Below are 144179 nucleotides of genomic sequence, written 5' to 3'. Positions count from 1 at the left end.
TTTTTGTCTCTACAGGTTTCAAAGATGCATGACCACATTAAAATGGTTGCTTTGTATATAACTTTCTGCTGACTTTACATTTCCTCTTATTTTGCAAATTGTACTCTAAATTGAATAATGCTGAATGTTGGGTCTCTAGTCACTATTCATAACATTGAAATAAGGAATAATTTGCCCCAATTTTAGATGGATATTTTTGGGCTGTGCTACCAAACATTTCAATCAGGGGTGGTCTCTTTCATACTCTGGAGTTCTTACAGAAGTGGGAATACTCAATACAGCTGAGGGCCTCACAGTTGGAGTCTTTCCTGGTGAAAGAGATGGTCATTTTCAAGAGGTTTCAAGAATCAGGGAGGAAATCTCTAACTGTTTGTGTATGCATGAAATAGGAAAGTGGTTCTTCAACAGGGCTTAGTGTTAATGGAATGGAGAAAGTCTTGGCCAACTGCATGTCAGAAAGTAAAGTGAAGCTAGTTAAGGTATTTCAGGCACCTTACAGCTTTCTTTAGACCTGTATCTTTCACACTGTTGGATGCTGCCCATGGGGAAGACTTTGGATGTGCTGGAGCAATTATATCTCACAGTTGGCTTTGGTTCATCCTGGGATCCTCCAAAAAGTGCTTTTATTTGTGCCTGAGAATAGAGATAGGCTGATCTTCCTAGTAAAAAAAAAAATGAATGATGAAAGAAATAAAGACATCCTTTTTGAGAGATTTTGCTCTTTCATTCAATTTTCAGTAACTTTTAAAGTAACACTGGTGTGCACAGTTATACAGTGGGTACGGAAAGTATTCAGACCCCCTTAAATTTTTCACTCTTTTTTATTTTGCAGCCATTTGCTAAAATCATTTAAGTTCATTTCTTTTCCTCATGAATGTACACATAGCACCCTATATTGACAGAAAAACACAGAATTGTTGACACTGTTGCAGATTTATTAAAAAAGAAAAACTAAAATATCACATGGTCCTAAGTATTCAGACCCTTTGCTCAGTATTTAGTAGAAGCACCCTTTTGATCTAATACAGCCATGAGTCTTTTTGGGAAGGCTGCCACAAGTTTTTCACACCTGGATTCAGGGATCCTCTGCCATTCCTCCTTGCAGATCCTCTCCAGTTCTGTCAAGTTGGACGGTAAACGTTGGATGACAGCTATTTTTAGGTCTCTCCAGAGATGCTCAATTGGGTTTAAGTCATTGCTCTGGCTGGGCCATTCAAGAACAGTCACGGAGTTGTTGTGAAGCCACTCCTTCGTTATTTTAGCTGTGTGCTTAGGGTCATTGTCTTGTTGGAAGGTAAACCTTCAGCCCAGTCTGAGGTCCAAAGCACTCTGGAGAAGGTTTTCGTCCAGGATATCCCTGTGCTTGGCCGCATTCATCTTTTCCTTGATTGCAACCAGTCGTCCTGTCCCTGCAGCTGAAAAACACCCCCACAGCATGATGCTGCCACCACCATGCTTCATTGTTGAGACTGTACTGGACAGGTGATGAGCAGTGCCTGGTTTTCTCCACACATACCGCTTAGAATTAAGGCCAAAAAGTTCTATCTTGGTCTCATCAGACCAGAGAATCTTATTTCTCACCATCTTGGAGAACTCTATGCGGGTTTTTCATGTGTCCTGCACTGAGGAGAGGCTTCCGTCGGGCCACTCTGCCATAAAGCCCCGACTTGTGGAGGGCTGCAGTGATGGTTGACTTTCTACAACTTTCTCCCATCTCCCGACTGCATCTCTGGAGCTCAGCCATAGTGATCTTTGGGTTCTTCTTTACCTCTCTCACCAAGGCTCTTCTCCCCCGATAGCTCAGTTTGGCCAGTTGGCCAGCTCTAGGAAGGGTTCTGGTCGTCCCAAACGTCTTCCATTTGAGGATTATGGAGGCCACTGTGCTCTTAGGAACCTTAAGTGCAGCAAAAAAAATTTTGGAACCTTGGCCAGATCTGTGCCTTGCCACAATTCTGTCTCTGAGCTCTTCAGGCAGTTCCTTTGACCTTAATGATTCTCATTTGCTCTGACATGCATTGTGATCTGTAAGGTCTTATATAAACAGGTGTGTGGCTTTCCTAATCAAGTCCAATCAGTATAATCAAAAATTTCTGGACTCAAATGAAGGTGTAGAACCATCTCAAGGATGATCAGAAGAAATGGAGAGCACCTGAGTTAAATATTTGAGTGTCACAGCAAAGGGTCTGAATACTTAGGACCATGTGATATTTCAGTTTTTCTTTTTTAATAAATCTGCAAAAAGGTCAACAATTCTGTGTTTTTCTGTCAGTATGGGGTGCTATGTGTACATTCATGAGGAAAAAAAATGAACTTAAATGATTTTAGCAAATGGCTGCAATATAACAAAAAGTGAAAAATTTAAGGGGGTCTGAAAACTTTCCGTACCCACTGTATATAGTTTACCATCTAATTTTTAATACTGGTATCATTATGATTGGGGGGAGGTGGTAGCCTAGTGGTTAAGGCACTAGACTTAGGATCTGGGGTTGTGGGTTCAAGTCCTGGCTATACCAGGCTGCCACTCTGGGGCCCTTGAGCAAGGCCTCCCAGGGGTGCACAGCTGTGAGAAAGAGGATAAAATACTCCACCATGGACTGTCCTAAACCCGGCTGTGAAATAACGAAAGTAGGTATTGAGGTTGCAACCTTACCCTGTAACAAAATTGTTATAAAAACAGCAAGTAATCCATCAGGCCCTTGTCACCCAATGTGCCTTATGGCACAGGAGGAATAATTTTTTTTTTTTGTAATCATTATGATTAAGACATACTCTTTAGTATGCATAGCATGGTTTAAAATTCATTCTAAATGTCTACATTTGCAGCTGCGGGATTAATCCATGTGGTGTACAACCCTGTTCTTCCACATTAGCTGCAAAAATTCAAAAATCTCACATGCTGTAGCTTTACAGAGAAAGCACATTGGTAGACATATATGTTAATGGGCTCTTTATAATGCAAAAAAAATAAAAATCTAAATATGACTCTTTCGACTATGCATTCAATGTAAAATCCTAATCTAAAAACCTTACAAATCCCATGAGCGCAACCAAGTCAGTCACAGCTCATTCTAGCCAGCAGTTGACAGCACCATGTTCCACTCATAGATCCAATATTCCACTTCATTCCTCAGCTTCTGCCAGATCTTTTCATATTTCCACTTTGCGTTAATGAAGAACTACTGATAAAAGTAATTGAATGTTCATGTATTTGTTTGAATGCTCTATTGTTTAAAATATAGTGGATGATTTTGAATTGTTTACTTTTTACTATTTGTAGGAAGAGCAAACCTTTAATTAAAACCCAAAAAATATGTCAAGTGCATGAAAAAAAAAATGGTTGGTCAAATGATGAACCCCATTTTTATTGGATACAATCTCTGAAACCCGATTAGCATTTCATAGAATCAAGACATTCATTTATTTCATAAATCTTTGAATAATTGCAAACTTTTTTCTTACATACATTTTTGGCTGTTGAAATTTAAGTGGCTCTTGCTGCCATTGTACACAACCACCTCATCCACAAACATCTCAATTGGTCGCCTGGAGGCTTCCCCGTTTATTGTTATTTTCTTCTTGAGGTCAAAGATTCACTCCTTTGCCAGGAAATATGAATAAAAGTCAGTGGAACTCATAAAATAACAAGGTTAAAGAGGTTTCTGCGGAATTTACTGTGGATGATTGCTGTGATATGAAGTGAAACTATTTTCTTCGCTGAAATTGTCAGGTTTTAATGGGAGACATCTTCCTCAGTCTGTTCATAGTGAGGATGAATGGCTGTACTGTGGTTACCGCTAGCTATTTGACAAGAAATGCAATCCAAGGCAAAAGACTACAAGGGTCTATATAAAATAATATATTCTTCACAGCAGAAAGCTCATATACAGTATATATATATATATATATATATATATATATATATATATATATATATATATATATATATATATATATATATATATACAGTATATATATATATATATATATATATATATATATATATATATATATATATATATATATATATATATATATATATATTTATATATATATATATATATATATATATATATAGGGTTTACAGAGAATGGTCAGTGAGCAGCAGTTCTGTGGGCGCAAATGCCTTGTTGATGCCAGAGGTCAGAGGAGAATGGCCAGACTGGTTCGAGCTGATAGAAAGGCAACAGTAACTCAAATAACCACTCGTTACAACCGTGGTATGCAGAAGAGCATCTCTGAACGCACAACACGTCGAACCTTGAGGCGGATGGGCTACAGCAGCAGAAGACCACACCGGTTGCCACTCCTGACAGATAAGAACAGGAAACTGAGGCTACAATTCGCACAGGCTCACCAAAATTGGACAATAGAAGATTGGAAAAAAGCCTGGTCTGATGAGTCCCGATTTTTGCTGCGACATTTGGATGGTAGGGTCAGAATTTGGCGTCAACAACATGAAAGCATGGATCCATCCTGCCTTGTATCAAAGGTTCAGGCTGGTGGTGGTGGTGTAATGGTGTGGGGGATATTTTCTTGGCACACTTTGGGCCCATTAGTACCAATTGAGCATCATGTCAACGCCACAGCCTACCTGAGTATTGTTGCTGACCATGTCCATCTCTTTATGACCACGGTGTACCCATCTTCTGATGGCTACTTCCAGCAGGATAACGTACTAGTAACCCGGTACTAGTAAGGTGTACCTAATAAAGTGGCCGGTGAGTGTGTGTGTGTGTGTGTGTGTGTGTGTGTGTGTGTGTATATATATATATATATATATATATATATATATATATATATATATATATATATATATATATATATATATATGACACAATTCCTGCACATTTTTTAATGTACAATCTTTTGCTGTGAATCTCCAGTTCTACCACCTCCCAAAGTTGTTCTACTTGATGGAGATCCATTTTTTGGAAATTCACTGAAGAACACTAAAATTTGATTAGGTGATATGGTGCATTATTGTGCTGAAAGCGGCTGTTAGAAGATAAAGTTGTGTAAAATGTGGCCATGAAAAAATGCACATGGTCAGCAATGATATTCAAATACACTGTGGCATTTTAGTGATAATTGAAAGGCCCAAAGTGCACCAAAAAAACATTCCTCAGACCACTACACCACCTTCACCAGCCTGGACTTTCGACACTGTTGCTTTATCCTTTGTCTGCTTCAGTACACATTCAGATTAATTTTCAGTCTTCAGCTATTGAGTTTTGGTGAGTCTGTGCCCACTGCAACTTCAGCTTTCTGTTCCTGGCTGACAAAAGTTTAACCCTAGTTGATAATTCTGCTGTTGTAGCCCATCCACCTCACCACAACTGTACAGAGAGGTTATTTAAGTTACTGTAGCCTTTTAATCAGCTTCAAATGATCTGGCTATTCTCCACTGACCTCTCGCATCCACTAGGTATTTCTACTTTGAGAACTGCCACTCACTGGATGTTATTTGTTGAAGAGTAAACTCTTTAGATTGCTGTGTGTAAAAGTCCTATATCAGCAGTTGCAGAAATATGTAATCCAGCTCTGCTCACACCAACAAACAAAATTACTAACTCAGATCACATTTTATCTCAATGTGATGTGAATATTACCTGAAACTGCTGGCCTGTATCTGCATGGTTGGCTGATTAGATAAGTATGGATAAGCACATGTACAGGTGTTCCTAATAAAGTGCTCAGTGAATGTACGTTAAATATCGTTTCCGATATTTCTGCCAAATCTTTGCAAAAACCAAAATAGACCATTTTCCCACAACTAGTGTTACAGCATTGTGCGTCTTTTCTGTCATTAAGGAAAGAAGTAATTGACCATATTTGCTGGAGAATAACATAATTAAGAGTCGATGGCCTGCTGAGACAGACAAGAGTGAGAGCCAAAGACAACAGAGGAAATGTTCTTCTGCATGCTTGGAGCAACTTACTAGCCAATTTCCTAATAAAAACGAGAGGATGTAAGTACCAATGATAACTTATTATTTCGAAGGCAATGGACTGACCGGGCAAATATACATCTTATTTAGAGCATATTTTGGATAGGTGCTTTATAATCTATTTTTAATGTTCATGAACTTCTTTGTACTTTTGCTAAAATACTGCTTATTAACCAAAAATACACAGTCGTGGATAAATAATACTACAGAAATTTAAATATAGCATATCACCTTCACAGCCAGTATTCACCTTTATCACATATTTTATTAATCAGTATGCCCTAACTTTCCCACCTTACTCAAAACATGGACACATTTTGCCATATTTTCACTTTTGGCTTTCCAAATTCCATTTTCACACATGCTTTTATTACAGCAGTTGTGCAGATGTGCTGCTGACATACACGCCTCCTGCACTCCTGCCCGAATCTCTCTCTTGCTCTCACTTCACACTCTTCAGTTGCACCTGTGTCTTTTTATGTTACGTCAGCGTGTATAAATAGTCCATGTTGTCCCATTGCACCTTGCGACGTCAGAGTAATGTTATACTTTCTGTGATTCAGAGCTTCGTATCTGCCTGTGCTACGTAGTATTTGCATCTGTCATCTCATTAGCTGTCACTGCGCGTTCACGGACTCTCCAAGAATTGCTCTGATGTTTGACCTTTGCTGCCTGTTATGATCATGAGTACTGAAAAGGCCATAAAAAAGGAGCTAACGGATGCAACCAGCCATCTCTGCCTGCTGAGCATCATACATGTGTGCGCGCGCGCACACACACACACACACACACACACACACACACACACACACACACACACACAGATCTACTGGTTAAACGTGCTGCATTGATTAGTTATTTAAAAAATATACACATCATTAAAGACACATAAACAAAGCGGGTATGGTCAGAAGCAGAGACACAACCCATTGCAAACCACAGCTTTGGTCTGTGGTTTTAAATTTTTTTGCATTCATGCACACACACACACACACACACGCACACACACACTTACACACACTCACACACACACACACACACACACACACACACACACACACACACACACTGTAAATTCAGTAATGGGCTCTCTGTGTGTATGCGTGTGTGTTCGTGCATGACTTTGTCTCTAAAGATGCTCTCTCCTCTCTTTCTTTCTCTGGCCCATGGCCATGTCAGGAGGGACAAAGAGGCCTAACTCCCGGAGCTCATTTTTCCAGACATTGCTGAATTCTCATGCTAGCTGCTCTCTCAGGCTGGTAACCCAAGAATGTAGCCTCGCTGCACTTACATTGTTCCGAGGGCAAGAAATATTCTCTACTGAGAAAAAGAACCTCTAAAAACGACCATGTCAGCGTGTAAGAGGCTGTGTTGATGTGTTTACAAGGGCATAAAGGATTCCTCTTTCCGTTTCACACGACTGTAATAAACAGACTATTGCTAGAACAGCTTCTTTTGTTTCAGAACGAGCAGCACAAAAGCCCTTGAACAGAAAACACACGCCAAGTGACTCTCACTGTTGTTAATTAAAGAGGTTATCTCTCTGAAAGCCGGGTTTTCTCAGTGCTCTTGTTATTGTTCTCTCTCAAACGTCCCAAAGCACATATCAACTGCTTTCGCTCTTCCTGTTCTCTTCTAATCTGACAACGCCGGTCGTGCCTGGAGGCTGCTTGTGCGTTTATTTCTTCTTTCCCTAATGGAAATCATTGCCGTGGTTTCTCAGTCGCGTTGGCTTTTTACCATTCCCTCTCTCTCTCTCTCTCTCTCTCGCTCTCTCTCTCTCTCTCAGCTTACACAACCTCTGCAACGGGAAGGAAAAAATAAATAAATGTGTGTAAGACAGATGTAACAACATTTGAATCTAATATTGATGTTATTTACAATGTGGTAGTGACAAAACATCTGATGGCTTTGATTTAGTTTGTATGAATGCATATAGTGATAAAGCCTTCACAGTGCTATATATGACAGCCTACACGGTTCTTATTATCTAACAAACTTCTCGCTTCGTCCTCCATGTGCCGCTTTTGACGAATTGTTCCATGTAGGACTGTGGCCATTGCCGCTTGAGGAATCTGGAAAACACCATGCTCGGAATGAAAGGAATTCTGCTCCCTTCTCGGTTGCTCTTTTTCCGCTCTTTGCTTTGATAGTCCTTTGCACGGCTGGGGCCCTGGAGGGTTTTTTTTTCCTTTTGTTTTTTGAACGCCGACCAACGATAACAGCATCCCATAAACAATGGGGTTTGTTGATCAGCAAGGGAGTGAGGAGAGAGAGTGTGCGATGAGGAGGAGGAGGAGGAGGAGAGATGGGGGAGAGTGTTATTGCGTTTGGCAGCTGCTGCGCTGGCAGCTTCTCCGTTGAGGGTTAGCGATGTGCTTTGTGGCGGTGAGGAGATATTATGTCAGTTCTTGGCTATGCGGCGGCTCTCGCGGGAGACGGGACCCTGCTTCCCCTCATAAGCCCTCTCACTTTTCCTCTCTCTGTGTCATTCAGATCCTTTTAGCAGACACAATACCATTCATCCGCCCTAAAATGCTTCAAATGGAACACAGGAAAAATAGCCAAAAATACTGATGCTGATTTTAAGGCACGTACGATTGCAGAAGACCGAGTTCTAAAGGACAATAACAGATGCAGAAAGACACAGAAGCTGTAAAAAAAAAAAAAAATGTAACCCAATTTTATAGCAGCTGTTCTAGAAAACAAAACTATTGCAGCAGCAAGATTCTTTGCTATTTTGCTTTTTTATGATCAAAAACTGTACTAACTTGCACTATTGCTACACTCTGATGTAAAAAAAATAAACATACCAAGAAAGTGGGAAAAAAAAGAACTGGAAGATGGGCTAGTTTACTCAAACATCTTACATCTTTAGGCACAAAACAAGTCCTACTACACATTGGTAGGATCCAACTCAGTCATATGAGAGTATTAACATATATTAGTGGGCAAGTGGAAGTGTTATAACTTTTTTATGGTCAAACAGATTTGACATTGATCTGTTTTCATATTTTGTGTGGCGCAGGTGATTGATCATCAGCTGATTTACCCTCATTGTAGTGTTTGTATCTTTACTTCGTTTAGAAGTTTAGTACTTTACTACGCTTAGAAGCTGTTTAAAAACTCATACTATTGACTAACAGAAGGTACTGGTGAGTTTGTCTGTAGTTTTGTATTTCCAAATCAGTCATATTGAGCAAGAGTGATGTAAGTGAGGTAAGCATCTCATAAAGCATAGAGCACACTCCTTGACTCATTCTGGTGCTGATTGACTAACTCCAGACTCCTGTGCATCCAGAATCCCCCAAGGCTCGGCAACTACATAAAGCATGTTCCTACATCCACTAGGCATGTCATGTGCACCGTCCAGCAATTTCACTTTCTCAGTCTTTTTCAGATAATCCCAAGAGTCTTCATATCTCCAAAAAAAATCCTTTACATTTTCTGTCATGCATTACCGCAATGTGGAAAAAGCCAGTGATAGCCAGTGATGTGATCATAATCAGATCCCTGATTCCAGTTGATCATCCATCTTTTTGTGTGGTAATGTGAGGGCAGACTTTTTATAGTTGTTATAGTTGATAAGAACAGTAAAAAAAGTTTTTTCTAATTTCTCATGTCTATGCAAAGAAGTGAGTCACAGTGTTTTATTTTTACGAGGAAGCACTATTTGAGAATGAGGCATGCTTTGGTAGGGGATCTCACCAGGTAAAAATGTGCACATCCAGACCAAGAAAAGAGATTGATTGCAAGCAATTCAAGTGAAGTCGTGTAAAATGGTTAGCGATTCTGAAATGTTCAATGTCATATAGTGTGCGCTCAGCTTTATTCTCTGATTTTGGCAAGTGTGCCAAGACTATCTGGTTTATGCCAAATAATTTTTTGACAGGCTGGAGAACAAAATACACAGATTAGATCATGAGCAAGGGTTAGTAGGCAAGCTGCATCTAACAGCCTTGGAGATTCACAGAGCTGCAGTGATAGACCCTACACTGAGCCCTCAATCTGGTGCATGGAGTGTGCTGTGGGATTTCAACAAAACAGCCACATTTCCATTCCGATCAGAGCTAATATTTCAGATACCTAGGTGATTACTTTATTCTGTAGGTTATTTGAGTTTATGATTTTGCAGTATAAGCAGTTACGCATCGCCAGGACAGTGATCAGGCAGTCACAGTAACAGCTAACTGGCTGAAAAGGAACCGAAAGACAAGGAACTCAGGGACTGACTCGATCAAACTGGAATACACAATCATTGTTTTTAATCATAACGCTTACATAATGTTGAATAATTACAAGTCACAAATACTCAACTTACATACTGCATAGTCATGGACAAAAAATGGGACATGGCCCAAATGACATGTATTACATTTTAAATGGTTTTAACAACAAACATTGTTCAGAAAATTAAATAAAATTAATAAACAAATGCACTCCTGAAACCTCTCGCACCACCATTTGCTTGTTTACCTTTGCTGCAAGGAAATGTATGAGGAAAAGCTAGAAACAGGGAAAATCATTTCAATAGTCTTCTTAGGCACAAAGGTAAAATGATGATAAAACCATTCTCTTTGTGATTATTTGGTTCTCTGCTACACCCAATCAATGGATTGATAAAGCAGGATCTACACTAGAGGTTTTTTCTTGCTAATTTCCTGACAAATGATTGTGTTTTGACGATCAAAAGCTTTATATTTTGCCATTTGTTTTTGGTTTTTGCCCTGAAGTGTACACTAGAGTATTAAAATGTTTGTCACTACATCACTTGTCATTGCTATTCATAAAACCTTATGTGCTTTGTGTGGTTTGGTGATGTTTTTTAGTCTAAATGTGTGCCCTCGCAGCTGTGAAATGAATCCATGTGGCGAAGCAAAGTGCAGCACCACCCATGTTGCAAAATATTTTTCTGGAAGTAGCTCGCAACAGCTTTTTTTTTTTTTTTTACAAAGAAAGAACAACATGCTAACATACCACTAGTGACAGCTTTAAGATAACTAAGTGTTCCTGAAGCAAAAATCTATTTCACAAGTCTAGTTTAATGTTTTAGGGATCTAGCTAGTCACTCTAAACACACATCCTGCCATGTTTATAGGCGTGTGTAGCAGCAGGGCCTTGGGCTTAACCATCACACAGGTGTGGGCGCACACTTGTTACCACGACAACAGGACTTGCCTAGAGCAGTGCTCAGGCCCTCGTGCGTTTTTCTCGGGTTACGGATTTCATTTCTCCCACGTTGGTTCCTGGCGAAACACAGTTCCACGTCAAAGCAATCCTACAAATCTGATCACGATGCAGCAAAAGACGAAACTATGACAAACTCAGCGAGAAGCTTGTATACTGTTGCAAACACCTGAACCAGTTTTTGAAGTGCGTTTAATCATGTGTTGTCTGATGTGATTGCAATTCTCATTTTTACACCGTAACATAACGCACGTGGTGGATCAGCTAATACGAAACAAAACCCGCTTCCAATGCGCTTATGAGGATCCACTTTCAAAACGAGCAATTCGTTCAATTCTTTTCAATTCGAACTTCATTTGTACTTCAGCCACAATCTGCAAGCTCTGGAAAATAGTTTTGGTCCAGTATGTGGGCTGTGTTTCATTGACAAAACGTGGTGCCTGAACATGGAGTTAAAGAAATTGTAATTCTGAGAATTGTTCATGATCGATTCCCAAAAGAGGGAGATAATTTATACAAATAAGAAAATTAATTTCTCGTCTATTTACATGCTATAAATCTGATGCAAACAAAACAACGTTACAAATCACTGCTTGTGTTGTGCGAGTGCTCCCTCTAGAGGGAGTCTTGCTTCATAACAAATAACATTGTGTTAGAGTTCCAGAAGTTTAGTTTTACATTTTACTTAACACGTATTACAGTTTTTCTCGGTTGCTTTGGAGCATTTCTCGAATCATCCGTAATATTTGCAAACCAGTCCAGGTCAAAACATTTTGGATAAACAGCGCAATACATTGGATTTCTTGCAAAAGCCTGTACTTTTCTCAAAATCCCAAGTTCATCTCTCAAAAGTAAGTATTTTTGTCAATGAACATCTCATTCCCATCAGAATGAAAAGTCCTTTTGTGATTGTTTACAAACGAGATCGTCAAAATGTTTAGGCAGGTTGTCAGTAAGACGGCCCACATTTTCAGGATTTCTTGATATAAACTACGGTTTGGATCGCAATGATTAAAAATGCACAAGATTTGACTTTCTTCATACAGCATCTATGAATTTCAAGCACAAATTAATGTATTTAATTGCATATTTGATTTATATTGATTACAAGAAACCGGACAGGATTCACACTTTTACTGGTTGTTCATCTATTTTCAGAAATTGTAATTCTATATTTTGTATACACTTTCCAATTAAAGGTTTATGAGATTCAGCTTTGACCTGTTTTAGAGAACTAGTTGATCATTTGTTGATCTGATGCCATACACTTCCCTTCTTCAGTGACATTCAAAATTCATCTGCGTAATTCATTCAATTCAAGTCACATTTACAAAAAAAACGGTTTAATAGAAATTTTAGATGACAGAATCTGACAACTGGTGTAACCATTTTGCCTTTAATGACTTATGCAATGAGCTGATGCCGAGATGTTTTGGGGGTTAAGACCATTCAGATGAAACTAGTATAATATATTTTGATCAACATGAACATAAACAACTAATAATGTAGAAAACAGCAGACACCTGTACAGAATCAATTAAATAAATGTACCGAAGAATTCGCAATTTGACTGAAGCAACAAGAAATGCTTCTATGATGCGAACAAGTGACTACATGGTGTGGAGGTTGAACAAGTAGTTTTCAGAATTTCATTTCTGATCTAAGAAATTCTCCAAAGCAACTGAGAAAAACTGTGATAAGTACATATTGGTGTGGTGGTCAGGTGTCAGGTGTTTTTTTTTCTTTTTTTCGGAAAGGCTCATATCAATATATATCAATATACAGTATATTCAGCTACAACCCATAAACCTAGATTTGCTCTCTGTTTAGTAATGTGAATATCACTAGCATAAGACTCTTGACTTATTTCTTGTTATGTTGAGGTTCATATTTATAGTATTATCATCTATTATATAGTATAAGCATCTCGGTTTGGTATGGTAATTGCTCCAAACAGGACTGCAAAGCCCTTCAGAGGGTAGTGTGCTTAGCAGAGCACATCTCAGGGTCTGCTCTTCGTTCTCTGCAGGATATATACATCAGTTGATGCAGAAACGGGGCTATTAAGATCATCGAGGACCCTAATCACCCCAGAAACTACTCGTCGAGTCTGCTGCCTCAGGCATGCTTTTCCGCTGTCTGCTGACCAAATCTGAGAGGCTTAGGAGCAGCTTCTTCCCACAAGCTATCATACTTCTCAATGCAAGCATGCCCTTTTAAACTATCCCATTAGTTATGCTCAGTTCTCCTTTAAAATCATACTGGTGTTCATTCTGCATTTGCGCGCAGCACTGTCTTTGTAACTTGTAATTTTCTATTTAGTCATATTTATTGAATGCACAATTTTGTGTATGTAATATATTGTGTATATAACTAGGTTTGTGACAAATGAAAAAACATACTGTATCTTGAAATCATGCAGCCGACAAAGCAGCAGACATCAGCACTCGCTTTAATAGAGCAGTCCTATGAGGGTTCAAGGGTAAGTGTAATATATATTTATTTCTTCTATTGTCTTACTATAGTCTTTTTCACAAATATTGTATGCATACTGTGATGCTGCACTCATTTGCAAACACATTCTTATAAACTTTATTCATAGAATAAAATTTCAAAGTAGTGACAGTCTGACAGCATAAGGTTTCTTTCACTCTCTCTCTCTCTCTCTCTCTCTCTCTCTCTCTCTCTCACACACACACACACAATGTCGTTGTTAAACACCTATAATCCATGAAGCTCCTCTCCTGTCCATCTTCCATCACGATTTGGGTTTAAATGGATCTGACCAGATCTTCACTCCTAATCAAACAAATCAGCATTAGAAGTTGGATGCAAAAAATACCAAAACGTAAATATCAGATATCAGTGATGTGTATTTGTGCTGTCTGATCAGGATCTGATCCAGGTGTGTGTCTCTTCATTCTTTTTATTCTCATATCAGAGTCATGATATGTGTCAGTGAGGTATTATGTTCTACTAGAAGAAAGATATTTACTCACCAACAGGTTGGACATCTGCCTGATTGATTCCAGCTCGGTTAACTTTCTGGATTTGTTCTGTAGAAGTACACATGAAGATTAGACACACCGGTGATGGTGGCAATTAAACAAACTTTGGTTTTTTTCATAGCACGAATAAGGTACTGATACGAAAATAAAAAGGGACCGGAAGAGGTGATGTGCAGGTGAGGTGGAAAAACTCTGCTTATACATTTCAACAAAACTTACTGTAATCATTTGCGTGAGTAAGTGGATGGAAAAATATTGGATAAAAAGCCGCTGCTACAGCAGTCACAAAACCTCCGAATATGAGCACTGTTACTCTTCTGTTCGCCATGTTTGTTGTCACCTGTCAGAGAAGGACGGCGCTGGCGATCTTTTTCCGGAGCAAAGTTCATATAAAGAAAAAATAAGAGACATAAAAATATTAAGGAAGATTATAAAAAAAATTTCGGGATTGAAACGATTTGAAAAATAGAATCATTTGAAATTATATGTAATTATTTATTGAGTTAATAAAAAAAAAAAAGTAAGATATATATTTTTTTCTTTTCCGGGGTAAACTTTAAGAAATATATAAACACATACAAAAAAAAGGTTTAAAATAATTCCAATTTAATACTTTTCAATACACAGTCGATTAAAAAATATAAAATATTGATTTTTTTACATTCAAAACTACCAACAATGTCAAAAATAGATTAAAAACAAAAAACACGTCATGAGGCGTGTTCCCTTTTCTTAAAACGGATTATTTATCCCCGCCCACATCAGCAAAACCTTTTGTTGATTGGCTAATGTCTTGTGAGTGCGAATTACTGGCCAATCACAGCGCAGAAGAGGCGGTCCAACCCTCTCCGGTAACTACTGCCAGGGCAGGACCCGGGCCTGTCGGAATACGAATAGAGGAACGCGCTCGTCGTTGCTGTGTCACTTCCGGGTTGTAACTGTTTAGTTTTAGCAAATTCATTTGTCATTTGATCGGTTTTGAGCTGAAGCGCCACAATGGCTTCTTGTAGCACATATCGGCTAAGTTGCACCATTCCGGGCCATAAGATGGATGTGAGGGGACTGACCACGGCGTGCTTTCCACATGGAGCTTTTGTCTCCGTGTCCAGAGACAGAACAGCCAAAGTCTGGGTGCCAGATTCAAGGTAGCCGGTTTGCTTACTGTCCATCAGCTCTTTGTTCAGTGAAGATACTGGTCCAAGAGTGTACATATACTGGTACTTATATCTAACTGGGACATAATGTAGTAACATTTACATTCTATAGAAGGAACTGGGTGTCCAAAGCTAATAGAAAGTGGAACATGGTTTTTCAGGAAACGTGTGGGATTGAAAGATCTGGTCAGATCTGGAAAACCATGGAAATAAAGATCACAATGTATGGGTTAAGATATAGGGGAGAAAAAAGGATATAGTTTTAATATGTGAAACCTCAAATTCAGCATTTCACTAGGGATGAACTGATCCCATTTGACGAAACTCAACATACATATACATGAGCTACTGACCTCCTAGATGAGGAGGCTTTTAACAGCCAGGGACTTCCACTTAAAATAAAAAAAAAAAACCACTGACCCTCTCAGTACAATTTCTATTGTTTTATACCCTTAATTACTTCACCTATGGATCCCATTTTTCCTTCAAATATCCACTGGATATATATTTATAAGCCTAGTAACTGATTGTCATGGGGTGTAGCCAAATAAAAACAAAATCCCAGACACTGTGGGGGGGTGATTATTGTACACCTTGCGGTCATGATGCAGACACACCGATCAGAATCCGAATAGGCTTTTTTTTTAAGCCAGGTTCACCAATCAGGCGTAACATTGTGACATTATAAAATTATGAGAGGTGACGTGAATAACACTGATTCTCTCATCATCATGTCACCTGTTAGTGAGTGGGGTGTATTAGGGAGAACTAAACATTTTTTGTGTTTGAAGCAGGAAAAATGGGCGAGCGTAAGGATTAGAGCGAGTTTGACAAGAGCTAAATTGTGATGACTAGACGACTGGGTCAGAGCATCTCCAAAACTGCAGCTCTTGTCAGGTGATCTCGGTCTGCAGTGGTCAGTTTCTATCAAAAGTGCTATCTATCGAAGGCTGGCCCGTGTGGGCCAATCCAACAGATAAACTACTGTAGTTGAATTGCTGAAGAAGTTAATGCTGTTAATGCGTGGACCAACTCAATGTTAGGCAGGTGGTCAAGATGTTTTGCCTGATCGGTGTATGACTGAGCATACAAGGAATTTGTTTTTGGTTTAGACCTAGACTGAACAAAACATGGACTAATCCAAACATAAGTACATTGACCAAGCCATTAGTCCATGACAGAAAGTGATGTAGCACAAAAGTAAAAGGTGTAGAGGGGCTGTAGTATACATTTACTCTGTAGAATATGCAAACGCTACAAGGTGTGATTTAGTTTTTTAGGCATGTATCATGATATTAGCTACAAACATCCCAGTGTAAAATCTTAAAAAAAAAAAATAAAAATTCTGTCTTATGAATAATCAAAGATCTTGCTGTGAAGCTGAAGTAGTGTGAAAGACAAACAAAACGATATCATCTCATACTCTGTGATTTCCTGTCATGTAGCGAGAGCAGGGGCTACACAGAGATGCACTGCATGAACGGCCACAACAACTTCGTGTCCTGTGTGTGCATCATCGCTCCAAATGAGACCTACCCCCGTGGCCTCATCGCCACTGGCAGCAGTGACCACAACATCTGCATCTTCTCTCTGGATAGGGTGGATCCGCTCTTCACGCTCAAGGGCCACAAAAACACAGGTGTGTGTTTATTTATTAAATTTTTTTACAGTAGGTGTGTCCAGTTGTGCTACTCAGTCAGCGATTTTCCTGCTTTAATACATCTGATCTGAATTCACAATTCGTCCTCAGGAAGTGTGTTTGTGTGTGTCAGAGTGAAATCTGCTTTAAGTCACAAGCAAGCAGATTATTCAAACACAATACACTTTAATTTAGGGTATAATGGGTGTGTCAAGATATAATCATTACCAGCTTTTAACATCATCCCCAGCTGGAAAGAGCTCTGTGTGTGTATATAGATGACACATTCGAGGCACACAGAGATGATAAATTTTTTTTTTACAGTGCATCAGGAAAGTATTCACAGCATTTCTGCAAACAAGAACGGGAGACACTACCCAGGTGCGCCAAGCTTGTAGCATAATAATCAAAAACACCCGAGGCCGTCATTGGTGCCAAAGGTGCTTCAATACTATATTGAGCAAAGGCAAAGATCTGAAACACACTTCTTTCCTGTTGTCATTCTGGGGTATCGTTAGTAGTATTTTGAGAAAAATAATGAATTGAATCCATTTTGGTGTAAGCGAAGCGCTGCGAATACTTTCCAGATGCACTGTAAGAAAAGCCTAATAGTACGAATGTAAAAAAAAAGAAAGAGATTTGCAAAAAAGAAAGAACGCAGATCATTTTGGCGATTTGCTAACGGTAAATTTAGAAACGCGTTCAAAAAGAACGCTAGCTAGATTATTAGATCATCTCTCAAACTTTCGCTAGAATTATCACACTTATAGCAATGCAGACAGTCCAGTTCCAGATTAGTTATGTATTTTTTTTATATTACATTTGAGGAACATGCACTTAACTAAATCGAGATCTTTCAGGACTTTTAATAAACCAAATATAACCTAATGGCATTGATTGCTGATATTGTATTCCTGACCTGTTTGGGATTTAAATCATAAAGTAGGGACACCCGGAGCAGATTTTCAACAGACACTAACAACACTTTTGCTGCGCCACAGTGTGTTCGCTCTCAGCTGGAAAGTTCGGGACGTTGCTCAGTGGATCGTGGGACACAACTGCCAAAGTCTGGCTTAGTGACAAGTGTATGATGACCTTACAGGTAAGCTCACGTCGATCAGTTTAATAGATGGAAATGGGTATTTACAGTAAAGGTATAAACATGCATTTTTGTTTTATTCATTTATTTTTTTAATCTTGCTTGATGGAAGGGTCACACAGCAACAGTGTGGGCAGTTGTCATTTTGCCAGAGCAGGGTCTTATGCTCACAGGATCTGCTGACAAAACCATTAAACTCTGGAAAGCAGGCCGTTGTGAGAGAACATACTCGGGTGAGTGTTCATTTCTTTTCTTTTTCCTTTTTTTTTTGTGTAATGTGTAGGTATGTGTAATTTTTAGTTTTTGTATTTATTATTTTTTTTTTAAATGTAGAGCGTTTACCGAATTTATATTTCTAAAATAAAACATGAGCGAGAACACACACATTCAATGCAAAACCACAAATAGTTTTTTTTTTTTTTTTTTTTTTTTTACCACAAATTGTATTTTCTGATAACAGCAACAAGAGTCCTGTTTTACATTATAACAGTAAATAGTCATTCCCTCACCAAATAGTAATTTTGAAGTGTGACTGTTTTGCATCTTTCTTCTTCTTCTTTCGGCTTCTCCCATTAGGGGTCGCCACATCGCATCATCCTTCTTCATACCCCCCTGTCCTCTACATCTGCCTCTTTCAAACCAACTACCTGCATGTCTTCCCTCACCACATCCATAAACCTCCTCCTTGGTCTTCCTCTTTTCCTCCTTCCTGGTGGCTCCATCCTCAGCATTCTCCTACCGATATACCCCATGTCCCTCCTCCCTCATTTCCAAACCATCTCAGTCTCACCTCCCTCACCTTGTCTCCAAAACGTCCTACACCCTCCCTCTAATAAACTAATTTCTAATCCTGTCCATCCTTGTCACTCCCAAACAAAACCTCAACATTTACATTTACGTTTGTGCATTTAGCAGACTCCCTTATCCAGAGCGATGTACAAAAGTGCTTTGAGTCTCTAAACTCTTTGAGTCTCTCAACATCTTCAGCTCTGCTACCTCCAGCTCCACCTCCTGTCTTTTACTCAATGCCACTGTCTCTAAACCATACAACATCTCAGGTCTCACCACAGTCCTATAAACTTTCCCTTTCACTCTTGCAGATACTCTTCTATCACAAATCACTTTTGCTATCACTCTTCTCCACCCACTCCACCCTGCCTGCACTCTTTTCTTTACTTCTCTAACACACTCTCCATTACTTTGCACTGTTGACACCAGGTACTTGAACTCCTCCACCTCCTCCACCTCTTCTCCCTGCAACCGCACCACTCCACTGCCCTCCCTCTCATTCACTCACATTTCCTCTGTCTTACTCCTATTGACTTTCATTCCCCTTCTCTCCAGTGCATACCTCCACCTCTCCAGGCTCTTCTCAACCTGATCTCTACTCTCCACACAAATCACAATATCATCTGCAAACATAGTTTATGGAGACTCCTGTCTGACCTCGTCCGTCAACCTGTCCATCACCACTGCAAACAGGAAAGGGCTCAGAGCTGATCCTTGATGCAGTCCAACCTCCACCTTGAACCAGTCTGTCGTTCCTACTGGACACTTTACTGCTGTCACACTGTCCTCATACATGTCCTGCACCACCCTCACATACTTCTCTGACACACCTGACTTCCTCATACAATACCACAACTCCTCTCTAGGCACCCTGTCGTACCATCCTACAGACCACCATCCGATGCTGTCTAGCTCCACTATCCCCTGCCAACACCTTAGAGTCTTCAATCTCCTTTAGGTTGCATCTCCTGCATAGAACATCGTCCACCTGTGTGCACCTTCCTCCACTCTTATAGATCACCCTATGATCCTTCTTCTTCTTAAAATAAGTATTCACCACTGCCATTTCCATCCTTTTAGCAAAATATACCACCATCTGCCCTTCCACATTCCTCTCCTTAAGGCCATACCTACCCATCACCTCCTCATCACCTCTGTTCCTTTCACCTACATGCCCATTAAAGTCTGCCCCAATCACCAATCTTTTATTCCTAGGTTCACCTTCTACCGCTTCATCTAACTCAACTAATTTTTCCTTCTTCTCACAACCCACTTATGGAGCATAAGCACTGATGACATTTATTTAACATTTGCATCTGTCTTATTTGCCCCAATGGCTTCAAGTAGATCTGTATTGACACACTGAAGCTCCGCATACATCCAGATTGGTGTAAATGCGACCGTAACTTGGAGCCTGTGCGTGTCTGTTTATGTACGTTGAGGTAAACATTTTAGCAGAGAGGGAACTGTTAGAGAAATGCAAATTAAGCAAACCGTAATCAGCCAAATAATTACTTCAGCTTATACTGGTTTGAGTATTTCTATAGGTGCTGATCTCCTAGGATTTTCACACACAACATGGAAATGTCTTGTTGACGAGAAAGATCAACAGAGAACGGCTTGACTGGTCGGAGTTGACATAAAGTTTACAGTAACTCAGAGTTTGTACAATTGTGGTGAGCAGAAAAGCATCTGCAGGATGCACAACATGCTAGAGGCAGACTAATTACACCAGCGGAGCATCACTCTGGCTTTCACTTCTTTCAGCCAATACAAGAAATGTGGACTTAAATCTGAATCCAGTTGAACAGCTTTGGGATTTTGGTGGATCGAGAGGTTCACAGCAGGAAAGTGCACCTGAAACATCTGCAGGACTGGCAAGATAACAAGCATGTCGACATGGTCAAGAATATCCAAGGAATAATTCCAAGGTTCTTGTAGACTCCATGTAGTGAAGCAGAATGTTTTAAGTCAAAACCGAGGCTCTTTCCAGTATTAATATAGTGTTCCTAATAAAATGCCCAGTGAGAGTACATGCAGTAATACTGAATGGAAGTTTAGACAGTAGTCTATTTATGTCTTAATTACAAGCAAGGCATTAATATAGTTTAAAGCAGCAGTCCCCAACCTTTATCGAGGACCATGGATCATGGGGGTCTGGGGGGAGGTTCATATGCTGTTCCACACAGTAACATGCATATTATATTATTATTACACACACATGATTTAATGATAATTTTTATTTATCTATTTATTATCTATTAATTTTTTTTTTTTTAAACAAAACACCCTGCAGACTGCAAAAGTCAATAAAATGGACATAAATTAAAAATTTAAAGGTTCTTATTTTTTCTGTGTGTCCCGGTACAAAATGATCCACTGCCTGGTGATTAGGGAGCCCAGTTTAAAGTGTGCAACTATTTAGAAAGTTTACCACTAGTTTTGTATTGCAGGTCATGAGGACTGCGTCCGAGGACTGGCTGTGCTGAACAACCTGGAGTTTTTCTCCTGTAGCAACGACGCCAGCATCAGACGATGGATGGTAACCGGAGAATGCGTTCAAGTCTATTACAGTCACACCAACTACATCTACAGTTTGGCGGTCTTCTCCAATGGAAAAGGTGCAGGGGCAGTTTTTTTTTTTTTTTTTTTGAGTAAAATACGTACGTATGAATTACATTCATGAGTGTGGACTTATGAATATGCTTGAGTATGAAGCCAATGAGAAGGGAAGGATGTAGGTTAACCAGCAGAATAACCATATGTAGGCAAACATGGAAAATGAAAAGGTGGTCATCACGTGTTCTGGATTCTCTACCATTATCTAATCAGTTCACAGTAAAAATATTTCATTAGTTTTTTCTTAATTTACAGGACATTTTTTTGTGGACATTCCTGAAATTTTTTTCATTTTCTGTTAGACTTCGTAAGTACAGGAGAAGACCGGACAGTTCGTATCTGGAAAAATGGTGAATGCGCTCAGACTATCTGTCTGCCTGCGCAGTCGGTCTGGTGCTGCTGTTTGCTGCCCAACGGAGACATTGTTGTAGGGTCGAGGTACAGTATCATCTACACTCTCAGATCAACACATTAATCTAAATTCAGAGCACTAGGGTGCTACAAGGGGGCTTTGTAGTTTGGATAAGTGAAGGCATTACTGACATCGTTTCGTTTTTCACAGCGACGGTGCGATCCGAGTGTTTACTGAGAGCGAGGAACGTGTAGCGAGTGCTCAGGATCTGCAAGCTTTCGAAGAAGAGCTCTCCAAATCCACCATTAACCCCATGGGTGGAGACCTTGGAGACATCAATGTAGAGGAGTTACCAGGCAGAGAGCATTTAAATGAATCCGGTGAGCAGAGCTTGTATACGCTTCAGTGGTAACTACATGGGAAATTTCTTTGATTTCTACTGCATTATACTGCACTACCACATCACATACTCACATGTGTCTGTTTCTCATTGTGTCTCTGGTCACCTTAAATAGAGATTCATTTAGAATGTAAATTGCTTTTGAATGTACTCTTTTTATACTCTTTGTTGCTGTAATATGTGAGTTTCTTATCTATCTATCTATCTATCTATCTATCTATCTATCTATCTATCTATCTATCTATCTATCTATCTATCTATCTATCTATCTATCTATCTATCTATCTATCTATCTATCTATCTATCTATCTATCTATCTATCTATCTATCTATTCTAGTCATAAGTATGGGTTTGTGCTGTTTCAGCATCGCATTCCACATTTAGTCCAGAATTTGCTCTTATAATTCCCTCTACAAATCTGGTCTGGGGTGCAGTCAGCATTCCAGTTCATCCCAAAGGTGTTTTTAAGTGTTGCCATTAAGATCTTCCTCTTCAGAGCATGTGAACCATATCTTCATGAAGCTCTCTTTGACATGCTGGAACAAGTTTGGGTTCCAGCCTTGAGCTTTGTGGTAACAGTTTGGAGAAGAACCACATATTGTCCGTCCATCCATCCATCTCAAATGAAGGTAGCTTGAAAGGTATATTGTGTTTTTGTGTTCAGGGCATCGTGATGGTCAGACACGGCTCATAAAGGAGGGCAGTAATGTCGAGGCGTACCAGTGGAGCATGAATGACAGCCGCTGGGTGAAGATTGGAGATGTGGTGGGCGGCTCCTCCAAGAACTCCGGCACTGTAATGTATGAGGGCAAGGTAGGTAACCATACATTTACAACCTAGTTAGACATCATGATCTTATAGGAATGAAAAGAGTACCGTAATTTCCAGACTACTTTTTTCCCACGCTTTGAACAATGAAGCGGCTTATTTATAGATTTTCCCCGGGTTTTTCCTGGTTTCACAAGCTTCATGCCACCAAAAACCTGAGCCCCGTAACATTAGACCAATGAAATTGCCGAACGGGTTCAGGTGACCCAATGAAACTCTTTGTATTAAATCGAGCGCGCTCCAACTGAATCGACCCGCATGAGATCATAAATATGGATGAGGTTTGACCTGCCTCTCACTCGGACTGTCAACAGTAAATGCGAATCATCAGGCACACTGAAAACAACCAGGCATCAAAAACGCACTTCAGCTGTCTTCTGCGCTGCACGGCATCAGAAGAAAAGCTTCACCAATGCTGATTTTTAAACGCACGACGATGCCAAAAGAGAAACTCCCGAGAGAAATTGTTGTGAAAGTCAACAAAAAAGGATGGATAACGGAATCCTAATGAATGAGCCTAATGAATGAACCGCTGACGCAGTGTTATGGCAAGCGACCGGGTGGCTAGTCTTTGACATTAGAGATTAGATTTGTGAATGGATTTGAAGCCACCAGGGAATAAGAGTAGAGTTATTGCTCAGGTATTGTGGTGTCTGATGATCTTTCATTAAGAAGGTAGTGCTTACGTTATAGAACCTTATTAAGTCTCACATATTTTAAGCGTGCAATATATTTTTTTGCCCAAAAACTGATTTGATATTTAAGCTTACAGCTGAGAATAAATATCAAGGCTGGTTGTGTAGGATTCAAATGTGTGCAAAGTATCCGAATGAATGATCCATGTGAAACATGTGCACTCTTACCCTCACACAGGAATATGACTTTGTTTTCACCATTGATTTAAACGAGGGCGGGCCCTCTATGAAACTGCCCTATAACGTGAGCGATGACCCCTGGCTGGCAGCACACAACTTTCTGCAGAAGAATGACCTGAACCCCATGTTCCTGGACCAGGTGGCTAACTTCATCATCGAAAACACCAAGGGGCACACGCTGGGTCCAGAACCAGCCTCAGCTGTTGATCCATTTACAGGCAAGCTGCTCACTGCTTACTGCCCATGTAGAATCGTTTTAGGAAGTTAAAAACCTATTAATGACCTATTTCTTATAGATTCATTTCTTGATTTAGATTTTTCCTCTGTGGCCTTTATTTACTGTAGGTTCAGGACGTTATATTCCTGGGTCAGGAGACCCAAGACAAGGCTTTGGAACAGACCCTTTCACAGGTATTGTTACCTATTTTAAGGAACTCAACAATTTTGATATATGAGCTGGAAATGAAGGGTCCATTACTATTTAATAAAAAAAAAATGTTTTGATCCCTTTTCATAAAATCAGCTCATTTTTTCCTGTATATTGGCAAATCTCTGTTTATAACACTAATATTCTGATGATGGAATAAGATGAATATGTATGTGTTTTTGTAGGTGCTGGGCGATACATACCCGGATCAGGACCTGCACCTAGAGGATCTGCAGGTGTTGCTGATCCCTTCACAGGTTGGGCAATATCCTAAAACTCTCCCAGACTGTGTAGAAACGCATCCCAATATGTCTCTTGTGTATACAGGTGGGAGCGCGTACTCTTCTGCTGCTCTCCAGAAGTCCGTCGCAAATATTTATTTCCCCAAAACAGACGGAGTTATATTTGAGCAGGCCAATGCTGCACAGATCACTGGTAAGTCTTCTGCTCAAAGCAAAATTATCCTCAGATAAAAGATTTATCGATTTATGAAATAAAGGGAAGTTCATAAATATGTACATGTTAGCTAAGCTGCGGGAGCTAAACGCCAACGCCCCGGAGGACCACAGGCTGACTGATGAGGTGGTAAACAGTCTGGAGAAGCTGCTGCTCACAGTCACGGACAAGACCCAAGATCAGCCTACAGCAGAACAAATCAGCATCCTCTGGAGGACCAGCCACTGGCCTGAAGGTAGTTCACATATAATATACCGTTTGTCCTCATTACATCGTCGTACATGACTCCTAGTTCAAATTGATGTTGTTAGGAAAAACGTTGCAGAGCTTGACGGCATCCCGACCACTTTAATTTGTACCAAACAGCACCAAAAGGCATCATAGCGTGGAAATAAATAACAATTACAAATTCTAAACATTTTGTTTTTATTTTATGTGCTGAATGTCTATCATCCGTGCTGTTGACTTCGTCCACATGCCAACTCTATACTACATTAGGGCTGCAACAATTCCTCGAGAAATTTTCTTTCTTTTTTTTTTTTTTTTTTTTGAAGTTGATTTTTATTTTATTTTTTTCTATTCGCATTTTGATGTAATATGGCAATTAATCGAACTAAATTTCCGCACAATGTAAATTTTTGTTAAAAAAAATAAATAATAATAATTATTTGTTCGTTTTAAGAGACCCGTCCAATTTTCTCTTGTATGTTTAGTATTGCGCTTTAATGAAGGAAAATGTACTTCTTATCCGATTAATCGATGGAATAATCAGTAGAATATGCAATGCTTTACTGTTTTATTTTTCTAGTTTTTCATATTTGTACAGCAGCTGCACACCATGATTTAAATTCCTTGTACATGCAACCTGTGATGCTTGGCAATGGAGATAATTTTTTTATGATTTGTAATATTGATGGTTTCTATATCTCTTCACAGACATCGTCTTCCCCGTGCTGGACATCCTGCGCATGGCAGTGCGCCACCCTGAGATCAATGCTGAAATGTGTGGAGGAACGGAGGGTGCCAGTCTGTGTAACCACCTGTTAGGCCTCATGTCTCCAGATGGCCGAGCAGCCAATCAAATGCTGGCTTTGCGTACGTTGTGTAACTGTTTCTCTGGTTCCCGTGGCCGCTCTCTGCTCCTGGATCAGAGGGAAGCGGTGCTTTCCCGGGCCGTCGAGCTCCGTTCTGTCTGCAATAAAAAAATCCACGTGGCGTTGGCCACTCTGGTGCTGAACTACACTGCCGTGCTTCACGGCCAAGATGTTGAGATCGAGGCCAAAGCCCAGTGTTTATCAGTGGCTAGCAGTGCCCTGGAGGTCGTGCAGGACAAAGAGGCTGTGTTTAGGCTGCTAGTAGCACTTGGAACTACAGTATCCGGAGACAACACAGCCAAGGATCTGGCACGCTCGCTAGGAGTGGCATCGCAGATCACAAAGTATGCCACTGTATCTGACCCGCCTAAACTGGGGGAGTGCTGTCGACTGCTGCTGGATGAACTGCAGTGACCTCACACCGAGCGCATATCTGACTGCAACCCTTTTACATGATCCTCTTACGTTGTAGCCGCTCAGCACTTAGTTTCTGTTTAACCTGTTCTTCTTCCTGGTGATGAATGACTGAACGAATGCATGGTATGAATAAAACAAATATGTAGAGTAATCCTTCCTAATGCAATGTCATTTGATCCTGTTATCCGTCCATCAGGATTATAAGGTGGAGAAAGTATGGGGGTGAATGCCTGCAAATCAAATCTTGTGTGTATGTATATTTGTATTTATACATTTTATATATAATGTGTGCGCGTGTCTTAACTATACGCACGCACGCACACACACACACACAGACCTTATATGTTTGACAGCCTGCGAAAATCTTTTACATGGAGACAAACTTTACTATATCATAGTTCATCACTTGTGTTAGAAAAGCTGTTTGTCACTGCAACTTCTCAGACCATCACACATCTACGGTCCAAACAAATTATATATCACATTTTTCCACCACAAAGAAAACATCACATCTATGATCCTTCTTGAACTTTATTTATCAAACTCTTTTCATGTGGGATTAACCCCAGCTCATGTGTTTTATTTTTGTCCAGAAATGTTAGATCTTAATGCTCATAAAGAATTTACACTGCACGTTTTGGCTAAATAATACTCGGCCATTAAGACACACTAACGCTATGGATGTAGCCTTAGGTTGCCAAATATACCATGACTGTCACATTTTCTGCAGAAACCAGCTGATTTCATGCATTTTCTTTTTTTTTTTTTTAAATAGGAAAAGAAAGTACTAAATAAGTATTAACAAACTCCAAAGGCTTGTTTAGAACCTGTGGAGCCATGGTCACATTTCAGGAAGAAATAAGTTGATTCCCCAGCTTTGTAATGAACTGTGGCACTTGGTCAACATTTTCAACATTTATAGTTTCCGTGTAAAATTCTGTTGTGACTCTAGTTAACTGTGTAGAATCAACTGGTTTCTGAATGTCAGAATGGTGTTAAACCTGTCAGACTTCACATTATTCAAACCTAATCATCTTTTAATCTTTCCTCCCATCTCCCAAAAACATGCTGGTAGCTGGACTGACGATTTTAAATCTCACATAGGTGTAAATAAGTGTGTGACTGTGTGTGTGTGATCATCCTGTCCTGCGCCATCCGCACAGATCGAATCCCATTCCACAATCCCACCATACCCCCAAAATTTCTTTTCGCTTATTTGACAGCTTCGATGCATCTTCACAATGATTAAAGCTTAAAGGTAAAGATAGAGCTACAGGTAATTCTATGTATTTTTTTTTTTTATCATTCACCTTGCAGCTAGATTTGACGTAATTAAATAATTTTTCAGTGTACTGAACTCTAAAACTTAAGTGCATACTTTCAAGTCAAGCACAAGCAGCATTTTCAGATCAAACTCATGAATGCATGAATGTTATGCCGCCTTGGTGAGCTGATCTGTAAATTCAGCCATAAGGTCATGGACCCAGATGTCGCTGTCCTCCTGAGACGTGTCAACCAGGTAGACAGTGAGCTTGCGATCCCATGGCTGTTCCGCCTCCTGCACCGATTCCACCTGTGCCACCATCGGCTTTTTCTCCACATGGTTCCTGAATAAAATGGAAGCTTCTTCAGACCACTGCCTGGACTTCACTCCTACAGAAAGATGAATGTAGATTATAGAAAGCATTAAAGGGTTGATTACATGCAACATGAATCATAATTCATTTCACCTTCAAAAATTTTTACAAAATGAATAGGACGAGCAACACATTTATTTAATATAAACCACAATTTCATTCTAGTAGTTATGGATGTGAACAAAATTTCCCTTACAATCCGAATCAGCCACCAGATGGCGCTTTTTTTGTCATTTCTCTTTTTTCTTGGTTTATATGTTTGTTTTTATAAACCGTAAAAAAATTGTAGTGACTGCAATTTTTTTAATTTTCATTAAAAATAAGTCAATAACAAAATAGTATTCTGCCCACACCTCTTCCTCCCCTACACTCTAACAGTTATAATTAATATTGACAAGCACAATTTATTTTTTAATAATAAAAATTCGAAATGCATTTTTTTATTTTGCATTTTTTTTCACGGAAAAAAATCAGAAGCAGAGAAACGATCTCTGTAAGCGACCTGTTTTACCTGCCAGCTGAGCAGTGATGCCCTGGAAAGGGAGTTGCCTGAACTCCTGGATGAGGGGCCTCAGCACCGTGCAGCTAACCAGCTCATGCTTACCGTAGTCAAGCTCATAAACAGATACAAGGCCGTTGATCAGAACTCCTTTTACAAGCACTCGATGCCAACTGGGAAAAAAAAAAGGTCAGGGTTCCTTCATGTGAGATTAATGATAGACAAAAATATGAACAGTCTTCCCGTGGGCTCACCACCTGCAGGAGGGACCGTAAGGGACGGTGCTGTGAGGATTGGGCAGCAGTCGAAGGCGGGGGCCTGCTTAGACTGCTGCCCCCGCGACCCGAATTACGGATAAGCGGGAGAAAATGAATGAATGAATGAATATGAACAGTTGGACAATTAGATAAACTTAATTTATATGTATAAATAATTCAATAATTCAGCCCAAAATTAAAATTAAAATCGAAACAACCTTAATTGTGCATTAATTGTGAAACCTTATTATCAATAACATTGACTACTGTGCATTTAACATTATTTCTAATTTATTATTTTGTGAAAATATTATCAATAAATGACTAGAAATTCATATTTATTTTACAGAAAATAAAGCAGGTCAATGAATCACTTTGAACAAGAATTTCATTATTGAATGCCTTTATCCTGGTCAGGGCCGTAGTGGATCTGGAGCTTCCCCCAGTAACACACCCAGTAACATACATTCACGCAGAAAATAATCACACAGAAATCGGAGTACTCGCAAAACCCCTTGCAAGAAAATTCAGATACAAATGATTGATTATTTTATTATATAAACTAATATTATATATAAAATAATTATTTTTTTATCATATCATTTTCTGCACATGCTTCACTTTTGGGACATCATGTACACTATATGGACAAAAGTATTGGGACACCTGACCTTTCCTGTCATATGTGGTTCTTCTCCAAACTGTTACCACAAAACTGGAAGCACACAATCTTATATGGCAATGCCCCTGTGCACAAAGAGAGCTCCTTGAAGATCTGGTTTACATGCTTTAGAGAAGAAGATCCTGAGTGGCCTGCAATAGAGCTCTGATCTCATCCCTAATGAACACCTTTGGGATGAATTGGAACGCTGACTGCACCCCAGACCTCCTCACCTACATCAGTACCTGACTTTCCTAACAAAATCTAGTGGAACATCTTCCCCTTAAAGCACATTGCATACATCCCACTTATGACCAGGAGTCCACAAACATTTGGCAATATAGTGTATATCACTATCGAAACACTATGTATGACATTTCCAGCTACTTACTTGTTTTCCACTTTGGCTGCATACACCTGGTTTTTTTCCACTGTGAGTGGCCTCTCGTCTGTCTTGTTGTAATACAGAATCATCTCCTCCATTAAGACCACCAGTTTGTACATATCCTGCCATGGCTGGAGCACAAAATGGCCTGGGTGGCATGCAACTGACACATAGATGTCTATATTCTGCCCCACTTGAGGGAGTTGAAGCACAGGTGGCAAGGTCAGATTCCCAGTCGGGGTGCTACCAGAACCTAAATTGGGTGCCACCCTCTTACTTGGCTGTGGAACCTTGTCTGCTCTTTTGGTGCTTGGGCTGGAGGTGCCAGTAGAGGGCGTAGGGGTTGTAATCGGGGCTGTATCTGATAATGCAATTCGAGTAGGGTTCTTCAGAGACCCCTGGCTGCTCAAGAACACATCATCATGATGCTTCCAGAGATCGGAGTTGGCAAGCTGGCGGTTGAGGCTGTGGCTAGGGTCATGGAAGTTCTTATTAGTAAATAGGTAGACATGGGCCAGGCGCTTGCTCTCCTCCAGTTTAACAATCTGTAGGAAATAATACGCTGATTTGAATAAAGGGTAATATAAAGACATTTCAAATGGAACGGAATCCCTAGTAGTACTAATTAGCAAGAACTAACAGAAGTAACAATATCTAAATAGACTTATCTTTAAAACAATTCCCCACAAGTAAAGCTTATAAATACATTTAGCTTTAATAAAGAACTGGCCTTCAAGCTGCAGTCACTGCAGTGGAGAGCTGTGTCTCTTAGCCACTGCACTGCATCTGGAGTCCAACAGCTCACACTGACTGGCAAATCTGCCAAACAGCACTTAATTGCCTGTGAAGACATAGACACTGATGACTATAAACAGGTGCATATAATAATTACATTGAGTCTGATTAACTTTAAATATAGACAAACAAGAATTAAGGAATTCTGACCTGCGGCGGGATTGTGATAAGGTCGCGTAAGAAAGGGTGCGGGATTTCTCTCAGCTCAGTGACTTCAACGGATGCCTGAACCCCCATGTCCACAAACAGGATGTCCAACACCCGTCTACCATGCAGGTTAGTTATCTGCACATTAGAGAATTAAACTAATATAACTGTAATGTAATACCACTAGACAGTCATTTTCCAAAAATTTTTTAACCTCATTTTTCTCCCAGTTTGCTAATTTGCTAATTCCAACCCAATAGCTATCTTGCCAGTATCACATGACATATGCCAAACCGGGTGGGTAAGAGACGGCACATGCTCCTTCTCTTCAGAACAACATTCTTACTATTTGCCACAGAGCAGCTGAACACATGTAAAGGAAAACACTGACTGCCAACCTTCCACATAAATAAAATCAAGGAAGCCTAAAATTGGATAAAAGTAACTGATTAAAAATGGAGAGAGTGATGCCATCCGTCCCACCCAGCCAAAGGTCTCAGAGCTATAGACAGCTGTGGGGTTGTCAGGATTGGAACTCAAAATCACCTAATAAATCTGACTAATTAGAGTGTAATACACATGAAATTACATATGTACCTAAACCCAGACTCATCTGGTTCAGTAACTTTCTTTTGTCTTGTACTTTTATTCATCTTTTGTGAATGAGACTTTTTAAGTCGTGTACAAACAGTGATATTCCCATATGACCAAGCCTGTTCTCTCTTACCTCAACTCGAGACCATTTGCCTTTGTATCGAGCCAGACAGCTTTTTCCACAGAAAGGTCTAGACACAAGTGACTCTGATGTGACCTTGTGGACAAGAAATAATGCAGTGTTGAAATTTTACCCAGAGATTTGGGGAATAAGATCTAAATTATTCCTTTATTGCTGCATGAACTCTTAGTAAATCCTATATAATTGGAATGTTGCATGTTTCGGTGTATTAAATTCAATGTTCAATATATATTTTAGTTTAATTTGTGTTGTGTATAATTATGAAGGTCCAATTTTAAGTGCATCATACAGTCCATGTCAGGGTCTGAGCATATGGAGCTTATGGTTTCTAATCTGATTATGTTCTTTTATCTTTCTTAGTTCACACAACTCTTAAAAAAACATTCTAAGAGCAACAAAAAAATGACACATTTTTGTTAGTTTTTATTTAATAAACTGTTTTTAAATGTTAAAGTAATTAATTTATGTAATATTTGCAAGAACTGTAACCATAGTATTGTCTAATAACTAATGAGTATCAATTAACCTATAATAAATATAGTAGAGTGTCTGTTTTGTTTTTTTATATATGTATTGTAATGTCTTTTTTTTCTTTTAAGTAAGTCTTTTCACTGGCACAGAATGTTCAGGCTTTAATGTACTTAATGCCCAATACTGTATTTATGTATACATATTTTAAACCTCAGATGCAGGTGTCTAGCAAAGACCAGAAGTAACAAATACTTTGTTACTGTACTTAAGTAGATTTTTCTGGTATCAGTACTTCACTATTTATTTTTCAAACAACTTTTTATTTTCACTCATTACATTTTTACACAAATATCTGTAATTTCTACTTCTTTTATTTTAAAAACAGACTCGTTACTTTAGTTTTAATCTATTTGGTGACATGATCAATATTCTTTCTTCTCATTGCGCCGTTTTCAGCCCATCAACCTGTTTTCTGTCATTGTGCGGCTTTTTCAATCTGCCACTGGTGTATCATTTCTGGCTTTCACACACCACAGATGTAGACTCATTTACAACGCTAACAACAAGCAGGGCAGAAATCATCAAGAAGTCTGTGGTTAACGTGGATGAGACAGAGGGAGTCAGTGATGCAAACATGACTGAGAACAGAGACATTTTTGATCACCTGATCATCATCTTTTCTCTGCTTGTGTTCTATATGGTGGATGTTCAGCCTGAATACATTCATTAGGTAACAAAATGCTTTTATATATAATAATATGACATGAGGTTCAGTTACCAGCGTGACACTAAAACAGGTAGTAATAATGGCTACTTTTTACTTAAATGCATGTCGGACCTCAAACTTCTTTACTTCAATTTGAGTAAAAAAGTGTAGTCAGTACATCAACTTTTACCACAGTCTTTAAAATATGAGTATCTATACTTCTACTTGAGTGTAGGATGTGTGTACTTTTACACACCCGCTATTGCCTTTGTACCTGGTTGTGGAAATAGCTCTCTGTCTTCTCAAGGATTTCGCTTAGTTTGGTCAAACCACGAGAGGGCAGCTGGCAGTAGAACGTCCCGTCTGAACACACACTGGTCACACTCACATTCATGTAAGCACTGTTTAGCTATTAGACAAAAAAATAAAATTCATAGCAACGTTAGAAAACCGGCCACTTTGAGATACCTCACATAGGTCTCATTAGTGTGGTTATGCTGAGTACCTGCAGAGGACTCTCTAAAGTCTTTTCTCGCAGGGATTCCAGGCAGGAAGAATTGATATTAATGTCATCTTCCTGTGACGTGTCATATAACACCATCACAGGAATGTCTTCTCGCTCTAGGATCTCAGCCAGCAGGATTTTACCACTTGCCATGAAATCAAATCGTTTTAACACTGCTGGCTCCAGAGCAAACGCTTCAAGGCCTAACACATACAGTGACAGGCATCAAAACTACATGCATTCCCATGGAAATATAAATAATCTTCTAGTGTATATAAATCCATATAAGTATATAAATCAATCGCCAAAACCATATTTAAAACTCACCAGCCAATTTACATTTGGTAGCTTGGAATGGCAGTTTGAAAAATTTCTCATGCAACTCCAGCAGCTTGCTTTTACTAATAACATCATAAACGCCATGATCCACATAATAAACCTAATAAAAAAAAAAATCAGCAGTGGTTAATGTATAAACCTATTTTATTATTATAACACTGCACAAGGTGTCAACTAATACACATAAAAGAACAATGTGTATCGCACAAATTTGGTAAAACCAGTAAACCTACACTATATGGCCAAAGGTATGTGGACACCTGGCCATTACACCCATTTGTGGTTCTGTTATAGAGTTAAACACACACACACACACACAGTAGTATAGAACGTCTTTGTATGTGCTACATTTCACTTTCCTGGAAGAAATGAGTCTTAGTATGTGCCAAAAGAATTGATCAAAGGTCTACCATGTAAAAGAACTAAATGCTTCCAGGTGAGCTAGAACACTGACAAAACTTCAGTCCTTCTCATTCAACATCAGTGTCTGACCTCAATACATCCCTACAACATGCTACAAAAGGAGGGCAGAGGGTCTAGTAGCAAAATCTGCTAAAAGTACATATGAGTATGGTTGTCAGGTGACCACAAAAATTTGGCTATATGTGAACTTGATAAACATATACCCACTGGACGCACCTTGACTTTATCAGTCTTGACCTCACACACTTGTGCCCGGAGGATCTCGTCCTCTTCTTCAGCTATGACTGCAGATAATTGGCCTGATGAAACTGAGATCAGTGGCTTCCGGGTGTTATCTTGTCTGTAGAATTCCTTCATGTCATCCTCCAGCTTTTCCTGGGCTTTGGAATAATCCTCACCGATGTATCTAAAGCCAAACATAACCAAATCCAGTGTTTTTTTCTGCTTTTATATTCTGTTACTAACAATGTAAGTACACATGATCGTCCTTTTACCTGAGAACTACACTGTTAGTACTGCATGCCTCCACCACCAGTACTGATGGGTACTCCTCCCTGGGAATTAAGAGAGGAGGCACAGATTGAGAACTGAGACGCCTCCCAGCTTCTTCTCTTGCCATCAGGTCTGCTGAGTCTGTCCGATTGCAGTTCTCATCCTGTAATAGCTTCACGTACAAAATTGCCCTTTTGGGGTTGTCTGGCACGGGGTAGTCAATGGTACATATATCTGAGAGCAGGGGCAAGTTGTCAAGCACATACTCAGGCAAGTTGGTCTTGTAAGTATCCTGGTAGAGTTTGGGGAGGGCATGAGCCCATAAGCCACTGCTGTACTTAAGAAGCAGCTCTGCTAGGTTTTGTTTGATGTCCTTGGGTACAGCCTTGGGGGATGCCAGTGGGCTTGATGTGTTTGGTTTTCTGGACACTCTCTGGGGCTTTGGAGGTGATGGAAACTGCTTGGCATGTGTCATTTCAAGGCTATATGTGTTTGTGCTTAGGCTAGCATTCTTGGCAGGGTACAACAGTAGCTCCTGAGATTTGCTACTGCATGATTTCTCAACCTGAATGTGGGAGAAAAAGCCCTTAAATACATATACCATATAATATGCATAGCTAAGCTACTATCAATTGATAAAATATCATTATAAAACATATCAAATATCGTTATATATCAAAATATATCAAATATCATTAATGAAAAGCTTCTTACAATAGCTGCCTTTATGCATTACAGCAAATAGTTAAATCGTCAGAGAAACGTTGACTAGATATAAAATCCATTTTGGTGGATTTCTCTTTATAAATAATCAAGTCTAAATTTGGTCAAACTTCAGCTGAACTCACTGTGCAAATATGGGGCCACTGTTCCAGATCTTTTAAGGCTTCACTGGGCAGCTCTTGCTTGTATAGGTCTTGGTATAATTGTGGAAGTTTAGACACCCAGAAGCCATTGCTGTGCTTGCTTAGAACCTCTTTGAGGCGGCACTGGACCAGTTTGGGATTGTAGAGACTTGATTGTGTCCGGGTTTTTGATGGAGGGATGCTTTCATTAAGGTTTGAAGGAGCTGAAAAAATGTTCAAAGAGGTCAGTATTGAAACACATTGTGCATTTACAAGCACCTTCCTAGCATTAAACAGAGTAGATGGTTTTCTAGCAAAGAATTCAAATCAGAAGAAAGCCCCCTAAGCAAATATATACTTATTGCAATCCTGCAGTAAAATGATCATAACAGGCACATAACCACCTATTAACATCAGCTTGTCTGGGTGCCCTGTCTTATGACCTGCTCTATTATAACAGGAGGTGAGCCTGTCTGTAACTTAAGATCACTGTATTCATGCAGAAATGAGAACACAGTTTACAATGTTTTCCTTTGACAGGACCTGAAATGATGAAAGCTCAACCTCCTACAGCATGCTATAAAGGCACTTGCTGGAGATTGGGGCTTGTCTTACATGTTCTGCAAAGTTAAAATGATTTGTTTAATAAGCATCAGTCCCAGTTTCCAGCATTTCTGAACTAAATAAAAGAAAAGAAGAAGAAGAATTACCGTGGCTCTGTTGAGGGTTCCTAGACAGGTGGGTGTGCACTTCCTTTTGGAATCTGGATGGCAGTGTCATCCTTTTATCCGATCTGGAAAAGGGTAAAGGTGTGAATCTGAAGTGGAGACTCATAGTGTTTTGCATGATGCTCTATGGAAATCTATTTAATGACAACTAGATGTAAATGAACAAACACACTGTTATGCTGTTATTTCATTAACGGCATTTTATGCCCCAGTATTCCAAACTAACGATGCTTTTTTTTTTTTATTCACCATATCCAGTTCATAAGAGCTGTCTTTGAAAATGATCCCTGCATTTTTAGTCCCACAACCCTAATTGAACTTCAAAACTGACTAAAAACTTTGCAATCCAGTTACAAACCAAACACACATCAAGTAAAAAATACTATAGTTGTGTCTCATTTAATAACCTTTAAACAGAATTCTGAGTAGAGGCTGTAACTAGTTGAAAACTTATGATTCTTAAAGATTGCACTAAATCTTATAAAAAATCTGAAATAATTCACCTTAAATCAACTGCTGCACATCGAATGATTATTAAGTTGGATTGCTGTTTACCTGAATGACATGTGCAGTATTGTTGTTTTTATATTATTAGGCTCAGGTAGACAAGGCTTTTGTGCAGATATTATGCAAAGTACAGAGGCTCTTGTTCCATTTAATTCTAGGTGTCATATGAACTACGCTTTGACCGAAAGCTTACCAAAACAAAAGAAACTGCTGATTCATTGCCGACTCATTTAGAATTGCTAATCTGGGATGGCAAGAGGATTAGTGACCCCCGGCCCAGCCATTTAGCTATGCAACCCCAGCTCTCTGCTTTGCATTGTGTGTATGCCATAGCTAGAGCTACAAAAAACAGCTGAATGGGTGAAGTCAGTTGTTTACTGTGAAAAGCTCTGCCTGTTGGCAGGAATCATTCTACATAAACATGGACACACACACACACACACACACACACACACACACACACACACACACACACACACACAAACATTCTGCTGCTAAATACACACCAGACTAAGTGAACATTCAACTGACCTCTACTCCTTATTTCTTATTCAAGTCACAGCGATAGAAGACCAAAAAACAGAACTCAAAATAGAAAAAAAAGAAAGAGGAAATGTTTTTTCCCATCAACTCCAATATCTGTCCCTGGACAGCTCTTTCACACTGTATTCTTTGTCCTTTTGCAATGCTTTTATACATACATATATACAATGGTATTATTGCAAATCTAATAACAATCTACCCATCAGTGCCCTTCCAAATATGGTCCTCTTTCTGCTACCCAATCTAATAATTAATATTTTATATATTTATTCATACCTGTCAGATGTCAGACTACCCTTTCTGTTGGGCGTGTCTGGTGGAGTGTTGTGTACTTTACTGCCTCTCCCATCAGGTTGGGTCTCCCTCATGCTCGGTGTGCGACCACTGACTCGACCGTGACGACCGCGGTATTCAGGTTGCCTAAGAGACGTCCTGGGTTTGGCTATGAAAAACCAGAAATTCTATTACACACAAGAAAAATATATGGTGGAATAATCGATATGTAGAAAAATGTGGTTTTGTTCATGTACATTGCTGGCAAAAGTATAAAAATGCATTTAGTAATTCTGTGTAAATAAAAAACAAGACATTATGATCTCCAAAGTACACATAGTCAAACAAAGAAATGCAATGTCATCATACCTTTACACCAATTCCTGATCATACACTTTAACAAATCTCAGCCCTGAATCATAACCTCCTGCTTACATTCACTATAGCATTCATACCTCTGTGTGCGACTGAAAGACGATAGCATTGCAGAGACTAGAGCATTCAGATGGAGAGTGCAGCAATCATTTCAATGATTCCTTTTCCACAGCTAGCTTCAGAGATATATAGTCATGTATTGTCGCCCAGACTGCTCTAATGCTAAACGCTCAGCAGGTTGGAAGCTTCGGCAAAGAGGAGAGGAGAGGAGAGGAGAGGAGAGGAGAGGAGAGGAGAGGAGAGGAGAGGAGAGGAGAGGAGAAGAGAGAGAAGCATTCAGAAAAATAGGAGAAGGACAAAAGATAAACAACAGGCGAAAAAGCAAAAGCACAGCCAGTGGTGTGTGTCTTCATTCAGCTCCTTCTCCTATTTCCTCTCTCTTTCGCTCTCTCTCGCTCTCTCTTTTTCTCGCAATCTCTGCCACTGCATCTGTGATGTGTGCGAAAATACGACTGCTGTGTTTCTGCTGAATCATCCTACGGCTCCACTGCTTCACTGAGCTACTGATCCGGGATCAGTCTTAGCGCTGAACACAAGGAAGTTAGCAGCGTAGTGTATATGCTGCTGACTGTCCTCATAGTGAGCTTTATTCTTAGCATCCTTACATGCTCAGAGGAGTTTAACTAGGACACGGCCATCTTAAAACCTTAACCTTTCAAAACTGGGGTGTATGAGAGACATCTGAGAAGAAGCAATCCACATCCATTCTCCACAATCAAACTTTTATCAGTAAAATCTTTCAAATGGTATAATGCAATGACCACAAATACCTGCACTAAGACTGAGTCGGCACTGTGCATCTTCACTGTCTACTTGTGCAAGACAGAACAAATGCTCAAAATGAACGTAGCGCAATATATTGATTAACATGTTTGTTTTTTCCGTCGATATTTAAACCTGAAGATTATAAAGTATATGCGATGTAGTACTACCGTTTAACACCAAAGGAGAAGTAGGTTTGACTCTTATCTGGCAGTTGACCATCTGAGGACGGCCAGTCTTCTTAGCTGCATGCTGTCTAGCCACTAGCTTTGTGATGTTTTCTTTTTCATTCCCCATTGTGGCATAACACATCACCTAAAAATGAGAAAAGGACAAAAGAAAAGACTGCTGATGCCAATTGACTCTCAAGTCTGAAACTCAAGTCTGTTAAGAAACTAACATGAGGCCTATGAGATTTGTATAACAGCCCAAATACGGCTATAAGTATGGTGCACCTAAATCATCTAGAACATTTTCTTTCAAATCCAATTTAATCTAATCTTATCTAATCTAAACTAAGATAATCTAATACTCTAGTACTCACAGGCTCCCAAAACAAACTCTATAGAACATTTCCCATCGTATTCATAGCATACACAATGAAAAATTAATATGCTGCACATGAGAAGTGTTTGTGTAGTGTGTGTGTGTGTCTCAGCTTTGAGACCTTACTGTAAAACCCCTGCTGTCTTTTTTACATAACCACAATATGTCTGCCTGAAATGTATGTTCTACACTGCAGATTCATTCCTCATTTTAAATATATTATGAATTAATTTACAATAATGACACTGTAAAATCTCACACCATAGTCTACATATAGAAAATAACCAACACCTCCAAATGAATAATTTATCTATATATGATAGGAAGCGGGAATTCTCACAGCAAATACAGCTTACCTCCCCCGAGCGATTCCTGTCCAGCTGCACCACTGAGGGCATACTGTGCAGCAGGGCATCCACTGTGGTATGTCCCAGCTGTTTGTGTGGTATGGTTTCACCTGTCAGTTCTTTATATTCGTTCTGCAGACGAGGCAAGGAGATTGCAGACCTGGACTGTAGAACAGTCCGCAGCATTTTCTTTACCGCTTCCTCATCCACCATCTTAGAAACACACAATATCTGCTGTTTGATGTGAAAATTAACTGAAAGCTCTTTGACCTGCATCTGTATATGATTCTCTGCACTGTGCTGCATCCACATGACTGGCTGATTGGATAACTGCATAAATGAGCAGGTGTACCTGTGTTTATAAGAAAAAGACTTTTGGGAAAAATTAAGATTGGGATTTAATAGTAGGAATCTTATTTATATACTTTAAAACAATTTATAAGCATTATGGGTGAGGCATCACAGCGTGCAGGTTTTATACAGTAAATTAACTGTGTGAATTTCAAAGAAAAATAATTTTATTATAGTGATAAAAGTTGTACACTACTATAAATTAAGTAGTTTTATTTATTATCGCATTCTAAGCCCGTTTGACTGATCACTTGAACTGAATAGGTTTCATCCCAAACCTACAGTGCATCCGGAAAGTATTCACAGCGCTTCACTTTATCAACATTTTGTTATGTTACAGCCATATTTCATAATGGATTAAATCCATTATTTTCCTCAAAATTCTACAAACTTGAAAGAAGTGTGTTTAAAATCTTTGCAAATTTATTACAAATAAAAAACGAGAAAAAAAATATGTACATAAGTATTCACAGCCTTTGCCATGACACTCAAAATTGAGCTCAGGTGCATCCTGTTTCCACTGATCACCTTTCAGATGTTTCTCCAACTTGATTGAGGTCCAATTTCAGTTGATTGGACATAATATGGAAAGGGACACACCTGTCTATATAAGATCCCACAGCTAGCAGTGCATGTCAGAGCGCAAACCAAGCAAAGATAACAAAGGAGTGGCTACGGGACAACTCTCTGAATGTCCTTGAGTGGCCCAGCCAGAGCCCAGACTTAAACCGATTGAACATCTCTGGAGAGATCTGAACAGAGCTGTGCACTGACGCCCCCCACCCAACCTGATGAAGCTTGAAAGGTTCTGCAAAGAAGAATAGGAGAAACTGCCCAAAAATCCTTGAGGCTGTAATTGGTGCCAAAGGTGCTTCAACAAAGTATTGAGCAAAGGCTGTAAATACTTATGTGCATATGATTTTTCATTTTTTATTTTTAATACATTTGCAACGATTTCAAACACACTGCTTTCACATTGTCATGATGGGGTATTATTTGTAGAATTTTGGAAAATAATGAATTTTTAAGGCTATAGCATACTGTATGTTATATATTGTAATATGTAGTATATGTAAAAAGACTGAAGCGCTGTGAATACTTTCCGGATGCACTGTAACTAAAAAAACAACAGCAACTTAGACTTCTATCAGTGAAAAGCTCAGGAATAAAAAGTTCTATTGTTTCAAACAAATGGACAGATGGAGTTCGGAGACACCCAGATGAAGATGGGTTCACCTTTGACTCTGGTTCCTCTCCAGGTTTCTTCCTCTTACAATCTCAGGAAGTTTTCCCTTGCCAATATCACCACTGGCTTGCTCAATAGGGATGCACTTAATTGGGTAAAACCTACAAGCAATAAACGTATAGGCATTTTATAACCTACGTATTGCTTTATCCTGCTGCTTTGAGACACTGTCCATTGTTAAAAGGAATTCAATTGAATTGTGCACAAAATGAAACTGTTCCCGATGAGATCTGTTCTCCATCTTCTCTTCACGTGATACATTTTTGTATACAAGTTGAATGAATTAGACTAGGAATTAAGAAAAGTCATCTAAAATATTAAATACAGACTAAAATGTCAATGAAAAAGTCTTTCTGGTTTTGATCAAAGGTTGGTTAAAGCAGTCCAGTGAAGTGTACAGATAAACACTCATTGGTATAGTTTATGTGTTGAAATGTACATTTGTTGCTTGCAGTGTAGAAGCCTTACAATGAAAGTGAAACTGCCTCTGGAGGAGTATAAGCAGTATGAGCTCTGGGGCAATGTAATGACACACCCTGGATAATGTCGAGAAACGTTCACACAGCTCTATTGTTCACATCATACTATGTCCACATTTATGCTGAAATGAAACTGGGTTACAGTGAAGGCTTGATCACTTTCTATTTCATTTATCTGTACTTTTCTTCTGATAAAGATTGTGTAGAAGAGCATAGGAATGTGGCACTAAAAGTAGTAAACGTCACCTCTCTCTCACACACACACACACACACACACACACACACACACACACACACACACACACACACACACAAAGAAAACAGCCATCATTTGTATTCACTGCCATGAAAAAGTTTCATCGTGGTAACTTAGTTATCCAATCCAGCCCTAAGCTTTGAACAGACCTTTCGATATCTGTCCGTGATAAACCGAACTGCCGTCCACTTGCCTATTCTGGCACATATCCTGACACAAGTCCTAAAAGTTTAATAAGACAGAGTCGTGTGTGTGAAGGTGGTGTTAGAGAGCTTACCGTGCTGCCAGATGAGTGGGATAATAACCCGCTTCTGCTGTCAGAGCGCACCGCGGTCCAGCGCGCCGCTCCAGCCGACACCCGGCGATTAGTCAGTTCGCTCTGTCGCCTGTTAATTAAGCGTCAACGCGCATGCGTGTAAATACAAGCCTCAGTTGTCTCCTTTTTTATTTATTTACAAGTATTTAATAATACTTTCACTTGAAATATAAGTATGCTCATATTTAAACAAAGATACCAATATTGATACATTTACAAAAGGTAAAAAAAACATTACAAGTTGTTTCTCTGAAACTTCTTCAGTACCACTAATATTACATCACTTCATTACCAGAAACTGTTTACATGCTGTTTTTGCACATCTTTCCTGGATTGCTGCTATTTGCTCTTTTGCACAACATTTTATTTGCATTTTTGCTACTGTTCCCTTTGTCTCGTTACAACAGGTTTACTGGCGGAGCTATTTTGTGTTCTGTGTATTGTCTTTGCACTGTCTTGTGTTGTCTTTGCACTGTATGCACCAGGTTGCACACATGCACTTTCTGTTCTGGAGGAACGTTATTTCATTCCAATGTGTACTACATCAGCAATATATGGTTGAAATGACAATAAAGGCTTCTTGACTCTTGACTTGACTTCTCTACAGAGAAGCTCCTATTAACATAGGATTCAGTACATCTCTTTCTTGGAATCTTATAGACCATATATTATCCAGTGAAGCATTTAAGAACCATTGAAGAGCTGTTTTAATGGGTCAGAGTGATATTCATTTACCATATACACCAACCAGGCATAACATAATGACCACCTGCCTAATATTGTGTTGGTGCTGATCCATTAACAGCATGAACCTTTTCAGCAATTTGAGCTACAGCAGTTTGTCTGTTGGATCGGATAACATGAGCCAGCATTCACACACCACGTGCATCAATGATCCGTCACCTGTTCAACCACTGTTTCTTCCTTGGACCACTTTTGATAGATACTGAGCACTGCAGACCGGAAACACCCCACAAGAGCTGCAGATTTGGAGATGCTCAGACCCAGTCGTCTAGACATCACAGCTTGGCCCTTGTTAAACTTGCTTAAATCCTTACGCTTGTTTTCTCTACTCAATATTCCTTACATATATAAAACATAATTCTTGGTCTGAATGGGTTTTTTGTCTAACTTTCATAGAATAAATGGATGATAGATGAAATATTAATGTATGCAAACGTTACATTAGAGAGGGTCTGTGGCTGTGCAACCTTCAAATGTGTAAAAATGTTTTCTGGCTCAAATATGAATGGCTAATATTCAATGATCAATAGCTTTTATTTGTATCTCTGTTTAGGAATTGTTGTACTGAGTGCCATTACTTTCCCTGGTGATCATTTTTTACATATGTATGATGCATTCAGTAATGAAAGATTGTTGCATGTTGCTCAGAAATGCACAGTTCTGCTATGAATCTCTTTGAAACAATGTAAATTTTTTTATCACAAAACAAAAACATTAACATTATGTCTCAAATATGTCAATATTATATATTAATGAAAAAAGCTATTTTGCCCTTGTAAAATTGCATAATAACATCAGATGTTATTAATAATGAATTAAAGTATAATCCCTCTCTCACACACACACATACACATACACACATATAGTTACTAACATTATCTTTAAGAGATCTTAAAAAGTACATAAGAAGCAGTACAGATCCCTTTGTTTTATTTTACTAACATCTTTATTATGCTTTTTTTTCTCTTTTTATGTTTGTACTGTAGGTCCATTCTTTCTTTACTATAATCTCTCCTTTCTTTTCTTCATTGTTGTCTCTTGCTGCTTGTGTTTTGTCTAATTTACTTTATTAGGAACACCTCCATACACTAGCTGTTCATTTTATTAGGAACACCTCCAACACTACCTGTTCACCTTTTGAATAACATCAACATACACTAGCTGTTCATTTTATTAGGAACACCACCATACACTACTTTATTAGAAAAACCTGCATTCACAGACCGTTCAATTTATTAGGAACACCTCCATCCAATAGCTGTTTACTTTAGCAGGAACACCTCCACACACTAGCTGTTCAATTTATTAGGAACACTATCATACACTAGCTGTTAATTTTATTAGGAACACTACCATACACTAGCTGTTAATTTTATTAGGAACACCTCCACACACTAGCTGTTAATTTTATTAGGAACACCACCATACACTAGCTGTTAATTTTATTAGGAACACCTCCACACACTAGCTGTTAATTTTATTAGGAACACCACCATACACTAGCTGTTCGTTTTATTAGGAACACCTCCATACACTACCTGTTCATTTTATTAGGAACACCACCATACACTTGCTGTTAATTTTATTAGGAACACCTTTATACACTAGCTGTTAATTTTATTAGGAACACCACCATACACTAGCTGTTAAATTTATTAGGAACACCTTTATACACTAGCTGTTAATTTTATTAGGAACACCTTTATACACTAGCTGTTAATTTTATTAGGAACACCACCATACACTAGCTGTTAAATTTATTAGGAACACCACCATACACTAGCTGTTCGTTTTATTAGGAACACCTCCATACACTAGCTGTTCATTTTATTAGGAACACCTTTATACACTAGCTGTTCATTTTATTAGGAAAACCTCCATACACTAGCTGTTCATTTTATTAGGAACACCTTTATACACTAGCTGTTCATTTTGTTAGGAAAACCTCCATACACTAGCTGTTCATTTTATTAGGAACACCACCATAGACTAGCTGTTCATTTTATTATTAGGAACACCACCATACACTACCTGTTTACTTTGTTAGGAACACCACCATACACTAGACTATCACGCACGTTTCTTAGTAAATACATGTATCCACCTGTTTACTATAGCTGTTTACTTTAGCAGGAACACCTCCACACACTAGCTGTTCAATTTATTAGGAACACTATCATACACTAGCTGTTAATTTTATTAGGAACACTACCATACACTAGCTGTTAATTTTATTAGGAACACCTCCACACACTAGCTGTTAATTTTATTAGGAACACCACCATACACTAGCTGTTCGTTTTATTAGAAACACCTCCATACACTACCTGTTCATTTTATTAGGAACACCACCATACACTTGCTGTTAATTTTATTAGGAACACCTTTATACACTAGCTGTTAATTTTATTAGGAACACCACCATACACTAGCTGTTAAATTTATTAGGAACACCACCATACACTAGCTGGTCGTTTTATTAGGAACACCTCCATACACTAGCTGTTCATTTTATTAGGAAAACCTCCATACACTAGCTGTTCATTTTATTAGGAACACCTCCATACACTAGCTGTTCATTTTATTAGGAAAACCTCCATACACTAGCTGTTCATTTTGTTAGGAAAACCTCCATACACTAGCTGTTCATTTTATTAGGAACACCACCATAGACTAGCTGTTCATTTTATTATTAGGAACACCACCATACACTACCTGTTTACTTTGTTAGGAACACCACCATACACTAGACTATCACGCACGTTTCTTAGTAAATACATGTATACACCACAGTACCACCTAGTGGGCATAAATGATATATTAATGCAAGAAAATAAAAGAAAGCAAATAGAAACGCATCCAGACAATAACAATAACACACTTGTCTTTTTGGTCAGAAGTTACCGTGTTTTTTTTCCTTCGTTGTAAAATTGTAAAATTGTACAATTTACAGAAGCTATTATTCTTCTTCAGATTTGCACTCTAAGAATGTACATTTTTATTAGACTGTTTTGTTACTTTGTCTCTTGGGTAGATTTCAGAGCTATTCATTGTAAACCCAACTTCAGATTATTTTGATCTGATATCAAGTCTATTATTACTTCCTTTAAGTACATGTCAGAACCTTAAAACTCAAAAACTCATACTATTCTTGAAATCATTATTTGAAACCTTTGATGTTTTATAGTAACAAAGGTATGCTTTTCTATGCTTTTGTAATGTATGTATGCCCCCTCTTTTTACCTCTTCTTTTTTTTATTATTGTTACTGTTTTTTTTATTGTTTATTGTTGAGTTCTTGATTGCATTAAAAACATAATTCTTGGTCTGATTTTTTTTTTGGATGATAGATGAAATATTAATGTCTGTAAACGTTACATTAGAGAGGGTCTGTGGCTATGCAACCTTTAAATGTGTAAAAATGTTTTCTGACTCAAATATGAATGGCTTATATTCAATGATCAACAGATTTTATTTGTATCTCTGTTTATGAATTGTTGTACTGAGTGTAACAATGAGTTTAAAAATCATTAGTGTAAAAAAAAAAAGTAGTACTTTTCAGTAACACATTCATACACTAAACATTCATTTTTATTATGAACACCTTTTATTAGGAACAGTTCCCTACATTGACTTTTATTATAACCTTTTTAATAACATTACTTACTAACCTTTCACTTTATTAGGAACACCTTCATACACTTATTTTTCTCTTTATTGGGAACACCTCCATATACTAGCTGTTCATTTGATTAGGAAAGCCTGCATTCACTGACCGTTCAATTTATTAGAAACACCTCTATCCAATAGTTGTTTACTTTATTAGGAACACCACCACACACCAGCTGTTTATTTTATTAGGAACACCACCATACACCAGCTGTTCATTTTATTAGGAACACCTCCATACATGAGCTGTTCATTTTATTAGGAACACCTCCATACATGAGCTGTTCATTTTATTAGGAACACTTCCACACACTAGCTGTTCATTTTATTAGGAACACCACCATACACTTGCTGTTCATTTTATTAGGAACACCACCATATACGAGCTGTTCATTTTATTAGGAACACCTCCATACGCTAGCTGTTCATTTTATTAGGAACACCACAATACACCAGCTGTTCATTTTATTAGGAACACCACCATACACTAGCTGTTCATTTTATTAGGAACACCACCATACACTAGCTGTTCATTTTATTAGGAACACCACCATACACTAGTTGTTTATTTTATTAGGAACACCACCATACACTAGCTGTTCATTTTATTAGGAACACCTCCATAAACTAGCTGTTCATTTTATTAGGAACACTTCCATACACTAGCTGTTCATTTTATTAGGAACACCACCATACACTAGTTGTTTATTTTATTAGGAACACCACCATACACTATCTGTTCATTTTATTAGGAACACCTCCATAAACTAGCTGTTCATTTTATTAGGAACACTTCCATACACTAGCTGTTCATTTTATTAGGAACACCACCATACACTAGCTGTTCATTTTTATTAGGAACACCTCTGTACACTAGCTGTTCATTTCATTAGGAACACCACCATACACCAGCTGTTCATTTTATTAGGAACACTTCCATACACTAGCTGTTCATTTTATTAGGAACACCACCATACACTAGTTGTTTATTTTATTAGGAACACCACCATACACTAGCTGTTCATTTTATTAGGAACACCTCTGTACACTAGCTGTTCATTTTATTAGGAACACCTCCATACACTAGCTGTTCATTTTATTAGGAACACCACCATACACCAGCTGTTCATTTTATTAGGAACACCACCATACACCAGCTGTTCATTTTATTAGGAACACCTCCATACACGAGCTGTTCATTTTATTAGGAACACCTCCACACACTAACTGTTCACTTTATTAGGAACACCTCCATACACTAGCTGTTCATATTATCCGATACACTAACCTTTTATTTGATTAGGAACACTTTCAGACTCAAACCCCTTCTCTTTATTAGGAACATCTTATTATAACACTTGGAAAACGTTCATACACTTTATACCCAATCACACTAAGTGGTTTACAACAAGTGGTTGCTAATGATATTTGCAGTGGTATCCATTAGGCTTATTGTGTGATTGTTCCAGCATTGCTGAACACATCTTTAGTGGGGGTTTTTTTCCTCACAAGCATTTGCACTCTGCACCTCAGGAATGTTAACACGTGACGCACTAAACAGCCATAACCGGCTATATATGGTGGCGGGGACGCCTGATAAACTTCCTGTTGTACACACATTGTACTACTCAGCCCTGGTATCCACCCTGTTCCCGGTGGCGAAGGACATGAGCTCGGTGTTTATGTTTTTTGCACATTCTTTCGCGATTGACTTTCTCCAAAGTTCGCGACAACAACTACCTGCTGCTGACACGAGTCAAGCAGGAAACTGTGGGCACTGACACCAGTGCGCATGCGCAGATGCACACGTCGCTGTGTTGTTATCGTGAGTCTGAGTGGGTGAGAGAGAGAGAGAGAGAGAGAGAGAGAGAGAGAGAGACGCACACAAAGCGCGTCCCCGTGAACTGGACTTTCACCTCGAGTTGGACACAAAGATGACAAGTCCGGACGAGTGGACCAGCAACCAGAACGAAACGAAAGCGTGGTACAGAAGCAGTTTGACGTTGAAGTTGTCCACGTGAAACTCTGTTGGCTTTGTGTACGAGCTCCGATCAGCTGCAAAGAGGACTGCGTGGTTTCGTGTGTATGCAAGTGGGCATACAAGCGTGCGTGCATGTGTGTGTGTGTGTTTGTGGTTAAGCCATGAGTGTACGGTTGTGGGATCAGCTCCAGGCTGGGAGCTCGGAGGTGGACTGGTGTGAAGGGAATTATCTGATCTATTCGGGAATAGCAGAGTTTTATAACACGGTACGACTCAGGTTCATCCGAGCTTCATCACTCCATCACCAGTGTCATAATACTGTCATCATGTATAATTTGTATAACATCACATACTCCATTCTGTTCTTGGTGTACTTCAGATTAAGCTGTACTTTAAGCTGCCATGTCAGCTGTAGTTAAATATAGCCTCGGCGATGTGTAACATTTCTCTCTCCTTTTTTTCCCCCTCTTTCTCTTCTTTCTACACACATCTATCTGCGTTTCTCTTTAGATCAGCAACATTTTATTCTTCATTCTGCCCCCTATTCTGATGTGGCTTTTCCGTCAGTACGCCACGCATTTCAACAGCGGAATCTATCTCATCTGGACCCTCCTAGTGGTGGTCGGTAAGTTTCCTGACCTGGAGTAACCTCTGTGAGGAACTTACACAAGAGTTGGCCTGGCTCTGTGCACCAGAGGTCACGACCTTTTGTTGTTGTTGTTGTTGTTGTTGTTGCTGTATTATTTGGGACATGAGACAGATAGAAGCACACAATCTCTGTAAAAGCTACTGAGAAGGTTTTTTTTTTATTTTGATAGAAATCCTTCTTCTGAAATCCAGCTTGGTTTAGATGGTAGACCGTCTTTCCGTCTTGCTTATGACTTGACTAAAGCGGTCAATAAATGTTTTTTCCAGCAAAACGAATAAGCGAAATCCATTTCTGCATTTCCTTTTTTTTTTTTTTTTTTTTTTTTTGACTCCTTTTAATGTGTTTTATTTATTCCAAAAAATAATCCGCTGGGGAAAATGTTCATTGAGAAGTGGCCACAAATAGCAGCAAGGCCACATTTAAGAACAGTGACCTTCTCAGACTGAGTGGAGTTCACTTGAAAACAACAGTCACCTCTTGTTTCATTTGTCATTCTCACGCTGTTTGAGTAAAAACACACTTCAGTTCGACTTTTATCAATGTAGTGCTTATGTTTGCTGATCTTTCAACGGTTTGACAGATATCTTTCGTGTGAAGACACCAGTCTAAACACAACCAGCGTTGGTTAGACCAGATTGTAATACTACATGATGGTATCTTTAACTTCCACTCTGTCCAAACCCAAAACCATAAATCCTCATCAGCAAATCTCGACCTAAGTAGTTCTTTGTTCTTTATATATATTTATATAAATATATAAATAACAGATTATTATGGGACTTTGTTATGACTGACTACAGTATGAATAACAAAGAGATTGAAAATAACAAACCGCAGTATTTGGGAATTATACTATTAGCTGTATCTGCTTTGAAATTGTAGCAGCACGTTTGTCTTTATCAGTCTTGGTTGTGAGAGTAAAATGAAGTACTTGCGAGGAAAAAAATGCTGACACAATTTTTTACATTCTCTGGGTTGTTTGTAAAGCAGTTCCTGAAAGTGTCTGAAAGGCATGACTTTAGTTTAAAAGAATGAAAGAAAATCTTCTGTCACAAACACAATTCCTTTGTAGGATCTACAGATTTATTGGTGTATTCAATTGTTTGATGATGTGTGTATATGTGATTGTGTTAGCGAGAAATCATTCATTTATAATTGTTCTTGTAATCCTTCATAATATTCCCATTAGTGTTTACTATTGTTGTGAGGTATATATATATATATTTTTTCTCCCAAAAGAGAAAATAATGTCCTTTAAAGGTCAATATGCTACGTGTCCTGATTGTGTTGTAAAAGAGAAACTCCATGTAAATCTTTTACAGGGATTGGCTCTGCATATTTTCACGCTACTTTGAGTTTCCTGGGACAGATGCTTGATGAATTAGCAATATTATGGGTACTCATGTGTGCCATTGGCATGTGGTTCCCCAAGAGATACCTGCCCAGGATTTTCCGTAGAGACAGGTGAGACCATATCGCATCTCATGTGCTACTTTACCAGCTGTATGAGTTTAATGAAATTTCCGTATTATTGTATCTGCATTTTTATGCCACCATTCTGTGTTCAAAAGAGTGTCTTTTATTTCTTCTGTCTTTCTGTTTCTCCAGGTCAAGGTTTAAATTGGTTGTAGGAATCTTCTCTGGGATCACCACTGTTCTGGCTTTTATCAAACCAGCCATTAACTCGATTTCATTAATGACATTGGGGATTCCATGCACAGCTCTTCTTATAACAGAACTTAAGAGGTCAGTGACTCTAACACGATTCACAAAACATTCAGGATATGATATTGGCTTTTTCAGAACTAATAATGTGATACTTATATCTGATAAACTTCTTATTTAGTTGTCAGTGCTGAGGTAGACTTAATATCATTATTTCTCCACATAGACATGCAGAGTGAGTAGCTAACCATAGTTTCTTCAAAACTGCAATATCAAAAAAGCATGAGTTATATGGACTCAACACATTTTGCTTTTTTAACCAAAGTGTCTTGTAAGCTATGTAAGGATTAAGGCATGATATACTGTTTCAGGAAAAACATGAATGACAGGGTGGTTTGCCTGGTGTTAGGTATTACACTCATAGGTTTTTTTGCCTATTAAAGAATGACACTTTCACCGCTGCGGCCCGGGTTTAATCCCCGGTCAGGGAACCAACCCTAGCCATTAGGGTTGCACAAGCCTTAGTGCCGGTCCCAAGCCCGGATAAATGGGGAGGGTTGCGTTAGGAAGGGCATTAAGCGTAAAAAATGTGCCAGATCAAACATGTGGATGGTCCACTGTGGCGACCCCTAATGGGAGAAGCCGAAAGAAAGAAAGAATGACACATCTTACAACTTATCCATGTCACATTTAATGTTAAGGAACAAAACAGTTTCCTGTTCTATCTTTTTATAAGCTTGTTTCATGTTACTTAGAAACAAAACAACCTTCTTTCTTTACCATTTGATCCTTACAACACACTGACATTTGAGGCTTATTTTATACATGCTAAATAAACTGTGTAAACTATTTCAATTGTATTTGTATATAGTTATGTATAATAGGTTGTGTTGGTAGCTGTTATTACTCAGGCTTATATACATTGAAGGCGTAGTCTCTTACATTGCATATTGCATTCACCGAGTCTGTGAAACGTATCCTTTTTTTTGTCAGCTTTAATTTAGCTGTTTTTCTTTTTGTATGCTTTACTGACAATTCAGATGTAAGTGAAAAGTGTTAAGAAATCTCCTTAATATCAGCAAATGTTCTTATCATTATTTGCTAGACAAATTATTTGAACTTAAACAAGAATGCTAAGGTTATAGATTGATTCATTTGTCTCTATTACCATCATGTATACATCTTGTATACATCATGTCAACATTGACCAGATCTGGACATGATACAGTGTTCGGTAGGACACTGAGGTATACAGTATGTACCCTAAGTGTTAATTTCCAGGCTCTTTTTTTTAAGAATGTTGTGTAGCATGACATAATTTTTCTCAGAAGAGGAAGTCTAGTTCCTATCATCTGCTTTACTCAGCTGTGTTTCACCGCATGTAGGGACAGTTTGTTCCACTTCTGCTCTGAAACATGTCATGGGCTCACATAAGTAACTTTTTTACGTTTTTAATGACTAAAGAATATTTGATTAGAAAACTAAAGAAAAGCTTTTTGGTTTTTTTTTTTTTTTTTTTTTTTTTTTTTTATGTTTTCCTTGTTTCCTTGTTAAAACTTACTAAAAATAGACAGGCTTGTTTTATATACCATTGAAATAATATCCTTCTGTAGGATGTATAGATTTAGTTATAATTTGTTACTTAGGGTTGCTATCTGCATTTGCTCTATTAAATGATATTAATCAGGCCACATCCTCTCACTCATTTTCCAGACATGTTTTTCTTCCCTGCATATAGATTCCTTATATTAGTTTTTTTCACTTAGGAACTTTAGTTCTTTCTTAAACACACTTAATCAATTAGATGGAAGAACATACTCATATTTTAGAGATTAATATTAAGGTTGCCTTCTTTAAAATCTTATTTAGATGTAATGTTTTTTCACCGTCTTTAAATCACGGTTTGTCCGATTAACTATATATATATATGCATAGGATTCGATATATTTGAATGAACTTCATAAACCTTATTCCTACATTTATTATAACTTTGCTGTTCACTGACTTGCATTTCACACTTCTCTGCTGGAGTTTTGCTCCAATGTCCATATTTCCTCCACTCCCTCTTTCTTCTTCCTGTTCTCTCATTGCTGGGGCATTTGGCAGACCATAATATTCTGACATTGTTATCCTAGTGCCTCAGGATTTAGTGTCAGTTACTGAGGCCAACACGCATGACAGCGGAGACAACACTGGCTCTAACAAACCCCATGAAGAAATTCAACCAAATTCATACAAGGGTCGTGTTATAGAATGGGTGGATTGTCAATTAAGATATAAAGCAAATTTGACTGCTTTATGTTTTCCACATCAGTCCTTAGGAAAAAGTCATTTTTAACAGTCTAAATGCATCATGCGATGGGGGCGATGAGTGGGATTTTTTTTTTAATCAGTGCCAGTCGATTGCATGAGCATAAAAATAAGTACAGGAGCAGTAGTTCAATAAAGATACAAAATAGTTCACTGAATTAATATAATTAGTGAACAAAAAGTTACTTATTACATTTGATATTATAATATCTTAGCAGAAGAGTGGAGGTTGTTCCACTAGATTTTATAGTGTGCTAGTAGAGATTTGTAATTATTCAGCCACAAGAGCTTTAGTACTGATGAAGGGTGAGGAGGACTGGGGTTCACTCAGTGTTCCAATTAATCTCAAAGGAGTTTCTGTTGGGTTGAGATCAGAGCTCTATAGCAGTCCACTCAAGATCCTCCACTCCAACCCATTTAAACCATATCTTCATAGAACTGGCTTTATGCTGAGGGACATTGTCATGCTGGAATAGATTTGGGTTTCCTAGTTTAATTAAGGAAAAAGTTTATTGTACCGCATTGACATCCTGTTCAGTTGTGTGCCTCCATCATGGTGGTAACAGTTTGTGGAAGAATCACATATGGATGGTAAAGTCAGGTGTCCTAATGCTTTTGTCCATCAAGTATACTTGTATTCATTAGTACAAAGCGTTTCTCCTGAACCATGGTGTGAAGCACGTCTGTGGGTCAATAGGTACCGGGCCGCACAGAAAGAATACATAACACATAATTTCCTTTTTATTTATTATCTGATTCTGAGCTATGTTTTATTTTGGAAAATGACCGGATTCTCTACGCCACATCTGTCTATGACTCACTCTTGATGCATGTCATGATGCCTCGTTCACATGTCTTACCTCCATCCGCTACCTTCTTAAAGAGGCTGCTCCGGCCGCTAACACATAATACATTACTGCTTAATTTAAACCCCCAAGCGAGCAAAATGAACAAAAAAACAACACAGTGGATTCACGTTTAATATTATATTTAGAAAATACCAGTTTTTATGCTGGTCTTTTCATTTTATTTTGTTGTATTTATCCACCACACCTTAAAGGCCGGTCCGTAAAAATATCATCTGACATTAATTAGTGGCGCAAAAAAGGTTTGGGGCCGCTGGTGTAAAGCACATTAGTATGCAAAACTGCACAGTACAAGATAAAACAGTGTGCGATCAATTCAGAATGAAAAATGCACAGAACATGGGTTGTAAACTGTAAAATTAAGTTAAACTGAAATAAAACCCCTCAATTATCAACAGATTATCAACAGCTGAAACCTGAACAACTAACATTACAGTATAAAGAAATGTAATGTTAGTTGTTCAGGTTTCAGCTGTTTGCTTGGTTTTGTTAACTTATTTCATTTCTGTTAAATTTAAAAGGATAAATGTTTATCTGTCTCCTTTGTCTGTCACTGTCAAAGGCATTGCATTAACCAAAGCATTTAAAAGGCCTGAAGTGTTGTTTTTCAACAGGAAACTCCTTAATTTTGATTGGGTCTTGTAATAATTTGCAAATAGTGTTTCAAAAAGCATGTTTATTGCTACTCTGCATTGTTAATTAGAAATACATTTAGCAATGTTAATTTTTTTTTTCTCAAACACCCAAGCATGTATTCAAGTAATACTTGTATATAATAATGATAATAATAATAATAATAATAATAATAATAATAATAATAATAATAATAAAACATTTACATTTGCGGCATCTAGCAGACGCCCTTGTCCAGAGCGAAGTACAAAACAACACGGTATAGGACAGTATATAGTGCTTGCATGCCCGTTTAAATAAAGGAGACTCCCTTGTGTTAGAGAAAGTGTTTGTAGGTGTGTTTGTATAGATAAGAGAGATTAGGGTGAACAGACTTGGTCTTAAACCAAGTTTTTTTTTTTTTTTTTCCCCACAAAACTGTTTTACAGGATGTCCCAAAGGTATAAAAGTTATAAAGGCTAAACATATACAATATAAATTTAATATGAAATATTGTTAAAAAAATATATATTTTCCCCTTTCGTAAATGTGTGTTTGTATTTGTTTTGTATAGGTGCGAGAATCTGCGTGTGTTTAAACTAGGCCTGCTCGCTGGTCTGTGGTGGACTTTAGCACTCATGTGCTGGATCAGTGACCGGATATTTTGTGAAATGTGGTCATCTGTAAACTTCCCATACCTCCACTGTGCCTGGTGAGTGCACATCTGTATCAGCTCTGTATGTTTAAAGTAAACACAAGTAGCACACTGGCATTCTTCACACAGTGTCTTCTCACAAGACACAACCATTTTCTTGGAGTGCACACAAATGAAATAGTGGAGAAATCTGTTATTCAGTCTCACTCTTGATTGAAATAAACAGTATTTTAAAGCTATATTTTGATGCATACAATGTTATTTGTTACTTCTCTATAGGCACATTCTGATCTGCCTGGCCTCCTACCTTGGCTGTGTGTGCTTTGCTTACTTCGATGCAGCCTCCGAAGCTCCAGAACAAGGCCCGGTGTTGAAATTCTGGCCCAGTGAAAAGTGGGCCTTTATTGGAGTGCCTTACGTAACTCTGCTTTGTGTTCACCGCAAGCCATCCATCAAGGTGACATGATCAACTGGCGATGCTTCAAATTTTGGCTGTCAGTGCACTTTTACAGATGAACTATTCTTTAGACTGAGAATTTAGTGGTCTATAAAGTGTTTTGTTTGTATTGTTAATTTATATATTTTCCATAAGTATATATTGTCATATTATCCATAGCAAAGTACTTCCTAATAGTATGCTTGTTAATGTGGAGAACTCGCTGGCTCAGGGATAAAGGAATGAGAGATAGGTGACAGGTTCTCCAACTAAAAAATGCCTTTATTTTGCCACTTTTTACATTCACTTTCCATTGTTTTGTCTCAATGCACGCACACGTGTACACTGTTTTGTGTTTCTTTTTCTCTCCCGAGGCTCTCTTCCCTTATCCTTTTATCCTCCCCAGCTACCACTTAGTTTTATTTTTTAATTACTAATGACTTCTTTTCATTATTTGAGTGTAAAAATGGAAATAATAAACTAAAATGAAAGCACAATTTATCAGCATTCAACCAATATTTTCAGGGTCTTTATACTTGCTGGTCTAATGTTTAGTCATATCCAGTTGTGTGGTTATCTGTATGAAGAAGTAAAATTAATGAATTAATATTTTTTGCCATAATGCAATTTTTCACAATTTTAGAATGCGAGTTATTTTTGTAATGCTGTATAGCACAATGTACTATGGTAAAGTATTACACGGACTGCATAATAATCAAGTGTTTTTGTAAAATACAAACAAACAAACAAATTCTCCATGTTCCTGAGGGAATGTCTTGCATGCTCTGTTATACAGAAGCAGAAAACTCTAAAGTCCGTTTGTAGATGGTTTTAATTGAATATTTGATTGAAAGTTGATCTCATTTCTTAACACATTTGCAGTAAAGCAGCTTTGCAATGTTTTTCTATAACTTTAAGTTTCAGACAAAGGCATCATTATTTCAGAGGATAAATTGTTTTGTTTAATTTAAATCTGTTTATTTTTTTTCTTGTAAATGCTGATCTTAAATAGTCTTTTTGTAAGTGAAGACAAAACTGTTTTTACAGGACACAGCACAGAACCTCAGTACACGTGCCTCTTGTACTCGGAAGCAGACAAGAGGACTTTTTTCAAGTTTGTTAAAAAATAAATAAATTCTGATTAATGATTGTATTTTGTCAAATGTTATGACTTGTTTTCTTTTATTTATGTAATTAAGTTATTCCATATTACCAGCTTTATTTTGGTTTAATGTATAGAAAGGTATAATGTATGTTAAAATCTTTTTACCATAGATTTATTATACCAGGACCACTTACATAAATTTTTCTCCCCTTTTTAAATGCCCTTTTCTAGAACTATTAGGTTTGCGTAATTCTTTATATATAATTTTAATTACAATTTTTTAAATTATTATTTCATCTTGCATGTCAATATTTTCCGTTAACAATTTGGTATAATACTGAGTCGGAAATAAACAGGAGTTGGGGCAAGAATAACTTCTACATTTGCACATTCATTTCAGGTAATTTACTATAGAAATAGCTGTCTATCATCTATAACACACAACTCAAATATGGAACAAAAATGTCGACAGGTCCTGAAGAGTGGTTTGAGAACCATTACGGAAAAATTAGCTTTTCGTTTTTTTTGCAGGTAGGACAGACGAAGTCTGATCCAAGTAGTTGGTGCATGTACTTAACAATACCAATCATATTTGAGGTAAATATGAAGCACAACATAAAGCAAAAGCATTTAAATAATTAATTTATTCTTATTGTATTCATTCTGATTTATTTGTAATAATAATTATTATTATGAATTATTATTTTTGTTGCTTACCAACACTAAACTGTTAAAATGTAGAGTTTTCAAAACTAAGCTGTGAGGCTTTGATGATCTCTCCAGTTTTCTCCAATCTCCTATTGAAACGAGAAGACCTACCTTTTCCTGAAAACGTACTTAAAATAGCATTTTTCCCGTTTTGCCGTCTTTGTTTAAAAGAAAATCTTCCGAGTTGTAGGCTGATGGGATCTTAAGTTTGTAATCCAGCAAATTGATTTATTCATTGATAGAGACTCAAAGCACTTCTGTAGCTCTGGATAAGGGCGTCTGCTAAATACCGTAAAAGTAAAATCTCTCTATTTCTTGCCATCTCCATCCAAGTCTCATTTCAGGTTGCCTGAAGTCCTCAATGATGTGATTTGTCACCTTCTTATTAAAACGCACCTGAAAAAGACAATTACAGAGTGTAACACAAAAATATACACATGGTGCAACAAGAGAATGCAAAACAAAACCATGTTTGTTGAAGGAGGGCTGGTGATGGCAACTCTTTTTCCATGCACATGCATGTCTTCCATCATTATATGGCACATGGTATCTCTTTTCTTGCATTTTTACAAAAATGTATTTTGTACATCCATAATCTGTCTTGTGATTTCATTATGTCTTTTATAAGTGATGTCACTGGGAATAAGAATGTAATTGCGCGGCCTAACAGACCATTTCCTGTACACTTGACAAATTCTTGAATGATGATTTTGAGAGAATACACCCTACATCTTGCATAACTTCTAGACATTTTGACAATCAAAATCGTAAAAATGTTTGTGTAATCAAGAGCCGCCAGCTTGGAGTTAAATGTCCTTGCTTGTGTCTTGCACACTGTTGCATCACTATTTATGGCAAATAGTGCTCTGATTTTTAACCTGTAACTCAATAATCTTTTAATTATGATTAATATACAATAAAAGAGGATTAGTCACAATAATATTAAACATGAGTAAATCCATATATATTTTCCCACATGCATAACCCAGGACACAATACTGATGTAATTATATATCTACCTTCTTAGCGTTTTTCTTTGTGCCCTGTTTAGGACTGCGTTTATCCTCAAAGTCAGTGGAGCCTGAAGTTGGGTGCCTTCGTCGAATCTCTGCTGCCTTTAGGTTGACTAGATTAGTGCAGGAGAAGCAGTGTGGATTATGGGCCCCACTGTGCTCAGGCAGGTCGCTCACCTTTTGAGTCTTTCCATTGGCAATGTTCAGTTTTCTGTTTCATAGTTCATACATGATGTCATGTCCATATTTAGTAGCCCTGTAAAACTCATACGGTGATACATGACTTTTCTGTATTGAGGAGTTCACAAAGATTACAAGAAAATGTTCTCCAACACAGAACTGACATACTTTACTACAGTCATGAGTGGCTTGATTTGATATTTCTTCAAAATACCAAATACTTGTCTTGTCCAAGTCAGGACAGCGGCCACGTTTCTTCTGATCACATTTTTTCGCTTTCCTTTGTTCCATCATACAATGAAATACTTAACACAGTCTTCTGGAAAATGGTGCAGTCGATTTCACTCTGTAAGAAAACACACAGTTTTCAGATACTAGAACAGATTTCTTGTAAAGGAAGAGGAAAATATGGAAAAATGTACAACATTCAAGAAAACCAAAAAGTTTTTTGTTTTTACATGATATTTCAGTTCATACCATTAATGCAGCATCTCAACTTTTGGTGAATGATGACTAGACAAGTCTTTAATGAGAGCCGGTCTCAATACCACAACAACAAAACCCCCATCTCTCACTGATTAATGCCTAAATATAAGTGCTGGATGGTCATTCACGAATGATTACAATGTGTAGCGTAAGACTTGTTCAAAATGAACTGAATGCACCAAAATACCACCATATCCGAACCGAATTCTTCACCAAAATAAATCTGATCATCCTCGACGTGAACTTCAACCTCCAACCCCCCCGAATAGCTGCCCCACTCCATACACACCATAAACTGAGGGACAGTGTGTGACCTTTTAGTGTATGCAACACACACACACACACACACACACACACACACAATCCTCAACGTACACCTACACGCTTATACGTATATATATATATATATATTGGGGTGTTTTTTTTTTATTACATTTCCAATTTTCCTTTTTTTTTTTTTTTTTATTTAAACTACTTATTTATTTCCATTATTCAAGTAAGTCGTGACTTACAAGAAAACAAAAAAAAAATTCATGGGCCTCAATATTTGCTCGCAATATTTTTGACAAAAAGAGAGAGAGAGAGAGAGAGAGAGAGAGAGAGAGAGAGACACGCGTGCGAAGGAAGGGGGCGGGGCCAAAGCGGCATCCTTTCACCCACGTGAACCCGGAAATCACGTGACCCAAATTTGTTTCCTCACGCATCAACGCTCTCCCACAGAGCAGCAGTAGCAGCAACAGCAGTAATGGCACTGTATAAATAGATCTAGTTTCGTTCTCTCTTAACAGACATTAAAAATTAGAAATCCTGTTCTACATACCACCTACAAATTTACAAAACATAAAGATTTGTAATATGTTGACTTTATGAAATATGACGTCTATTTCATAAAGTCATATTTCATAAAGTCAACATATTACAAATCTTTATGTTTTGTTATATGTTGACTTTATGAAATATGACTTTATGAAATATGACGTCTATTTGTTTGTTGGTTTTCATTGCATTTGCCTGACCTCTGATCTAGTACCATCAAACTGCATGTAATCATACTGTAATATTAATCCAATATTCATGTGCATGTAATTGTTCTTTTAGAATTTAATAAATTAATCAAGCCATTTATTTAGTAAGTAATTAACCACTAGAGAACCGAGCCTAGACTACATAATTCAATAATACTGGACAGTAGAGCAATAATATCCAAAAGACAGAACTGAAAATAATAAACAATAGGTCATATTGATTGGTCATAAAATATCCTACATCTGTTATATATGTTAGCTTGTTTTCATTTGACCTCTGAGCTCTGTTCTTGTGCCAGCAAATGCAATTATGCAAAGAATTAATAAAATAAATTAATAATCAAATGCTGTAGAATTGTGGCTAAACTACATGATTACCTAATATATTTGAAATTCAACACTTGATCAGAAATAAGAAGGTGAAAAGATCCGTCTTTATGTTACATATAAAAGTAACAATTGCAGTGTTCTTCTTCTTTCAGTAGCTCCCATTAGGGTTCACCACAGCAGATCATCTGTCTCCAAACTACTCTGTCCTCTACATCTGCCTCTTTTAAACCAACTACCTGCATGTCTTCCTTCACCACATTCATGAACCCTCTTTTCCTCCTTCCTGCTGGCTCCATTGGCTCACCATTCTTCCACCGATATACCCCATGTCCCTCCTTTGATACCTCTGCAGATACCCTGCGAGAGTAAAAGGAAAAGTTTATAGAACTGTGGTAAGGCCTGCTATGTTGTATGGTTTAGAGACAGTGGCATTGATTAAAAGGCAGGAGGCGGAGCTGGAGGTAACAGAGCTGAAGATGTTGAGGTTTTCATTTGGAGTGATGAGGATGGACAGGATTAGAAACAAGTTTATTAGAGGGAAAGCACATGTAGGACGTTTTTGGGGACAAAGAGAGAGAGAGGCCTAATTGAGATGGTTTGGACATGTGAAGAGGAGGGACATGGTGTATATGCCACTCTTCTCCACCCACTCCACCCTGCCTGCACCGTTTTCTTCACTTCTCTAACACACTCTCTATTACTTTGTACTGTTGACCCCAGGTACCTAAACTCCTCCACCTTTCCCACCTCTTCTCCCTGCAACCGCACCACTGCCCTCCCTTTTATTTACAGACATGTACTCTTTCTTACTCGTACTGACTTTCATTCCCCTTCTCCCCAGCATGTACCTCAACTTTTCCAGGCTCTTCTCCACCTGCTCCCTTCTCTCACCACAAATCACAATCTCATCCACAAACATCATAGTCCAGGGAGACTCCTGTCTGACCTCATCCATCAACCTGTTCATCACCACTGCAAACAGGAAATGGATCAGAGCCGATCCTTGATGCAGTCCAACCTCCACCTTGAACCATTCTGTCATTCCTACTGCACACTTTACTGCTGTCACACTGTCCTCATACATGTCCTGCACCACCCTCACATACTTCTCCTTATGATTTGTGAGAACACTATCCAGAGGTAGGCCTGGACAAAGTGGGAAGATCCATGGAGGGGAGAGGGGCAGGAACAGTGGTCACTGGAACCTCAGGAGCATGTTTAACTTGACTGAGAGAGAGAGAGAGAGAGAGAGAGAGAGAGAGAGAGAGAGAGAGAGAGAGAGAGAGAGAGAGAGAGAGAGAGAGAGAGAGCGAGCGCCTCTTTAGAAGGGTGAGGGTTATAAATTCATCTAAATAACTCTTTGATCTCACCTTGGGGTAACCATGGACAATCAACTCTATTTTTTTTCTCACATGGCAAATCTAACACATGTCAATATCACCTTTATAACAACAAAAGAATTTGCAATTTCTATTCACACAGATCACTTAGGTCAGGGGTGTTAAACTCAGTGTAGGTGTAATTATATTTGGCCCACGAGATCATATCAAATGTGTATTAGAGCTGCCCACCAATATATTGCGCAAACACCGCTAATACTACAAATGCCAGAATGCTTTGTTGGTGCACGGGCGCGTCAGTCGAGAACGCTGAAAAACTCTGCGCACTCAGCGCTGAATTTACCCGGTGATTTGCCTACTTTGAAGCCCAGAAATGCAGATTTGAACTGCTCAGTAATCCGTTTGTGGTTGACATGGAAAGCGCACCAACCAACCTTTAAATGTAGCTGATTGAACTCCAGTGTGGAGACACGCTCAAGTCAAAGTACGACTCTGTGTGTGCTGCACAGTTTCCATGTTTCCTCCCTGGCACACTGCACAACTCCGTGCCCAAGCTGCTCAAATACTCTCTATGTTCACCAGCACATATCTGTGTGTGTATCTGTTAATGAAGATGAACAAAACACCACTCAGGAGTCTCACTAATGAACATCTTCACTCAATCCTGCGGATTTCCTCAGCTCAGAGCCTAAACCCAGACATTGATGCACATTGGCTTGAACCAATGTGCATCAGAGTAATTCAGAGTGTAGTAAACTGAGCTTGAATGAATGTTGTCTTTATGCACCTTTTCTACTCCAAGACATGGACTGGTAATAGTGGAAAGATTGCTTTTTTTAATTGAAGGAAATTAATATTATTTTTGGTTGTTTTGTTGTTGCCCTGTGAAAAAAGGTTTACATTAAAAAGGATTAGGATGTCAATAGATAGAGACGTAATAAGAAACGAATATCACTGATGTGTTTTATTTCAAATTTAATTTCTCATGTGTTTATAATATTAAACTTTGGTTGTTCCAGATTCAGTGTTTATGCAAAACTAAAGTTTGTTTCTATATGAAAAGGTTCAACATTACACATCTGGAGAGACGGGAAAACATGCACAATTGCAGTAAATTTTTCAATAAATATTGAGTTTAAGACCTCATGAGTTTTTAATTTTGGCCCACTGTGAATTTGAGTTTGACACCCCTGACTTAGGTGCTCAACTGGACTACTACAACTCTTTCCTGGCAGGTTTTCCAACCTTGCAAAGACTTTCAAACTCTGCAACTGATCCAGATTGCAGCCCAACACCTTATTATCGAACCTTTCAACACCACCCAACTGCTCTGCTGCCTCCACTGCATTTCTGTAGCTGCCTGCATCAGATTTAAAACATTGATGGCAGCCTACAAAGCCGGAAATGGACCAACACTTCTCTACCTTACAGCAGTTATTTCAGCCTGCACTGCACCATGCTCCTACTTTGCTTACACTATGCTGACGTGTCTGCCAAATGATATGAATGTAAACCTGAAAATCACAAAAAAAATAATTTGTTAGCAATTTAAATTGTGGCTAATGCTACATTTTACAAACCTATAGAGGTTAAATGGTGTTTTCAGGAAAAATGACATTGCCACTGTAAATCTACATCTTTTTAGTATTTTTAAGTAAATTGTACATCTTCTTAGTAAACCATATTCACAGTTTAATACCTAATGTAATACCTAGCAAAGTAATATTAATAGAATGAAATTTCAGCACGCTCCCTAAAACACCACTATAGACTTACTGTAGACTTACTGTTAGATTTTTATCATGCCCAAAACGAAACTTAATTCATGAAGAGATTTTCCATACAACCTGTGATGCTCCGTAGTGCCTTTCTGATATCAGGGAAGAAGAAAAACACAGCACACAGAATGTAGAAATGTTTCCTCTCTTCAGTTTATTGCAGGTGGCAGACACATATTTATACACAGGATGATACAGTCCACGCACACACACACGAACACGCACACACATATTGGGGAGAAAGCTGACCTTAAGTGTTTCCTGTTTAGACAAGAGGATATACCAGTCCAGATAAGACTCTCTGTTTACCTTACCGACTAACATCGTAAGTATCCTATAGACACTGAACGGACAAAGGAATGTGTGTGAGATAGTGTGAAAACAGTTTTAACACTAACACATACTTAAGCTTCAGTTAAAAATGATTAAGCAGTTGACCTATTTCTGTTCCACTGGCCTGAGTAAAGGGTTAACAAGCAGTGTTATTATCCAGATCTTGTGATCCTGACTCCAGACATGAAAGAAGGCCTTTATGCAGATAAAGAGGACATTCAGCGCACCAACACTCAGGCATTGTCTTAATGCACAACCTACTGAGGAACCCAGCTTACACTGGTGAGCAGAACTTTGTGCATTAGAAAACAATGTATACTTTTTTATTGTTGTATTTGTCCACAAGTGTAGTTTACTGGGTGTAAGTATGAATTAGTAAACCATTCTTCTTGTGTTATGGATAGAAAGCAAAAAATTTTTTGCTTTTTTTTTAAATTACTTTATAGAAATGGCAGAAATAAGGAAGGTGAATGAAGGTCATGGTTGAAAGAATCTTGCAGATGCCTAAATACAGAAAATTAGAAAACAGTGTAATGTTTAAATGAAGAGATTTTACTGGAACAATGTTGCATTATGAAAATAAGTTGCATAAGTATGTAGTACGTTTGTCAGTTTTATCTCCATATTCCAGATTGAGCTTTAAGAATGTCAGTTTGTATGTGTATAAACTCAAATAACTAGCTACTGATATGACGCAAAGATATGCATAAACTCTAATTTATTTGCAGACATAGCTCTGCTGTTTAGTTGTAGTCACTGCTTTCAATATAACGCACAGATGCCCAAACATTTTCTTATTAAGGGCCAAAAATTAAACGTGATTGAGGGTCATGGGCTGAGAATAAATGCTGCATTATACCAAACATTATAATTAAATTAAATTTGCTATGGTTCATATCATTTATGACCATAACATTTTAAAATAACTACATAAATAGAACATTTTAATCTGCAATTTACTTAACTAAAGCAGTTTTACTTTCAAATTTCTAGTTTATTAAAACTTATATTACAATGAAAAACAATCAAATTTATTGTACAATAGAGTTCAATGCCTATTACAGCATTATACCATGCAGCATCAGTGATCTCTAATGAGAGACATAAAGTTGGTCTTTGTTTTTCAAAGGTTTTTTGTTTTTGCCTCTTCTTATATATGTTAGCATAAGTTAGCAGGTGTCAGAGGTGTGATTGAGATAACCATGCACACATCTATGCTGGTATTTAAAACAACAACAACAACAACAACAACAACAACAACAACAACAACAACAACAATTATTCCAACTATAAAAACCCAGTCTATCTAATACCAAGACTACAAAACATGACAGCAGCAATAATATATTTATTGGGAAATTAAATCTAAGACATATACAGAGAATCCTATGACACAATACATGAAAATACACACTGTAGAGGGGCGTCTTAAGGTTCAGTAAATAATCAGACTTTTACAAATAGGTGGAAATGTGTGTGCATGATGCCCTGTGATATACCACTTACATTATAGTAATGAATGATGGATTTTAACTGACTGATTTTCTTTACCTTCTCAATACATGATCTCTACTGTCCCCTGGGTGTGAATGGGTTTGTAAATGTATGTGCATTGTACTCTGTGATTTATCAATGAATTCCTCCTTCATGACCCATTTTCCTAGGGTCGGCCCAGGTTCACTTCGATTCTGACCAAAATAAAGCAGCTAATGAAGATGAACAAAAATATGAATGAATCTGCTACTAGTAATGCTCCTAAATAAACTGGTTCTTATTTTTAAAATGAACTGCATATCAATCTAGAGTGTCCGGTGCTGGTCATCACTTCTGATGTGACCTTATACCGAGAGCTAAGGGTATGGAAGTGTGTAAGAATAGCGTCATGGAACCAGGGCTTCCAGGGAGCTCCGCCATTGAGCCTGGGCTGAGGAGACTCTCCTTTGCATACCAGGGCCTTTTGGAGATTCCTTATGATGTCATTCTCAAACAGCAGGACACGCTAGAGGTCCTGGACCTCAGTTACAACCTGCTGGATGAGTATCCTTAAGTGTGCCTGTGTGTTAAAAGATTTAATTATATACATAGTCTGCCTCTAAACAAGACATTAATGGCTGTTTAAATTCCTAAATCATTGTATGATACACAGGACTGTACATAAACACACACCCACAAACCCTCTGGCATGAGATTTTAACACATGGTCATCTTATTTTGCCTTATGTTGTGCCTTTTTTTTACATTTATTTATTTATTTATTTTTATATAAGCTATAGTCCTTTACTCTGCCATTAACGGAGCCCAGCTCTTCTGGGGGAACTGAACAAGCTAAGCACTCTCATCCTGGATGGCAACAATTATAGCACTCATGTCAAATTTCCCTACATGCCAAGTCTCACCACATTGTGGATCAACAAGAACAAAATCAGTAATCTTCCCATCATTGTCCAGGAGATACACTGCAAGTTTCCCAATATCAAGTAGGCTTTGTTTGGCTATGACTTTTTTCTGTATTAATGCTTGATTTATTAGTGAATACATCACAGTGTTGAATGTGTTGTTGTTACAGAATACTTAGTATGATGAACAACGAGGCAGCACCCAGTTATTTTAATGGAGGCAGTCTGACTCAATACATTGATTACAGGTAAATAAAACAATTCAGAAAATATTTTACATATGCAAAACATCTATATTTCAATTGTCTCAAGTGCATTACCAACTTAAGCACATTGCTTTTGGTTTTGTGATTTAATGGTTTTAATGAATAATAAATAAATAAATAAATAAATAAATAAATAAATAAAAAAACAGCAAATGATTTCAGATGCGTACACTTCTCCACCTAGTGGTCAATATGTATATAGATATACTGTTTATTTAATGCCGTACAGATTACTCTGATTTAATAATAAAATAAATACATACCTTAATTATAGGAACTTTAATATAATAAGAAAATATAACGAGTTTAATAAACATAAAAATATATAATAATATACAAACTGGTGGGGGAGTGGTGGCTCCAGCGGTTAAGGCGCTGGGTTACCGATCGGAAGGTCGGGGGTTCAAGCCCCGGTATTGCCAAGCTGCCACTCTTGGGCCCTTGAGCAAAGCCCTTAACCCTCTATGCTCCAGGGGACCCTTACGGGAAAAATAAATCAAGGACCGCGACGTGGGTCCGCCTTCCCGTGGGCTCACCACCTGCAGAAGGGACCGGTGCTGAGAGGATTGGGCAGCAGTCGAAGGCGGGGGCCTTGACAGCCCGATCCCTGGACACGGAGAAGTGTCTGAGGAATCTGCTTAGACTTCTGCCCCTGCGACCCGAATTACGGATAAGCGGGAGAAGATGAAATGAAATACAAGCTGGTGCATTAAAAAAAACAGTAGATTATGACAGTTTTATTCACTTTATTCAATTTTTTTTTCTTAAACTGTAGTACTCAGTACTAATGTCATATCGCAGCATTAACGTGTTCTTGTCACAATTTTTATTTCATTGTTTTTATTTACTCACATCCTACCATCAATGTGTCTGTTTAATTTATTACCCATGTAAATCATATTATCTAGTGTGGAAGTACATATTTTTTTGTTAATTTTCTAGTTTTTCTTATGAAGAAAAACAAGTTTAACAAGACATGAAAATTTGACTTTTCCCAAAATGAATAACTGATGGATTAATAATAGATTTACTGCTAAAATGGCATTAAACATTTTGGGGTTAAACAGCAGGTATTAATAATCAGTTTTAGTGTCAGGGGGAAATATTAGCATTTTTGTTTACTGAAGCTGTAGGTGTGCATAAATACCGGAACATATTTCTAGCTCAATTGTAAACACATCATTGAATTGTGTTGATTGCAATTATGGTTACAAAACAAACATTTATTCAGAGTTTGATTTGGGCTCACTTTTATTTTCCAGACAGTATGTTATCAGCCAGATTCCCAGTTTGGAGGTGCTGGATGACACAATGGTGCAGCAGAAAGAGAGAGTGCAGGCCTGGAGGACCTATGGGATGCAGAAGATCCGAGATGGCAGTAAAAGGAGGAAGGAGCTCCATTATTGATGGTTTCTTTATCCATCTCTATGCCAAACTTGACCTGCTCTTTTTATTGTTCGCTGTTGAACTAGTGATGTTCATGGTGATAATATTGGTGATATAAACCGATATAAAATCCAGACAGATGCAAATACATAATAAAATCTTGTTTCAAATTTTTCTTTTTCGCGTATGCAAAAGCACTTCATTAGGCAGTATGGGTTGTCTATAAACACGTTTTAAACTAAATCGCTATATTTCGTTCACTTAAACAATTTTGAGCAACAGCCTAATATGTTTTGTGAAAAAATAATAAAAATAAAGAGGAAGAAATAAATGAAATAGACTTAAAATAGTATTTATTATATTAGCTTTTTTTTTTGCATGTACTGATTCTTTGACGATCTTCTACACAGTGTAGGTTTGATTGGTTCCCACTACCCTAAATACAGTACTGGAACAACTGTATTTGTATATGGAGAGCTGTATTTATCTTTTTTTATAGTTTTAAACTGTTATAAAAACAACAACAGCAACAACAACAAAGACAAACACATTTTAGGTATAAAATAGTATTAAGTAGGCGTACAAGTAAATCCTCCCTGACAAACAGCTGAATCATTACCGTAATAAAATCATAAACAGTCGTGCAACAATGGTGTTCGTTTAAAAGTTAAATTGTATAACCTATTAACATTTAGTTTTTATATAATATCATATTCATATGCGTTTTAAATCAAAGAACACAACACAAGGGTGAATATTGTAGAGAATGTATGAATTGTAATGTTTTGTATTTGTATTTTTGGAGTCTGTGATACTAGGTGCATTACGGTATGAGAGCAGGTCACTGTTTTCTGGTTCAGCTCGCGCTGCTTGTTTGTATCTGTACTGTTTACCCCCCTGGGGGCACTTAGTGTGTACTGTAGGTAAGTCCTGGGCAAGAAAATAGGTGAACTTGTGTGGATGTGCGTAAATAACGTGTAGGTTTTGGAATAAATGCCACGTGTAATATTGCGATTGCACATCGCCTGTTCGCTCACTAGGCTTGGCGACAGCAGACAGGCCCCTGACAGCTCAACAGCACCGGGGAACGCGGCGAGCAGCGCGAGGGGGTTGGAGGTTTTGTGCACCAAAATTAATTTCATGCTTATGTTTTTGCAATTTTAATATAATGCATTACGTATTTAATTAGAAGCATGCTGTGGAAGCCCATGTTGCTTGCTAGCTAGGTCATTTAAATTGCTGTCTACCAAAGTTTGAATGATATTGTATATACAGGTAGTCGTCGACTTACCACTATTCGACTTTACGACCATATGTCGTAAAGCGGCGTACGACAGTGCGTACCAGCTTCCGGCAGCACTACCATCTCCGCGATTTTGAAAGATAAAGAAAGAATTCGTGAATCAAAATGGTGTAGAGATGATACAAATGGCATAAAATGAACAAATACTACTTAAAGATTTTTATAACATCATTTCACAGTACTGTACATATAGCCTACTACATGTCTACTTACGACTGGTCTGTCGGAACCAATCGTGGTCATAAGTCGACGACTACCTGTAACAGAGATCAGTAGTCTTGCATTGTAATTAACACTAACACACATAAAGTAGTGCTTTTGCTTTTTTTTTAAATTACATTTATATATATCAACCTGTTGCATGGTACACGGGTAAAGGACACGTTCTGTGTTGGGTTTATGTTTGGTTTAAGGATGTGAAATTTCCATTGGTGGTTTTCAGTTTTACATTCATCTCACTGGGTAGCTTAGGGGTGGGGTTTGAACTCATGTCCTTCAGATATGAAGTCCACTGTATAAAGGTATAAAATGGTATCAAAAAGGAGTACAAGTAAATACTTTGGTTAATTTTTATATTAAAGCCATGCTTTGTGTAACAACTTTGTTTGTCCTGGAGTTAAATTTCAAAACATTGACACTTGGAAATGCTGGTTAAATTATAAGTGTTCATATATCGAATCTAGATGTCACAGATCACAAGAGTGAATACTCTCTGCGTTTGCAATGTATGCAATTTGTCGCATTGTGAAAAGTGAATGGACATGTGATTTATGTATTGGTTTAATTTGGCTTTGAGCTTTTTTTAATAACCGGTATAATCTGTACACGTTTTGTATACACTGACCTTAATGTTAAACCTAATTCTTAACCATAAAGTTAACTCTAAACCCAACCCCAATTATTAGGGTAATACTAACTCTATTATGATTAAATAAAAACAAATGATAATTTTGTCATCTAAAAGGAAATTTCTTTTTGGCATAAGAAAAAAAAACCTTTACCACTATACTTTTCATCTTATACACATGCACCACAGTTTCTATCTTATAAAAGGACCTAAAAATGATTAAAACTGTTGCTCTCAAACTGCAGATTTTTACATATACGTATATTTCTTTGATTGACTGTGGTGGTAAAAGAGCAGTTTTGTGAAGTGAGTTCTGATCTTAAAGATTTTGTAATATACTGGTTAGTTTACTTGCAGGATGAAGTGAACCGCCCTGCTAGTCTGGTTTCCTAAAGCATTATCTAACAAAAAGATTTCTTCGCCATAAGAATATTACTTTTGCTTCACACTATACTAGTTATGATTCCTGCTATACTTATTTCCTCAGGCGTTTCTTTCTAACTGCTCAGGTTTATTATATCAATCAGTTCAATTCGATGTTATCTCTCATACAATATGTTACAAAAGCTCTAACATCATCGTGTGACCCATCAGCTGAACGTTTATTCATTCCACCCCCCAGTTTCACAATGATCTTTCATGCACACTTTCACAATACATACACAGTCATCTGTCTGTGTTTGTTTTCACTAGATTTCAAATGACAAAATGGCTGTTGTAATTCATATATCCTCAAACACCACAATCCAATATTTTTTTAACATTTATGTTTATAGGAACATAGTGCAAACACTAGAATATTTGATGGGTATACTAGCCTCTGTATAAAGTCTGAGAAGATAGATGTCACATTTGCCGTCCTCTGTGACCTGTCCTATCTCAGATGGTGTAATCCTGCTTGCCATGTAACTGCCACTCAAATCTGGCAGTGCCTCAAGCCTGTGCTGATAAATAGGGCATCCAAAGGAGCATAAATGGTCAAGTCCATGTGGCAGCTCCGGGGGTTTAATCGGGCGCTTTCGTTATTCACAGCTTGTTAAAACCAGATTCTTTGGTGAAACTGTATATTGTGGATAAATGATGTGCTCTTTATGTAAATGATGATTCTTAGCTAGATTTATTTCTTTTTTCCCCCCTCTTTATTATTAGATAACACAAGGGTAGCTTGTAGGTAAGAAGGGACTCTTCAGCCATGAGTAACCCTTACGCACATATCATTGAGCCTCTGGACTCCCAGAAGCCTGAATGCAAGTTTTTCAATCTCAGAAAGCTTGGAGATCCTCGATATGGTAAGAGAATTGCTGCACAGTTACTGCATTTTTTTTTGTACTTTGTTTTAAGCATAAACTATAGACGATCTAATAGAGACTTTTGTGTTGATGCTATAGATGCATTGCTGTTATAGTTTTTAATTCCTGTACATTATGGTTTATAATGTTTTCTGATGTGAGGATTTAGGTTAACCAAAAGTGGGAAATGGTTTCATGTGTTAAAAACAGTATCTGCAAATTAAACCTTTTTTTTTTTCTTCAGTTTCTTTGTTTTGTTGTTGTTTTGTATACCTGCAAAACTGCTGCATCCTGGAACTGGAGAAAGCTATTACCATTCATCTATTTCCATTTTTTAAATATAGAACTCCTGCCTTTCTCCATCCGTGTGCTGCTGGAGTCAGCGGTGAGGAACTGTGATGAGTTCTTGATAAAGAAGGAGGATGTGGAGCGCATACTCAACTGGAAGCAGACCCAGACCCAGACGGTGGAGGTGCCCTTCAGGCCGGCCCGTGTCATTCTGCAGGACTTCACGTAGGGTTAATTACAACTTATCTAAATTGTCAGCTTTGACTGTTTTAAAAAAAAAAAAAATATTTTCTTAAGTGTTAATATGAACACTGCTTAACCCTTCTAATATTCATATCACTTGTCTCTTGTTCGTTTCAAGACATAATTTCAGATTAATTGCAGTCGAGGAAGACTGTCCTGTGGTGGTTTAATAGCCTTAAACAATTCGATATTGTGTTTGATACAACAATGCTGTTGAAGTCTAGTTTCCGATTGGCCAGGAGGTGCAGATTCTTTTTTTGTAATATTATGACTCAAAACAGTAGTGGGGTTGCATGATAAATTTGTATTAGTGTGCATTTTTTAGTACAGTATTATTCTATAGTTATTTGCTCCAGGGCTTACATGGCAGGAGCTTCATATGATATGGTAAAGATTTATGTCAGAAAAGATTTATATAGCAATTTTGGAAGTTGTTATTAAACAAGGGTCTTATTCTCAGAGGGCTTTGTGGTTTCTAGGTTATGTCGCCTTGGGATGCACTCATATAGGGAAACAAACACTCGAATACCCAACAGCTAATTATTGACCAACACCACAACTCCCTATTATTTTTCTTACTCCTTACGTGCCACCTTAGCACTATTTAATAAATGAGATTGAAAACCCCCCACAGAAGTTAGTTTTTTACATTGGCCATTGTAGCTTGTACAAAGGTACAGTGAACATTGATGTGAAAGCTCTAAAGACAGTGTGTAAGATGTGTATAAGGTGAGGGAAGCACCAGACCACACATACAAGAGGTTTATTTAGTGCCTCTGAATGTTGCTCTGATATGACTGTTCATCTCTGCTGTTGACAGTGGGGTTCCTGCAGTGGTGGATTTTGCGGCAATGCGTGACGCAGTAAAGAAGCTGGGTGGAGACCCCGAGAAGATCAACCCCGTGTGTCCTGCTGACCTAGTCATTGACCATTCCATTCAGGTGGACTTTAATGGAAAGTAAGTTATTTACCATGTGTAGCACTGAAATTACCTTAAAGTGAATTTATTTTTAGATATATTAAAGCAAGTTCCCTCTGGGTTTATATTCAAGCACCCTCTAGAAAGACCCTTTTAATAGGTCAAATGTCTATGGCACAAACTGCTGTACTTGTTATTGTGTCAAGTTGGCTTTGTGATGTGTGTGTTTTTGTATTAGCTGGGTGTATTTCCTCATACGTAGCTCAATGGATTACCAGCATAGGATATACTTAATAGAGACGTCTTGTGTTGGGAAAATATAATTTAACTTTTAAGTTCTAATTTAGGAACTATAGATTGGAGGTTTTTGCAGAATTGTGTGTTAGTCACAAATATATGGGAAAAACATCTAATTGATCAAAGTTCACCAAAAATGCAGCTCATCTAGTACCTTTAAGTTGTCAGCATTGTATGCTTAATGGGAGATTTGTGTCTTTAGCTAGTTGTGTAGTGTCAATCATATTACACTCTCTCTGTGAACTTTATACGGCGAGCGTAGCCTAGTTGGAAAAGGGTTACCTTTGACCACACATATCATGTGGCACACTCACTGTTCAACTAAATGTGACCTGAAAGGTGTAAAACTTTTACTCGAGGAAAAAAAAAAAAAAAAAACTTTTACATGTATCATAAATTATTCATATTATATGTGCTACTGTGAGAGAAGTAGGCCACTAGAAGCCACAAAACATAATTCAAAGTTCTGCCCATATTAGTTAAACTTTACATTAGTTACATTAGTGTTTGTGCATAAGACAGTTCCAGTCTTGCGTTATTATTGAAGCGCTCAACTGACTTTTCATTCAAATTCATTTCAGGTCTGACAGTCTACAGAAAAACCAAGACCTTGAATTTGAAAGGAACAAGGAACGTTTTGAGTTTCTAAAGGTAATCACATTCGGTTTAAATTTCCTGTGTTGATTTTAAAATACATGTACACAACTCCTGTCTACATATATTAACCAAGAGTGATAACCTTTGATCTCTTGTCTGCAGTGGGGTTCAAAAGCATTCCAGAATATGCGCATCATTCCTCCAGGTTCGGGAATAGTGCATCAGGTGAATCTGGAATATCTAGCCCGGGTTGTGTTCCAGCAGGATGACTACTATTACCCAGACAGCCTAGTGGGCACTGATTCACACACAACCATGATTGATGGCCTGGGAGTTCTGGGCTGGGGTGAGTTTTTGTACTGAAGGTACACAGTTGTAGTCTTTAGGGTTGGTAGTTTTGTGTTTTGCTTGAACAGCAAATTTGGAATCTCACCACTAGGAATATACATTGTTTACTCAATATTGTTAGAGAAAATCAATCACTTTATGGACAAAAGTATGTGGCCACTTCACCATTACATGCCGACGTGAGCCTTCATCAAACTGCCAAAATTGTTTATAAAGCACTTGAAGATATGGTTTATGAAGGTTGGAGAGGGAGAACTTGAGTGCAGAGCCCTGACCTCAATCACAATGATTTGGAACCCTGACTGCACCCCTGGTCCTCTCACTCCTCCCCTGACATCACTAATGGTCCTGTGACTGAATCAGCACTAATCTCCACACTAGAATTTCTAGTGGAACGTTTTCCTAGAAGAGTCTAGGGTATTATAAGAGCAACAAGCAAACTAAATCTAAAAAGAGATGTTTAAAAATCACCTATGGAAGTAATGGTCTGGTGGCCACAAATTGTTGGCCATATAATGCATATGTTTAACCACTAATGTTTGATTTTTGAACATGTGTGAGCAGGTGTGGGAGGTATTGAAGCTGAGGCGGTTATGTTGGGTCAACCAATCAGTATGGTCCTCCCAGAGGTTATTGGGTACAAACTCCATGGCACACCAAACAATTACATCACCTCTACTGATATTGTCCTTACTGTTACTAAGGTAATTTTTGTAATCTAAGAATAAAGAATTTGTGTGAATGTAGATATTCTTTAAGCTTGTATGTATATATTGAATGGCAATCACCTTCAAAAATGGTAGAAATGTAGCTGTGTGAACATGAACAACTGTTTAGGGTAAAGCCCAAAATGCTGAATTGGACTTTATTCTGACTCGCTTATATTACACTAAAAATGTTTACTAATACAACCTCCCTCCAAATGTATTGGAACAGCAAGGCCCATTTATTTATTTATTTATTTATTTATTTTTGCTATACGGTTGAACTCATAAGATGAATATGTGATGATAGATCATATTTTCAGCTTTTATTTCCTGATATTGAAATATCTAGAAATGGTAAACATAGTCGAAAATGGATGGTCATTATGTTGGTCTTTAAATTAAACAAATAGCACTTAATATTTGCACACGCTTCAAGGCGTGAGTAGGATACAACCATTTTTTTTTTTTAATTCACAAGGTTTTCTGGAATATAAAAGTTGTGGAAATTCTCTTAATAATTATTTACACTTGAATCGGTTAAAATTGATCTTGATAAATGAGTCCCGTTGTTAGAAAATGACTGATCACTTAATCTTTGTCTCTTCATTTTTTTTGTATAGCATTTGCGTCAGGTTGGTGTGGTGGGGAAGTTCGTGGAGTTCTTCGGACCTGGTGTGGCTCAGCTTTCTATCGCAGACCGTGCGACTATTGCTAACATGTGCCCAGAGTATGGTGCTACAGCTGCCTTCTTCCCTGTTGACCATGTCAGTGTCCAGTACCTTGAGCAGACAGGTAGACTGGCATTGATTTCAGATCGCCTGTTCAAACATTAAGTGCGTTTATGTGGGAAATGTCCAATATATGTTTATTAGGAACACCTGTACACCCATTCGGTTTTTTAATAAGCCAATCAGGTGACGACAAAAGCAGTGCAAAAAATCCTGCAGTACAGGCCAAGAGATTCAGGTTATGTTAATATCAAACAACTGAAGGAAGAAAAACTGTACAGTCATTCAATAAAACAAAAACAAGGGTCTGTAGGTGGAAAGTCTTTGTTGAAAGAGATCAGAGGAGAATGAAAAGACTGGTCTGAGCTGACAGGAACTCTGTAGTGAAGGAAAAATGCTGATATGCTTTTCTGCTCAGTAAGGTTGCAGAAGTTATTATATCCTACATGGCAGCTCAAACTGATCTGGCCATTTTCCTCATTTTCTTAACCACACAGTGTTCACTTCATAGAGCTGTTTTAAACTCAAAGGTTTTTCTAATTATTATTATTATTATTATTATTATTATTATTATTTAAAAATTTGAGAGTCTGATATGTGTGGAAATGTCAGGAAAGCAGATATTTCATAAATACTTAAACTGACCCATCCAGTACAAACCTTTTCTTCATTCTGATGTTTGATGTGTTTATTAAATTAAGGGTTTTGACCTGATCCTGCATTATTATATATATTTTTTGCATTGTGCTGCTGCCACAAGGCTGATTTATACAAGGTTATGATTGTGGTGGTGCTGCTAATAAAAAATGGATGGGGAATGTAGTGGAAATGTTTCTGCTTTTCATTTGAGAGGTCAACCTGATATGCTTATTGTGTTTAATTAGGACGGGATGCTGAGAAGCTTAGTTACATTACACAGTATCTGAAAGCAGTTGGCATGTTTAGGGATTACAGCAACCAGTCTCAGGATCCAGAATTTACAAAGGTATTCTGCACACACACACACACACACACACACACACACACACACACACACACACACACACACACACACACACACACACACAAATTATTTTGATAAACGTTTGAATGGATTGGGATAAGCAATAATGTATAATCATGTCAATAGGACCGTGTCAGTTTTTAATTCTGTTTACAGATGAAATCAGTTGTTAAAAAAATCTCTAGTTCAAGTACAGTATTTATTATTATTTATAAAATGTTTATTGCTGAACTAATTACTTATTTGAGCTATTTTGCTGCTTATTGTTTGTTTATTTGAATTTTTAGTTGTTTTTTTAAATACTTTTTCAAATTCTATTTGTAAATTGCCTTAAAGTCCTGTGTGCTATAGAAATATTTGCGCTTTGCCTTCATGTTGTGTTCATGTGGTGTCATCCTTTTTTTAGATCCTCGTATTGTTTTTCACACAGCACATTTGTTTTGTTTCTGTCCCCTCTCCATGGAGGTTGTTGAACTTGATCTCAGCACAGTTGACCCTTGCTGCAGTGGACCAAAGCGTCCACAGGACAAAGTGGCCGTATCAGAAATGAAACAGGACTTTAAGGCCTGTTTAGGAGCCAAGGTACATAATGTTCCACTTCACTACCTACCACATTGAGCCTTTTACTTTTCCCTTCAGTCTATATAAATCTGTTTTTAACACGCCTGCCTCCTCACCTTTTTCATTACTTTGATTGGGTAATTATAATGTTTTATGGTTTTGTTCCATGTGCATGTTTCAGCTTTTTTTTTCTTTCTTTTCATTTAGCAAGGCTTTAAGGGTTTTCAGGTGCCACCCGAGCGCCATGATGTCAGCATACCATTCCAGTATAACGGGGTGGACTACAGCCTGTCTCATGGCTCTGTGGTTATCGCTGCAATCACCAGCTGTACAAACACCAGCAATCCCTCTGTCATGTTGGGTGCAGGTACAAACATATACCAAATGTCATGTCTCTGTAGCCCAGCAGCAGCTCTTCCAAGCAGATTTTATGTTTTCTGTGATCTTGTGTAGTATGACAGTGAAAGTAATTTCTCCATAAAGGTGTCTTGTTAGACAAATGAATTGCTTTCACTATTCCCACACAGGTCTCCTGGCAAAGAAGGCCATCCAATGTGGCTTAAGTGTGAAACCTTACATTAAGACCAGTCTGTCCCCTGGAAGTGGAGTGGTTACTTACTATCTGAAGGAAAGTGGTGTAATGGAATACCTCTCCGAATTAGGGTATGATGTCATCAAGAAATGCCATGAATGAGATTAATTTCACGTGTGCCGTAATGTAAAGCATTTAATGCTGTTTCAAATGTAGAAACAGGATCAGCACAAGATTAATTCCAAGACGATAAGAAACCAAATATAGGATAAATAAAGCCTGTTATTGTGTTTGTTTCATTGTAACTCAGTTTTTGACATGAATATGCTTAGATGCTGACATGGCATTACGTTTTGTCTAAATTGGCTGCCAAAAGAATAGGATTTTTTTTTAGAAAGGGTTAATATTGTTATATTTAATTAATTGTAATTCTTTGTTTTAATATTTGAATACATTCAGGATATTTTCTCTTTATAATATGGCAGCGTCTGCAATGCAGATATGATTCATGATTAATATGAATATACTGTAAGAGACATAAGTAGAAATGCAATCAGATGTATCGCTTTCATGACAAAATGAACCGGGGTCTATTCTCACAGTGATTGATGACTTTAAATATAAATAGTTAAATCTGACAGCATTATACTGTAAATTGCACTTTATGTGTTTGTCTTATGTTAGTTTTGAGGTGGTCGGTTATGGCTGCATGACCTGCATAGGAAACAGTGGTCCTCTTCCAGAGCCAGTTGTAGAGGCCATCACCCAGGTACATACTGAATGCCTCTGCTGTAACTATTCAATCCGGAAGTGTTATTAAAGCTTTGCTAAGAAAATGCCTATTCTCAGGGAGATCTGGTAGCAGCAGGCGTTCTGTCTGGCAACAGGAACTTCGAAGGTCGTGTGCACCCCAATACACGAGCCAACTACTTAGCTTCTCCTCTGCTGGTCATTGCTTATGCTATTGCAGGAACAATAAGTATCGACTTTGAAAAGGAGCCTATTGGTGAGCGGAAATTAAATATTTGTATTTTATTATCCAGTTTATTTACATGAGGTTCAGCAAGTAAAGCTAAGTGGGTTTGTTTCATGTGTGTTGGAATAGCGGTGAACGTGGAGGGGAAAAAGATTTTTCTAAGAGACATCTGGCCCATGCGAGAGGAGATCCAGGCTGTTGAAAGGAAGTTTGTTATTCCTGCCATGTTTAAAGAGGTCTATGAGAAAGTGGAGGTTTGTAAACAATGCATAGGATGACTTACACACATTGCCCAAGTATATTGAGCCGTCATTAAGAGTTTTTTTTTCTTCCTGTTTTTAGAAGGTAAACGAACGCTGGAACTTGTTAAGTGCTTCTTCTGACAAGCTGTACACCTGGGACCCTAAATCCACATACATCAAGTCTCCGCCTTTCTTTGATGGACTGGTAATTACATTTCCACACTGCTGTCTCAGCGGAACAGCAATTCATAACTCGGTTTCAGGTTTCACAATTCACAATTACACTATAGGAGAAAAGAAGCAGTAAAGCTCATAGTACAATTAAAAAAAATATATCTATATATTTTTTTATATTAAATATATTTCAGACCAGATCGCTTCAGAAGCCAAAGTCTATTGTAGGTGCCTATGTGCTTCTTAATTTGGGGGATTCGGTGACCACGGATCATATCTCTCCTGCCGGAAACATTGCTCGTAGCAGTTCTGCTGCTCGCTACCTGACCAGTCGTGGGTGAGAGGTTTTTGATAATAAACTATTTATTCTTTACATTTTTTATTTTTTTTAAATTAGGAAATAAATGTATACATTTTTCTCCTCTCCCTGCAGACTTACACCTCGAGAGTTCAATTCATATGGCTCTCGGCGTGGGAACGATGCTGTCATGGCTCGGGGAACATTCGCAAACATCCGCCTTTTTAACAAGTTCCTCAACAAACAGGCGCCTTCCACCATTTATCTGCCAACAGGGGACACGGTAGGAGAGAGGATCACTTTATATGTAACATATATGCTATATGTAACATGTAACACCAACAGTTTTAAAAAGTGGGCTGGCATAAAGGAGTTTATTTTTTAAAAGACCGTAATTTCTTGTTATATTTCTGTAGTTGTGCTACCAAGGGCTGAGACTACTGGTTAATTGTAACTTAATGAGAGCTGAAGGATTTATGTTGACATACAGTATATGGAATTTGGCAGACCCGCTTATCCAGAACGAATTAAAAGAAATTGCTTTGAGGTCTCTATCAATACGTACGTCCTGATGTGTTCTTAATAGAAGTTAATTGGGTCACAGACTAAGAATAAAATCAGTCTAAAACTCGAGAGAATGTTGTTGTTAAATACAAAATTTTAAACGATGAAGGTACATAAGTGTACCAAGCAGCTTAGAAGGTTATGTCCTATTGCAATGGCTCAAAGGATATGAGTATAGTTGCCTACAGTGCAACAGCTCTCTCTCTATTGATTCATATTATTGTTATTCACTTTTATTCATTATTTCCAAGCACTTGGGTAGTAGGCTTATTCCTCCTCTTCTTCACAACTGTCGCATCTCTCTCTCTCTCTCTCTCTCTCTCTCTCTCTCTCTCTCTCTCTCTCTCTCTCTCTCTCTGTCTAGTGCAGTCTGTCTAATAAGTAACAATAAGTTTTAAATCTTTAATGATGTTCTGTCTCACAGCTGGATGTGTATGATGCAGCAGAGAAATATCAAGAGGCAGGTTATCCACTGTTGGTGCTGGCAGGAAAGGAGTATGGCTCAGGCAGCTCCAGAGACTGGGCTGCCAAAGGACCATTTCTGCTGGTGAGTTCCATGTATACAGTGAACCTAAAGCTAATGACTATATCTCTAGTTTCTTACAGCAATAAACCAGTGTTTAGAAAAGGAATTATAATTGAAAATTGTCTGTATTTTATCCTGTAACATAAATATATTTGTGTTTTGATGCCCTCAGGGTATAAAAGCTGTATTGGCAGAGAGCTACGAGCGCATCCATCGCAGTAATTTGGTGGGTATGGGGGTCATTCCTCTGGAGTATCTGCCTGGAGATACGGCCGATAGCCTGGGGCTCACTGGCCGAGAACGCTACACTGTGGTCATCCCTGAACAGCTCAAACCCAGAATGATTGTTGAAATTAAGGTAACATTTTTGCTAATACGTCAATTTCTTTTTTAATATTCAATATTTCTCTATATAATCTATATGATTATTTTAATGAATCACTTTCTTATTTATATTTTACAATAAGTGTTTGCTGTTCTGTTAACTGCAGAGTGACTTTAGTAATTAGAGTAAATTACTTTACTCTCAGTAATATATATACACTATATATATATATATATATATATATATATATATATATATATATATATATATATATATATATAGAGAGAGAGAGAGAGAGAGAGAGAGAGAGAGAGAGAGAGAGAGAGAGAGAGAGAGAGAGAGAGAGAGAGAGAATTAGGGGTGTAACGGTACTCTTATTCGTACTGAATGCTATATATAAATGTATATATAAAGTTAAGAATTCATCACCATTTTCTTAATCAGCACTTGTGGTTCACTTAGAAAAACAGGCAAATGTGGGGAAAGGTGCTTTGAGCAGGAAGGAACAGATGATAATTTAATAATATAATGTAGTGAATATTGTGAAGAAAAAAAATTGTCAATTTTAGACTACTGTATGTTTGTTTACTGTCTGAAGAAGTACCAAGAAAGATGTATAGTTCTAGTGTTTAATAATCCGCTGTAGTTCTGGGTTAATAAATGCAGAATTAAATGATACTCTGTACTCCTGTCTCTTTAATTAAAATGTATTTTTTTTAACTGTATGCAGGAAGTCGATTTATTTCTTTTTTTGTGAGTAGTTTTTGTATTTGTGTATACATTTGTTATATATTTTTTTTACTTTCCAATTGTAATGTCTGACTTTTGAAGTTGATTGCTCTTTGAAAATTAATCAACTTCTACTATATCATTATATCAGTGGCATAAAGTGGACTTATAATGGCAATGATGTTTATCACAATTATTTCTAGGAGATGAAATAGTGCAACAAAAAAGCGAATTATTCAGACTGGTCCATCAGAGAGTAATCACATGTCATGAACAGACGTACCAACAGTCTACTAACAGTGAACATAGCCACTACTTTTTAGAAGCATATTAACACACACCACGTTCTATCTTTGGACGAACTAAGGCACATCATCAATGGAAATATGTGCCTCAATCAAAAATGAAAGCAACGATCAAATTTATGCCGTGTATCATTCCTTTATTTCCTTATTGCTCCTTTCAGTTGGATACCGGAAAGACGTTCCAGGCTAGGATGCGTTTCGACACCGATGTGGAGCTCATCTACTTCCACCACGGCGGCATCCTGAATTACATGATCCGCAAGATGTCTGAAAAGTAGAGACCGTCTCTCCTCCGTCCAGTGCAGCTGACAAGTGCACCAGAAGTCATTCTTTCATCATCTGTCTTGTTTTGGAAGTGCAAACCTGTATGCTTTAGGAATAAGTCAATTTCTTGTGAATGAAATTTAAACATTTATGTTTGTGATTGTACTGCATATACAACACATCAGGTTGAAATACACTGGGGAAAAAGTATGGAGGTACGGCATTTATAGTTGCCAGAAATCAGTCATTGATTTCACGGAATCTGTGAAGGTCAAATGACATCTGGCCTACAAAATACCTTTATTATCTATCACTGGGAATGGTCACTGATCATACAACCAGAATAATATACTAGCTAATGATGATCAGAGGTGATAATTTAGCGTTTGGGAGAATTTAATTAACCATTAGGATAGACTGCAAGTGTGTAGAGATCCAGTGGAAGATTTATTACCTCAGCATGGCCAAACAATAACACATTTACTTGCATTCATTTTAAATTTTGAACAGCTATAATGTTATTTCTATGAGGAAAACTTTCTCTTTCACAAAGGCACTAATTAAACTTTTTTTTCTTAATACGTAAAAGCTTCATCCATATAAACAGGCTATGAAATGAAGAATCCTCTGATACTCTTGAGCCTTGATCTTCACATTCATTGGACATCCTTGCCCTCCAGCTTGTTTAGCAATCAACTAATAACAAAAAGGCAAAAAAATATATATATAACTAATTACTGGTGACTAAAATACAGATTGTTTTTCTTTTGTCCAGAAATTATTTTAAATAATTTTGTATAAATCATTATATTTTAGTGTATTAAACGTGTGTGTATGCAAACCCAATGATTCTGATTAGCGTGTGAGATTCCTCCAAGTGCCTGTGGTACACTGTGTTTCTTATATAAGAAGCTTGGTCATCTTTCCAAACCAGATTTATTTGTATTATTTTTTTTTGTGTTACGGTGGTGATGTAACAGTTCTGTGAGTCATTTTGCTATACACTAATCATGTACTTTACCGTAGTTCATTTAATTTTCATTTTTTTGGAGAAAAATTTAATCCTGAGGTTCTGGAGTCTAAATATCCAACAGCATTATAATACAAGTATATTATATACCTCTTTATGAGGTTGCCATATTTAACATCACACTTGAATTGTCAAATATATGCTGCATTAAGGAGTTTTATCATTTCAGAAGGATTTTTTTGGGGGAATAATTGTGCAAAAAACAACAAAAAAAAAACAGCAATACAGTTTAACTTCTATTGACCTGATGTGATGTATTTTATGAACATGATCTACTAAAATAAAAAATAAATAAAAAAATAAATTGTTCTGATGTCTTATGGTCGTAGTGTTTCAACATTACTTTTATTTTGAACTTGAATAGATCAGTTGGTGGGCAGAGTTCAGAGGACGCCGAACCAGGAAGTACTGTATATAGCGGTTGTCATGGGCTGCTCTAAAAAAAAAATCGACTTTATACTCCCTAGACATGTTGCCTATCTAGGGTATGAAATAATGCATTGTACGCCATATTTAGTGCACTACCTATTTAATCGAGTTGCATTTAGGATTTGCCCATGCTGAATGGCGATATTCTGAGATGTTTGTTTAACCAGGGTTTCATAAGAACATTGGTCAGACTGTAGAAACGTTAGATCAGTTCATATAAAGTAGTGCAGGTTAACTGTATAACTAGCTGGTTGAAGGTGACAGTAAGATCCAGCACTGACTGGTTGGTGGTTTAGGTGTGTCTCCGTGTAGTGTGTACAGCTCTGGGGATGAATGAGGAGAACTTCAGGCTGAGTGAGAAGCTCGTGTCGGCTTCCTATGTGCGGCAGGGTGAACAGGCTCGGCGCAGTCACCAGCAGCTCATCAGGACTCTTCTCGAGCAGGTTCACTTCTCCTAACCTTCTTCTGAACACATCAACCACGAGATATGAGCCTGCAACAGCCATGATTTCACTTTTAACTATCATCGTACAGCACCAGTATATATACACAAGTATAAGAGCACTGTACTCTGACTGCGCATGTGCAGCATATTCTTTCTACATTCATAATAATATACGCTAATTCACTAGTACAAGTGTTATCGGACATATTTGCATGACATTTGCAATGAATGGGAAGCACCTTACAGCAGCATTGCTGAAGGAGGATTTTGGGGTCCTCCACCTAAGACAGCTTTTATTTCCCAATATCTGCTTTATCGTCGTGTCTCCTGAGCTTGCAGAATTATTTTTAACTTTATCCTGTCTTGTTACATGGTACTGTTACAGGTACATTGTTGTTTTTTTTTGGTAGACCGATGGGGCAGCTGGTACAAGTGACCAATCAGGACTAAGCTCACCACTGATATCCAAAGATAAACAAACATAAATTATTATAATTTTTTTAAGAAATCGAAATATTTAGCATTCAAAAATGTGTACAAGAAGTCCATTTATTCTTTTTTTTTTTTTTTTGTGCAACCGAGCACAACGGCAGCTTCTTATGAAGAACCAAGTGTCTGTTTCTTTCTAACCCAGACTGTAGATTCCTGTATCAGTGAGAGTCAAGTGCACAGAGTAAAACCCACCTTGGATTTGATCTCTATTCGATCATTAATTTTTTTTTTACCACACATTATATAAATGCAGTGGTGGACTTTGCATTTTACACCTAAGCCTTCAGTGGTGTCCTACCTGAATCAGTCCACCTCTTAATACCATCATTATGACACCACGGCTATTGAAACCACCAATATTATACAGAAACGCAGTTTACAGAGCGATATCTTGTGCAGAGAAAATAAAAGCATTTACTAAAGCAAGAAACCCAATTAATGCAATTTAACAATTCTCATTAACTGCAGCCACATACATTCATCATCACTAGCAGAAGCATCAATATCAATATAGCCTCATAAAACCACTCTGGGTTTTTTTTGTGCCTCTTTTAATGCATGACTTTTTTTTTTCTGGGGATCTGAAATTGAGGTAAATTGTGTGTTTTTGTGCAAAATCAGCAGGAAAGAAAACAAAAAGGTTTTAAAAGGTTCATGAAAAACCTTAAAAGTTTGAACAGTTTTCCCAACCTCACAATGTCCCGATTTTTTGTTAAAGTCCATTTTGTAAATGTTCTTGTAAATGTATCGGTGTCCAAATCAAAATTTTCTCCTTTGTCATCCATTGTGGAATGAAAAATAAACAGCTATTAAATCCACACAAATATATTTGAGCTTGTGCAGTTTGCTACAGATGCGGATGCAAGCTCTGACTAGTACGCTCTCTGACCATCCAATCGAAGGACATAACAATGCAGACATGATTCTATGCCTTTTAGCGGGCCTTGCGATAAGCAAGTCACATTCTGATTGGTTAAAGAAATAGCTTCAAGCACCATGGATATGAAACTACCAAGAGCCCGCAGTGGTAATTTTTGCATGTCTTTTGGCACTACGTGATGTGACGATGTAACGTGATGTAACACTCGGTTGCACTTCTACTTGAAGGAGCACATCAGAGATAAATGCTATGAAGTGAAGAAATTATACTATTTCATACATATTTATAGAAAAAATATGTAAAAAAAAAGTAAGTTAGTGATTCTGATGGAGTTTGATTAAAAATGACTATCAAATCATAATTGTAACTTCCTTTTTGCCCACAAGTATGGGTGTATGTATAATCGTTTGCCCCACATCATTCTTATTAACGATAAGACATCATGATATATCATTTATCCCAAATCATTTCATTGTTGAGCTATAAATAGATTTATTTTTTAGACCGCCCGGTTAATATCATGCTCATCTGTCACTATATTCTACAGTGCCTGGACTCTACAGTATGCTTCCACTCTATAATTTGCTAGGTTTGAAATGTTTAATTGATTTCCAGGGCAAATGTCCGGAGGAGGGATGGAGCGAGAGCACCATAGAGCTCTTTTTGAATGAGCTCGCGGTCATGGACAGTAATAATTTCTTGGGGAACTGTGGAGTTGGGGAGAGAGAGGGACGAGTCGCCTCTGACCTGGTGGCCCGAAGATATTACAGGTGATTTACATGCTTTGAATTACTTTGTTGGAGTTGGTATCCTGGTGAGCAGTGGCAATTTTTTTTATAATGAGCATTATTGGAAATATTACATATTATATTAGTAGTTTGTATCAACCTCAACCCTAAGTCTATACCTAGATACTATGTGTGTAGTGTCAGTCCATGAGCTATGTGTGTATTGCATTAGCATCAATCATTAACGTAAATACAATTCCTGTCTAGCCTGCTTTTTAATTTTTTAATTTAAATTTTTTGCTTTTTAAAAGGAAAAGCACATGGAGCAAATATTATGCTAAATGACGACACCAAGAATAATCTTTGCCAGTTGATTAACAATCATCACTCAAATCTATAAGTGTATAAATATATAATGTATATTGCATATATGGTATATGCAAATTGGGGTTTGATCCAATTGCATGAAAAATGAATTAATTTGATTTCATTTAAAAAGGAAAACTAGACTTTGGATCATGAACTGGATATTATTTTATGAATTTAATTTGTTTCCACTCCAAAAAGGGATGGTATAAAGAAAAGAAAATATAAATTGAAATAGAGACAGGTATGAAATCAAAAGGAAAGACATGTTTCTAAAGTTTTATTGGGCCAGCATGATTCACCAGAATCAGATCTTCAGTGTAGTCTGGCAAATATTCTACACATTTCTGGAACTGTAATATAGAGATGATGTTAAAGGAAACGGTGTGATAATAGGAACCTTGATATAAAATTTCCTTCACACACCATAACTGTGTGTATGTATGTATGTATGTATGTATGTATGTATGTATGTGTGTATATATATATATATATATATATATATATATATATATATATATATATATATATATATATATATATATATATATGCGTGTGTGTGTGTGTGTGTGTATATATATATATATATATATATATATATATATATATATATATATATATATATATATATATATATATATATATACACACACACATTATATATATATATATATATATATATATATATATATATATATATATATATATATATATATATATATATATATATATATATATATAATCTCAAAAAATGTGAAAAATGTGCTTTTCTACCTGCATTGTATTGCTTTGCATATATACACTCTGTTACTATAATACACAAGTAGTTTACAGGACACTAGCAATATTCATAAATATTAATAATAGTAATATCCACTACATTCTTCCACAAAAAAAGTTTACAGTAGTTCAAATAGTTCATAAATCTAAGCCTTCAACCAAGAATCGTGATGAGTGTAACAACTTGAATAGATTATTGAGTGCTGTGTTTGCCTACATGATATTGTATATTTTCTAAATGCCATCAAGGAAAGGATCTAGAAAAGTGTTGCAGAATAATAAACGTAAAGCTCCATTCATGTTACAAACGGAAATAAAATTCATGCACTTATTTTTCCTTGATTTAGATTGATCCATGGCATCGGCCGCTCTGGTGACATCGCAGCTGTTCAGCCGAAGGCCGCTGGCTCAAGTCTCCTAAACAAGATCACCAATTCAATAGTGCTGGATGTTCTCAGATTTAGCGGTGAATATCACGTGAATACTTAAAAACATACCGAGATTTGCCTTCTTTTGATTGTGTTAATGGATTCATTGGATGGAGCTGTTTACATCACACAGGTGTTAGAAGCGTGTCTTCATGCTTTGTGGTGCCCATGGCAACCGGAATGAGCTTGACGCTGTGTTTCCTGACACTCCGACACAGAAGGCCGTCAGCACGCTACATTCTTTGGCCTCGCATTGACCAGAAGTCCTGTTTCAAATCCATGGTCACTGCTGGTATGACACTGATATTGGTAGTGTAACATTTAAAAAAATTAATTAACCCATTAGAACAGGTCAGATTGTACAGGGTTTCATTTACAGGAGATCTTGCCATATTTTGAAACTCCTTTATGAACCTTTTTTTTGTTATTAAAAAGCTTCTCTGCATAGTCATTGTTTTTTAGTAGTGGTGAATATGGTGCCTATAAACACACAAACAGTGTATTTGTTTTATGTAAAATGTTGTATGTCTATGAGCAGGCTTTGAGCCAGTGGTCATTGAGAATGTTCTGGAAGGAGATGAGTTGAGGACAGACCTGAATGCTGTGGAGAAGAAGATAGAGGAACTTGGAGCGGAAAATATCCTCTGTGTTCATTCCACAACTTCCTGTTTTGCTCCTCGCGTCCCTGACAGGTAGGTCAACTGCCCGACTATGGCTGTATGAGACTGTAGAAAGGACATTACTCATTACTCATGTTAGTTCTTACTCTCCAGTGTTTTGTATTGTTTGAAAGACTATAATCACACTCTTGATATTACCCAAATGAGGATAATAGATAGAATATATGTAGAATATTATAGATAGAGGATAATATATAGAACTAATTCCTCTCAAGTTTCTTTCTTATAACATCTAAGGGAGTTTTTCCTTGCCACAGTTGCCACGACTGCTCATCAGGGATAAATACACATCGCACACCTTAACTGTTAAATTCTGTAAAGCTGCTTTGAGACAATGTCTGTTGTGAAAAGCGCTATAGAAATAAACTTGACTTGACTATAAACTCTATTATTTGTTTTTACAAAATTACAGATTCCACACATGATAAAGTTTTAAGAAATAACTGGTTTAGAACTGAGATAGTTGCATAATAGTCATGCAGGTCATTTTTGTGTGTCTTATTATGCAGGTTGGAAGAGCTCGCTGTTATGTGTGCCAAATATAACATCCCTCATATAGTCAACAATGCCTATGGAGTGCAATCATCCAAATGCATGCACCTCATACAGCAGGTAAAGTTCACATTACTACTTTTTGTGTAGTCTTGCTTAAGCTAAGCTCCTCAGACGTGAGTTAATCGAGTGTATTTACAGGGTGCACGAGTGGGCAGAATTGATGCTTTTGTTCAGAGCATGGACAAAAACTTCATGGTTCCTGTTGGAGGCGCCATTATTGCCGGCTTTGATGAGGACTTCGTTAACGAGATCAGTAAAATGTACCCTGGTTAGTGTGTGAATGTGTTTTGTAAATGACGCACTCAATCTAAGCACATTTCTGTCATTAAACAGCTCATTTTCGTTTCCTTTTTGAGCATGTCCATTTCAGTTTATTTGCTATTTAATAGATTTCTTTTACAAATACACCACATCTGAAGTTGTAGTTGTTAGACTTGAGATTTTATTTCTCTCTGCAGATTTTTTTTCCCCCTTCAAGCTATCCTTCTTTACCTGCATCATTCACACCCTCCGACTGCAGTATAAATACCAAATGCTCTAATATTAATTGTGCTGCACCTTTAGTTCCGGACTGTTTTTTATTATATTGAGTACATTTAACACACACATTCGTTTCTATCAGAACCATTAGCATAAACAATAATAATATAATATAAATGTGAAGTATGTTATATTTCATTACACCCCTTTAGCTTTATTATTATAAAACATATTTTTTACCCTTGCCTTATTCTGATGATTCCCCCCCATTAACAGGTCGTGCATCAGCGTCCCCATCTCTGGACGTGCTGATCACCCTGCTCAGTCTCGGGGCCAAGGGCTATAAGAAACTCCTGTCTGAAAGAAAGGTAAACCACCAACCAACATGCTGCACTGATGCGGTCGATGCCTGATATGATGGAATGTTCCATTTTCTGCAGCACCTTCTAACATTAACTAAAGAGAGCTGGAAATATTGATCGAGGATTGTTGCAAACAAAAAGGCTGTGGTAGTTGTGTAAAACCCTGCAGAGTTTCACTGCACCAGCCACCTGCATGTACTGCAAGCTTTTGTGGATAAATGGTCCTGTCACAGACGAATAGCTCCAATAAGCCTTCTCCAGACTTCGAAAAAGTAACACAGGATAATTATATTAACCCTATATGATACAGAGCCTGCTGTATTTACATATATTTTTTTTAGGGCTGCAACTAACAATTATTTTGATAATCGATTAAAAAATCTGACAATTATTTTTCAGATTCATCAAATAATTTATAAAAAAAATTGATGTTTTGCTTATAATTAACTATACAAGACCTTAATTCAAGGTATTTATGTATAGAAGTGTACTTAAAAAAATGCAAAAGCCACATATTGATTTATCTTAAATTTTTATATGTTAAAGCTTATAGTGGCTGCTTGTTGAGGAGGGCATGTGGGATTTCTCCCTTGAACAAATTCCCTCCTGCTGGGTTGTTTCTTTCTGTAAAAAACAAACAACAACAACAACAACAAAAAAAAAAACAGCATTTCAGGATGCAGGGTAAAGCAATTTGTGTAAATCAACATTTGTATTGTATTTTGCAGATGGCAAGTGGACAACCATGCTTAAAATAGTTAAATGATATATGCATAAAGATATATGATAGATGCATAAATATACAAACATTAAAAACAAGCATTTAAATGTAGTAAAGCTGATTGAAAACAGATAAATTACTGTTGTAGGAGACAAAAGCTATAAACAGAGAAGAAACGCAACAAGTTAACAGGCTTGATTAAAAAAAAAACTGCTGCTGTTATTTGCTGCTTTTAGATTTAGTGTTTGTTTTCACCATTATAATTAAATCATCACTATGTCGTGAGCAAACTGATTTCGTAACCTGATGCGAGAGAGTCACAGACAGAGCAGATCCAGTGTGACTGTCCTGAAGTTACACAAAAGTTACATTTGTTTACACAATAGCACTTCATTAAACTACACCATTTACACATGATGAGTAAATACAGTTTCTACTCACCGTGCTGATGTTTCACCTTCATCCGTGACACCAGTGTGTTTTCTTTTCTTGTGCTTGTGCATCACTGTGGTTCTTCCATGCCAAACAAGCTCCGCTTTGCATAACTTCCAGGTACTTTTCTTTTGCCTCTGTTATCTTACCGTCACGCTAAACCGTAACTTGAGCAGCCCAACTAATCGATAACGGCATTTGTTGACAAGGAATTTCATTATCAATTATTATCTATTATCTAAATATTTTGATTTGTTTTTGCCAGCTTTGTTTACTCACACAGAACTTATCATGTGCTGCTTCACCATCTCGTTTTGTCCTCTATAGTAATGCTTCTTACATTACTATACATAGTACACCACTGCTATAAAAGCAGAAGGAGAGCTAACGGGATGCTAATAAAGCCATGTAGAAGAGAGAATTGAAAAGCGAAATGGATGAAGGAAGAAGAGATAGTATGTGTGAAAGGGAGTGAAAGAGAGAGGGAGAGAGAGAGGACAGAAAAGCAGCGAGAAGCAGATGGAGGGAGTAGACCAACAGATGGAAAATTGCAGCATAAGCAGTAAACAGTGTGTGCAGCAAAAAAAGGAAAAAAGGCTGATTATTGTTGTGCTATTTATAACTGTGATTTTGCACTGCCTGAAGGAGCTGTACACCCACCTGGCACAGGAACTGAAGACATTGGCTGATAGACATGGAGAGAGACTGCTGAACACACCACATAATCCCATATCACTGGGTGAGACACCCCCCCACACACAAATTGATATAAATAACATTACCTTAAGCTCTCACTGGATAAGGCTAATACATTGCATCACAATACATAACCAAGTCAAATATAAACACAGTGCTGTCAGATGTTTCTGCTCCTTCGCATAGTCTTTCTGCAATTCAAGACCAATGTTCTTATTTAAATCAATTGCCATTAAAACTATAACAGGAAAAAATATAAATATTTATTTGGAAGAACATTACAAATAGAAAACTATGGACACCTAAACCTTCCTAATCAGAATTAACCAGAGTACACTCATACATGCATATGCTGTGTCCACGTTGTGAAAATGGTGAGACAAACCTGTAAGTGCAAAAAAACCTAGTACAGAAATCACCAGAGCAAATCATTCATTCATTCAAAACAAAAGGGTAGATCATTATTGAACATGTTCATTGCCAGAGCACTTGAGACTGAAGGAATGTAAGAGATAAAAATATGAGGAATAATGAAACTGAATGATTTTGCTTTGGGTTTTTTTTTTTCGTATTTTTTATTAAGGCTAGTCACGTTGTCTGAGTTGGTGTTTAAACTCGAAGGGTTGAAGGTGAATGTCGGTAGGAGAAATGCGTATTATACAGTGTGAACAAGTCATCATTTTAAATCTGCAGTAAATCACTGTCACACACCATTTCATTTACTTCCCTCTGAGATATTGTGTGTCAGCTAAGTTAGTGAACTGACAGTAAATCCAGTTTTTGGCTGAAAGGCTTTTGTGATTTTATCCTCTTTAGCGATGTCCCTGGAGGCTCTTCAGGCTAACTGTGATAAAGCCGTTACCCAGCTGGGCTCTATGCTCTTCACCAGACAGGTGTCGGGAGCCAGGTAAACGTTTATTTTTAGCTTATTAGGCAGTACTGACTGAAATAGGATGTGCAAATATGTATTTTAATGCCCACTGGTATAATTTTTTTAAAATCTCAAATGGATTATGTACACTACATTTATACATTATATACCTGTATCATCCTACTTATACAACAAATTCAATTTGTTGCAGTTATCAGTTTCCACAATAATTGATTTGAATATAAAGATTTATCTTCTTACTTTATATCAACCGATTAAACTACTTTTACTTATTCATTTGATCAAATTATTTGGTACTTGAAATGTTACTGTTATACACTCAATGAGCACTTTTAATAGAAAGACCTAATATACACATACTCATTAATACAAATATTTAATCAATCATTAGCATGGCAGCGGTTGGGAGAGTCCTGCCTGGTATTGATACAGTCTTCCTAATAAAGTGCTCTGTGAGAGTTTATTACTATTATAATATGATGCATACTATAGATCAGGGGTCACCAACCTTTTTGAATCTGAGAGCTACTCCTTGGGTACCGATTAATGTAAAGGCTACCAGTTTGATACACACTTCTGAAATAACAAATTTGCTCAATTTACCTTTAATTATGTTGTTATTAATAATTAATGATATTCATCTATGTGAAGACACTGATCATGTTAATGATTTCTCACAATAATTATCAACAATGATAACAAGGTAGGAAACGGATAAATATCAATATGCAAAACTTTATTTCTATAAATCTCTGCAAGTATTTACATGTTCAAATTATCACTTCAACATTTTCACTAGCCACTAACAATTTTTAACAAATCATGCACTACGTTGCATCATGTTTGTACAGATTATCAATTACGTAATGTACAAAAATCAACTTGGAGACCAGTTAATCTAAATTTTCTTTGTAATATTGTCATTTTTAAATTCACACCAATGCAAGTGTGATTTAAAAAAAAAAAAAAAAGCAACAAATAAAATTAGATGCAGCTCACTGGTAAGTGGCACTATGGTGAGCTATTTTTAGAAAAGGCCCGTGGGCACCATGTTGGTGACCCCTGCTATAGATAATATAGTATAACTGTATTCACACTGTAAAACTAATAGGGAAAGTTATGTAAGTGAGCAATGTCAGCAGGTCCTGGAAGATTGTCCTAGATTTAGAACTAATTTCAGTTCACTGTGGATGTGGAATGGTTAAAATAACATAACGCAACTTATTAAAGCACTTGTAAATGTGTCTGTTAATGTGTATACCACATATTTTTGATGGACTTTTTGTTGCCAATACAGAATGAGTTCCAACTACATGTCAGCAGTGTTCTTCAGTTATTTCATTTACATAATCTAGACCTGTTTCATTGATTTTCTTTTTGTTTCACTGAGCTGGTAGCAAAATTGTCTTTATTGAAGTTCTAATAGATACAGTGCATACGGAAAGTATTTACAGCGCTTCACTTTTTCCACATTTTCACATGATACAGCCTTATTTGGTTAAAATCTTTGCAAATGCATAAAAAAAAAATACATACATAAGTATTCACAGCCTTTGCTATGGCACTCAAAATTGAGCTCAGGTGCATCCCGTTTCCACTAATCACCTTTCAGATGTTTCTACAACTTGATTGAAGTCCACCTGTGATAATTGCATTTGATTGGACATGATTTGGAAAGACACACACCTGTCTGTATGAGATTCTACATTTACCAGTGCAGGTCAGAGCACAAACTAAGCCATGAAGTCCAAGGAATTGTCTGTAGACCTTCGAGACAGGATTGTATCGAGGCACAAATCTGGGGAAGGGTACAGTTAAATTTCTGGGTCCCAATAAGCACAGTGGCCTTCAACATCCAGAAATGGAAGAACTTCGGAACCACCAGGACTCTTCCTGGAGTGGGCCACCTGGCCAAACTGAGCGATCGGGAGAGAAGGGCCTTAGTCGGGGAGGTGACCAAGAACCTGATGGTCACTTTAAAAGAGCTCCAGCGGTTCTCTGTAGAGAGAGGAGAACCTTCCAGAAGAACAAATATTGGTGCAGCACTACACCAATCAGGCCTGTATGGTAGAGTGGCCAGACGGATGCCACTCCATAGTAAAAGGCACATGACAGCTTACCTGGTGTTTTTTTTAGAGCACCTGAAAGATTTGTAGACCATGAAAAACAAAGATTGAACTCTTTTGCCTGAATGCCAAGCTTGATGTCTGGAGGAAATCAGGCACCTATCATCACCTTTCCAATACCATCCCTACAGTGAAGCATGGTGGTGGCAGCATCATGCTGTGGGGATGTTTTTCAGTGGCAGGAACTGGGAGACTAGTCAGGATCAAGGGAAAGATGGATGCAGCAATGTACAGAGACATCCTTGATGAAAACCTGTTTCAGAGCGCTCTGGACCTCAGACTGCAGTGACGGTTCAGCTTCCAACAGGACAACGACCCTAAGCACACAGACAAGATGACAAAGTACTGTCTATGGGACGGCTCTGTGAATGTCCTTGAGTGGCCCATCCAGATCCCAGAACCCGAATGAACATCTCTGGAGAGATCTGAACCGACGCTCCCCATCCAACCTGATGGAGCTTGAAAGGTTCTGCAAAGAAGAAGAATGGGAGAAACCATCCAAAAATATGTTTGCCAAGACACATTTTACACATTTATACAGAGTGCGACATGTAGTGAAATGCTTTATCTAGTATTGGAAGTGTCCTAAAATAGCTAAAAAGGTTACAAATGTTTAGTTTGACCAGATAGTCTTTCCACTTTGGTCATTACTGTATCCATTATAATTCAATGGTTAAGGGTATTTTCTTAATTCAAAAGGCTTTTAGGGGAAAAACATGTAAATATAAAGTTTTTTCACAATCACATTTCTGTAAATATGTATACATTTTAAGTAATAGATTCATACTTATTTTCCCTCTGTTGTTTTAGGGTTGTGCCACTGGGCGCCGAACAGACTGTGAGCGGACACACATTTCGTGGCTTCATGTCACATTCGGATGCCTACCCATGCCCATACATTAATGCTGCTTCTGCTATTGGCATCACCAAAAAAGATGTGGAGCTCTCCATTAAAAGACTTGACAAATGCCTCAAGGCTCTTAAGAAAGACACAAAAGAAGAGAAGTGTGACTCCGTGTCATCGCCTTCAGGTCCAGATGATCAAACTGTTCCCTGAACTAAATACTACGTTTAGTTTTTGTTTTCCATGAGATCTGTCTGTATTGCACTTCTCCTCTGGATAAAGCTCAATAAAAGAGCCAGTTCCCACTTTGTGCTGAAACCTAAAAATAACTTTAAAAAGTGTCATGCTGAGATTTTTAGTTGATGGTCTTCTCTTGGCAAAATATTTGGTCCAGATTATGACTGAGGGCATGTATTAATAAAGCTATTTATTTAATTATTTTAACTTGTTAGCATGGTTGCTACTTACAGAAGCCCTCTAATAGGATATGTTTGCTAGGGCTGAGAGAAATATCAAATTACACTACTTGCAGACCTCACTATGATATACAATATGCTTCATGATGAGCATCTTGGAAAGATGCAAATTTCCTTAACAGGAACTAAACTATTGACAGGGCATTTCATTAAACCTGTTATTGGAACTGATCTTTACACAGCTGCTATTTCTTATCCACATCGGCAGTAGATAAAGGATACCTAAAGGCGATACATATTAGTGTAATGTATGTTTGCTCGCTAGACTGCAGATCAGATGCACTGGGGAAAAAAATCAGTGTGTTACTGCCAAGATTTAGAACCCATACAAGATACAAATAGGAAGCCTACAGGGAAATAAATGAGAGGTTATGAAGCCTATACCTGATTATTTAGAAGATTTGAATACAAGCCACTGAAATGCAATCCACTTAAACTGTGCAAGAGTGCACGTGTTCTGTGCCTCAGGAACAGTTGTTTTGCAGTCGGTATTTAAATTAGCATTTACTTTCAGTTTTTTTTTTTTAATGCTGAATACAAATGATGCAATCGAGAATTCAGGTTATTCAGAATGTGGTGGTATTCAGTCTTTAATTATTGTCCCAGGGAGTGTCCTTTCCCTTAACTAAAACAATTTTCCCAGATACATAGGTTGAAATGACTGTAAGCCTTTTCCTTAATTGCAGTATAAATTACCTGCATTATTAAACTTGAATGGACTTCCCGTAGTTTATTTATTTGCTGCACAGCAACTGATTACTAATCCAAACATGTACATTACATATACATCATAGCTAGTTAGATTTAGTTTTTGGGAAACAGGAAGAAAATGGAATACCTGAAAACAACCTACATGGATGTAGGAAGAACATACATACAAAACACCACACAGTAATCTAAACTCAGGATCGAAAGCAAGGACCTTGGACCAAGGAGTCAGCAATGCTACCCATCATGCTATTGTGTCATACTGATGGTATCGGTATATGTTGGTTTTCACACTACACTGACCCCAGGCTCTTTGGTTTGTACCCCTGAGGGAACTATTATAGATCATATATTATGTTAAGCACTATGAGAAAATGTTTCCCTTTCAGAGGTTTCCCAGAAAAAAAAAAATCTTGCTTAGGTCCATTAACTGTAACAAGAACTAATTTGGAACCTTTAGTCCTACACATAGAAGCGTTATTATTCAGTAGCTACTGGCTATCCAAAATGTCAGGACCCAACTTTGTATGAATTTTTTATAGTCTTATTTATGTACACAGGTACAAATGGCATTAGCATTAAATATGAGGGTAACGTGCTACTTGCGAATTCTTGATACTTTTGTAGGTTGGACTTTTGCAGAACACTCTGAACATGTGCAGATGTTTTGAGTGAGGACTCAGCCAATGTTTCAACGAGTTTAGGAAGTTAAACCAACATTCCATTGTTTTCATCATTTTTCTAAATAGAAACAAGCTCTATGTATAGTGTAAGTACTAGAAGATTTTTCTGTGGAAGATATTATTTGTTTGGTTGTGTGGCTGGGATGTGCAGCATCTGTTTCTAACAAGGTGTTGAGTCAGCCTGTTCCCAGCACTGCATAATGGTTTTTATGTTCAGTGCAGCAACATTGTCATTAATAATTCATGGAAGATGATCTGAAACCATTTCTCTTGCTTACTCTCCTCTCTTCTTCCTTTGTTCTACTTTTTCTTTAAATACACTTTTTCCTTACCGACTTGCTTAATCTCTGGCACTGTAGTGCCAGAATGATTTCCCTCCCTCTCTCTCTCACATTCTCTATCTGCTGAGTCAACAGTTTATTAATATGCATTGTATCTATAGAGTACACATTTTTATTTCCTATTTCACTCTTTGCACTGCTCACCTGCTGCTGACTTTGCACTACAGCATTTACACAGTGGCTAAGAGCCATACATTAACTTGTTCTTGATGATTATGTAATATTGATTAGTCTCACTGCAGTGCTGAATTCTTGCGATGGATCCAGTACTGCTTTCACTGGAGGAACGACTCATCCGAGCACTGTGGCTTAATATTTATTTATTACAGTATATTAGTAGGCACAACATGGGGGTCAAATCATCAATGTATTGACAGTAAGAACATGTTTTTTACAGATCTAATAAATTTAGCATACACATAAATGCAGTGTGTGCATTCATATAACTGGCTAAAATGTTTATTTTTTTATATTATTGTTTCACTTGATCATTATTAAATGGCAGCATTATAGTGACCCCTCTCTCTCTCTCTCTCTCTCTCTCTCTCTCTCTCTCTCTCTCTCTCTCTCTCTCTCTCTCTCTCTCTCTCTCTCTCTGTCAGATTATGTTTGATACTTTCGCAAAACTGGCCCCTGCTCTTCATGCTTTCTTCATGATCAAACCTCATTAGCTTCATGTGTTGCTTTATTCGATTTCGATGACAGTGTTATTTTATATAGGCTCTCCACAAACATATTTTAGTCAAATTGCTTTAGCTCCATAAAAACGTGGTTTGTCATGGTTGGAGTGAAATAACTCGAGTGTCCCTTGCAAAACCCTATCTCACAAAGCACCTTTTTGGATGAATAAGAACTCTGATTGCACCCCAGGCTTCCCCACCTTACATCAATGCAGCACTTTACTAATGCATTTGCTGGCATGTAGGCACGCATCCCCACAGCTACGCTCCAAAATGTAATGGAAAACCTTACCAACAAAGTGGAGGTTAGTTTGACTTTAAAATAAGCACTTATTCAAATGACATGCCTGTGACGGCCATATGGATCTTCAGCTATACAGTGTACCATTTGTATGTTAAGGGAAGGTGTATATGGACTGATCATCTCTAATGTTAAAACTACTGACAGTTGTCTAATCATCACAAAGTTGAACACATTGCATTCCAGATTGATGCGAATGGGGCTGCGTAGGCACAGACAGATCAGAGTGCCTGTGCCGACTCTTTTCAACTGTTCAAAATGCCTACAATGGGCTTGCAGGCATCCGAACTGAACCATGGAGCAATTATAGAAGGTAATGATTAATTAGATTTTCTTTTACATGTGGATGACCACGATGCACTTTGTAAAGAAGGCAAGCATTCGAGTACAGGTCACATTTTGACATGTACCCCTACCTGCCCATTGTTACAGACCAATTATACCTATACAATGCAACCACAATTGTTTAGAAATGTTTTAAGGAGCATAATGAAGGTGAAGGTGAAGGTTGAAGGCTTGGCTCAATCTGATCAATCATCTGATGCTGGACAAATAATGCCAATTCACCTTGTCGTTTAAATACGACTTCAAAGTTTTGCTGCTGACATCTTGCTTCCAGACACCACAGCACAATGATGGCGTCAATGCCACAATGGGTCAGTATTGTTTTGGTTGCACAAGGGGAACCAACACAATATTATGCAGGTGGTTTTAACGTTATGACTGATTTCAATCGTACAACATATATCATCTCTCTAGGAGAAAAGCTTTTTATTACCATTTTCTAGAACCTAAATAAATGTGATGTGCTCAGGAAAACAGAAGTTAGAGAAGTTCCACAGTCTTTCTATGTTGTTTGTTTTGCTATGCATGTGTGCTTCTTGTGCACTTATTGGAGAAAGATTATGGTTGAAATAATTCTTTGTGAGCTCTGTTGCTTCTTGTGAGCTGTACTGGGTGCGTTGAGTGTTGATCAGTAATGAGAGAGAGAGAGAGAGAGAGAAAGAGAGAGAGAGAGAGAGCTGCAGCTGAATCGCTGATGTAGCTTTGGTTCACTGCTGCATTCTCATGGTGCAGGGCGGACCGCTCTCAGTCCTCCTCACCTTCGCTCCATCCTTATCCGCGCTCTCACACACACACACTCTCTCACGCATACACACACATGCAAACTCCTCCGCCATCATCAACATGCTGGCCTTTCTTAACCGCTACGCTGTGATAGCGTACACCGTGCTGCTGTGCTTAGTGGCGTCGGGCCACACGGTCAAGAAGGTAGTGAAGTGCCCTTCATCCTGCAGCTGCTCCAAGGAATCCATCATCTGCGTCGGCTCTTCGTATGTGCCGCGGAACATGCCAAGCGATGTCAGCTCACTGTAAGTGTTCCTATGATCTGTACCCGAGATCTGCGCCTTCTCATTATAAAGCCACCTGTGCGGTGTTTGTGATGCGATTGCACATTGCATTATACAGCGTGCAGCACCATGTAGTTACGTGAGAATAATAGACGCATGTAGATGCGTCTGTACTTTGTCCATGCAGCAATCTGAAATCTGAGAGCCATTTGACGACGACATCATATGTGTCGATTTCACGTGGTCCTCATGATCATAATGCTCATATGTTTTTCCCAGGAGCATTGTGAATGGGACCTTCTCTGAGGTCAGGGAGGCCATCTTCGCTCATATGCCATCCCTCCAGCTGCTGTAAGTCCAAAATGTTCAACTACCTCTTATTTAAATAGTGTTAGAGGGAATATGTTAATCATTTGTAGTAATGGGAAATGTGCACTGTTGATGATCAGTTCATTAGGATATACGATGTGCAGGTCAGAGCCAAGATTTCCCAAAGAATGCTTAACATGTGTTTTGTTTTACAGGAGTCTTCTACCTAGAGCATGTATCACTTGATGGTCACTGAGTCTGATAACACGTCTAAAGCATTGCTTTAATATTGCTCAGAACACATCTTCAATATTCAGATTAGTTGAACGCTCTGGGCAAAGACAGTGCTATTGTTCTAAAATAAAAATAAGGATGCCGTTTTGATATTTAAAGCGACAAATATAATAAAAAATATAAAATATAAAAGTGATATGGTCCGTCTGTGACTTATGGAGGACAATGCCATTGTTGATTTTGTCAACTGGAGACATGATGCCCCCTTTGACCAACTGTGTAATGGATAAAAATAGATTCATATCAGATGTTGCATTGGTCAGGATGCGTTTACTTATATGCTCTTGTATTCAACAAATTATTTATGAAATGTACTTATTGTATTTAGTTATAGAAAATTGTGGTGGGTTAACTCAAATATTTCAGGGCTGTTCTGGATGGTAAAATGCATTTACAACTGGATTGCTGAGATTATGGTGCACTCTGAACTTCGGTTAAATAACATTGATGCAGTGCTTTATTTTCTTTATATAATTCTCTCTCTCTCTCTCTCTCTCTCTCTCTCTCTCTCTCTCTCTCTCTCTCTCTCTCTCTCTCTCCCTCTCCCCCTTTTTTCAGATTACTTAATTCGAATGCTCTTACCACAATTAAAGATGATGCATTCTCTGGCTTACCGCACCTTGAATATTTGTAAGTGAAATCACTTTTGTGTTATTGAACATCTGTGCAACAGTGGACACATCTCTGGTTATGTTACATTAAATGTATTCCCTCTTTTTTTATAATGTAAGACCATTCTCCCTTTCCTCTCGTAGTATTATGATATACCTCCTATCAGATTAATGTTTTAAATAAGCACAGTATTATTATACTAATAATGCACTGAGGTTTTGAAGATTTTACATTCTGCCACAATTCTGCTCACACATACATTCTTATCCTGTTTGTTCTCTTTCACCAATCTGTCATCTTCTAGGTTTATTGAAAACAACAAGATTGAGACCACATCCAAATATTCCTTTAGAGGACTTAGGGACCTGACCCATCTGTACGTTGGCAATGTTATTTATTTTTCTATTTACACTGTTACCAAATTGATTTCGATGCTGCTAAATTCTGACTGTAACCACCCTCTCCCGCTCACACACAGGTCTTTGGCGAACAACAACATCAAAGCCTTGCCAAGAGATCTCTTCAGCGATCTGGACTCGCTTATAGAGCTGTGAGCCTACATTCCAGTTTGTGTTTAAATGTATTCTGTGTATCATATAAATGCTCTTCCTCTTAGATACAGTATATAGATCTGGATGAATGAAACAGTATTTCATGGAAATTATATATATGCGTGATTACTTCTAAAAGGTACAATTTCTACAGAGCCTTTAAAGGCTTTGCAGATGATGAGACCAAACTGTTAGTCATCTTGCATTAGTTATTTCGACTTCTACAAAGTATTCTTTTTAATTATTCCGCTCGCATGGAAGTCATGGTGATTTTTACGAAAGCTCATTATTAATGGTTGTTATAACTTTAGGTAATGCAGGTTTAAAAGGTTTTTCGTTTTAAACCTTGTGTTGGCTGGTCAGAATCATCTCAGGCTAACTGTGTTCTTCAACAGAGATTTGAGGGGCAATGCGTTTGAATGTGACTGTCGTGCTAAATGGCTGATGACGTGGCTAAAGAACACCAACGCCTCAGTGTCAGATATCCTATGTGTTGGCCCAGAGGAGATGAAGGGCAAGAGGCTCAATGACATGACAAGCCTCCATGATGAGTGCATCTCTACAGGTTGTGTGTGTGCTTCATGTGAAAGAGTGCTTTCAAATGTAGCTTAACAACATATATACATTGTTAGGTTTTAATTCATGCTATTGTCCTTTCAAATATTTCCATTTAACACATTTATCTGCTGCATGCATTCAAATCACTTACAATTTAGAGAGGATACATGTAAGTGGTTGGTGGATTTAAGGCCTTGCTCGAGGGCCTAAATGTAGCAATGCTGGTGTTTAATCTTACAATAACTAAAATACAAATTCCAGTGTTATAACTACTGAGACATCTTCAGATGCTATTAGTTTTAATCAGACTTTGTAAAATATGCAAACCTATCATGTGATAACCTTGTTTACACAGATTTCATTCCACTTCAGTCGGTGACCACCGAGTCTCTTTCTGTGGACACGTTCTCTTACAAGAATGATGTGTATGTGACCATCGCTGCCCCTAATTTAGAGAGCTGCATGGTGCTTCAGTGGGACCACATCGAGATGAACTTCAGAAGTTATGACAACATTACAGGTGGGTTAAACTAAGTAAGAGGATAGCTTTAGCCAGGGCACAACCGTATTGATATCATGAGATATATATACACTGAACAAAATTATAAACGCAGCACTTTTGTTTTTGCCCTATTTTTCATGAGCTGAAGATCTAAGACTTTTTCTATGTACACAAAAGGCCTATTTCTCTTGAATATTGTTCACAAATCTGTGTAAATCTGCGTTAGTGAGCACGGGTGTGCCTTAGGCTGGCCACAATAAAAGGCCACTCTAAAATGTGCAGTTTTATTACACAGCACAATGTCTCAGATGTCGCAAGTTTAAAGGGAGCATGCAATTGGCATGCTGACTGCAGGAATGTTCACCAGAGCTGTTGCGTGTGAATTGAATGTTAATTTCTCTACCGTAAGCCATCTCCAAAGGCGTTTCAGAGAATTTGGCAGTACATCCAACCGGCCTCACAACAGCAGACCACGTGTAACCACACCAGCCCAGGACCTCCACATACAGCATCTTCACCTCCAACATTGTCTGAGACCAGCCACCCGAATAGCTGCTGCAACAATCGGTTTGCATAACCAAAGAATTTCTGCTCAAACTGTCAGAAACCGTCTCAAGGAAGCTCATCTACATGCTCGTCATCCTCATCGGGGTCTCGACCTGACTGCAGTTCTTCGTTGTAACCAACTTGAGTGGGCAAATGCTTACATTCGATGGCGTCTTTGAACCACTTGAACTTTGAACCATGACCACTTTGGAGAGGAGTTCTGTTCACGGATGAATCCCAGGTTTCACTGTACAGGGCAGATGGGAGACAGCGTGGATGTTGTCGTGTGGGTGAGCGGTTTGTTCATGTCAACGTTGTGGATCGATTGGCCCATGGTGGCGGTGGGGTTATGGTACGGGCAGGCGTATGTTATGGACAACAAACACAGGTGCATTTTATTGATGCCATTTTGAATGCACAGAGATACCGTGATATGATACTGAGGCTCATTGTTGTGCCATTCATCTACAACCATCACCTAATGTTGCAGCATGATAATGCTCGGCCCAATGTTGCAAGGGTCTGTGCACAATTCCTGGAAGCTGAAAACATCCTAGTTCTTTCATGGCCAGCATACTCACCGGACATGTCACCCATTGAGCGTGTTTGGGATGCTCTGGATCAGCCTATACGACAGCGTGTTCAGTTCCTGCCAATATCGAGCAACTTCACACAGCCATTGAAGAGGAGTAGACCAACATTCCACAATCCACAATTAACAACCTGATCAACTCTATGCAAAGGAGATGTGTTTCACTGCGTGAGGCAAGTGAAACACCAGATACTGACTGGTTTTCGGACCCCCAATACAGTAAAACTGCACTTTTTAGAGTGGCCTTTTATTGTGGCCAGCCTAAGGCACAGCTGTGAGGTGGATGGAATATCCCAGCAAAGGAGAAGTGCTCACTAACACAGATTTAGACAGATTTGTGAACAATATTTGAGAGAAATAGGCCTTTTGTACACATAGAAAAAGTCAGATCCTCAGCTCATGAAAAATAGGGACAAAAACGTTTATAATTTTGTTCCGTGTGTGTATATATATATATATATATATATATATATATATATATATATATATATATATATATATATATATATATATATATATATATATATATATATATATATATATAATACCAATTGCCTTCGACAAAGTTTTCTTTCTGCCACTGGATACCACAGACATGGTATTGTTTTTTTCTCATTTGTTATTGATTTCTTAATCTTTAGGCACTATTACTCAGCATTATATTCGGTAAGCTACTTGCTATTATTAACCAGCGTCAGTGGCTCCTTCCAGTCAAAATATAGTAAATATATTCTCCCAGTTATTTAAGGAAACTGCATTCATTTTAAACACACATTTATTACAGTATAACCCAAACTCTTACCCTAACTCTTAACCTAACACTAATTGTATGTTTTCTGCCTTATTGCCTCTGGTAAAAAATAAAGAATAAAAGATTACCGTTGGCAGTTCTATAAGCATTACCCATGATCCTCATGTTGAGTGACACGAAAAAAGAGGGAAATTCGTGTCCATGAACAAAAGATTAAAGTTTGTGACTATATCACGAAATGCTGTGATACTGTGTTGTATATGTACGCATATAATTGTCTCGATTATACTCAAAACTTTGGACTGCAGAACTGCCAAGTGCAATTCCAACCTTTAACTCTAGCAGAGTTAATTGAATATTTTACCCACATATTGATATATTAAGTCTATTGAAGCAGCAAAACACAAAACTATGCTGTGCCGCAACTTTTAACCTTAGTGATTAACAGCACTAATAATTAAAAATCCTATATTTGTATTTTCATAAATACATCCAGACATACTGTATCTGGCCTAATTTCACCTCCTGATGTGTTATATACTGCAGACACAACAGCATGTAACAGACTAAAATGAAAGTCACCTATGAAAGACTTGTTTGCAAATATGTATAATCAAAATGAGTGGACACAGCAGGCCTTTTACATTGTAAGTGATATGTGTAAAAATGCTTAAGCAGCATATATGTGACCTGTTCATTATATTCATACCGGATTGGTTAAAGCCTGGGTTACCAACGAACGCCACAGGTATCGTTAGCCAACAGGGTACCGGTGGAAATTAGGCCGAAGGAGGAGAAGGAGAGGAGAAAGACATCTACAGAGACGGCAGGGAAAGGAGAAGTGGAAGAGAGTGGAGGTTAGGGTTGGTACTTTATATGTTGGTACTATGACTGGTAAAGGGAGAGAGGTAGCTGATATGATAGAGAGGAGAAAGGACTTGTATGAGGACTTGTATGATGACAGTTTGACAGCAGTAGTGTGCACTAGGAACGACAGACTGGTTTAAGGTGGAGGTCGTACTTCATCAAGGATCAGCTCTGAGCCCTTTTCTGTTTGCAGTGGTGATGGACAGGTTGACAGGAGTCTCCATGGACTGTGATGTTTGGGGATAATATTGTGATTTGTGGTGAGAGTAGGGAGCAGGTTGAGAAGAGTCTGGAGAGGTGGAGGTATGTGCTGGAGAGAAGGGGAATGAAAGTCAGTAGGAGTAAGTCAGAGTACATGTGTGTGAATGAGAGGGAGGGCAGTGGAGTTGTGCAGTTGCAGGGAGAAGAGGTGGAGAAGAAAGATAAGTTTACGTATCTGGGGTCAACAGTGCAAAGTAAAAGATAGTGTGTTAGAGAAGTGAAGAAAAGAGTGCAGGCAGGGTGGAGTGGGTGGAGAAGAGTGGAAGAGTGATTCGTGATAGAAGAGTATCTGCAAGAGTGAAAGGGAAAGTTTATAGGACTGTGGTAAAACCTGCGATGTTGTATGGTTTAGAGACAGTGGCATTGAGTAAAAGACAGGAGGTGGAGCTGGAGGTAACAGAGCTGAAGATGTTGAGGTTATCGTTAGGAGTGCCAAAGATGGCAGGATTAGAAATGAGTTTATTAGAGGCATGAATCTAATCTAACGGCGCATGTAGGACGTTTTGGAGACAAGGTGAGGTAGGAGAGATTGAGATGGTTTGGACACGGGCAGAGGAGGGGCAAAGGGTATATCGGTAGGAGAATGCTGAGGATGGAGCCACCAGGATGGAGGAAAAAATAAGGGCAAAAAGGAGGTTTCATGGATGTGGTGAGGGAAGACATGCAGGTAGTTGGTTTGAAAGAGGCAGATGTAGAGGACAGCAGCAATACTGTAGCATTGCTGTCACTTAAAACCAGTCTGGCCATGCTCCTCTGACTTCTCTCAGCAACAATGCATTACAACCTCTAACAAGCTTTCTTCCATCATTCTGTGTAACCTAAAGACACAGCTGTGTGTAAAAAATCCCATGGCATTATCAATTTTTTAAATATTAAATCCATCCCATTTGGCATTGCTAACTATGCCACAGTTAAACTGCAAACATCTTTTAACTGTGTTAGATTGTAAACATCATAGCGGAATAATAATAATACTGCACTAACAAACTACCATTAGAATCTCTAATCACAAATTTGTCAGTATAAACACATTAATTGGGGATAGAAATTTCCTTTTAAACCTATAATAATGTTTCCACATTTCTTGAGATTTTGAGGTCTGTAACTTTATTTCTTGATCAATTCTCAGGTCAGTCCATTGTTGGTTGCAAGTCGGTAATCATCCAGAACTTGGTATTTATGATTGTTGCTCAGCTGTTTGGTGGTTCTCATATCTATAAGTTTGATGAAGACCAAAGCAAATTCACCAAGTTTCAGGACATTGAAGTCTCCAAGATCTCCAAGCCCAATGACATAGAGACCTTCCAAATTGGTGATGAATGGTTCTTTATCATTGCTGACAGCTCTAAGGCTGGTCTTTCAACCCTCTATAAGTGGAATGACAAAGGCTTCTACTCCTATCAGTCACTGCACGAGTGGTTCCGTGATACTGATGCAGAGTTTGTGAACCTGGATGGCAAGGCTCACCTGATTCTGGCTAGTCGTTCACAAGTTCCAGTAATCTACCAGTGGAGCAAGAGTGCACAGAAGTTTGTGTTGCAGGGTGAAATCCCAAACATGGAGGATGTAGTGGCTGTCAAAGCATTCTGGATGAAAGAGGACCTGTATCTGGCTATGACGCGATATATTGGTGACTCCAAAGTTCTACACTGGACTGCCAAGCATTTTGCTGAGGTACAGGCCCTTCCTTCAAGAGGTTCCATGATTCTTCAGCCGTTTTCCTTTAAAGATCGCTATTATCTGGCTTTAGGTAGTGACTACACGTTCTCACAGGTCTACCTGTGGAATGAAGAGGACAAGGTCTTTGATCGCTTCAAGGAGGTCTACATACAGGCCCCGCGCTCTTTTACCGTGGTCTCCACATACCGCAGGGACTTCATCTTTGCCTCCAGCTTCAAGGGAAGCACTCAGATATTTGAGCACATCATTATCGATCTGAGCCTTTGAGGTCTTATAGACAGCATGTAAAATTAAATGTTGAATGGAAGCATTTCTACATCCTACAATGTCTTCCATTTAAAATTGAATATTTTCCAAGGAAGGGTTCAAAATGATGGCCGTGACTTCGAAATAATTTGTAGTTTTGTGGTTTTATCAGGTATGTAATGTTAATTCATGTGCATGTTAATTCATGCATTTGTATTCGATTTTTTCATTTATTTGTAATTCTGCTTTGTGTCATTTTTTAGACATCTTTTTAGCGGAGATGTCTTTCCACCCAGTTGAAAAAAATAAGGATATTCATTGAGGGTACATAACTCTGAGCAGAGCTGCCGAGTCATTTGCATATCTAACAACAATCTCTAAAGTCTATCCATTCCTTCAGTATTTGTGCTGCGGCACCTGCATGATACCGTTGCAAAGGAGATTTCAAACCATGCATGCTGAAAAAAGAGATGTTGAAAAAACAGTGACAACATCTGTAATATTTTTTTGATTTTTTTTTGCTGAATATAGAATCTGATCATTCAAAACCAGTTGTGTACTATTACATGCTAAATGCTGAAATGTATATGTAAATGTACATCGTCAGCATAAACTCAAATTAGGTTTGTCGCATCATAGATTAAATACTATTTTACAGAAAAACAAAAATAAATAAATGTGACTTTGATACAATAAATGCAAACATATTTTTTGTTCCATTTATCCTTATCAATCCCTACATTTTAACATTGGCCAATGTGCATTAAGACTCCATTACACATACAAAAACTATACAAATACAACAGTTTGAACTCTCCTGTTATTAATATTACTTTTCTTTGAATAAGTATATGCACTATCGACTAAAAAAGACAGAGGATCCAGGGACATAGCTTTGGATCCTTTTAATAATTTATATCTAATCTGTGCCTATGACACCCATAAAATCCTTTAGGCATGTATAGTCATCTAGGAGATAATGAAACTTTTTTTTTATCAACTATATAACCATGTCCTGAATCTTGAGACACTACATATTAAGTCCACTGTCTGATCATTGGATACATTTTCCTCTCTCATTTCCATGGGAAAAAAAAAAGTCCTTTGTTCATGCACAGACTTCCCGTATACTCTGCCTAAACTGTAGTATCAAGTTTATCTGTTAGAGGGCAGTGTTAATGCTTCTCCTAATGACATTTACGACTGTAGTTTATTTTAGAAGTGCTGAATGTTACGATCTGATTGAGCCCTTTTGTTATGTAATTAAACATTAAGTGATGTGTATTATAGCATAAGTACTCGTCTTCCTCCAGACTTTTGAATGTCTCTTACACTTACACAAACGCTTTGATCACTGTTTCTAATGTAAGATCTGAACTGAGAGAATTACTGTAAGATCAGTGGAATACTTTTTGTTTAAAACACAAAATAAAACAACAACAAAATTACAGGGAAAATCTTAAAAGCACAAAGTTTTAATCATGCATTTACTTACTTACTCATTACATTTGTCCTACTACTCTGCCTTTTGTATTTTAATTGATCAGTGATGATTATGACAGTGATTTATGTAAAAGTACTGAATGTCAAACATACTTTGAAAAATTGGTGTTTTGTATAAAAATGATTTAGCTGCATAAAGATGTGGATTGTAAACTCTGACAGACCTTTGCAGATTGTAAGAGCAAAAGAGTGAAAACTTTCTGAATTTTAGTAGAAAACATACTAGTTACAAAGTTCCACTTTAATATTTACTGTACATTTTTTCCCCCAATGCTATTTCTTTTGCTTAATTCTGGAACATTGCTTTTGTGTTTGAATGTTCTGTACATTTTTTAATACTAATACAATAAAAGTAAATGCTAAATAATATTTTTTTATTTCCTGTAGGGTTGATCTCTGTGTAGGGTTTTCACAGGCACACACTGCTCGTATGAAACAATATACAGCTGGTATTTACTTTCATTGTGAATACTATGGAATATGTAATATTTTTTATTCAAACCACTACACACTTTCACCCAACATGTTCAAGTTCCTCAAAATTAGTTTGGATGCATTATCTATAAATTGGCATGTTGTGACACATTGTTTCTTTAGACTGTTCAACACATTCTCATGAGTTACACTATCAATAAACATTAGAGATCCTCATCCAGAAGCAGCCATGCAAGACCAAGCCATGACACTACCTCCGATGCGCTTGACCAATGAGCTAGTATGTTTTACTCATGAGCAGATCCTTTCTTTATCCATACTTCGTCCTTTCTGTCAATTTAATAAAAGATAATCTTATTTTGCAAATAACAATATGGCATTCTGATTCTGCAGATGACTAGTTTTGCATATTGTGCAATAAGGCCTCTATATTTTTGCTTGGCTTGTTATCTTCATTCAACTTTTCTTCACAGCTCTCCACTGTTTCGGTCATACACTGCTGTTGTTTTCCTTTGCCAACATGTATGATTGTACATCAGTGGATTCTTTCTTTTTAGGTCATTACAAATTGTTTTGCTGGTGCAAATGGCTCTGCTTGATACTCCCTCTTTTCTCAGCTTCAGTGGGACTTGTTTCTCTCCTATTGAGAGCTCTATTTGATTGATCCTTTTTTAAACAACAAACAAAATCTTCACAGGTGAAACCCAGAGCTCAAACCCAGAGTAGGCATTTAATGCTATTAACTGTTCAAACTTCTTCTTACTTCTTCTTCTTCTTTCGAATGTTCCCATTAAGGGTCGCCACAGCGGATCTTCCGTCTCCATACCACCCTGTCCTCTACATCTGCCTCTTTCACACCAACTACCTGCATGTCTTCCCTCACCACATCCATGAACCTCCTCCTTGGCCTTCCTCTTTTCCTCCTACCTGGTGGCTCCATCCTCAGCATTCTTCTACCAATATAATTCATGTCCCTCCTCTGCACATGTCCAAACCATCTCAATCTCACCTCCCTCACCTTGTCACCAAAACATCCTACATGTGCTGTCCCTCTAATAAACTCATTTCTAATCTTGTCCATCCTCGTCACTCCCAACGAAAACCTTAACATCTTCAGCTCTGCTACCTCCAGCTCCACCTTCTGTCTTTTACTCAATGCCACTGTCTCTAATCCATACAACATCGCAGGTCTCACCACAGACCTATAAACTTTCCCTTTCATTCTTGCAGATACCCTACTATCACAAATCACTCCTGCCACTCTTCTCCACCCACTCCACCCTGCCTGCACTCTTTTCTTTACTTCTCTAACACACTCTCCATTACTTTACACTGTTGACCCCAGGTACCTGAACAACTCCACCTTCTCCACCTCTTCTCCCTGCAACCGCATCACTCCAATGCCCTCCCTCTCATTTACATGTACTCTGTCTTACTCCTACTGACTTTCATTCCCCTTCTCTCCAGCGCATACCTCCACCTCTCCAGGCTCTTCTCGACCTGCTCCCTACTCTCACCACAAATCACAATATCACCCGCAAACATCATAGTCCATGAAGACTCCTGTCTGACCTCGTCCGTCAACCTGTCCATCACCACTGCAAACAGGAAAGGGCTCAGGGCCGATCCTTGATGCAGTCCAACCTTCACCCCGAACCAGTCTGTCGTACCTACTGCACACTTCACTGCCGTCACACTGTCTTCATACATGTCCTGCACCACCCTCACATACTTCTCTGACACACCTGACTTCCTCATACAATACCACAACTCCTCTTTTGGCACCCTGTCGTATGCTTTCTCTAAATCCACAAACACACAATGCAACTCCTTCTGTCCTTCTTTATACTTCTCCATCAACATCCTCAAAGCAAATAAGGCATCTGTGGTGCTCTTCCTCGGCATGAAACCATACTGTTGCTCACAGATGGTCACCTCTTCTCTCAGCCTGGCTTCCACTACTCTTTCCCATAACTTCATGGTGTGACTGATCAACTTAATTCCCCTGTAGTTACTGCAGGTCTGCACATCCCCCTTATGCTTAAAGATCGGTACCAGCACACTTCTTCTCCATTCCTCAGGCATCTTTTCACCTTCCAAAATCCTGTTAAACAATCTGGTTAAAAACTCCACTGCCATCTCTCCTAAACATCTCCACGCTTCTACAGGTATGTCATCTGGTCCAACTGACTTTCCACTTTTCATCCTCTTAATCGCTGCTCTTACTTCCTCTTTACTAAGCCTATCTACATCCTGCTTCACCAACTCCACATCATCCAACCTTCTCTCTCTCTGATTTTCCTCATTCATTAGCGGCTCAAAATATTCCCTCCACCTTCTCAACACACTCTCCTCACTAGTCAACACATTTCCCTCCCCATCCTTTATTGCTCGGTCCCTCTACCTGGCCAATCGGTATAAATCCTTTTCTCCTTCCTTAGTGTTCAACCTCTCATAAAGCTCCTCATATGCCTTTTCCTTGGCTTTCGCCACATCCCTTTTTACCTGCTGCCGCATCTCCTTGTACTCCTGCCTACTTTTCTCATCACTCTGTCTATCCCACTTCTGTTTTACCAACCTCTTTCTCCTTATGCTCTCCTGCACTTCTTCATTCCACCACGTCTCCTTGTCTTGCTTCCTATTTCCAGATGTCACACCAAGTACTTTTCTAGCTGCCTCCCTCATCACTCCTGCAGTAGTTGCCCAATCATCCAGCACCTCTTCACCACCACCAAGCCCCTGTCTGGCCTCTTCCCTGAACCTCACACTACACTCTTCCTCCTTCAGTTTCCACCATCTTATTCCTCTTTCAGTCCTCACTCTCCTCCTTTTCTTTTTTGCCTCCAAAACCATCCTACAGACCACAATCCGATGCTGTCTAGCTACACTGTCCCCTGCCAACACCTTACAGTCTCCAATCTCCTTCAGGTTGCATCTCCTGCATAGCACATAGTCCACCTATGTGCACCTTCCTCCACTCTTATAAGTCACCCTATGATCCTCCTTCTTCTTAAAATAAGTGTTCACCACTGCCATTTCCATCCTTTTAGCAAAATCTACCACCATCTGCCCTTCCACATTCCTCTCCTTAAAACCATACCTACCCATCACCTCCTCATCACCTCTGTTCCCTTCACCTACATGCCCATTAAAGTCTGCCCCAATCACCAATCGTTCTTTCCTAGGTACACCATCTACCACGTCATCTAATTCACTCCAGAATCTTTCCTTCTCCTCCATCTCACAGCCCACTTGTGGAGCATAGGCACTGATGACATTTATCATCATCCCTTCAACTTCCACCTTCATGATCATCACCCTATCAGAAACTCTCTTCACCTCCACTACACTCTTACTGTACTCTTCCTTCAGAATCACCCCTACACCATTTCTCTTTCCATCCACACAATGATAAAACAGTTTAAACCCACCGCCAATGTTCCTGGCCTTACTCCCTTTCCACTTGGTCTCCTAAACACAACATATCTACGTTTCTCCTCTCCATCATATCAGCTACCTCTCTCCCTTTACCCATCATAGTACCAACATTTAAAGTACCAACCTGAACCTCCACTCTCCTACACTGCTCCTTTCCCTGCCGTCTCTGTAGACGTCTTCCTCCTCTCCTCCTCCTCCTTCGGCCAACAGTAGCCCAATTTCCACCGCTACCCTGTCGGCTAACGATACCTGTGGCGGTCGTTGTTAACCCGGGCCTCGACCGATCCGGTATGAAATTCTCATTTGTGATCCGCATGTTTGATTTGTCACATGTTTTACGGTGGATGCCCTTCCTAACGCAACCCTCCCCATTTACCCGGGCTTGGGACCAGCACTAAGAGTGCACTGGCTTGTGCATCCATAATGGCTGGGTTGCTATTAACTGTTCAAACAAATGATCTTAATGTAAATATTAACAGCATTCTTAATACTGTGTATTAATCTACTGAACATAAACCAAAAAGTGTTCACTGTACCTATAACAAAAAGGTCTGCTTTGTTGTCCCAATATTTTTTAGAGAAGACAAATTGTGTGTCAGTGCTATATTTAATGGAAATTTTACATAAAGTTGACCAGTTTTCTGATCATCTAAATCAGGGGTGTCAAACTCAAATTTACAGTTCGCCAAAATAAAAAACTGGGACAAAGTCGCGGGCCAAACTTAATATTTATTGAAAATTTGACTGCAATTGTGCATGTTCTCCCGTCTCTCCAGATGTGTAATGTTGAACCTTTTCATATGGAAACAAACTTAAGTTTTGCATAAACATTGAATCTGGAACAACCAAAGTTTATTATTATAAACAGATGAGAAATTACATTTGAAATAAAACACACATCAGTGGTATTCGTTTCGGTATTATGTCTGTCTCTCTCTCTATCTATAGACTTTAGAATTCCTTTTTAATGTAAACCTTTTTTTCACAGGGCAACAACAAAACAACCAAAAATATTAATAATTTCCTTCAATTAAAAAAAGCAATTTTTTAGCTATTAACAGTTCATGCCTTGGAGTAGAAAAAGTGCAACATTTATTCAAGCTCAGTTTTTACACTCTGATTTACTCTGATGCACATTGGTTCAAGCCAATGTGCATCATGGCTGGGTTTAGGCTCTGAGCTGAGCATCATGTCTGGGTTTAGTCTCTGAGCTGAGCATCATGTCTGGGTTTAGGTTCTGAGCTGAGCATCATGTCTGGGTTTAGGCTCTGAGCTGAGGAAATCCTCAGGATTGAGTGAAGATGTTCATCAGTGACACTCCTGAGTGGTGTTTTGTTCATTTTATTAAAGAGAACAGTTTCTCACACAGATATGTGCTGCTGAACATTGAGAGTATTAGAGCAGCTTGGGCACGGAGTTGGAGCAGTGTGTCGGGGAGGAAACATGGAAACTGTGCAGCACACACAGAGTTGTACTTTGGCTTGAGCGTGTCACACTGGAGTTCAATCAGCTCCGTTTGGAGGTTGGTTGGTGCGCTTTCCACGTCAAACACAAACGGATTATTGAGCAGTTCAAATCTGCATTTTTGGGCTTCAAATTCGGCTAATCGCCGTGTAAATTCAGCACCGAGTACGCAGAGTTTTTCAGCGGTCTCGACTGACGCGCAAACGCACTAACAAAGCATTCTGGGATTTGTCGTATTAGCGGTGTATGCGCAATATACTGGCGGGCAGCTCTAATACACATTTGATATGATATTATTTGTATATTTCTATATATTATTTGTCAAATATATATTTTGACACCCCTGATCTAAATAGTGCAGAGACCGGCTTCTCCAGGCTCAAGCGCATACTCATCCGGACTTCCTGTTTCCTTCCTCATGACAATATCTCCCGTTTTATTATGGCAGAAAAGGACATTCACAAGCCAGACAGTCCACCCTGCTGATTTCAGCCAGGTTGCAAAATCCTTTTATTTTTGACATCTCTCAAACAGGGGTACGGTGAACTGGGCTTTCGTATTTGTGCTTCTTTTTGAAATGGATTATTCTAATAAATGTAATGTGCGCGTGTCAGGGAGCCACTATCAATAAAACCGGAGATTCCGACACCGGAACTTCCGTGAGAGGAGGGACGTGTCTGAGGACGTGTACAGCAGTTTACATTGTTTCTTTTAATCTACTTTTGCTTAGAATCATCAACTAAGTAAGTATGGTTATTATTAATCTATATGATATATATGAATATATGATTGTTCGATTTATGTCCGCTTTTATGCAAGACTAAATAATGCGCACTGTTTAGGTTTAGTTAGGGAAAGGCGGACACACTGCTGTTTTTACTTGTCCTACATATTTGTGTCCAATCGCACTGTGTACATTAGTCCTCTAGATAGCGTTTTAAGAAAAAAAAAATGTCAAACAAAGAAATAAAACGGGAGCAGCTCAAAAAAAAAAAAAAAAAAAAACACCGAAAGTTGAGCAGCGGGAAGATGAAAATAAAATAAAATAAAAAAAAAAATCACTTCTGCCGATTTATTCTTTACTGTAATTTATTTCTACGCGTACATAATGTATCATAACTGTGTAGCTGCTACAACGCAGGTCATACAGAACATATAAACACTTCGTATGGGTAGGGCCAACATTTGCTCAGTTCCTCATTGCATTGATTCTATAAGCTGTTGGAAACATTCCTATGAGATTCTGGTTCCTGTTTATTTGATCACATGAAATCATTTCTTGCAGATTTCTCATGTGCCCTTTATTGCAAATCACTTGTTCTACTACATCCCCAGGGGATGAAACAAATGCTGTCAAATTATGCAGTCTCAAATTATGTATCCCAATTTACCATCATTTCCGACTTTAACCAATTTATTCGTTATGATGCATTGATGTTTGTTAACATTAATACGTGTGTATCAATTATTAGACTATACTATAGTCAAAGTCAAGCTTTATGGGCATTGCCTTATTTACACTAAGTTTAATGATTAACATATACTTCCTGGTGCTTTTCTTTTAGTTTAATAGAGATGTATAAAAATACGGTGCGTTAAAGCATTTTCCAGTTCAACATATCCAACATACAGTGAATGTATACAGTAAACACAATGTCCTTGCAGTTGAGAGATTTTCCATACCTAGCAAGAAACAGAGTGATGATTAAGCAATTACTTAACTAATAATTTAATTTATTTATTTCATTTGGATTTTCTTCCGATACAAGTGTTTACAATTTTCAATCTACAATCGAACTCAGATAAAAAACTTTCACTGGTCCCTTTGGGAGATTTAATAAATGTCACATAAGCAATAAGATCCTCTTATGTAAAGTTTTTATTTAGAAATAATTTACAAAGTTAGGAACCATTTTCAATATTGATGATAGCATTAAAAGCAAACAGAACATGATGTTAGCTTGTGAATTATCTAGTCCTGCTCTATATTATATGGATGAAAAGACATAAAGCTAAAATGATAACCCATGCCACTGCAATTTATCTCAACAGAACATTTGACAATCAATGGCGTTCCAAATTCAATTTTCTGTACCTGTTCAAATTCCTGTTCAAATTCCTGTTCCCGTTCCTGTTGAAGTTAAACCAAGAGAAACAAATCCCTTAATACAATGCATAATTGACAACAGACTTAAGAAATTGAAGAAACTAGTTAAAGGAAACAATATAAATGGACTGTACTCTTCTGCAATCTGGAATGATGACGTTTCTCTACTGATGGCAGCAACTGTATGTGGGAATGAGGAGATCTGTAACTTTCTACTGGGAGAAAATGCGGATCCCAACATAAAGTCTGCAAATGGCAACACACCTCTGCATTATGCTGCAAAAACACCAGGAGTTCCACTGACTATTATGAGAAGATTATTAGCTGCAAAAGCTAATCCAGATGGTCATCCACAACAACCATTTACACCATTACAATTCGCTGCCACTAACGACAGACGGGACATGTTCCAAGTGCTTCTAGAAGCTGGTGCTGACCCTGAAAGAAATTATGGGTTTAACTCGGATTTTGATAACAAAGTAGAAACTCTTATTAATAAATTACCTGCAGGAAATACTGCTGTAAAGAAATGCAGAATGTTTTTCAATTTTACTGCTATGGTTCCCAAAAAATCTCAGCCAGAGGTTTTTCATTGCTTCAAGGAACATTTTCTTGAGGAACATCCTATTAATCATCTTGTACTTTTTGAAATATATAATAATGTAACTGGCAGATTACAGGAACAATATCGGCAAAGTAGCATAAAGTGGATGAGAGACTCCATGAAATCAGAGATCTACATCAATGGATTTATCAAACGCTTTCCCAAAATTTCAATGGAACACAGGATTTTTGCTATGAGCAGCTTACATGCTGTAATTTGCATGATGAAAGAAATATCCCCTGAGATATTTAATGGGCTCGTACCCATTCTGATCAAATGCTTTCAGCCCACTAATACAGTGCAGGGAAATATGTTTAATCATCCTACACTAAGTACTCTTTGTGTGACCATGGACAAGTTCTCAAAACAAAAACCTGCTGCTGATGGTCTTAACTATGTTGTTCTTGAAGAGTTATGCAATGCAATTATGCCGTTCACCAATCCTGACTGCTCAACAGATATCAGCATTCCTACTTACCATTTGTTTGCTGCTCTATATGAGTTTGTCCCAGAGCACATTAAGTCACGTGGATTAACCTCAGTGCCTGATAAGGTTCTTTTTGTAGTAGACGTAGGAATAGATGACATACTTAAAGAGAAACTGCAAAAACTGGACACAAATCTCAGATGCCCTCAAAGCCCAGGGACTGGAAGTATCTTAGATGATGCAGAAGGAAGCAAGTCATCAACAAAGTCAAAAAAGAAGAAGAAGAAGAAGAAAAAAAACAAAGCTATTCAGCAAGAAACAAACCCAAAAGATGATGCTGTACAAGCATCAAAACTTAATTCAGATACCGCAAAAACCTCAGTTCAAGAGTCCACTGTGCGCCCATTTACAGCATGCACGGATGATATACCAGTGCCAAGAAAATGGCATTCAATCAGCCAACGCTGGAAGCCCAAACTAGAGAAACTTGCTAGCATGGAAGCAAGTAACATTTATCACCTTGGGAACCTTACCATTAGTGAAAGCCCTGAATTTGAGATCGCAAAAGGAAGTGATGGAACTCGGGTTTTTCTTGGCCTGAGGGATGATGGCACTGAGGTAGCTGTCAAGCGAATGTTGAAGTCCAATTATCAAGATTTAAAAAATGAGGAGGAATTTCTACGCCTTCCTGAGCTTGAAAATCCTTCTATTGTCCGATATGTGGACTTTGCAGAGGATGACAAATTTGGATATCTTGTCCTTCAACTTTGTGAATACACATTGGAGGAATACATCCAGAACCATTTGCCAGAAGACAGTTCACAGCAGCTAAAGGTCCTGAAGAAAATTGTAAAAGAAGTGCTCTGTAGCCTGAAGGTTCTCCACAGCCAAGATACTAAAGTGCTTCATCGAGACATCAAACCTCAAAATGTTCTAATTGGTAGGAGTCCTAACTTATCAAACCTTTCTATATTTATTGTGAAATGATCACTGGTAAATGCTGCAGTTTTAATAGTATATATTATTAAACAGATATAACTGGAAAGGCGAGATTAGCTGATTTTGGCATAAGTCGAAGGCTGAAGTTGGGAGAAACGACTTGCCGCACTAATGCTGCTGGAACAAAATGTTGGAAACCCAGGGAAACTGTTGATGAGGACAGTAACCGTGGTTACAAGAGGAGTTCTGATATTCAGGTTTGGATATTTAGCAGCATCCATATTAAATAGTAAAAAGGGTTTGGCTTTAAATCTTTTTGTTTGTAATTAATTTAGGTTGCGGGAATGTTGGTGTATTACATCCTCTCTTGTGGACATCATCCATTTGGCAAGGGTGTCCGTTGTGAATATAATATTTTTAAAGGCACATATTCTTTAGAACACCTGGAGGATGAAATGGCGATAGACCTAGTGGAGTGGATGATCAGTCATGAGCCAAAGAACAGACCTAATGTAGAGGAGACTCTTTGCCACCCATTCTTTTGGACAGATGCATGGTAAGAGCTGCTTTGAGACAATGTTTATTGTTAAAAGCGCTATACAAATAAAAATGAATTGAATTATATTAAAACATAACAAACAAATCATCAAGTGAGTGACGAGTAACATTATCTCGGATGTTACTTGTACTTCCTGATTTAATTTTTCTATGCCAGATTGCCCAAATGTTCATAGTGAGTTGTTGAATGTGTGTGCATAGTGCCCTGTAATTAAGTGGTATCCCATCAGTAATGAATTCATGATAATGTACACACTGTTCCTGGTATTGACTCCAGAGCCACTGTAACAATTACCAGAAAAGTAATTGAGCATAATTTGTAAAATTTTTGCAAATCACTAGCGAATGTTTTCATATGTTATAAGATATAATATAGATGTAATAAAAAGCACAGTGTGTACAGGAATATCAGACAGAAGATTACTCTATTAGTAATACTGAATACAATACATAGTGCCTAATTTTGCTGAGTTTTGTGTGAAAGAAAACTGGTAAGATAGCACGCATTTGTAATGGACACCATGATTTTCATTCGGATTTTCTATTCAAAGATTTCCAACTCTAGTATTTACTAGAACTTTTGTTCTTTTGTTAGCGTTTTTATTGCATTTTGCATAATGAATTTCTGTGCTGAGCTGATTATTTTTATTTTAAAAAAAGTGTGTGAAAATGTAGTAAAAACTAGATTTGGTAGTTTGCCATTTATTTCTTCTTTCTTCAATACAGACTGATATTGCAGTGTTTACAAAGTTACATTTTATTAGATTTTATTCAAAACCTGTCCAAATGTAATTTTGTTTCATATATAATTTTTTAGGAAAGTGGAGTACTTAAAAAGGCTGGGGAATGAAAAGGATGTGGAGAACTGCCGCAACGCTGAGCCAGACCTTCTTTCTGCTATAGAGGCTATTACAGTGGAGAAAAGCTTCTCAGAGTGGAAAACTAAAGTGAGTGCAACCACTTTTAACAGTACAACAAAATGTACAGTAGATTGTGTTTCATTGAATATTTGTTTGCTACAGTTAAATCAGGGCATGTGTGTAGTAATCTGCAATAATTATTTTTTTGAAACAGTGAATATATTATATATGTTATAAGAATATGTTATTCATTTGTAATACAAGTTATAACTGAAAAAGTCAACTGTTTACCTGTTTAACCTCATTCTGTTTAAAGATTTGCAAACATGTTTAAACTTGTTGTCGTGCCGTAGCATGTATCAGTGATCCCCTCATGAAAATATGATTCATGAAACAATAAAATACTTGTTTGTGCAATATAAAGTACATGGTTTTCTATAATGCCTGTATTTCTCAGTTTCCCTGTGAGCTTGTACAAAAATTGGATGGTAAGAAAAAGGCGTATCCGGAGAACACACTGGGGCTGCTGCGCTTCATACGGAATCTGCATGAACATTAGTGAGTGCTACAGAAAATATTAATTACTGAGAAAATTGTTTTATACTGTGTCATGGCTAATTCATTTTGTTTTGTTTGAATAGCATTGAGGATGCAGAGAAGTTAAACTTGATGACATTATTCCCTGACCTTTTTGGAAACACTTTCAAGTTTGCTAAAAAAAGAGGATGGAACTCCAGACCAAGTCTGAGAAAATGGCTTCGTACAGTACCAGCAATTTAACAGGAAATAACTGAAAAGCATGAAATATTTTTTAAAATGTCATCAGTTTGTGTGTTTGGATTATAAGAGAATATTCCATTTTAAAAATGTGAATTTTTCTCTGGAGTGCTAAAATGTGCACTACTTTGTTTTGACATTGGACCTCCTGGAGTGTTTAAAGGCTCTGGCATGGAGGAGCTGGTGTTGGATCTGTGATGATCGAAAATGTTGAGCTATTTTATGAGTTGCTCAGTAGCTCCTAGGTTTATAACCACAAATGACTGTAAAAAACTGTAGAAAGAACATTACTTATAATCTCACATTCCAGTGCTCATGTTAGTTCTCACTCTCCAGTGTTCTGTATTGTTTAAAGATTTATAATCACACTCTTGATGTCACCCAAATGAGGATGGGTTCCCCTTTTGAGTCTGGTTCCTTTCAAGGTTTCTTTCTCATGACATCTAAGGGAGTTTTTCCTTGCCACAGTCGCCATGACTGCTCATCAGGGATACATGCACGTCATTCACCTTAACTGTTGATTTCTGTAAAGCTGCTTTGAGACAATGTCTGTTGTAAAAAGCGCTATAGAAATAAACATGACTTGACTTGCATTGGTGCGGTCAAATCAGCACTATGTGTATATCATCTAAAAATAATTTATACTGGGATACTGGGGGACATGACCACTTATAAAATGCCCAATTTATAAGGATCTGGAGGTTTCTACCATTTTTTCCTTTGGGCTTCTCTGTTGTCTGCACCAGATGTCACCATTGTATTACCATTTGTGTCACCATTTTAATTAGTTTCCTATTGTTTCCATCTAAGCCTTGTTAGCCCTGTGTGTATTTAAATTCCCCTTGTGTAGCAACCATTTTGCTTTATTGTTAAAGTTGTGTGGTTTGTTTCCTGTGATATTTTTACTTTACTACTTTGAGTTTGTTTTTGGCTTTGCTCTTTTTTATTTCGTTCCTGAGACAGACTTTTGTTCTTGAAATTTGTATTTGTATTTTATTTTATTTTTTTTTACCTTTTTTAATGTTGCCTTTCTTTTGCTTTGCCATTTTGCTGTATTTTTTGGGACCTACAATTGTGAAATATATTTCCTCTTTCATTCTTGTAGAACATTTTAAAATAAAAACTATGAATTTCCTAACATTTGAGTTTGTTTGTGAATTCTCACACCTCCCAATGGCAGACTGCTAGTGCTCCTGCCGCTCACTGTTGACCTCTGTTTGAGCCTGACAGAACAATAATCTCACCCAGGAAATCCTGTGCTCTCCCTAAACCTGTAGTTCAACAAAAAAAGAATGCAGAACTACCAAGCACTTATTTCTAAAGCAATGACCTTCTAGTCTGCTCTTCAAGACCTGTGTGAACGGCTGCCCATTGGTGAAGAGCCAACACTTGCAGTGCCACCAGTTGCTGGTGTTGGGCCACATCTCCCAGTGCGCCTTGTTTTAAGCTTTTGCCCAGCCTCCATCTGGCCCTGCTACGGGTGCCGCTCAGCCTCCCTGCACTTCCTGAGGATGTACTTAGAGATACAATACGTATTTAATGTAATTTATGTATGTAAGTTTAATGTCAAATATTTTAATGTTTAAATTGCAACTGTTTAATAATTACTGAATAGGTCTTTTCTAAACCAAAACTGATTTTTGCATCTGTAAATTGTCATTGCAACAGCTTGCATTAAATTACCATAAAGTTTTTACTCGAAGAAATATTGTCCAGCCATGGCCTAGAAGAGACCAATCAGCAGAGATTAATCACCAGATAAGGAGGATGTTAGAGCAGTACAATCTTGATTTAGTGCTACATTACATAATATAAAGTAATAAAATCTAAGACCACAAAATTTAAGTAGTAGCAATACCAGAATACAGTCAGATGTCAAGCACCACGGTGTTATACTCAGACACGGGGTGCACTGTGTGGTGGGATATATATAAAATTATCAGGCATAACATGACCACCTGCATGATATTCTGTTGGTTCACCTTTTGCTGCCAATACAGTCCTGATCCATTGAGCATTAACATAAGCATTTTTTTAGCAATCTAAGATACAGGAGCTCGTCTGTTGGATCGGAACACACAGGCCAGACTTTACTCACCACGTGCATTAAAGAGACTTGGCCACCAATGACCCTGTCGGCGGTTCAACACTGTTCCTTTCTTGGAGCACTTTTGATAGATACTGAGCACTGCAGACCGGGAACAGCCTTCAGTCGTCTAGCAATCACAATTTGGTCCTCATCAAACTCGCAAAATCCTCACGCTCTCCCATTTTTCCTGCTTCTAATACATCATCTTTGAGAACAAAATGTTCACTTACTGCCTAATATACCCCACCCATTAACAGGTGCTATGATGGAGAGATAATCAGTGTTGTTTACTTCACTGGTCATAATGTTATAAAGTCAATGTTAATTCAGGGATTTGTGCAAATTGTGGAGACATCTGGATTAAAAGGCTCTCATGTCAACAGAAAGCAACACAAAACACAGACAGTACTTGCCATTGAAGCATCTTAACTGCTGATCATTTAGGAAGTGTTGTTGAAGAAATTTTTAAGCAAGGTATTACTTTACACTGAGCAAAATGCATAGCACTAATTCATTAGGCAATAGCACCAGTAGTGCATGAAGAGCTTCTGGAGGATATAGCAAGTGGACCATACTCACTTGATGATTGCTGATTCCATGACTAGAAAACAGATCTGCATAGTCATCAAAAATTACAGCAAGAAGCTCTCACAAATCATTACCACCTTTGCAGGAATTATACATATAGTAGCTGGTCAATCATTGATATGCTTAAATCAAATTTCTGGACAAAGTCAAGTAGCTTTTATTGTCATTTTAACAATGGACAAATCGTCACTTGGTTACATAGGTAACCCTAGTTCCCTGGGTGGTATATTAGGCAGTAAGTGAACATTCGAGCAGCATCAAAAACGCTTTAGGAACAAGTGTCCAATCACGCCATACTGACCAGGCGCTGCCTAGTGTGTCTGAGCACAACCTGCATGCAGGACAGAGAAGCCGGGAGTGGCTCTGATGTCGAGTTCGTAGAACATGACAAAGGTCAGCGGGGTGGACCACCCTCGGCATTACAAATGTCCTGGAGGGACTCTCCAGCGGACCAGGCCGTAGAGGCTGCCATACTCACGGGAGCAGTGTGATGGGGGGGGGGGAAGCGTACAGACGTAGCCCCAGCCACATCCGCACCATGGCGTCCAGCCCCAACGAGGCTGGGTGAGAGAGGGAGAACCAGAGGGGGCAGTGCAAACTCTCCGAGTCGCAACAGATCCACCTGGGCTCTTGATATCTTTGCCATATCTGCTCCACCACAGTTTAACCTGCCCAGGATAAACCACTGGACAACCACTGACGTGTTGTCAATACAGACCAACAGTGGCGACCTCTAAGGTCTCAGTGCAAGTGTTCCAGTGCCAAGAACATGACCATCATCTCCAAGCAGTTTATGTGCCATAAACGATGTTTTGTCCCACTGACATTGGGCGGACCTTGATGACTGCTCCTCACCCCATGAGGGATGCGTCCGTCGTTACCTCTGTGATGAAAATCTTTTGCCCCTTGATGCTATAGAATTTGGTGCTGTATCTACAAATCTACAATTTTCCACCTCTTTAGGGTGATGTAGGAAAAGCAGAGCAACGGTGGAGAGTAATTCACACTGTAGAATGGAACAATACAGAAGACAGCAAAACAAAGGATTTCTGGATAAAAGGTGATACATACACAGATACTGCAGGTGATAAAATCTTTGAATGTCTTGGCAATATTGCATTGTGGCTTCTTTCAGCAATGGATCAGTTGAGTGTTTTTTTTTTTTGCAGATGTCACTAATTAGACAATTCTGCTGCCATGAATTCAGACCATCACTGCTGATGTTTTCTCCCTTTACTGCTGTTCAGCACCACCTGTGGAAGAGGGGGAAGAGAACAAAATTTATGAAAGAATACAGCCCAGATTCTATATAGTTCTATTCAAAGTTATAATCAAATGGATGCTGCACAAAACATTTTTATAAAATAAAAGAAAAACAATGTTCTGAATAGTTCTAATAAAAAGCTAAACTAGAGACGAGTTTTCAAGTTAATTCAAGAAGTTAATAACCTTGGTAAAAGCCACTGTAATGTTAATTCAGTTTGCCGGTGTTGTTTAATTTTTATAGTGATACTTGTGTTTTGCCAAAAGAAAAGAGAAGAAATAAGAAAAAAGCGAGTACAACTCAGTACACATATGCTGTACCTACAAGTATTTGTATCACACAATGGCAGTGAGGAAATAGTAAACATCCCCCTGGGAATCCAGCAGTTAACTCTGATTAACAATTAAAAAAATTGTGCTTGATATGATTCTTTTTTAGGTAGATATAGGAACAGATGACACACTTAAAAAGAGGCTGCAAAAACTGGACACAAATCTCAAATGTCCTCTCAAGTAACTTATATGATGCAGCAGGGAGCAAGTCATCAACAAAGTCAAAAAAAGGAAAAAAGAAAAAAGACAACCAGTAAGAGACAAGTTTAAAAGAGGACACTGCAACACTGAAAGCATCAAAACTTAATCCCGATACTGCAAAACTTCAGTTCAAGAGTCACATTCCACTGTGAACCCATTAACAGCACACACTCATGATACACCAGTGCCAAGAAAATGGTATTCAATCAGCCAACACTGGAAGCCGAAACTAGAGAAACTTGCTAGCATGGAAGCAAATAAGTTTTACCATGTGGGGAATCTCACAGTTAGCAAATCCCTGAATTTGAGATAGCTAAAGGAAATGATGGAATGCAGGTTTATCTTGGCCTAAGGGATGATGGCATTGACGTAGCTGTCAAGCAAATGTGGAAGTCCAATCAAGATTTAAAAAATGAAGAGGAATTCCTACGCCTTCCTGAGCTTGACAATCCGTCTATTGTTCGATATGTGGACTTTTCAGAGGATGACAAATTTGGATATCTTGTTCTTCAACTTTGTGTAAACACACTGGAAGAATACATCCAGAACCATTTGCCAGAAGACAGTTCACAGAAACTAAAGTTCCTGAAGAAAATTTTTAAGATACCAAAGTGTTTAATCAAGACAGTATTTGCTCTCCAAGACCTGTGTAGATTCCTGCCTTTCTTCAAGAGCCAGCACTTGCAGTGTCATCAGTTGCTGGTGTTGAGCCCCATTTCAACCATTCATTCACCATTCGAGCTAGAACTGTGACTGGTAATCCCTAACATTCAATAAAGAAACATGCAATAAAGAAAGAAATAACACCCAATAGCATAAATTTATAGCAAATAGCACTAGCGTAGCCAGGAATCACAATGAGATATATCCAGAGAAAAACAGGTTGTCCTAGCCTAAAATGCATCTGTTGAATGAATGAATGAATGAGTTTATTTGTACTTAATCAGGGACAATGCACAGAGAACATTAGTCTAAGAAGAAGAGATGTCATGTGCCAGGTTATAGCAAAAAAATGCTAATTTCCACCTGCAGTCCCTTGACAGATGTTACATTTGTAAAAGGTCATGAAATACATACAGTATCATACATAAAAACCTTACTTCACTCACATCATAAAAACACTCTCCACTTCATGAATCTAGCACTCACTCACTTACAGTCTACATTGTTTATATCGCAGTCATTCAGTGCTTACAAGTTTGCTTTGCTAATAGCCACTGTTTGGTCAGGCGTGTAAATGCTATAGTTTGTATATATAATAATATCATTTGGAAGAGTGTTCCAAATGCTTGCTGCTTTATAAAAGAACAAATGTTGACCATTAGTGGTTCTGCATCTTGGAACTCTGCACTCTCCTCTGACTGTCGACCGTGTGACTCTATTATGTCTATCTGAATTTAGTGTGACAAATTTTCTCAGAGGGGGAGCAGCGATATTATGGATAATTTCAAATAAAGCAGAAACTTGGTTGTGTTTAATGAGGTTCTCAAAACTCAAAATATTTTATTTACTCAGTACATTACAATGCTTTTTATCATGAATTTTTATTGCCCTTTTATATAATGATTCTAGTAATTTTAACAATGTTTTACATGCCTGAGACCAACTAGACATGCAATACAGTAGATGCGGAACCATTATAGCATTATAATAAATATTCGAGGCTTCCGTATTTAATGAATTTCTAATATGTTTATAATTCATCACATTGCATTTCAATGTATTACCAAGTTTTTTTATATGACTTTTTAATCCAAGATTCGAATCAATAATTAGACCTAAATATTTAGTTTCTTTTACATTTTTAATATTTTGCCCATTTACTTGAATATTTTAAGTTAGATGTAACTTACGTGTTTTTGTGAAAAACATTGAGACCGTTTTATCAAAATTTAAGGTTAGACAAGACGTCTGCAACCATTCTACAACTTTTTGCATTCCTTTTGATAATTTGTCAGCAACCTCCAGCTCGTTTTCCCCATAAGTGAAGATCACCGTATCATAAGCATACATGATTATGTCTACGTCCAAACACACTCTAGGGAGATCATTTATATAGATGCTAAAAAGCAAGGGTCCCAAAATTGACCCCTGTGGCACTCCCATCGAGGTGGCTCTAAACACAGATTTGATGTTATTTACTTGTACACACTGATGTCAGTCACTCAAATAAGATCTTATCCAGTTTTGGGTGTGTTTAGAGAGACTATATTGATTTAATTTACTATAAAGTATCTGGTGATTAACAGTATCAAAAGCTTTACGCAGATCAAGGAAGACCGCTCCCGCCACTCTTCCCTGATCCACATATGCCCCGATAGTTTCCAAGAGGTAGCAACATGCAAAGTCTGTAGAGTATTTACGCCCAAAGCCAAATTGCATTGGATTTAAGAGAGCTTGTGATTCAAAGTGGATGCTCCACCACCGTCTTTTCGAGTACTTTTGACACAGCTGGGAGAATACTTATTGGACGGTAATTGTTCATGTCTTGTTCATTTCCAGACTTAAATATAGGGGTAACAATCGCAGATTTTAGAGCTGCTAGAAAAATACCCTAACTAAGCGATTGATTGATCATTGTTGTTAACGGATCAAAGAGGATGTCCTTATATTGTTTCAGAAAAGAAGTATCAAGTCCGTAAATATCTTTGGCTTTGCTGCAGTTTAGCGCAGTGATTATTTTTTCAACTTTAGTTTTAGTTACTGAGATTCGTCATTGATTATGAGAGGGGGATGAATAATTAGAAAATTCTGAACTGAATTTTGAACAATGTCTAAAAAATATTAATTAAAATTTGTTGCTATTGCAAAAGAGTCATCAATAATTTTTCCATTAATATTGAGACAAATATTCTCACATTTTGACTTTTTATTTCCAATCAATTTATCAATAGTTTTTCATATTATTCTACTATTGCCTTGTGCATTTCTAATGATTTCAAGGAAAAAACTGGCTTTGGCCTTTCTAAGCTCAGCTGTAACTTTATTTCTTAGATTTGTAAAAGAAAATCGATCCGTTGTTAGTCCTGATTTTAGAAATGTTTTCAGCGCCACATCTCATTTTTTCATCATATCCCAAATAACTTTATTGAACCATGGCAAATTTTGTTTTGTATATCGCTTTCTCTGCTTATTTTTTGTATATTGTTTAAGATGTCATTTACAGCTAGCATAAGATCATGACAGCCCTGTTCACAAGATTTTTTCTCCAGGATGTCTGCCCACTTTATTTGTTTAAAATCTTTTTTAACCAGTTGTAAATCTTTCTTTGGAATTAAAGTGTTACCCTTTTTACCTCGTTTTTATCAGTTTTCTAGCTACTAGGGTTAAATTGTGATCGGACATACCTGTAACTAGATTATAAATTTTAATTATTCTCTCGGGTTAATTTGTCAGTATTAAATCTATTAATGTTTGAGAAGTTCTTGTTATACGAGTTGGTTTCCTTAGTAGTTGTGTCATTTGAAACGATTTCGTTATTTCTTTAAGTTTGTTTCTACATGATTTCTCAAGCCAATTTAAGTTAAAGTCACCTAAAAGAATGACTTATTTTCCATCACATTGTTTAAGTAAATTACCAAGAGAAATTAAAAAATCACTAGTAGCTTTAGGAGGTCGATAAATTGCTAATACACAGAAAGACATTTCAGGTGATAAAGTAATAGTAGTCCCCACACACTCCAAGTTACAATCACTGATGTCCAGCTGTTTAATTTGGATGTGATCTTTTACGTAAATCAGCACACCGCCGCCTTTAGCCTTATTTCTATCACGTCTGTACAAGGTATATCCCGAGACTTTCAGTATAGAAGAAGGAATAGTGGGAGTTAACCAAGTTTCCGTTAAACAGAGATAATCAAGATTTGAGTCCGTTAACGAATGGCCGATCTGTTCAATCTTTAAGACAATGCTGGGGATGTTTAAATGTCCTCCGAAAATGCCCTTCGGCTTTATTTTCGGGTTCCAAAGTACGCTCGCATGATTCGCAGTCTGAAACAGTCTCATTTGCTGCTGTTTAAGTACGGCGGCAGTATTTGCAATTGCTGCAGGCTTAGCGTAGATCACTGATGTTAATATTTTCTCAGGAATTAACTTAGGGGCAGAGTTTATCAGGGGGTTACCTTGTTTTCCCACGCTGGAGCCGTTGATATGAGTCAGCTGCGCTTCCACTCTACAAGAGGGAACAGCTGATTGTAGATGATCCACACGATCTTGATAATCCAAAGGCCCGAGGTTTAGATGAATATCCCCACATAGAAGCAGGACCGTGCAGAAAAAGGCACAATATCCTTGAGTCCGATTTGCTGGTACCATCCTACTTGAGCAGCGCCGCTCGCGCAGCGCGCTACGAGTACACACTCGCCTGTCATTTTAAACGTGTGAGTATATGGTGTATTGGCAACATGAAGCAAGTGGCGTTGTCACAATTTTGTTTGAGAACGCCATAGCCTGCAACCAGGTATTGCGGTCGTGTTCAGGAGTTCCCCACAGTTGTGTCAGTAAGAGAAACAACACATACAGAGTTACCCAAAAATTTAATAAAGACATTTTGTGTTATCAACACAGGCCAACACAACTGTACATGTTTGAACACACCACCGTTAAATCAGAGCATAAACCTTTATTTCATCATAAGCATTGTTAAGAACACGAACTGTAGTAGGTTGATGTATTTCATTTTAGTTTTACATAACTAGCTAAACTTCGGTGTCCCTGTCGTGGCTAATTAGGACAAAAACAAACTAATTCAGTAAGTGCAAAATCCAGGGTTGTGAAAGTTTCAGGCTCTAGTACCGCCGAAAATAGTTCTGTGGAAGTGTTCAATTTAACAGCGCAAACACAGCCGCTTTATACTCTTTTTAGCTTCTACATAACAACTCTCATTCTTATTGGTCAAGTCACCTCATTCCCAATTTTTTTGGACAACAGGTATGTCATCTGCCACCATTATCTTCAAAATGTACAGTATTTTCTGATTTTAAGATCAAATAGTGGCAGAACCCTTTCATTTCAAATAAAGAAACTAAATGAAATAACAAAATATATAACAACGTGAAACGGGAAAAAATGCTTGGAATCCATGAATTGAATTAATGAGAATCAGTATAGTGTTGCACAAATAAAGTGTTTTGTGATTTCTGTTGGTTCTTCCTCTAGAAGAATGTGGTATGAGCTCTTCCTAGTTTTGCATCATCGTTCCAAAAAAAAAGAAAAAAGGGGTGTGTGTCTAGTTTCTGTTTCCTGTACACTCATGTACACTTTTCTTTAGAAGCAAACAACGGCAATGACACGGCAAAAATAAGTATGTACGGCTATTATAAGTCATTTTATAATGATATCTAAACAGTTTTTTTAGACACTAGACAAAATATGGGATAGGGAGTGAGACTACATGCAAATATTTCGGTTTGTCCTAATTCTTTATTTTAAAAAAACAACAACGTTCAAACCTTATTAGCAAACTGACGTCTGAAGTTTTGTAGAAACTGTTCCTGTGCAAGTGGTTGGAAACCCGACACTGGGCTGACATCCAATAGAAGCTTACTCCTACCGATTCTTTTCAGCCTATTTAATCTTCACCTGTGACTGCGTAAAAAGATAAAACAAGCCACTATTTAGATGTTTCAAAATCTTAAAATATTTTTAGATAAACTACTTGTAATGCAGGTCAGACAAATTTTACCCCTTGGCTAAAATCCACTTTGATCCGGCTTCATAAACACTATCCTGCTTCCTCGCAGATGGAAACGGAGATTTATACCTACAAATAATAATCAAATAAATGTTGGTTATTTTTTTAGTAATTTTTTTTTAAACAGTACAACATTAAGGCTACTGGTCCCCTGGTGGTCTAGTGGTTAAGATGCAGCGCTCTCACCGCTGCGACCCTGGTTCGCTCCCCGGTCAGGGAACCATTTCCAGCCACTCTCAGTGCCGGTCCCAAACCCGGATACATTTCCCTTTTACTCTTGCAGATACTCTTCTATCACAAATCACTCCTGCCACTCTTCTCCACCCACTCCACCCTGCCTGCACTCTTTTCTTCACTTCTCTAACACACTCTCCATTACTTTGCACTGTTGACCCCAGGTACCTGAACTCCTCCACTTTCACCACCTCTTCTCCCTGCAACCGCACCACTCCACTCCCCTTCCTCTTATTTACACACATGTACTCTGTCTTACTCCTACTGACTTTCATTCCCCTTCTCTCCAGCACGTACCTCAACCTCTTCAGGCCCCTCTCAACCTGCTCCCTACTCTCACCACAAATAACAATATCATCCGCAAACATCATAGTCCATGAAGACTCCTGTCTGACCTCGTCTGTCAACCTGTCCATCACCACTGCAAACACGAAAGGGCTCAGAGCGGATCCTTGATGCAGTCCAACCTTCAAATTGAACCAGTCTGTCGTTCCTACTGCACACTTCACTGCTGTCCCACTGTCCTCATACATGTCTTGCACCACCCTCACATACTTCCCTGACACACCTGACTTCCTCATACAATACCACAACTCCTCTCTTGGCACCCTGTCGTACAAATTCTTCAAATCCACAAAAACACAATGCAGTTTCTTCTGACCTTCTCTATACTTCTCCATCAACATTCTCAAAGCAAATAAGGCGTCTGTGGTGCTCTTCCTAGGCATAAAACCATACTGTTGCTCACAGATGGTCACCTCTTCTCTCAGCCTGGCTTCCACTACTCTTTCCCATAACTTCATGGTGTGACTGATCAACTTAATTCCCCTGTAGTTACTGCAGGTCTGCACATCCCCCTTATGCTTAAAGATCGGTAGAACACCCAACCTTCTCAGTCTCTCATTTTCCTTGTTCATCAGCTGCTCAAAATACTCCCTCCATCTTCTCAACACACTCTCCTTACTAGTCAACACATTTCCATCTCCATCCTTTATTGCTCTAACTTGCAGCACATCCTTTCCAGCTCGGTCCCTCTGCCTGGCCAATTGGTAAAAATCCTTTTCCAACTGTCCAACTTCTCATACCGCTCCTCATATGCCTTTTCCTTGGCTTTTGCCACATCCCTCTTCACCTGCTGCCACATCTACTTGTACTTCTGTCTACTTTTCTCATCACGCTGTCAATCCCAATTCTGTTTTGCCAACCTCTTTCTCCTTATGCTTTCCTGCACTTCCTCATTCCACCACCATGTCTCTTTGTCTTCCTTTCTATTTTCAGATGTCACACCAAGTACCTTTCTAGCTGTCTTCCTTATCACTAGTAGTTGCCCAATCATTCAGCACCTCTTCACCACCACCGAGCCCCTGTCTGACCTCTTTCCTGAATCTCTCACCATAGTCTTCCTCCTTCAGTTTCCACCATCTTATTCTTCTTTCAGTCCTCGTTCTCCTACTCTTCTTCTTCACCTCCAAAACCATCCTACAGACCACCATCCGATGCTGTCTAGCTCCACTGTCCCCTGCCAACACCTTACAGTCTCCAATCTCCTTCAGGTTGCATCTCCTACATAGAACATAGTCCACCTGTGTGCAGTTTCCTCCACTCTTATACGTCACCCTATGATCCTCCTTCTTCTTAAAATAAGTGTTCAACACTGCCATTTCCATTCTTTTAGCAAAATCTACCACCATCTGCCCTTCCACATTCCTCTCCTTAAAACCATACCTACTCATCACCTCCTCATCAACTCTGTTTCCTTCACCTACATTCCTATTGAAATCCACCCCAATCACCAATCTTTAATTTCTAGGTACACTTGCTCCCACATCCAACTCTCTCCAGAATTTTTCCTTCTCCTCCATCTCACAACCCACTTGTGTAGCATAAGCACTGATGACATTTATCATCACCCCTTCAACTTCCATCTTCACGATCATCACCCTATCAGAAACTCTCTTCACCTCCACTACACACTTACTGTACTCTTCCTTTAGAATCACCCCTACACCATTTCTCTTTCCATCCACACCATAATAGAACAGTTTAAACCCACCTCCAATGTTCCTGGCCTTACTTCCTTTCCACTTGGTCTCCTGAACACACAACATATCTACCTTTCTCCTCTCCATCATATCAGCTACCTCTCTCCCTTTACCAGTCATAGTACCAACATTTATAGTGCCCACTCTCCTACACTTCTCCTGTCCCTGCCATCTCTGTAGATGTCTTTCTCCTCTCTCTTCTCCTCCTTTGGCCAACAGTAGCCCAATGTCCACCGCTACCCTGTTGGCTAACGATACCTGTGGCGGTCATTGGTAACCCGGGCCTCGAGTGATCCATTATGAATTTCTCTTTCATGATCCGCATATTTGATTTGGCACATGTTTTACGCTGGATGCCCTTTCTAACGCAACCCTCCCCATTTACCAGGGCTTGGTACCAGCACTTAGAGTGCACTGGCTTGTGCAACCCTAATGGCTGGGTTGTTGTCCATGCTCTGAATCATGTGTGTAATCAGTCAAAATTGAAGGCAGGCTGTCACCGGCAGGGTGACATCACGACCAGGAAGTATAAAATGCACATGGAGTGAAGCCGGCTTCAGCTTCTGTAACTGAGAAGCTCTGAAGGGATGCCGGAGGTATGGCATAGAGACGCAGTGCCTGGTTCCCTCAGGAAACTAGGCACGTTCCCTTTCAGGAACTCGGCTGCATTGGACTGGACCAGTCAGACCAGTCCCCGACTAGTGTGAAAGAGCACAGCTAGGACGAAGGACAGAGGTGCCAGGAGTGGCACAAATGTCAAGGTTATAAAACATGACAAAGGTGAGTGTGGTGGACCAGCCTGCATCATTGCACACGTCATGGAGGGAGACTCCAGAGGATCAAGCCTTCGAGGCTGCCACACTCTGGGTCAGGTGTGCTCTATCCCTGAATGATGCTTCGAGATCTGAGGACCCGTAAAAGGATGCAATAGCGTCAATAATCCATCTGCTGAGGGTCTGCTAATGAGCAGGAAGGCCTCTCCTCGGAGGGCTGTAGCAGATGAACAATTGTTCTGACTTCCTCCAAGAACTTGTCCTGTGGACATACCAGTCCAGTGCTCAGACCAGCCCATGCAATCTCTCCTGGTCTGGGGTCTAGAATAGAGGAGGATTGAATGCTTAGATCCTGACAGGTTGTGGGATGACCGAGGGCACCTTGGGGATGTAACCCACTCTAGGGTGCAGGAAGGCAATGGCCATGCCTGGAGAGAACTCCAGGAAGGAGCGGGCCACAGAAAGGGCCTGTAGATCACCTACTCTCCCCAGAGAGCAGCTAGCCAGCAAGAACTGCTCTCTGGAAGAGAAGCTTTCCCTGGGCCCACAGGAGGATCTGGCCTGCCTGTACAGGGGGCGGGAGCATAGACTCCCCTGGTGGTTGATATTCGAGACCACCAAGGTGTTGTCCATGCAGATCAACACATGATGGCCTTTGAGGACCGGAAGGAACCGATTCAGAGCCAGAAGCACAGCCAGCATCTCTAGGCAATTGATGTGCCACAGCAGATGGGGACTCTCCCATCTCTACAGGCATCTAAGGCACATAGGCATTGCCACATGACCTTAATCGGACAGAGGGTATTGCCCTTCCATGAGAACCCATGGGCCCTGAGCCACCACTGAAGGAGTCTCATGTACAGGAGGCCATGTGGAATGACAATTGACCCCAAAACCCTGTGAGAAGGTAGGATGGGTACATGAAAGTACGCATCCTTTAGATCTACCGTGACAAACCTGTCCTCGGATCTGATCTGAGACACAACCTGCTTGAGGGTCAGCATTTTGAACCAGAGCCTCATCAAAGAGCGGTTTAGCTGACGTAAATCTAGGATAGGACGCAACCCACCGTCCTTTTTAGAATCTATGAAGTACTGGCTGTAGAACCTGGACCCTTTGTCTGACGGAGGGAGCACCTCGATGGCCTCCTTCCTCAAGAGAGTATAACTTCATGTTCCAAACCTGAGCCTGCTTGCTTCCCACTAGAGTGGAACCGGGGTGGACGAGACCCGAGCTGAATTGTATAGCCTCGCTCTACAGTGCGCAGGACCCATCGGGACACATTTGGCAGAACTATCCAGGCTGAAAGTTGCTCCTTTATGGGTATCAGTCTCTAGGGAGTAACTCTGGTGTGTGTCTCTTGGGACTAAACGTTTGGGACTAAACTCTGGCAGTGCCATGGTGAGCCCTCCTGGTCCGCTATAATGCTGAGCTGAAACCAAGAAGGGAGCTCACTGAGGGGGCCGGAGGGAAACGGGCACAAAGAAAAGCGGTGCTACAGGCCCTCCAGTCACCCTCCCACCGGCCTGGTCAGAACCTTTTGGCCAAAGCCCTCTTCTTGGAGATGACACTCCTCAGATCTTTCACTACACAGGGCTTTGGCTCAGGGTGCTGCACGGGGCAGAGAGCACTTCAGAACACTCTGTCTATGCACTTGCCGGTAGGAAGTGCTGCGTCGGTGGGCGCAGCCCCATAAAAGTGGCGTGGGTGGTACAGCTGGAACGCCACCGATTGTCTCTTGGCTTCCTGAAACATTTAGACTACCAAACTAACGGCCTCGCCGAAAAAGACCTGAGGGTGAGAGTGAGGTGTCCAGCAGCACAGCCTTGTCCCTGTCAGGGATTCCGGACAGGGTGAGCCACAGATGTCTCTCTGTGGTAGTTAGGGTGGCCAAAGACCGGCCAATGGCCTTAGCGGTCTCTTTAGTGGCTTGTAGAGCTAAGTCCACTGTGCGCCAATGCTCTAGTATCTGGCCGCCCATAATGTCTCCCACATCCAGCTCCCACAGCAGGTCGGCTTGGTAATCCTGTAACACCGACATGGTGTGCAGACATCCAGCGGCCTGACCTGTTAAGGCATATTCCTTCCCCACCAGCACCGACATAGTACACAGGGGCTTAGTGGGTAGTGTCAGGGGCTTAAGAGAAGATGCCACACCTGGGGAGAGATAGCCTGCTAGCGTCTGTTTAACCCGTGGCATGACACCATATCCATAATCCTTTAAAGCCCAGGACGTGTAATACACCCCGGTCTTGGGGCTGAAGGGGCAGGCCGAGAAAGGCTGGGCCCAGGACCTGGACACCTCGGTATTCAGGTCAGGGAAAAATGGCAGGCCCCGACACGGAGGCTGTGATGCAGGGAGCAAAAAGCGCTCGTTTAAGCTTACTGGACGGAGTTGCTTTATGCTCATCGGCCGGCCAAGCTATATCCAGTCTCTGGACGGCACGTTTCGCAACCTCCAGGAGCTCCTCGCTATCAGGTTTGCAAGAGCCTGCCCCCCCGCCCCTCGGAGGAAGAGAGGAGGTGCTGGTTGGTCTCGTGGAAAGGGGAAGAGTCAATCGCATGAGGGCAGTGCTGGCAATAGGCTCCCAGGAGAGCCAAAATAGCGTGCTCCACTCCCAAACAAGCAACACAAAGGCTGTGTGTATCACCCCCGTGATAAAACAGGGGCAGGGAGAAACACATGGCCGAAAAGTGTGCTTGGTTTTGTTCGATGCCTTCATTTTCTTTTTTGACAGACAGACAAACAACATTAAATTTCACACAAAATGCTTCTTGAACAGACAGAAGCAGAAGCCAGCTTCAGTCCATGTGCATTTTAAACTTCCTGGTCATGATGTCGCCCTGCCGGTGACAGTCTGCCTTCAATTTTGACTAAATACACCCATTAATTAGAGCATGGACAACGCAATTGCGTTCCCAAAGTGTTCCGACGCAGGTGAGTTCCATAAAGGGAAGCATATTAAATGGTAAAAAGGGTTTTAATTTAAATCTTTTTGTTTATACTCATTTAGGTTGTGGGAATGTTGATGTATTACATCCTCTCTTGTGGACATCATCCATTTGGCAAAGGTGTCCAGGTTGAACTTAATATTTTTTAAGGGAAATATTCTTTGGAACACTTGGAGGATGAACTGGCGATGGACCTAGTGGAGTGGATGATCAGTCATGAGCCAAAGAACAGACCTAATGTAGAGGAGACTCTTTGCCACCCATTCTTTTGGACAGATGTATGGTAAGAGCTGCTTTGAGACAATGTTCATTGTTAAAAGACCTAAAGCATTTCACTGCAAAACATTTCACTGCATGTCATACTCTGTATATATGTGTATGTGACAAATAAAATTTTAATTTTAAATTTATACAAATAAATATGAATTGAATTGAATTTAATTAAGATATAACTAACAAATCATCACGTTAGTGACGAGTAACATTATCTCGGATGTTACTTGTAATCTCTGATTTAATTTTTCTTTGCCAAATTGCCCAAATGTTCAAAGTGAGTTGTTGAATGTGTGTGCATAGTGCCCTGTAAATAAGTGGTATCCCATAAGTAGTGATTTCATATGATTTGTACACACTGTTCCTGGTATTGACTCCAGATCCACTGTGACCATTACCAGGAAAGTAATTGAGCATAATTTGCAACATTTTTGCAGATCACTAGCAGAACTTGCGAATGTTTTCATAAGGTACAATATATTATATAAATGTAATAAATAAGCACAGTGTGTACAGGAATATCAGACAGAAGATTTCTCTATTAGTAATACTGAATACAATACATAGTGCATAATTTTGATGAGTTTAGTGTGGAAGGAAACTGGAAAGATAGCACGCACATGTAATGGACACCATGATTTTTATTTGGATATTCTATTCAAAGATTTCCAACTCTAGTATTTACTAGAACATGGGACCAGTTTGAAGTAAAATTGTGCTCTGTGCTCTGAGTGAAGACTTTTGTCTGTTCTTTTGTTAGCATTTTTTATTGCATTTTGGTCATAAAATACATTTATGTGCTGAGGTGATTTTTTTTATTTTAAAAAAAGTGTGTGAAAATGTAAAAAAAACTAGATTTGGTAGTTTGCCATTTATTTCTCCTTACTTTAATACAGACTGATATTGCAGTGTTTATATATAATTTTCAGGAAAGTGGAGTACTTAAAAAGGCTGGGGAATGAAAAGGACATTGTGAACTGCCGCAACGCTGAGCCAGACCTTCTTTCTGCATTTACAGTGGAGAAAAGCTTCTCAGACTGGAAAACAAAAGTGAGTGCAACCACATTTAACAGTACAACAAAATGTACAGTAGATTGTGTTTTATTGTATATCTGTTTACTAAAGTTAAATCAGGGCATGTGTGTAGTAATCTGCAATAATTAATTTTTTGAAACAGTGAATATATTATATATGTTATAAAATATGTTATTAATTTGTAATACAAGTTATACCTGTAAAATTCAATGGTTATAAACTCATTCGGTTTAAAGATTTGCTAACAGTAGCATGTATCAGTGATCCCTCATGAAAATATAATTCATGAAACAACAGAATACTTGTTTGTGCATCATAAAGTACATGGTTTCCTATAATGCCTGTATTTCTCAGTTTCCCTGTGAGCTTGTACAAAAATTGGAAGGTAAGAAAAAGCCATATCCGGAGAACACACTGGGGCTGCTGCGCTTCATACGGAATCTGCATGAACATTAGTGAGTGCTACCAAAAATATTCATTACTGAGATGATTTTGTTTGTACTGTGTCACGACTAATTCATTTTGTTTTGTTTGAATAGCATTGAGGATGCAGAGAAGTTAAACTTGATGACATTATTCCCTGACCTTTTTGAAAAAGGCTTTCAAGTTTGCTAAAAAAAAAAGAGGATGGAACTCCAGACCAAGTCTGACAAAATGTTTTGTTACAGTACCAGCAATTTAACAGGAAATAACTGAAAAGCATGAAATATTCAGAAATGTCATCAGTTTGTCTGTTTGGATTATAAGAGAATATTTCATGTTAGAAATGTGATTTATTTTCTGGAGTGCTAAAATGTGCACTGCATTGGTGCAGTCAAATCTGTTCCAAGTACTATGTGTATATATTCTAAAAATTATTTATACTGGGATACTTGGGGACATGACCACTTATAAAATGCCTAATTTATCAGGATCTGGAGGTTGCTACCATTTTTTCTTTGGGTTTCTCTGTTTTCTGCACCAGATGTCACCATTGTGTATGTTTTTTTATTAGTTTTCTATTGTTTCCATTTAAACCTTGTTAGCCCTGTGTGTATTTAAATTCCCCTTGTGTGGCAATCATTTGGCTTTATTGTTAAAGTTGTGTGGTTTGTTTCCTGTGATTATTTTACGTTAATATTATAATTTTTTTTTTGCGTTTCTGAGACAGACTTTTGTTCTTAAGATTTTTCCTAAGTTCCTGATGAGTTTTCTTTTAATTTTATTTTTTTTTACCTTTTTTGAATTTTGCCTGTCTTTTGCTTTTCCACGTTGCTGTATTTTTGGGGACCTACGATTGTAAATAAAATTTTCTCTTTCATTTTCGTTGAACATTTTAAAATAAAAACTATGGATTTCCTAACATTTGAGTTTGTTTGTGAATTCTCACACCTCCCAATGGCAGACTGCTAGTGCTCTTGCTGCTCAGTGTTTTTTTTGTGAAATATATTTATAAATCTTTTTAACATTACAAAAAATCTTCAATCAAACAAAAGAACAAGAATAACAAACAAATAATAAATCAAATAAAATTTACAAACATATGGCTTACCACTTCAATAAATCAATTTAAGAAATAGATTAAATAAAGAATGACATAGTCATACAAACCATATATCTTACATATTTTACTCCACATATTTAAACCTAATTAAACAAACCCTCTAATTAGAATAGAGGATATATCTAAGCCCATATATATCAGAAATGGGTCCCACCTTCTATGAAATAGGACATCTTTATTATTGGACGCACAGGTTAGATAATCTAATGAGACATATTCCAATATAACCCTGTGCCATAATTAACCTAGAAGGGGCCTTATGAACTAACCAGTTCAAAAGAATAAATTTTCTTGCACAGAATGTTAGGAACTTGCAAAGTGTCTTTTTATGTTTGTCTGCAACCATGTCATCGTATATTCCAAGCAACATGTGTTTTGAATCGTAGCCAATATAAACGGATAAGATAGCATTAAGTTCTTGTTCAACCATAACCCAAAACTTCTGGCTCTCCCTACAAGACCAGAAACAGTGAATAAGATCTCGTTCTTCTGTTTTACATTTCGAGCACATTGGTGAGCAGTCTTCTTTAAACTTTTGCCTCCGCGAAGGTGAAATGTGAGCTCTGTGCAAAATTTTCAACTGCATTGCTTTTACTCTGTTACATATGCTTAAGGTCCCTGCATTCTTCCATATCAAGTGTCCTTTCCCATGTCCTCTTTAATAAGTCCGTATTTGAAGATCCACAATCCTTGAGAACCTTAAAAAAAGAGCTTATGGAGCTGTTCGTTAGTGAAAAAAGCTGTTTCTCCACAGCCGAAATGTCCTGATTTGTGAGCCTTTTTCACAAAGTCTCTCAACTGTAAATAACGAAAAAAATCCTGTCCTGGAATGTTGTACTTGGTGGTTAATTGGTCAAATGACATCAAAGTGTCCCCCTCAAATAGATCATGTGAAGTATTGAGACCTTTGTGTGTCCAAACTCGAAACTTTGGGTCTATAGTCCCCAGCAGGAAGTCATAGTTATCACAAAAATGAGTAAATGTTGAGGTTAGTTGGGATTGACCCTCCAAACGCCTGACAACTTGCCATGCCTTGACAGCATTGATTGTGATGGGGTTACTGCAAGCAACTTTCAAGGACTTAAACTTTTTAAGAAAAAGCAAATTTACTAAAGGAAATTTACTGAGTGAGCTTTCAATATCAAACCACACTGCTCTGGGCCCTCTATGTACGCAGTCAGAAATGTAACGCAATGTGAACACTTAACTGATATCTCCATATATCTGGAAGGTCAAGACCTCCCACTGAAGATGGAAGCATTAAAGTTGAAAGTTTTATACGTGCCCTTTTTTTTTTAGCCCATATAAAAGAACTAAACCAACCATTAAATTTCTTAACAGTTTTATGTGTAAAACTTATTGGAATCATTTATATGGGGTAAAGTAATCTTGAGAGAATATTCATCTTTAGGAGGGAGATCTGTCCCAACCAAGAAACAGGAAGAACACTCCACCTTTCTAAATCCAACCGAATACGTTCAAAAAGTGGAAGAAAGTTTACTTTATACATCTGTTCAAAGGAGGGAGTAACATTAATGCCCAAATATATGAAACCTTCGGAGGGCCCATCTAAACGGAAAGGATGATAGTGTCTGGGGTATTTGTTTTAATCCACCTATAGGCATTGCCATTGACTTATCATAATTAATTGAATATCCTGAGAAGGTGCCGAATTTGTTAATTGTGTCTAAAAGAGCTGGGGTAGAGGTATCAGGATTCACCATGAATATCAAAATATCATTGGCATATAGGGCAATCTTATGTTGAATGTTTGCTATTGTTAACCCACAAATTTCATTATTTATCCTTATAGCTTCTGCCAGCGGTTCGATTATCAAAGCAAATAAAAGAGGTGTTAGAGGGCAGCCTTGCCTCGTCCCTCTCCCAACTTTGAATGCAGAGGAGCGGCATCCATTAGTCAGCACGGCACCAAGGGGCTCATTATACAATAACTTGATCCACTTAACAAAGTGCTCACCAAGACCAAATTTATGTAATGTATGAAATAAGTAGGGCCATTCAATGCAATCAAATGCCTTCTCCTCATCTAGAGAAATCACAAGACCATCCACTGACTGCTGCCTAGCAAACTGCATCAAATTCAACAGGCATATTATTGGCAATGTTGCGTCCTACGATAAAACCTGTTTGGTCATCCTTTATTAGAGTGGGGAGAAGGCATTCTAACCGTGTTGCTAATATTTTAGAAATAATCTTCAGATCTACATTAAGCAGCGAAATAGGTCGGTATGGCGAACAGTCCTCCGCTTGTTTACCTTTTTTCAAAATTAGGGATATATTCGCCTCTTATGGATCGTGGCAAATGGCCTTTTACAAATAAGTCATTGAGCATATTTAGTAAGGGGTCAACTAATAAATTTTTCAATTCTTTGTAGAATTCAGTACTAAGCCCATCTGGGCCAGGTGCTTTTCCAGATTGCAAACTCTTTATTGCTTCTAGAACTTCCTTTTTAGATATAGGAGCATTGAGAGAAGAGGTCTGATCCTCTGCTAAACTGGGTAGGTTGAGGGTGGAGAACAAAAGCTCTGTGAATTGTGTTGTATCCCCTTCTAATTCTGATTTATATAAATTCTCATTCTTAAAATGTATTATTGATAGATAAGCTGTCTAAAAACGTTTAACGTTACTATCTACAATGGATAGGATAGACTGAGAGTCGGATCTTTTCTTTGTTAAGAATGCTAAATATTTCCCCACTTGATCCCCGTGCTCGTATATTTTCTGTTTAGCAAAACGAATTTTCACCTCTGCTTGTTTTGTTAAAAGAGAATCTAAAGCAGATCTAAGTGCTGAAATTTCCATCATCTTACCGGGGTTGGTTTTGTAATATATAGTCTCTCAGCATCCTTAAGCTTCTTAAGTTTCTAAGATCTTGTTTTGTTTGGCTTGTCTGCGCCTTTTAATAAGTGTATATGCTATGATAAGGCCTCTATAAAAAGCTTTGGCTGTTTCCCATAGTAAGGATGGATCTTCGGTTGAGGCAGAGTTAATGGAAATAAGAGTTAAACTCCTCTGTAAAATATGATATAAAATTATGATCAGCCAAAATAAATGGATGAAATCTCCAACCATTAGATGTAGTATTTTGGTTCCCTAAGGAGTATTTAGCGAAAACTGCTGCATGGTCGGATATAGATATATTACCTATATGGCAAAACATTATATGCTGCAACATATTATTTGGAGAAAATAAATAATCTATCGTAGTATAGCAGCTGTGGACTCCAGAAAAAAAAGTATATTCCTGTTCTGCCGGGTGGCAGGCCCTCCAAATATCTACATAGTCAAAGTCTTCACAGAGAGCCTTAAAAGTTTTAGCCCGGGTTGATATTAATGGTTTACCTGTCGGGAATTTATCTATAATGGGGCATAAATGACAATTAAAATCCCCCCCAATAAACAGTGTCTTAACTTCCCACTCTGCTAATTTTGCAAACGCTGTAGTCAGAAAATCGCCTGGGTGGCCAGGGGGCCAGTAAATGTTCAAGAAAGCAATTTCCTCCCTATATAATACCCCCTTCACAATTACATAGCGCCCTCTTGTGTCCTTGACAATTTATACTAATTGGAATTGCATACCTCTCTTAATTAAAATAACTACGCCTCTGCTCCTTGAAGTGAAAGATGAGAAAAAGACCTGGCCAAACCCCCCTTGTTAAAACCTCGCATGTTCCTGATCATTTAAGTGGGTTTACTGTAGTAAAGCAATTTGTACCCACTCCTTTTTTAAGTAAGTTAAAACTTTTCTTCTCTTAATAGGTGTATGGATACCATTAACATTCCACGTACACACTTTAAGCTTTATCATTCCAATTGTATACAGAGATAATGTAGTCAAAATGTACAATTAAAAAAATATAGATGTCAGCCAAATAAACAAGCGGTAAGCCAAAAAAAAAAACCAGATTAACAGATACAAAGAACTTGAACTTTGCCTGTATTCCACGCCGAAGGATTTTAGGCGTTTCTTAACTTTGTCGAACATCCTGCACTTGTGAAGGATGGATGCAGAAAAATCCTGAAAGAACATCACCGTGCTGTCCCCAAATTTAAAAGGGGAACCTTTGATCCCCAGCTCCCGCTCTGCACTTAACACTTGCTGTTTGTCTTGGAAGGTGTGGTACCTCAGCAAAATGGGTCGCGGTCGCTGCGTAGAGGAAGGTTTGGGGGCGAGCGATCAGTGTGCTCTCTCCAGCTTTATACGTCCCGCCTTCGAAGTAATACAGAGAGTCTTAGGAAGCCATGATTCGAAAAACCGCCCTCAGGTAATCCAACAATGCGGATTTTCTTCCTCCTTCCTCTGTTTTCAAGGTCTTCAGCCCGTTCGCCCATGTTACTAGTTTCTCAAGGGATTGTAGCTTATCCGATATCCTC

At 38.4% G+C, this 144179-nt stretch overlaps 9 protein-coding genes and 1 long non-coding RNA gene across 19 annotated transcripts; 7 read left to right on the top strand and 3 right to left on the bottom strand.

Annotated features, from left to right (window-relative positions):
• Window positions 1-10519: 10519 nt before the first annotated feature.
• On the bottom strand, window positions 10520-12889 carry LOC310726082. The gene is made up of 2 exons (XR_014533636.1): window positions 11273-12889; window positions 10520-11234 (listed from the first exon to the last, which is right to left on the bottom strand). It is a non-coding gene; the product is annotated as an uncharacterized lncRNA (long non-coding RNA).
• Window positions 12890-13703: 814 nt separating this feature from the next.
• smim20 (small integral membrane protein 20) lies at window positions 13704-14510 on the bottom strand. Its single transcript, XM_083541291.1, has 3 exons — window positions 14363-14510; window positions 14135-14191; window positions 13704-13934 (listed from the first exon to the last, which is right to left on the bottom strand). Exons 1-3 carry the CDS (start codon window positions 14469-14471, stop codon window positions 13894-13896), a joined length of 207 nt encoding a protein of 68 aa, XP_083397417.1. The 5' UTR covers window positions 14472-14510; the 3' UTR covers window positions 13704-13893.
• A 441-nt stretch (window positions 14511-14951) lies between these two features.
• On the top strand, window positions 14952-26444 carry plaa (phospholipase A2-activating protein). The gene is made up of 14 exons (XM_083541268.1): window positions 14952-15288; window positions 16743-16936; window positions 17938-18038; window positions 18148-18268; window positions 21278-21445; window positions 21746-21881; window positions 22006-22175; window positions 22861-23009; window positions 23898-24117; window positions 24245-24310; window positions 24512-24583; window positions 24654-24761; window positions 24853-25017; window positions 25719-26444. Exons 1-14 carry the CDS (start codon window positions 15140-15142, stop codon window positions 26288-26290), a joined length of 2391 nt encoding a protein of 796 aa, XP_083397394.1. The 5' UTR covers window positions 14952-15139; the 3' UTR covers window positions 26291-26444.
• Window positions 26445-26806: 362 nt separating this feature from the next.
• tdrd7b (tudor domain containing 7 b) lies at window positions 26807-42246 on the bottom strand. 4 transcript variants are annotated; one of them, XR_014533632.1, is made up of 18 exons: window positions 41942-42246; window positions 39342-39545; window positions 38610-38754; window positions 37246-37411; window positions 35902-35984; window positions 35195-35415; window positions 34349-34911; window positions 34071-34260; window positions 33420-33531; window positions 33093-33295; window positions 32862-32996; window positions 31402-31485; window positions 30678-30812; window positions 30463-30573; window positions 29739-30277; window positions 28442-28602; window positions 27487-27946; window positions 26807-27434 (listed from the first exon to the last, which is right to left on the bottom strand). XR_014533632.1 is itself a non-coding variant. In XM_083541257.1 (17 exons), exons 2-17 carry the CDS (start codon window positions 39543-39545, stop codon window positions 27726-27728), a joined length of 3273 nt encoding a protein of 1090 aa, XP_083397383.1. In that variant the 5' UTR covers window positions 41942-42246; the 3' UTR covers window positions 26807-27725. The 4 variants fall into 4 exon arrangements, 3 of the variants coding, with proteins under 3 accessions (XP_083397383.1, XP_083397385.1, XP_083397384.1); XM_083541257.1 differs by having other exon boundaries at window positions 26807-27946; XM_083541259.1 differs by having other exon boundaries at window positions 26807-27946; window positions 37698-38754; window positions 41942-42056.
• A 5755-nt stretch (window positions 42247-48001) lies between these two features.
• On the top strand, window positions 48002-56719 carry acer2 (alkaline ceramidase 2). The gene is made up of 7 exons (XM_083541286.1): window positions 48002-48639; window positions 48884-48998; window positions 50345-50486; window positions 50631-50768; window positions 55050-55187; window positions 55410-55587; window positions 56614-56719. Exons 1-7 carry the CDS (start codon window positions 48535-48537, stop codon window positions 56698-56700), a joined length of 903 nt encoding a protein of 300 aa, XP_083397412.1. The 5' UTR covers window positions 48002-48534; the 3' UTR covers window positions 56701-56719.
• A 7337-nt stretch (window positions 56720-64056) lies between these two features.
• LOC310726019 (leucine-rich melanocyte differentiation-associated protein) lies at window positions 64057-68087 on the top strand. 2 transcript variants are annotated; one of them, XM_083541165.1, is made up of 5 exons: window positions 64057-64146; window positions 65668-65901; window positions 66255-66341; window positions 66431-66508; window positions 67789-68087. In XM_083541165.1, the coding sequence occupies exons 2-5, from the start codon at window positions 65723-65725 to the stop codon at window positions 67931-67933; spliced, it is 489 nt and encodes a 162-aa protein (XP_083397291.1). In that variant the 5' UTR covers window positions 64057-64146; window positions 65668-65722; the 3' UTR covers window positions 67934-68087. The 2 variants fall into 2 exon arrangements, with proteins under 2 accessions (XP_083397291.1, XP_083397290.1); XM_083541164.1 differs by having other exon boundaries at window positions 66162-66341.
• A 635-nt stretch (window positions 68088-68722) lies between these two features.
• Window positions 68723-83162, top strand: aco1 (aconitase 1, soluble). 3 transcript variants are annotated; one of them, XM_083541162.1, is made up of 22 exons: window positions 68723-68835; window positions 68953-69028; window positions 71212-71351; window positions 71696-71864; window positions 72703-72840; window positions 73680-73749; window positions 73858-74041; window positions 74608-74747; window positions 75371-75542; window positions 76363-76463; window positions 76947-77063; window positions 77250-77409; window positions 77570-77705; window positions 78259-78343; window positions 78424-78580; window positions 78680-78804; window positions 78893-78997; window positions 79161-79303; window positions 79400-79547; window positions 80253-80375; window positions 80527-80712; window positions 81875-83162. In XM_083541162.1, exons 3-22 carry the CDS (start codon window positions 71255-71257, stop codon window positions 81989-81991), a joined length of 2673 nt encoding a protein of 890 aa, XP_083397288.1. In that variant the 5' UTR covers window positions 68723-68835; window positions 68953-69028; window positions 71212-71254; the 3' UTR covers window positions 81992-83162. The 3 variants fall into 3 exon arrangements, with proteins under 3 accessions (XP_083397288.1, XP_083397287.1, XP_083397289.1); XM_083541161.1 differs by lacking the exon at window positions 68953-69028; XM_083541163.1 differs by lacking the exon at window positions 68723-68835 and having other exon boundaries at window positions 68890-69028.
• A 257-nt stretch (window positions 83163-83419) lies between these two features.
• Window positions 83420-95781, top strand: sepsecs (Sep (O-phosphoserine) tRNA:Sec (selenocysteine) tRNA synthase). Its single transcript, XM_083541277.1, has 11 exons — window positions 83420-83879; window positions 85869-86023; window positions 87475-87593; window positions 87689-87847; window positions 88094-88247; window positions 88745-88847; window positions 88929-89058; window positions 89547-89638; window positions 91431-91524; window positions 92298-92388; window positions 95310-95781. The coding sequence occupies exons 1-11, from the start codon at window positions 83766-83768 to the stop codon at window positions 95554-95556; spliced, it is 1458 nt and encodes a 485-aa protein (XP_083397403.1). The 5' UTR covers window positions 83420-83765; the 3' UTR covers window positions 95557-95781.
• A 3758-nt stretch (window positions 95782-99539) lies between these two features.
• Window positions 99540-109527, top strand: lgi2a (leucine-rich repeat LGI family, member 2a). Of its 2 annotated transcripts, XM_083541273.1 has the most exons (9): window positions 99591-99905; window positions 100164-100235; window positions 101046-101117; window positions 101404-101475; window positions 101578-101649; window positions 102046-102215; window positions 102564-102728; window positions 106857-107401; window positions 107501-109527. In XM_083541273.1, exons 1-9 carry the CDS (start codon window positions 99601-99603, stop codon window positions 107672-107674), a joined length of 1647 nt encoding a protein of 548 aa, XP_083397399.1. In that variant the 5' UTR covers window positions 99591-99600; the 3' UTR covers window positions 107675-109527. The 2 variants fall into 2 exon arrangements, with proteins under 2 accessions (XP_083397400.1, XP_083397399.1); XM_083541274.1 differs by having other exon boundaries at window positions 99540-99905; window positions 106857-109527.
• A 5212-nt stretch (window positions 109528-114739) lies between these two features.
• Window positions 114740-139526, top strand: LOC310726064 (uncharacterized protein). 3 transcript variants are annotated; one of them, XM_083541266.1, is made up of 7 exons: window positions 114740-115240; window positions 116546-118571; window positions 118664-118827; window positions 118906-119126; window positions 119946-120075; window positions 120446-120546; window positions 120630-121903. In XM_083541266.1, the coding sequence occupies exons 2-7, from the start codon at window positions 116561-116563 to the stop codon at window positions 120766-120768; spliced, it is 2766 nt and encodes a 921-aa protein (XP_083397392.1). In that variant the 5' UTR covers window positions 114740-115240; window positions 116546-116560; the 3' UTR covers window positions 120769-121903. The 3 variants fall into 3 exon arrangements, 2 of the variants coding, with proteins under 2 accessions (XP_083397392.1, XP_083397391.1); XR_014533633.1 differs by lacking the exons at window positions 114740-115240; window positions 118906-119126; window positions 119946-120075; window positions 120446-120546; window positions 120630-121903 and adding exons at window positions 136995-137215; window positions 138135-138255; window positions 138595-138695; window positions 138780-139526 and having other exon boundaries at window positions 116033-118571; XM_083541265.1 differs by lacking the exon at window positions 114740-115240 and having other exon boundaries at window positions 116033-118571.
• The last annotated feature ends 4653 nt before the right edge of the window (window positions 139527-144179 follow it).

This window comes from Silurus aristotelis (assembly GCF_946808225.1).
Source record: "Silurus aristotelis genome assembly, chromosome: 5".
Classification (NCBI taxonomy): domain Eukaryota; kingdom Metazoa; phylum Chordata; class Actinopteri; order Siluriformes; family Siluridae; genus Silurus; species Silurus aristotelis.
This window is presented reverse-complemented; position numbering and strand designations above follow the sequence as displayed.

Bases quoted from the DNA above. Each gene is read 5' to 3' on its own strand.
- smim20 (XM_083541291.1), bottom strand. From the start codon at position 14,471: ATGGCGAACAGAAGAGTAACAGTGCTCATATTCGGAGGTTTTGTGACT. The intron at 14,192-14,362 runs GTAAGTTTTGTT...GTACTTCTACAG, and splicing joins TACTCACGCAAATGATTACA to AACAAATCCAGAAAGTTAAC. The intron at 13,935-14,134 runs GTGAGTAAATAT...TTGTTTGATTAG, and splicing joins GGCAGATGTCCAACCTGTTG to GAGTGAAGATCTGGTCAGAT.
- plaa (XM_083541268.1), top strand. From the start codon at position 15,140: ATGGCTTCTTGTAGCACATATCGGCTAAGTTGCACCATTCCGGGCCAT. The intron at 18,039-18,147 runs GTAAGCTCACGT...GCTTGATGGAAG, and splicing joins AGTGTATGATGACCTTACAG to GGTCACACAGCAACAGTGTG. The intron at 24,311-24,511 runs GTATTGTTACCT...GTGTTTTTGTAG, and splicing joins TGGAACAGACCCTTTCACAG to GTGCTGGGCGATACATACCC.
- tdrd7b (XM_083541257.1), bottom strand. From the start codon at position 39,545: ATGGTGGATGAGGAAGCGGTAAAGAAAATGCTGCGGACTGTTCTACAG. The intron at 35,985-37,245 runs GTATGAATAAAT...ACCCTTTTCCAG, and splicing joins GGTAGTCTGACATCTGACAG to ATCGGATAAAAGGATGACAC. The intron at 33,532-34,070 runs GTGCGTCCAGTG...TTTTTTTATTAG, and splicing joins TCAAGACTGATAAAGTCAAG to GTTTATTATGTGGATCATGG.
- acer2 (XM_083541286.1), top strand. From the start codon at position 48,535: ATGAGTGTACGGTTGTGGGATCAGCTCCAGGCTGGGAGCTCGGAGGTG. The intron at 50,769-55,049 runs GTCAGTGACTCT...TGTTTTGTATAG, and splicing joins CTTATAACAGAACTTAAGAG to GTGCGAGAATCTGCGTGTGT. The intron at 55,188-55,409 runs GTGAGTGCACAT...ACTTCTCTATAG, and splicing joins CCATACCTCCACTGTGCCTG to GCACATTCTGATCTGCCTGG.
- LOC310726019 (XM_083541164.1), top strand. From the start codon at position 65,723: ATGGAAGTGTGTAAGAATAGCGTCATGGAACCAGGGCTTCCAGGGAGC. The intron at 65,902-66,161 runs GTATCCTTAAGT...CCATTAACGGAG, and splicing joins AGTTACAACCTGCTGGATGA to CCCAGCTCTTCTGGGGGAAC. The intron at 66,342-66,430 runs GTAGGCTTTGTT...TTGTTGTTACAG, and splicing joins TGCAAGTTTCCCAATATCAA to AATACTTAGTATGATGAACA.
- aco1 (XM_083541161.1), top strand. From the start codon at position 71,255: ATGAGTAACCCTTACGCACATATCATTGAGCCTCTGGACTCCCAGAAG. The intron at 71,352-71,695 runs GTAAGAGAATTG...TTTTAAATATAG, and splicing joins GCTTGGAGATCCTCGATATG to AACTCCTGCCTTTCTCCATC. The intron at 71,865-72,702 runs GTAGGGTTAATT...TGCTGTTGACAG, and splicing joins GTCATTCTGCAGGACTTCAC to TGGGGTTCCTGCAGTGGTGG.
- sepsecs (XM_083541277.1), top strand. From the start codon at position 83,766: ATGAATGAGGAGAACTTCAGGCTGAGTGAGAAGCTCGTGTCGGCTTCC. The intron at 88,248-88,744 runs GTAGGTCAACTG...CTTATTATGCAG, and splicing joins GCTCCTCGCGTCCCTGACAG to GTTGGAAGAGCTCGCTGTTA. The intron at 91,525-92,297 runs GTGAGACACCCC...TATCCTCTTTAG, and splicing joins ACATAATCCCATATCACTGG to CGATGTCCCTGGAGGCTCTT.
- lgi2a (XM_083541274.1), top strand. From the start codon at position 99,601: ATGGTGCAGGGCGGACCGCTCTCAGTCCTCCTCACCTTCGCTCCATCC. The intron at 99,906-100,163 runs GTAAGTGTTCCT...TGTTTTTCCCAG, and splicing joins CCAAGCGATGTCAGCTCACT to GAGCATTGTGAATGGGACCT. The intron at 101,476-101,577 runs GTACGTTGGCAA...GCTCACACACAG, and splicing joins CTTAGGGACCTGACCCATCT to GTCTTTGGCGAACAACAACA.
- LOC310726064 (XM_083541266.1), top strand. From the start codon at position 116,561: ATGGCGTTCCAAATTCAATTTTCTGTACCTGTTCAAATTCCTGTTCAA. The intron at 118,572-118,663 runs GTAGGAGTCCTA...ATTATTAAACAG, and splicing joins ACCTCAAAATGTTCTAATTG to ATATAACTGGAAAGGCGAGA. The intron at 120,076-120,445 runs GTGAGTGCAACC...TGTATTTCTCAG, and splicing joins TCTCAGAGTGGAAAACTAAA to TTTCCCTGTGAGCTTGTACA.